Below are 118,411 nucleotides of genomic sequence, written 5' to 3'. Positions count from 1 at the left end.
TGCAGTGGGAGCGCAGACGTTTGGGTGTCCAGAGAAGGTCTGATAGGGTGCCCATGTACTTGGGTGTCCAAATCAGTTTCAGGTGGGCTTGGGCTTTTGTCAAGTCTGCTTTAGCAGATTTGATTTTCGCCCAAGGCCGGATTTGGATCCGTATTTGGGACCCGGGTCGCATTCAAATCTGGATCTTGGATCCGAGACAGCTGCTCATATTAATCTGGTATTGGTTCTGGTTCTTAGGAGTTCGTTTGCTAATTTTCGAGTTTTTGACACCTTTGGTTACTTTCGGACTCCTGGTGAGTGATTCACCTCTCCTAGGTGATCATATCACTGGTTACGGTTACGGTTACGTTTACTTTTACACTGCTCTCGTGACATATGCAGTGCAGCGATGTCGTTCGGCATCAAGTCACATCCTGGTTACCTTCCATTCTAGATGCGTATGTGCATCTTGTTATCTTTTATTGTTTTTTTTTCTTCATTATAGATGCGTTTGTGCATCTTGTTATGCTTTTTTGTTTTCTTTTGATGCTTATGCATTGCTCCATGTACTGCTCAGTTTTCATCTAATATAGTTTGTCGTCTTTCCTCTAAAAAAAAAAAACATAAAGCTCCCTTCTTGAAAGTCAAAGAGCTAGGAATGAGCGTTTTCGTATGAATTGAATATAAAAGAAGGTGCGAATTTGATGACAAATTCAAATTGAAATTTTATCAGCGAAGTGAAGCAAATCATGGTAATCAATTTTGATTTAAAAACTGATAACTGTTGAAACAAGTCATGGTAATCAATTTGGTGCAATTACTACTTGTTCAAAATAAATGTTTCAAAAGCTTAGTCTAATTCACTTATAAATTCTCTGCTCAATTGTGCTAAACTGTCGTTAGATCCATATTTAATGGTAGATAATAGCAATAAAATAAGTAAATTACAACTATCTTATTACTCAATAAATTATCTGCTCAGTTGTGCTAAACTGTTGGATCTAGATTTAACTGTAGATAATAGCAATAAAATAAGTAAATTCCAACTAGCTTATTATTCTCTACTCTGTGATTTAAATCCAATGACAGTTTAGCACAATTGAGCAAGAAATTCATTGAGCTAGGTAAATATGACTATTCAATAGGTTAGTTGTAATGTAAGGTTTACCTATGGATTAAAAGGTAGATGGCATGAAGGTAACTTGCACGATCTTAATCTTTGATATGAAAAGACGAGGATAAAATCTTACACTCAATGACGAAACCGAACCTTTATCTCACACTACAGGAAAACTGGTCTTTTACGGCGCACATTTTACGGCCCACATTTGATGTGCGCCGTAAAAGACCAGTTTTCCTGTAGTGTGAGATCACAAGTTCAATGGAGTAAATAGTTACAGTTACGTTGACCAATGAAATTTCTACTCAGTTGTGCTTAACTACCGTTGAATTCATATCACACGATGGAGAATAATAAGAATTTGGAATTTATTTATTTTCTTAGCTATTATCCACCGTTATATCTGAATCCAATGATAATTCAGCACAACTGAGCACATAATTCATTGAGTAGGCAAAAAGATACCCATTTATAATAATGACATTTACAAAAAGAGAGTGAAATTAACACCCTATTTTTACAGATCACACTCTCTTTCGTGCAAATGCTTTCTTTTTTTTCTTTTTTTGAAGAAGGGCGGTGCGGCTACCCTCAAGCCTTGATTAATAAAACCGAAGAATACTTGGGATAATAACAAGAGTCTCAACTAAAACAATGTATTCTAGCAAGCATCAACTAGCGTGCAAATGCTTATTGAAAAAAAAAAAAAAAAAAAAAAAACACTTGCGGAGAGGGGTGTGGTTTGTAAAAAACGGGGTGTCAATTTCATTCCCCTTGCAATGTTGTCGATCAAATTAATAGGATAAAACGTAAAGAATAAAATGCGGAAAAAAAAATTAGACATGTTTATTAGGGGTCATCATGGGCCGGGCTAGGTGTGACAACCCAAAATTTTAATAAGGGTCCTTGACCCATAACATCAAAATAGACTAAAATTAGCCCACTTACACCACCAAGAGAATTTTGTTCCCACTCACCCCATTTCAGTGCAAAAAGTCACTTTTAGATACAACTTAATTATAAAATTACAGCCACTGCCACTCTCAGATTCTCTCTCTCATTCCTTCCGACTTCGACCTCCGTCAGGCGACAACGCAAACCCCCCTCCTCCTCAGACCTCTGTCGGCGACAACGCAAACACTACTGCCGCCGCATCTAATTTCCCAGATTAGCTTTCATTGATTATTTGGAAATTTCCGGGTAGGGCTCCGAATTCTAGCGCGGCTGTAAGAGAGACGCGGCGATAGAGAGTCGTATCCGGTGAAGCGGAGCAGGAGAGTGATAGCATCTCCGACGAGTTTGGTGAGTCCAGAACTCGGGGAGGGGTAAAAGGGATGATGATGATGATAAAGAAGCTAGGTGACTAAGGTGAGTCGAATCGGAGACGATTTCCGAGCTCGATTCTTTCATTCTTTTTTATTTGGGGTCTTTGCTTTACAAGATTGTGGACTTGTAGTATATACAGTGAGCTATGAAAGTGAAAGTGAAGAAGCTGAAGAGAGAGCTTCGACGTAGATGCTTTTGGATAAGGGAATCCATCTTTTTTTTTTTTTTTTTGAAATTGGGAGATGGCTTTTGGATAAGGGAGATGGTCTGTGGGTAAATGGTTTGTGGGTAAATGCTTTCTGGGAAAAATGGTTTGTGGGTAAATCACTATCTTTCTCTATCATTTTTATGTTTTCTGGGAAATTATTATGAAGAGCTCTGCTGCAACTCCACTTGTTGTCAATTGGGACATTTTCATGTTGCAAACACTGTTCTTATAAAGTTTTGGAATTGTATGATTTATTGCTCCAACTATATAACTTTATCTACAATGGGTCCAGAGCCCAGGAAAGAAAAAAGAAAAAGAAAAAAAGTTATATTGGAGAGCAATAGATGTCTATTGGGGGGCAATAGATGTTTTGAATTGTGTAATCTTCTCGTTTTTTTCCTTAATTAAAGTTTTTTATTTGTCTCATTTTAGGGAGATTAGTTCTCATTTCGGCGATCGAAAGTTCTATTGGGGGGCAATAAACTTCTATTGGGGGGCAATACAGGTTTATTCAGGGGGCAATAAACCTCTCCAGCCCCATATGAGATCTACAACAACCTCTTTGGAGACTTTTGGCGAGGTTTCATAAACCTCGATTGCTCGCCAATGTACGTCTATTGGGGGGCAATAGACGTATATTGCTCCTCTATTAAATAGACGTCTAATTGGGAGCAATAAATCTTTCCGGCGACCTATGAGATCTCCGAAGACCTCTTTGGGGACATCCGGCGAGGTTTTCAAAAAAGTCCGCTGGGCGGCGACTGGAATCCTGTGAACGCTGATCGGAATCCGGCGAACGTTGGCCGGAATCCGGTGGCCGGTGACCGGGCTCCGGTGAAGTCTCTTATGGTTTCTCTCTCTTCAATTCACTCTTTCTCTCTTTCTCTCTCTCTCTCTCTCTCTAAGTAACAAAGAGTTGAGGGTAAAATAGTATTAAAAAAAATAAAAAAAACAAAAAAAAAAAATCTTAATGGGGTATTCAGGAAAACCTCCTTAGAGTGTTTTGGGTAAGAGAGAATTAAAAAAACTTAATGGGGTAAGTGGGAAAAAAATCTCTAGAAATGGGGTAAATGGACAAAAACCCTTTTAATAAATATTTTTTATTTACAAATTTGTATACATATATATGTGTTTTTTTTTTTTTTTTTTTTGGAATCAAGGAAATAACTTTATAGATAGAAACTCAATAGAGTTGGGTTACAATCATATCGTAACACATCCAGATAGCATTCATGGAGTGTTATCAAATTTCTAGAAATTTGTTTTAGCCTAAGGCCAGAGTAGTCATTACATACCCTTCCACTGCCATGTACAGACATAACAAGAAGATATGGTAGTACCCACTGTGGTACATAGAGATAGATCCACTCATTCGATGTTTCATGCTCCACCATTGTAGAATAGCTTGAATCCTCCTTTAGTACTACTCCAGAAGATCCAATGGTATCACTGATGCCAAACATACTCCGATTCTGTTTGAGTAAACCTCCAGGATCCCAAATACGATACCCTAGAGAGTTAGAGTCCATCAATTGGGCCCATGAGATAGTCCGAGTCCAACATAGAGCCCATAGCTGGGTCCCCTTCCAAGCCCATCTCCAAATAGGCCCTAAAACAGTGTTATGTTTGGGCACCCATATTGGTTTGGGCCTGAACAAAGACTTGGGCCCCAAAACTGATTTGGGCACTCACCCACAGAAGGGCACCCAATTTGCAGCCTCACCGTCGCTGCCTCCGCCGTCTACACACCTCACTGTCGTTGCCACCAACACTGTATAGACAGACTCATAGGTTGGCTCAACTCTCCACTCCATGATCTGCCTCACAACCTCAGGCAGTAGATTCATAGCAAGACCGGCCTGCCATTCCATTGCCTATGTCGTCAATCTCCTCACTGACCCTGCAAGACGTTGCACACCGCCTGGCTTCGATCCGCCTTGCTCTCAGTCGACGCATAATGACGCGCCGCCTCGACCATCAAGCTATCCCATACAAATCCGACCAGATCTCCATGCTTGGACCGCTGAGACTTGAAGACTCTGTTGTGATCGATCGAAGATTAGAGTCGCCCTCTCCTCGGCCTGATTTGCACACCCGGATCCCAAGTGCGCCAACTTCCGTTCTCAATTAGATCTGTCTGGCAATCCCCCTTATTCTCATTGAGTTCCCATGATCGAGGAGTTGGGCATGGTTGAGTGATCGCTAGAAAAAACGGCACTGGAGTGCAGGTACCAGGCCACAAGCGTGGAGAACCAGTCACCACCTAGGGCGAAGACTAGAGGCGGTCGCTAGAATGGAGAACCGTAGCTAGAGCGGCTAGGTTTTGGAGAGAGCCACAGTCTCATTTTTTTTTTATACATATATATGTGTTGTTCCTTATATATACTTGTTTAAGAAGAAAGATAAATACCAGTTCACTATTTAGTTCTCGTATACAAGTATGTAAATTCTAATTACAAATACTAATTCACTATTTAGTTCTCGTATACAAGTGTGTAAATTCTAATTACAAATACCAGTTCACTATTTAGTCATATATATATATGACTAATTTCAGTTTACCCCCCCTGAGGTTAGGGGCCGTCATCATGTTAGTTCCTTTAGTTTCAATTTAATCAGTAACACCTTTGTACTTTCCAAATTCATCAGCCGTGTACAATTTTTGGACTTCCGTCCAAATTGGACGTTAAATCTGCTATGTGGGTCCCTTTTGCAAAATGGTAATTTTGAGCTCCAAATTATATAAAAATAAAAAATATAAAAAAATTCTGTTTCCTTTTTTTTTTTTTTTTTTTTTTTCTGTTTCTTCTTTTTTTTTTTTTCTTTTTTTATGTTTCTTCGCTTATTTATTTATTTATTTTTTAAATTTTGTCTTCAATCTATACACCACAAGTTATAATAAGTTTATAAAAACAAAAAAAATACTCTAGGTGTTTCTTAGTTTTTTTTTTCTCCTATTTCTTCATTTTTTATTTTATTTTTTATTTTTAAAAATTTTGTCCTCAACCTATACACCACAAGTTATAATAGGTTTATAAAAACAAAAAAAATACTCTAGGTGGTTAAAAAGCCGCTTGCTGGTCTACGATATTTGTGATATATCTCCGATAAAGCGAAAAATTTTAGGATATATCTGTAAAATATATCTATAAAATATAATAGGTTTATAAAGTGAAAAATAATAGGATATATCCCTGATAAAGTGAAGAAATATCTGTAAAATATGATTAAAAAAATAAATACAGATATTTCTTCACTTTATTGGGGATGTATCCTAAAATTCTTCGCTCGCTGGTCTACGATATTTGTGGTATATCCCAAATAAAGTGAAGAAATTTCGTAGACTAGCGAGCGAAGAATTTTAGGATATATCCTCAATAAAGTGAAGAAATATCTGTATTTATTTTTTTAATCAAATTTTACAGATATTTTTTCACTTTATCGGGGATATATCCTATTATTTTTCACTTTATAAACCTATTATATTTTATAGATATATTTTACAGATATATCCTAAAATTTTTCGCTTTATCAGAGATATATCACAAATATCGTAGGCCAGCGAGTGGCTTTTTGACCACATAGAGTATTTTTGTTTTTGTTTTTATAAACCTATTATAACTTGTGGTGTATAGGTTGAAGACAAAATTTATAAAAATAAAAAATAAAATAAAAAAAACTAAGAAATAGGAGAAAAAAAAAAAACGAAGAAACACCTAGATGTTTAAGGATATCTCTATTTGTGTTTGGCCCAAACTCTAGGTTACTTGACCTAGTGGTAATAGGGTTAAATTTGAAGGTCTAGATTCCTATTCAATGTACGATTACTTTCCTTGTATGATTGAGATTCTATACATTGTAATCCTCTATATAAAGAGGCTCATATTATCAATGAGAATACACAGCGATTTCCTCTCAAATATCGTTTCCCTAAAACACGTTATCAGCACGAAGCCCTAACCCTGTAACCCTAAATTCGTAGCCTTCAAACCCTAGCCGCCACCGCCGCATATATTAAAGCCCTCAATCCCAGGATTCCAGAACCGGCGGCGGAACCACCAGAACCGGCCAGAAAACTACCGAACCGACCACCGGAAGCATCGAACCAGCCCTCCAAGAAGAAAAGAGAGGGATCCCTGCAAGGGTTCACCACCTTCCGGACCTCCGATTTCTACCAAATTTTTCCACCAGTAGCGCCTCAACCCCAGGATTCCGGAACCGGAAGCAAAACCCCAAAAACCGGTCCTGAAATATGTGAACCGGCCTACCAAAAACCGGCAGAAGAAAGCAAAAAAAGAAAAAAAAGGAAAGGAAAAGAAGCCCAGAAGCCCAAGACCAAGCCCAAGGCAGAGGCCCACTAACGCAGGCCCATTGCCACGTCTTCACAGGCCCATTGCCACTTCATCACACCACATCAGTATCGGGGACCCACTGCCACGTCAGCCCTCCGGTCAACGCCGGTCAACTACTTTTCCGGCCATTTTCTGGCGACTTTTTCCGGTCAAATTTTCCGACGACCTATTTCGAGGTATTTTTTACTAAACGTTCCCCTTTTTTTAGAGTTTTTTAATTCAATTTCTCTTCTTTTTCGGGGACTTGCAACATCCCTTCTTCTACCCCCCTTTCTTCATCATAGGGGAGACCTAATTAAGCTGACCTGTGGGGGTTCGTGCTCACTCCAAGCTTGGAGCTTGTAGAGTTCTCCAAACTTAGAGTTTGTTCAGATAAAACAATCGACCGCAAACATCATTGTTTAGATTTAATCCAACCCCTCTTGGAATCGAATTTCTTAAAAGCGAATAAGCTCAGAAATTTTATATGTTTTCGTGGTAGGTTTTTTCTGCTCCGAAACTAACCCTTTTTCTTGTTCTATTTCAGGATGAGTAACCTGAACAGATTGGACTTTGCTCAATTGGGAACAACTGGCTCTGAATATCACAGGTGGGTTCGTGATGTCTGCCAGCTTCTCAAGGTTGATGGAATCCTAGATACGATTCTCGAGCTTAGCCAGGACGTGCTAACTGTTGAGCAAGCTCAAGCTTTGGAAGCAAATAGAGCAACCTTAAAGGCAAATAAGGCGAAAACCATCATCCTACTGACTCGTCATATGGATGATTCGCTCCAGTACGAGTGTATGAATGAAGAAGACCCCAGAAGGCTGTGGGTCTCACTCGAAGAAAGATTTGGCAACGTCCGTGACTCCCTGCTTCCTGACCTAGAAGTGAGATGGCATAGCCTCCGCTTCTGTGATTTCAAGTCAGTTCTTGACTACAACTCGGAAGCACTTCGCATTAAATCCTTAATGGAATTCTGTGGTAAAGAGATCACAGATGCGATATTGATTGAGAAGACTCTCTCTACTTTCCCCGTCTCTTCATTGATGGTTGCTAAGAACTATCGAATCGATGTTACTGCAAGGCGAATCACAAGGTTTCATGAGCTCATTGGAGCTATGAGTATCGCTGAAAAGCATGACAACATCCTTGTGAAGAACTATAATTCGAGATCCGTGGGAACAGAGCATATTCCGGAATCCAATTATAGTCGCGCCCCAAAGAGAGGGCGCTAAGAGCAAAACCCTAATCTTAGGGATACTTCTGGACGTTCTGGTCCATATCATCGCTCTACTTGGGAAGGTAATCGCCAAAATAGGCGTACACGAAACCGAAGAGGTCAACGTGGAAAGAGAGAGGGAGGCAACGCCTCTGGCCATGTTGGTGGCCCCACCAACACTAAGAGCCATCTAAATGACGCTTTCCAAGCGCCTCAATCAATGGAGTTTGAGCAAAGAGATGTATGTTCTCGATGTGGAGTGTCTGATCATTGGGCACACATTTGTAGAGCTCGTGAAGAAATTGTCACCGCCTACAAAGCATATTGTGAAGCAAGAGAAGCTCACTATGTGGAACAAGAAGATCAAGAAGATGATCTAGAGTAAAGGGTTGAAGACTACAATTTTGGCTGGGATCAATAGATCACCAATTCTGTTTAAGTCTTTATTTTCCAAGAGATGTAATAGGCAATTGCCATACTATGTAGTAAATGCCATTGGTTTAGTTTTTCTTCACATAGGCTCATCCAAAATGAGTTTGATGTCTAGGAAGGTTTTGAGATTAGTGGTACTTAAGCGAGCTTTGCTCCACCGACATCTCTCTACTCACCTGGTCATATTTATTTTGAAGTTACCGAAACAAGTCAAACGACTACCTTTGTTTTACATTAGCTAGCATTTGGATTAGATTCTCCTAATGGTTAAGAGACAATGATGTATTCCGTTGGCTTATGAATAAAATTTCGAGTTCTTTTCTTTATGACTCCATTTTGATTCTGAGCATACGACATTTGTGACTACGATGGCTGGGCCATCAATATTAATTCAAGGACATGGAATAGCCCAAGTTCCACTTGCCAAATGGCACCTTAATTACTGTCACAGAAACTCTCTACGCTCTTAGGGCAAATTGCCCTATGAATAGCCAACGGATCCCATGCAAAAACTCATGTAGAGAACGAAAATGAGTTCCTTTGCAATGCCTCTAATGATTGCGAACAAAGGCGCATCTTAGAGAAGTCTATGTGTCTCTCTAGTGGACTCTATGTCACTATTCGAGCCATTAAATCCAATAATGTTATGAGAGAAGATCTCTTGGATTTAGACACATATTGGCTTTGTCACGACAGGATAGATCATCCTAGTCATGACATGATGATCCGTCTACTGAAGACTTCACACGGATATCCATCCTTTTGAGCAAAACGAATCAAGAATCTTATGACGCCGCCATAAATGGCGCCAACCATGAGCATAACGCCATGGTTGTTCCTCCTATTGGCCATGACGCCATACATGCTAATTTCCATGGCTCCAACGCCATGATGGGGGATGTAGTCACACATTTTGCTTCTAATAGCGCTACAGACTCTCAGGCCCAACCAAAATCCTAATTGGTTGCTTCTACGGCCCCTCGCTCATTTTGCAAAGCCTGTTCCTTCGGGAAATTAGGACTGAGACCGTCCTATGCAAAGGATATGAAAATACTCATTCTGTTCTTACATAGAATCCGTAGGGATTCTGTGGACTGTTTCAACCAACCTGCGGACATTTAAATATTTGATGATGTTGGTTGACACGCAAACACGCTGGTCACGTGTTGTGCCATTGTCCACCTATAAATGCTGCTTATGCTCCACTCCTAGCACATATCATATGACAACAGGCTCACTCCCCAGATCATCCTATTCAGTCAATTGGATTTGACTATGCTAGAGAGTTTTAATCAAAGACCCTCGATGGTTATTGCATTGGGACTGATGTTGGACATCATATTCCCATGTACACACCCAAATGGTCTTGCAGCAACGACTACGATGGCAGTCCTGATATTGGTAATGCGCACCAATATATCCGCTTGGGGTAATGCAATATCGCATGCAGCTATGCTAATTCGTCTACGACCCACCACCACTCAATGTACCTCCGCGTTACAGCTAGTGACTGGGTACAAGTATCGTACTTACGCATATTTGAGTGAGCCATTTATGTGCCAATTGCGCCGCCACAGTGCTCTATGATGGGTCCTTACAGATGAATGGGCAACTACGTTAGATTTGAGACTCCAACAATCGTCCGCCACTTAATGCCTTTGCGAGGCGATCTCATTACCGCTAGATTTGCGGGTTGTCACTTTGATGAGATAGTCATCCCGTCGTTAGGGGGAGATAAGAACACTAATGTTCAGCAGGAATGACAGGAATTTTCGTGGTCTGTCCCCACTATGTCTCATCTCGATCCCTATTAAAGTGACGAGATCACACAAATATGCTGCAAACATGCCTGCAAGGAAGGACGTCCCTACGAGAGGACGTAGTGCCACCCTACACAGAGGTAGGCATGGCGCCAACGCCAAAGAGAGTGGCACTCTGGCGTTACAGGACATGGCCCCATCTAGGATACGTGGGAGGCCCGTGGGTTCGAAGGATACCTCGGCACAAACCAATCCTTGGATCATCGACACTCAAAATCCGTCTCATGAGTATCTTTCGAGTTATGGTTATCGTTGGGGGACGCCTCAACGTCCGAACCTATTCCTGAGAATATAGAGCTCTATGAAACTTACACTAGTGTACATGAGATGTGGGATAGAAACTCCATCATAATTGATGATGTAGTTGCGCATTTCGTTGAGCATGAGTTTGTTGAGTCTGATGATATCGAACCATGCTCCGTTGATGAATGAATGCCAACGTAGAGAAATTTGGCCTAAATGGAAAGATGCGATCTATGTTAAGTTGGATTCTCTAACGAAGAGCAAGGTTTTCGAGCTAGTGATGCCAACACCTCCTAACATAAAACCTATTGACTAATGGGTCTTCGTTAGAAAGCATGATGAGAAAAAGAGATGGCAATCTCGCCTTATGGCTCAAGGCTTCTCACAAAACGCCCTGGAATCGACTACGATGAGACATATTCTCTCGTAATGGATGTCATTTGCACTCCACTATCTTGTCAGTTTGGTAGTTTCCGAATAACTGAACATGCAGCTTACAAATGTGGTCACTACGTATCTCTATGGGGATCTAGATACGGAATATACATGAAGGTTCATGGTGAACTTCATCAACCCAAGTCAAGTGGCTCTAGACCACGGAGTGTGTTGACAATAAGATTGAAACACTCACTAAAGTGACTACTTGATTGGGAAGGGATATGACCACGCGTTTCCATAACAAGTTTCGGATTCTATCGCGGTTCATGTTGGACATGATCTTCATTAGAAGCCCTTAAAGAGTTAAGGGAAATCGTTGAACACTTGAAATCCGAGTTTGAGATGGACGATTTTGGGAGAACACGATTATGTCTCGGTTTGGAACTTGAGCATCGTGTTGATAGATGCTTAGGCATTTTGACAATGTCAAACCTTCAAGCACCCCCATGATCGTCCGTAGTCTTGATCCTCAAAAAGGATCCTCTTCGTCTGAAGGATGATGGCGAAGATGTGCTAGAGGCGGAAGTGCCCTACATAAGTACAATAGGCGCATTGTTGTACTTAGCTAAATGCACAAGACCAGACATCTCATTTACAATGAACTTGTTAGCTAGATATAGCTCTACGCCAACGCGACGCCATTTGATTGGTGTAAAAGATATCTTTCGATACTTGAGATGTATGATTGATATGAGCTTGTTCTATCCCTACAAAAAGATGATGGATTCGGACCCATCACACACCAGGAACGCCGCCAACACTGGCCTGCGTCCATTATCCCCATCCCAAAATAACATGTGTTTTGGAAGGTTTTGCTGATATTGGGTATCTCTCTGACCCACACAAAGGTCATTCCCAATCCGGTTAAGTGTTCACCATGGGAAAAGATCGTGATATCTTGGAGGTCTACAGAATAGACCCTAGTTGCTATATCTTCGAACAATGCAGAGATCATTGCTCTTCACGAAGTGGTTCGTGAATGTATATGGATTGGATCCATAATTACGCATGTTCGAACAATTGTGGTTTGAAGTCTACCACAGATGAGCCTACGAGCATTTAGGATAATGCTGCTTGTTTTGAACAAATGAGGCAAGGCTACATCAAAAACGATAACACCAAGCATAATCAGCAACAACAGACTCTCCTCGAGATCAAAGTGAACTTGGTTCAATCTGAGGACAGTGTGGCAAACTTGCTCACTAAGTTATTGCCTAAATTCCACTTTCGAGAGACATGTTGGTAGCATCGTTTGCGGAAGTTACCCGAACTCCCATGACCGTAGTCATCAGGGGGAGATGCAGACATCAGGGGGAGATGTCTACATGTATGGTCTCGAAACGTGAAGGGTGTGTTGTGCTCTTTTTCCCCTTCGACCGAGGTTATTTTTGTCCCACTGGGTTTTTGTTACTCGGCAAGGTTTTTAACGAGGCAACGAGAGAAGCACCGCGTTTGGACAACACAAGGGGGAGTGTTTAAGGATATCTCTATTTGTGTTTGGCCCAAACTCTAGGTTACTTGACCTAGTGGTAATAGGGTTAAATTAGAAGGATCTAGATTCCTATTCAATGTACAATTACTTTCCTTGTATGATTGAGATTCTATACATTGTAATCCTCTATATAAAGAGGCCCCTATTATCAATGAGAATACACATCGATTTCCTCTCAAATATCGTTTCCCTAAAACACTAGACTATTTTTTTTGTTTTTATAAAGGATTAAATTCTGCTTACTACCTTGCACTTTCAAGGGTTCATCAGTTCAGTCTTTACACTTCTAATTTAATCAGAAAAGTCCTTGCACTCTCCAATTTCATCAATTCGATCTAATCAGTCACTATTCCATCAATTTTCGCTGTTAAAATGCTGACGTGGGACCTTCTCACAGGGAAAATTCCCAAACCACCCATCGCTAGGCAGCTCGCCGACATGTCAGTATTGTGAATACAGATAGGTAGTTTTGAAATTTTCCCCAAAAATTGACGGAATAGTGACGGATTGGATCGATTTGATGAAATTGGAGAGTGCAAGGACTTTTCTGATTAAATTAGAAGTGCAGGGACTGAACTGATAAACCCTTGAAAGTACAGGGTAGTAAGTAGAATTTAGTCCTTGTATAAACCTATTATAACTTGTGATGTATAGGTTGAAGACAAAATTAAAAAATAATAATAATAATAAGTAAAGAAACAGAAAAAAAAAATTACCATTTTACCCCCTAAAAGGGGCCCACATAACAGATTTAACGTCCAATTTGGACGGAAGTCCAAAAATTGGACACGGCTGATGAATTTGGAGAGTACAAGGGTGTTCAACGATGGCCAAAAATAAATACATATGTTTTGCTTGATGGCCAAGAACCTGACTAGTATAAATAGCAGCTATCTACTTGATTCATACCCACAGTACAATGAGCAATAGAACAGAAAGAACGTGAGAGTAAGGGAGATAGAGGGAAGGGCTGCAGTAGAATAGAAAGAAAGAAATAATTAGGAGCATATATGAAAGAAAAGAAGAAAACAAAAGAGAGAGACTAAGAGAGAAGACAATTAAGAGGAAAAGAAAGAAGAAACAGAATTAGGATAAAAAAGAAAAGAGAAAGGAGAAACATGAGATGTGAGACATGAGAGAGATATCTAAAGTGAAGAAGGAAGGAAGAATTAGCAGGATTAGTTCAATTGATATTCTGATGGGATTCAAAGGTGAATTCAATCCTATAAACTATTCCAATTGTTATTCTTGTTATTATGTTTAGCTTAGCTCTTGTCTAAATTGGTTTAAGCTTTTGCATAGTTAGTAACCTAAATGATTTTCAAACAGAATGCAAGCATAGAAACAGATTAAGATGATAAGAAAGTTGGCTTAAGGTGGGTGTCCTGAGTAAATTCTTAGGTTGCTGTTTGGGTTAGAATTCTTATTTTGTCTTAACAACAAGAGGTTAGAGTGATCAAAGAACCTATATGCATCAGTTTAACAACCTTAGACTGAGCAGCAACCTCAAACATTAGTTTGTAGGCATTGGAGAAAGCTAGAACAAGTTTCTGCATTATAATCATTAGTTAATTTTGAGCAACCATATCCTTTGATCTAGACCTTCATTTTAGAAACCATTTGCATATGTTGAAAGCTTATAATGTAAGCTTGATATCTGTACAATTTCATACAATTTCATGTAAGATTCAGTGGTTAATTTTGAGGCTAAAAACAGAGGTCTGCAATCTGTTGTTTTTGACCTAGTTTTATTTTTACTAAAAACTGTACATTTCGGCTGGGTATTTGAAGTTGGCGTCTTCATGAAAGTTTCAGTAGACATCTCAAAGATCCTGTCAGAATTGAAATCTCATGAAAAAGACTTTTCTAGAGTAAGTTATTATTTTTCGAAGTTGAGGGTCTGCATCAGGAAATTCTTCAATTGTCACTATGTTTCTGTTGTTTCATTTGATTTCAATAGTTTCCTTTATTCAAACTTGTTCACAAACTGAACATAGGCATTCTTAACTTTCCAAAAAAACTTATGACACCACTTTCAGACTTTATTTCAGATAGTTATGTCATTGTAAAATTGGCTAGCCATATCTGTTTTTTGTCATAAGAAATCTGCAAGACATTTTGGTTGGTTAGTTAGCACTTCAAATGAAATCTAAATGGCTTGAGATTTTAGGCACCAGTTTCTTAAGACATAAGCTCGATATTGAAGTATGTTCTTAAGGCAGAATCATAGCTTTGTATTTAAAATAAATTATGTGCTTATGCATAGGAAATGTGAATTGTACTTGGATATTTACTTTTTATGCAAGAACAAGTATCTATACAATAGCTTGGAATCCAGGTAGGGGGATCTGGGGAACCTCTACTGAACTATGTTGTATGCATATATGTTGCTTGACATGTTTGTTATGGAATGAATGAATATTTGATGCAATTACATTGCGAAGTATATATTATCAATTGATGCATCATCCATTGAGTACATATGAAGTATAAGGGTGGTGATGGTGATATGTGTAATGTTATCGGTATAAGAAAGTTTGAAATTTATCTTTCGCGTAGTTGAGTCCATAACCTCAGTAGGTACCAAATCCCAGGTATGCCCATTGTTAATGCGCAATTAGTATAGGATTGAAAGGGTAATTCGGGACTGGCGAAAGGGGCATGGACAAGATGACTTGCAAAAGAGGGTTAGGGGATTGATTTTGGGTGGGGGTTAGTTCATACAGTTGGGTACTCTGAGTCACCTTCGTGGTAAAATACATGGTATGGGACATGTAGGCTCAGTTTATATATTCTACTATGTGAATTAACGGGAATAGAACATGCATTCATGCATACCATATGATAATTGTTTGGTTATCTTTTGTGTGAAGAGAAATAACTCCCTGCTGAGCCACAGGTTGAGCTCACCCCTTAACAATCTTGCAGGTTATTAAACACAAGAACTATGAAGATTAGTGATGGAAAGCAATTAGAGTTAGTTGGAGTTTTGTATATGTAAGATAATTATTCCGGAAGTGAGTACTCTTAGTGATCTTGAGTTGGATTTATCCTTATATCGAAATGAGAAGTCAATTCCATTAACAAAGTGTCGATTTTATTTTCTATTAGTTTATTTTTATTTTTACTCACACCTTGGATTTCGGGAAATATTTAAAAAAAATTGACCCGGGTTGGGGGCATGACACTAGGGCCAGCCCTACCCTAAATTTTAGGGCTTAGGGTCGGGCAGGGCCTAGTCAAAGTCAACAAAATTTAGGGCCGGGTAGGGTCGGGCCGACCTTCCGAATAGGGCCGAAATGGGCCAAAAAGGGCCTTATTTTGTTTAACAAAAAAAATATATATATTATTTTTTTCCTCAAAATGTAGCTCAATGATTATATAGGTAATAGAAGACTCATTGTTTTTTGTTGATCATATTTAATACAAGACACACACACACACATATATAGAAATTAACTTATAACATTTATTAATTTAGTTAAGGTGATTATATTCAATTAACTATTTCTCTAAATCTCCCAATATTAATTGTTGTGTAACAAAGAAAATAAAAATTAAAGAAAACAAAGCCTATGTAATAGAAAATAATAAAAATAATATATAAATTTTAGGGTTGTGTCAGGTAGGGCTTTTAGGGCCGGGCCGGGCTTGGCCCTTACGAGCTTCATTTGCATGACCCTTACCCTACCCTATTTGAGAAAGGGTAGGGCAGACCCGCCCTAATGCAAGGGCCGGGTCGGGCTTCGGCACTACGGGCCGGGCCGGTTTAGGGCCGAAGGGCTAAATGATGAAGCCTAGTTTATATGAAATGAGTAAAGAAAAATAGTTTTGTTTAAAAAGATGGTTTAGTTTGTAAAAAAGATGGCAACAATTTCACTTTTTGCTACTTGTACGCTGCATGTAGAGGCAGAAGCTGTCCAAGCTGCTACTGTTAGCAATACATGAAAGCTGGTCTAATGTTAAACTAGAAACTGATTGTGCTACTTTGGTTACAACCCTAGCCAATAGGACTACTCAAAAGTAGGTCAAATTGTGGATGATTGCAAGGAGTACATGAGTGCTTATAATTTCATAAGGATTTGACATATTTTTTGTGAAGCAAATACTGTTGCTCACCTTTTAACACACTTTGCTAGCTTGTCTTATTTTGATGATGTTTGGATTGAAGTCACAATCCTCTATTATTGAGGATGTTGTCTTTGAGAATGTTTGTAATCGTTCTCGAGGTGTAGGCACCACGTCCCCCTCGCAGTATAGTTATTCCATCCATAATAACATGTGATGGGGCTTCCGATCCACCCCTTTTTCAAAAAAAATAAAAAATAATAATATCACTTTATTTTTCTACCATGATTTCCTTTCTCTTATGACTCATTTATTTGCTTCAAACGGACAATAAATGAATAAGTAATGGAGATTGATACATACTCCCTACCCCTACCATGTAATCAAAACCAAAGTATTTACTTTCTAATGTGGGATCCTGGCATCCTGCATCCCCTTCGTATTAATGAACCCAAAAAAGTCACATATTAATCTTGGAAACCTCATTTTCATTTATTATGCGTATATAAACAATACAGATAATGGTTTAGACGATAAGGGGGTCCCACATTAAAAGGTAAATATGTTTTCTTATTTATTGACGGCTTTAATTATGTGGCGATGAGGAATAACGAATCAAATGTCAATCTCTTCGGAGTTTATTATCATTCATCTCTTCTTTATTTTAGCTAAGTATACGTGTCATTACTCTAAAAGCAAATTGAAGCCAAATTTAGAATTTTTTTTAACCAAAATGTAAGCTAATTAAAACTGTTATATTTAAAGTTAAACTCGGTTCCATCGGTTATAATTTATATCATGAATCAATAATAGAACTATCCAACCCATATTGAATGAGCAAGTGCGATTTTTTGTTTCATTCCATGGGTGAAACGGAATGATAGGATAAAACTCAAGTACTATGTTCTTTCGTTTTCACAATATCAATTTTTTAAGATTTGCTTTCCTTCTAACATTTTCTAAGCCTAACTACTTAAAGTTAAAGTGTTAATTAAACTGTTATGTTACTCACTAATGTAACCATCTAACCTAGTTCAGTAACTCCATAGAAATGAATATGCATACGAAAGAAATATAAACAAACAAGAAAGAGATTAAGAGATTGTGTAGTTCATCTTTTTTACCTCTTTTGTCGATATTGCCACAGTATCAACTTCTCAATCAAAGCCGCGATAGCACTTGAGTGAAAAAATGGTCTCCACATAGATCGCAGCAAACTTAATTCCGGGACGATCACAAAAGGGTAGATTGCAAAAGCGATCTTCATTAAAATTGTACATAACCAAACGCTGACGGTCATCGAAGTACACCAGTTCATGATTGTTTTTCCTGAAACCTAAATGTAACCATCGGGAACTAGGGACGGACATTCTTTGTTGAGTCCAAGATTCTCTCACTCCATATTCGTTCATGATCCAATACTCTGGACCCCCCTTCACTGCCACACATAGACATTCCCTAAAGACAGTCAGATAATAATCACCACCTTCAGAATTGAAACCAGGCGGCAGCGGAATAGTCCGAACCATTTCCTCTGCAACAAGAAAAGACACCAGAACCATGGACGATGCACTGTCTTTTGTACGAACCAACCAATGAATATTTCCATTTACTACTATCCCCTCCATATTAGATTTTAAATCTAAAGCCCCATAGTCATATCCCCTTGGAATGACTCTCCAAGAACCGGTTTTCAACGAATATACACTGAACCAAAGTTCATATCGGTAGTACTCCCCACAAACCATCTTGTAATCTAGGCAGGAGGAATCAAATCCAAAGCCATATAGCTTATGTTGATTTACATTCTGCCATAGAAACTTTGAATTTGGTTTTGAGAGTACCTTCGATTCCCTAGTTGCAGGATTATATAACTTAAACTTATCATAATTTGACAAGTACTTCAGCACCAAGCCATTGGAGTAAAACGGCAAGCAGGAATGCATGTCATCATCACTATCATAAGAATCATCATCCAGCTGGTCATCCGACTCAGACTCGGTGCCTAATGAATCACTGTCATTAAGACTATCACCTATGCTATCCGACTCAGACTCAGAGACTACTACCTGACCCTCAGGATTATCTAGATCAACTTGATCGAAAAGCTCATTGAGGTCAAATATGTAAACTTTACCGCGTTCACCAGTGGCCATGACTCTGTGTCTTTGGCGAAGCACCTGCTCATGCTCAATGGCTTTGCTAGAGTGCAATTTCACAAAACCGGGTTCAGAAATCAGAGAATTCCAGGACTTCGACACGCACCTGAATCGGCACAGGGGCTTTACTTCAAGCCAGGCTAGAATTTCGGGGATAATTTCAGTCGGGAGGGTTGGAAGTTGTGTCAACTTTTCTCGATCCCCCATTTCTCGTGCCCTAATTCTTCGAAGAGCGTCACGCACAAATGACGGCTAATATTGTTTTGGGTTTTCACGCCGAGTGACTTTCCTAGTTTCCTTTCCTCTTTTTTTTGTTTTTATTGAGAATAAGGTGGGCCAAATCTGGGCCTAAAATTTAGCTCGTGACACGCATTAAGTTTAACATAAATACCCAAACAACCTTTAAAAATAATTCAAAAAAAAAAAAAAAAAACAATCCATGATCTGGTTCACGATCTGGATTTAACCATCCTAATTACGACAAACTGTAACTACCATAACTGCCGCACCGTTTATTACCTGTTACTACATAATTACTACAAGAACAAACCATGTTATTACACACAAAAAAAGGTTATGTAGTGGTAGTTGGTGTATTAGCATTTTTTTTTTCGAGAATTAGTTGGTGTATTAGCATTATGAGGGACTAGTTCATATTCCGAAACATGTTATACAAATGCTAGTTGTTATTACATATCAAACATTAAGGGGGGTGTATTCATTTAAGAGTCTACAAGATTTTTTTGTATTTTAGAAGTCTATGGGTATTCAACTGAGATTTTAAACAATCATTTCAAATCTTGATGTATTCAATTAAAATTTAAAATTATCCATTCAAATCTGCTGATATTCAAAAGTATACGGATTTTTAAAGATTTCATTAAATGATGAATTTTGGAGGATTTTATAGTACTTTTTATACATATCTAAATTCAAAAAACAATCCAACCACTTCCCAAAAGATTTTGATGGATTCTTTCTCACTCAAAAAATGAAGAAGCTCTTCACCAAAAAAAAGAAGAAGAAAAAAAAGCAAGTCTCAATAGTGACACTCATCCATTTTGTCACTATCTTCCTCTGCCTCTGCTCTCATCTAATAATTTTTTATTTTATTTTTATCACTATAGCTCTAGAAGCCTTAATCCTTCTAGCTAATTAATTAAGCTCACTTTCAATAGTATTATGAAGATGATACATACACACATGATTCTTTTGTAAATTAGATATGAAATAAATTATGTCATTAGTTTACTACTTTATTTTTTGTGTAACATTTTGGCTGGTTAGTTTTCTCTTATTGTTCATATATCACTATACACAATATAAAGAATGGTAGATTGTCATACTTTCTTGTCATTGATATAGCATTATAGTTGGATCCATACATCCATTGCTTAATTAAAGAAGAAGAAAAAAAAAATTAACCTACCAAAAACATCATAAGGATTTGTAAAATCTAAACAAATACTAGTAAATCAATCAATTAGAATCAATCAGAGTCCATATAGAATTTAAACAATCCATGGATTATAAAAACTCAAACAAAGTCTTTTAAAATCTGAATTGAATACACCCCCCTAATTGTTACTAAAGTTAGTTGTTGCTACAAAAATTGTTAGCTCCGTTTATTATTAAAAGTCTTTGACCCAAAGCTCCAAAATAAGCAAAAATTATCCCACTTACCCCAACAAAATATTTTTATTTCCAGCTACCCAATTTAACTTTAAAAAAATAATTTTACCCTCAGTCAAATTAATAAACTACCCAGATGCCATCGATCTCTCTCTCCTCCGATCTGAAACGTACTCTCTCTCCTCCGATCTAAAACATACTCTCTCTCTCTCTCTCTCTCTCTCTCTCTCTCTCTCTCTCTCTCTCTCTCTCTCTCTCTCTCTCTCTCTCTCTCTCTCTCAAATTTGCAAGAGTGTTGGGGCCAGCACTAAGGCGCCGGCGAGTTGATTTACACTTCATCGGCGACGAGACCGGACTCGGTTTCATCGACGACAACGAATCAGACCTCAACTTCTGCTTCTGAGGAGCCAAATCATCGCTGGATCCGACTACCTCCTCGACGACTCAACGCTGCTTTCCGATTCGACCTCCTCGCTGCATCTAAGAAAACTGGAGTAGAGGACGGTAGGGCTGGGTGGTTTGACTCGAGAGACCGGCTTGATCCGGACAGGAACTGACCATTCAGGTAGAGTTTGAAAATGAAAATCCTCAGTTCGGGCTAAACCGAACTGATTAAAACGCCTTCCAGTTCGATCTCGGTTTCACTATTTGCAGAACCGATTAAAACCGATTCTGACCGATAATTGTATCTGTATACTTGTCGCATGTTAATTGGCTCTCAGTCAAGCCTATAGAGAATACCTTGGACTTGGGTGCAGGCAATCACCCAATTTCATCGACCTAAAAAACCCTATACGAAGCCTTCGAAGCTGTCTTCTAATTCTTCTTCAGTTCACTTCTTCTCTTCTTATTCACATTTTCTCGATCACAGTTTCACTTTCACAGTTTCTCGATCAATCACCCATGGATTCCTCCACTGGAAAACACCACAAACCGAATCCCTATCCAAATCCCAATCCGAACCCAATTCAAATTCTTTTTCGCATCATGCGAACCCCAATTCCGATTCACACACCGAAGTTGCCGAGAATGCTGTCGTCCCTGCAACTACAACAGACCAACCATCTTCTGCAACAACTCCATCTACGATGACATCGTCATGACCACCAAAACCCAAAAAGAGAGCGAGGAAGAGTTACCTAAACACTGAAATTTGGAAAAACAGATTTCTTGGCCCAAAAAACCAACAGACCTGATCGACTATTTTCGGGTTAGTTTCTTATTGGTCTCAACATTCTGCAAACACCGATCCAAACCGAACCGACATTGTCGGTTTCAGACTCGGTTTTCAAATTTTTCAGACTGGACCGATTCGAACCTAGCCCTAGAGGACGCCCTTACAACAGTGGCCAAGGAGAGGTTTGATCCTCTGTGATTTAGAGGCGACGAAGGAGCGAGAGTGAGGCTGGGGACGTGGCAGGCGGGGATTGATCGTAGAGGGAGGTGATAAGCGGAGGCCCGAGGCGGCACGACCTGCGGTGGTGCCGACGGGAAGAAGTCGGAGTGAGCTGAGGTGGCACGTCTTCACGACTTCACAAAAGGGAGAAGATGTATGGGTGCTCAGAACATTTTTTGGGTGCCCAAATCATTTTTTTTGTTGTAAAATGGGGGCAGATGAAGGAAAGAAAAAAGAAAAAAAAAGTTTTATTGGGGGGCAATAGACATTTTGAATTGATGTAATCTCCTCGTTTTTTTTTTTTCTTTAATTAAAGTTTTATTTGTCTAATTTTAGGAAGATTAGTTCTCATTCCGGCGATTGAAAGTTCTATTAGAGGGCAATAGACATCTATTGGGGGCAATTGAGGTTTATTGCCCCCTTCTATTAAGGGGCAATAGACGTTTTGAATTGATGTAATCTTTTTTATTTTTCTTTAATCAAACTTTTATTTGTCTAATTTTAGGAACTTTAGTTCTTATTCCAGCGACCGAAAGTTCTATTGGGGGGCAATAGAGGTTTATTGCCCCTCTTATGGGTATTGCCCCTCTTATGGGGGGCAATAGAGTCTATTGGGAGGCAATAAACCTTTCCGGCGACCTATGAGATCTCCAACGACCTCTTGGAGGACCTCCGGTGAGGTTTTCAGAAAAGTACTCTTGTGGCCGGCGGCCGATGACCAGAATCTAGCGGCCGGTGACCGGAATCAGGCTAATGTTGGCCAAACTCTGGCGGCCGATGACGGGACTCCGGCGAAGTCTCCTATGGTCTCTCTCTCTCTCTCTCTCTCTCTCTCTCTCTCTCTCTCTATGTAACAAAACAGTGAGAGTAAAATAGTCTAAAAAATAAACAAAAATAAATAAATTAATGGGGTATTAGGGAAGACCTCCTTAGAGTGTTTTGGGTAAGGGGGAATTAAAAAAACTTAATGGGGTAAGTGGGAAAAAAATCTTTAAAAATGGGGTAAATGGACAAAAACCATATTACTAATAAAACCTCTAGTTATTAGTAATATTAAGAAGATTGAACGATCAATATCTTGAATATTTGAGTTCCAAATAATTCAAAATAAATCATCTTGTCGGAGTTTCTTAAGTCATTTGTCATAAATTTTATTATTAATTGCTTTTTAAATTTCTATTAATCTCATTGTGCCTTCACAGAATCCAACATACAGTATGACTCCTCACCAACATAATTTTGTAAATGAGTTTGGTAAAGCTTTTGTTTAAACAACTTATTGACTTGACAGCTTAAGAAGTAAATCTCTTTCGTCTTCATGACTCACAACATGCTACATATATATAGTCGAGTCCTATTCACCTAAGGAAAAATTCTTTAATACACCGTCGGTGCAAGTGAACCAGTAAATCTGAGTTGTTGATATTTATAGACAACTTTATGTTTTCTAATCGTCCACTTCTGTTGATCAAGTGCACGTTGGTGCACTGAATACTCTCTCTTCACCTAAGTATACTCAGTTAATTGTTTACTCACTTATGTTCAACTACCATTGGATTTAAATCCAATAGTAGAGACTAATAAGACAGTTAAAATTAATTTAGTTACCTCATTATTATCCACTGTTAGATTTAAATTCAATGACAGTTGAGCATAACTAATGAGCAATTAACTGAGTGTATGAATATGACTAATATATGACCACTTCAACAATGAAAATTTTGTATAGAACAGTGAGTTAGGCTGAACTTGGAGCAAATAATGTTTGATTAACAACGTATTGACAGATGAACAAAGTTTTAAAAAATCCATTCATATTTTCACAAGAGCCAACATATTATAGTCTTTTAATACCATCTCCAATGGATTGGTTAAATCTACGTGGAGTGCTTGAACGGTAATAAAAGACATGTAAACCTTCTCCAACCCTTAAGTAATATCTGATGTGTAATTGACATTTCGACCAAGGCTGTCAAATTTGACAGAGCCATAGTCATCTGTCTTTTATTTTTTTATTGTTTCTCTCTTCCTCTCTCTCTTTCCTTCTCTCACTTTTCTTCTCCTCTCTAATTCTCTATCGTTCTTCCCAGACCAAACCCATCAGATTCCTACCCAGATCTCCTCACCATGAATACACCAAAATCTCTATGTCCTCAACCTCACCACGAGTAGCTTTTCACCATGGATGAGTTCGATTTCAACTAGAGTTCTAATAAAATCATAAGAGAATAACATACTAAAACTCTCTCTCTTTCATCCTACCCAGACCAAATTAACTCATGAAAAACCTTTCATGATAGATGTTTGTCTCGGTGGTGGTGGGATTTGAAGATGGTGGGTGGAATGTTGCAGGTAGGATTTGCTGTTTGGCACCAAAGATTTGAGCTTTTTTTTTTTGTGATTATGGGAATTAGGTCTGTGAATAAGAATTAATTGGGATTTGAGTTTATGAGAAGTGTGGCATATCTGGAAATTGGCGGTCGAAACATGTGGAAGAAGAAGGAATTGGTGTTTTGTCAAAATTAGTATATTACCACTTACCAGAGAGAGATGCAGCGGAGTTGTGCGGCAGCAAGAAGAACAGAGAAGAAGAAGTGGGAGATGTTGGAAAAAAAATGGTTTATTTTTGTTATAAAATATTCTAAAAAAATAATATAATAATATTTAAATTTAACATATCCACTGGAGTAGAAATTTGTCAAAAATGACAATTGACACATCAGCTTTCAAATTCGAATTTGACACAAGCATTTTAACTACTCCATTGGAGATGCTCTAACCAATGGAAGTTTATAAGGAATTTCCTTAATGATCTCCTTTGGGAGGTTTGGAAGTTGCGGAAGTCGCATTAGCTTTCCGAAGCTTAATTTCTCGTGCCCTATTATTGAAGCCCTAATAATGTATTACACACAAATGATCGCCCTAATCTATTTCGATGCTAGGTGATCCCCCCCCCCCCCCCCCCCCCCCTCTGTTTGAGATTGAGTTGGGTCAAAAGGTCATTTTAAATGTACCCAGGAATTTTTTTATTTTGGCCTAGATCCAACAAAACTGAGCAAATTAAAATAAAATTTTATTTCTTTAAATTGTATAATCAAAATTTACACACATGTACCTCACAGCCAACACACATTATAGCGGGGCAATTATCGTAGAGAATAAAGAAGTTTTTTTTTTTTTTTTTTGAGTAAAGTGAGATCAGCCCTTTATTGAAATTGAAAGGTTACAACGATACCACTTAGGTAAATTTTAACAAATCAAGGGCATTAATATTGTGATAATTAATAAGATGAATGTATGTGTTGACACCCAAAAATCCAGCTAACAAGCCCAATTTATGCTTTAACCCCAATTCATATTTCAAGGCAAATTACACCCGCAAACATCACGCCACGCACGTGGACCCAAGCCACATTCACGCACTTGAGGCTTACAAGAATGGGTGTGGTGTGGAAGGTAACAGAATTTCATGAGGCCCGTTATTAGTTTTAGGCTCGTTGATAATTTTGGATTCATGCCCAACGGCCTAACTCGTAATACGGGTAAGTGAAGAAGAGAGAGAGCCCAAAAACCCAAGCCCAAATCCTTTAGAACCAAACAAAACAGTAAATACTAAACATAGAATTCTTGTTCCTAGCTGCATAATATAACTCATAATCCCAGCAGCACATAATCCCAGCAATCTTGGGATTGCAATCCCATGCAGCAGATTTCACGGCAGAAAATCTGCCAAGCCTATTCCATACTCTTTTTTTAGACAAGACCTGACAGACCAAGAAGCATTACAAAATCCAATACATGCATTTAACCCAAGCCATCTCTTTACCCAGCAGTAGAGACCTTCCACCAAAATCCTTTACCTGTTGGAACTGCATATAAATACCTACTGCTATTAACCAAAGTGAGGGGAACCGGGGGGGGTGGGCTAGCAAGCTCTCTAGCACTCTTCTTCTCCCAAGCTTCCTCTCTCCCACTAGAAGGACAGAAGCCACAACAACCCAAAAACATCAAGCAAGAGATCAAGCCCAATCTCTGAATCCCTAGCCATCAATTCCCCTCCAATCAACCTTAAACCAAAACCCAGAAATCATACCATTGCCGGAATCTCTTCTTCTCAAACTCATGCTTTTCTAGCTCCTACGCCACATGCATCTTGCCAAGCCTCTCTTGGAATGTTCAATTCACTGCCTGCATATACAAGGAACTGCCGGGAAGAACACAACAGCAACCTTCCTAGGATTTTTTAATCCTTCGAAATTTTCTGGGCCTAGTCTTCGCTAACTCAGACAAAGGGGCAAAGTTTTGGGTCCTTACCCATGAATATCCATTGCCGTACAACTCCGATCAAAGTGCCCCTACATTTTTGGAGACTTCACTGGGGACTAGGCTGTGTTTCCACCTCAGCTTCCTTAACAACAGCATTTTTCTCCAGAAATCTTCCATGCTCACTTCAAACCAATCATGCTTTATCACTGACGATGTGTATCAGATGCAATCAAGGGGAGCTCTCTTGATGAACATGCCAATACTCATTGAAACACAAGCTTGTTGCTTATTGTATTGACTATGAGACTTCAATCCATGAGTTTCTGTAACAGGAATCATGAAAGCTGTCAAAATCAAATTTATTCACTCATTATTCAAGCTTCAATATTGAGTGAACAAATTAAGAGTCCTATTACCCAATCTATAAAAGCTATCTCACCTTGAGGCTTCAACAAAACCAAACAAGCCACCACAAATAACCTCATCACCAGTTGATGCATTTCTTCTAGATCTGGTAAGGTCTGAACCTTCTGCCTGGAAATTAGGCCATAATTCCAGCAGCTAACTTCTTCCTTGCTGAACATATGTCACGCTGAATCTTGAGTACCACTGCTGGGAGCAATATATAAACATCCTGCAAGCATCACAACCATTAGCACCACAAAACTACCTTACTTTTGTTTAGCCATTTTTCAAGCATTTTGAGCCTATTTACTAGATTTTTCATAAACCTTACAAACAACATGGAAGACAAAATATCAGTCCTTATTTGTGCTAATCCCAAGCCTAAATCAGCTCAGTATACTCAACCTCAAAGCTATCCTTTTTTGCAAAAGTAATTTCAAGCATCATGCAAGAATACTTGGGGGTTTTGCTTAATGAATTTCAAAAACATGCTGTGATTTAACCATGGCTCCCTCCATTTCATAGCAGTACTCTATGCTTCGAAAAAAAAAATCATGCTCTTATTCCATGGTAGGATGATAATTTTCTTGAAACTATCCGTGCTTTTGTTGTCACAACACCGCCAGATACAGTCAAGCAAAACAGCAGCAAAAGGTCAAAGTGATGCAAACAAGCTTAGTAAGAAGAGACTTTTTTTTGTTCTTCACTTTTGAAAAAACCCAGATTCAATTTCATACTTACTTAACCTCTGATTTACATCAGAAAATGATATCAGTGAAAGTAAGTTTTGTTTTTCTCCTCAAAAGGCCAAATCTAGCTATTGAAAATTAAAGAAATCACATTTTTTCCCTCTTCCTCTCATACTCTGACACTACCTCTTTCCTGAAAATATTTATCTTTTATCTCAAATCATCATGTCCTTACAAGGTTGAAACGTTTACCTGAGGACTAGGCTATGATTCCAGCAGCTAGCTTCCCCCTTGTTGCAACATATATTAAGCTAATCTCTGTTCTTGATCTTTACAATCACTGCTGGGAGTAGTTTATTAACGCCCCTGCAAGCATTACAACCATTAAAGCTACATGCATAACAATCTTACTATTGTTTAGCCACTTCTTGAGCATTTAAAGCCTCTTTGAACATACCCTTTCACTGAACCTTACCAGGAAGCATAAAAGATAACCTCTTCATTGTTGATCCTTATACCAGGCAATAATGATATTCTAGATATCTTATACCTATATCAATCTATATGTCTAGCTAACATAAATGTGAAGCTACAATTCTAGAGAGAAATACTCTTACAAAAGCAACATGCATATGTTTTCTAATCTAAAACCCAAGCACACAGCAGTGGTCATAAGCACAAGCCCCTCACACTTCTCAAGCGATATTCATTGCCGGAGAACACGCAAGCAAAAGTTAAATCTTATACTTTTAATCAGGCTACTGCACTTGGGGGCTGATGAGTTAGTTCATGTTGATTACCTTAACAGCAGCTCATCCATCCTAAACTTTTTAGCCTCATATTCATGCATCAAGCTGATCCATCTGAAAGCAAAAAATATTCAAATCAGGCAAAATCATTCCCTTTACATACCATAACCAGCACCAAATTACATTGATATCTAAATCTTGACAACACCACAAACAAATCCACTCTCCACAATCAGTCATACCATTTCAATTCATTGCATAGCTTAAGCGTACTGATTTAAACCAGAATCAATACATCACGCATAGGCACTCTTATAATTAGGCTTTTACCATTTGCATCACTCAAGAGCACCTTTCCAGATCCATACGCCAAACCAACCAGCAACAAGCAAGTTGAAGAAAAGAAGAACTACTATATTATTGGCGGATCTCATGCATATTCGTATCAGGCACACACATTCAAAATTTACAATCTTATTTTGAAAATAAAGTCTTTCAAGCATGCAGAAGAAGTGAAAAGAAACTTCAATCGCAACATTCATTATATTCAAAAAAAAGAATTCATGCATGAAGACAGGAGCAACCAAGCAAAATGGATTGAGCATCATGCAACTCAAGCAATGTCCCAAGCAATTTAAGTTGTTCAAGGTGCTCAAATGTCCTGACAACTTCAAGAGAAAAAGAAATTTCATTGCTGGAACAAAGCCAAGACTGTAACGTTGCTTATTCATGATCAAGTTGCTAGTAAATCATGCAAGTCACCACTCACCGCCATGCTAAAAGGAGCTCGAAAAAAAGAAAAAAACAAGCCATTATGCCCAAAATAACTCAAATATTCTAAGCTGTTCTAGCGTCAATATTACGGTATTCACTACCTTGCAGGCCTGAAGCTCTGAGATCAACAACTCAACCCATTTTACTGCTGGGAATAAAGATGACGTCCAAACACATCCAAAAAGAAACTGAACTTTTAGCATGCTAATCCTATCTGACCACAGAAGAAAAACAATTCAATTCAAAGAATTTGAGCAAGCAAGGTATCATTCAAACTCAAAGATCAACAAGCACTTATTCAAGATTCAAGCTTCCATGTGCTACTGATTTCAGACGATCAAGCATACATGCATACTCTCAAAACCAAACACTGAACCATCTTCCCTTCAGTATCCTAATCCACCTCCCTTACTAAATTCTATCCATTATCAAAATCAAGCATCTAGTGTCCTTCCCCTTCATTTTTGTTTAGATGAAGAAAGTAAACACTTCTAACTATTTTTCATTACATGTTGTCTTTATGTCCTCTAAGCCAAAACAGCTCACCATCATAATCAACCGAGCATACATACATGTCATTAAAGCTTGTACTAAAGCAATTCCAGCAGAAGTTCATGTAGCAGCTGCATTTCCTACTAAATCCTAATTCAACAATTTCAAGCCATGCCAAGCCGGTGATTAGTCGACAAGTAATTAATCGACATAAGAGTATAGCCGGAACATGCTAGCTATTTCAAATTAGACCTGAGCTTAAATCTCTATTATATAACTCAAGCATGAATCACGACCTGCAAGCAAACATGACAGCCTTTATGCATGCATATTTGTGGTATTGTGTCACTGCCGTGCTACGTGCAAAAGATTGGTTTTGCTCGAAGTAAGGTATATGTAGGGGCTTGGTGAAAGATGATTCATGATGAAAAGCACATGCCTATAGTCTATTGATTCATTGGAAAATGCGAACTAGAATTTAAGGCTTCCAAGCACCCTACTGCTGGATCAGTTCTAATCACTTTCTGCCCATTCAAGGGATCATGATTTAAAAAAAAAAAAACGGAAAGAGTCAAAGTTCTTATGATGTTTGAATAATCAAAGATTCATCTACACAATGCCAAACTCATGCTCATGCCACTCATACTTCATGCCAGGCTCATACTCATGCCAAGCGGATTCACGACCAAGAATAACAATTCAATATATACTTAAACAAGCTTATGTCAAGCAAAATATTTTAAGCATATAAGCATACAAACACCAATCATGTCAAGCTTCTCTCTAGGGTCATGCATCCAACAGCGAACTAACAAGCATACAAAGGCAAGTCATTCCAAGCTCGAATCTTGCAAGATCCTATATGCATCGAAAACCAAGTGAGAATCACGCCAAGCCATTACATCCAAGCACATGCTTTCCAACACTAATGCACTCTCATTTGACCATTAAAGAAACTCGAGGAAGTCACAAGCTTATACCATCAAGCACATGCCTACGACGTGCCCAAGCATAATGGTCACTAATTGAATCTATTCAAACCGAAACAAGCAAGGCGGACATCATACAAGCTCATGCTCTTACCAAGCCAAATTCCTTACATGACAACAAATTAATCAAGACATGTATACCTGGAGAGTCAAGCAAGACAATGCGAAAAACCAAATTGCCAAACGCTGCTGTAAAAGCAACACGAACCACTGCCATGCCATATAATTCAAATCAATAGTCTTTTCCAAACCATTTTGTGATAATCTTACTTCGTTAAACCAACATGCTAACCTATTTTTAACCTTATCCATACTAAATTTTTTCTAAACAATCTCTTGCTGTTGTGACAACCTCTTATCATGCTAGCTAGACCAAATCTCGATTCTTCTTAAAATGACCAGACCTAGTTTCAATAACCAAAAGCACCTTCCTATCAAGCAACAAATGCTTCTAACCCTTTAAACAACCATCATGCCAAGCTAATACCTAGAACACCTCATGCATATGTCAATCAGATCATAATCAAGACAGCCATGCCAAGCATACAAACTTCTCTCTTTCAAATGAGTGCATCCACCAAGTAACCATATGCTAGCTCAAGTCATCAAAAGCTCATGCCTAGAATATGCCCAAGCATGACTATCACAAGTTCAATCGAAACAAAAGGCAGGTTACATCACAGTCCCAGCAACAAAACAAAGTATGTTATGTGATAACTGCAACAATTAAAACAAGCCACAGCAAAACATGCCATGCAAATTCATGCTATTAACTTCAATTCTTGACAAGCAATATCCATATTCATATATTATCAATCAATCATTGTGATTATTGAGCAAATTAAAATCCCAGCAGCAAGCATAAAGAGTTCACCACCAGAGAAAAGATCGACCAATGTTTCAATTGCATTCAAGAATACAACTTTGAATAATCAAATGCAAGCATATTTCACGAGAAGACTCTTGTATGGATGCTCACCTGGATATCGTGACGACCACAATGCAGCGATTTAGCCCAGTAAGCTAATTCCCAGCAGCCAATCAAAGCAACGACAAAGCTAGCACCACTGCAATAAAGTCAAGGTTGTGTGTGGTCAATGCGTTACCACAGCTACCATAAGTCATACAAATCCACAGAGAACATGCTAAAATAAGTAAGCAAGCCAAAGCCAAGCCACAAAGAAATCCTATACAAATGAAAATCCTACATGAAAGCATTTATTGACCTAGAAGATAACACCAAGCAAGATATAGCAAAAAGAATGTATATGACTCAGATATGCTAGTCAGGCACATGATCATGCAAATCTATGACAATGAAGGAAAAGCAAGCTAAGCAATTCAAGCAAAAAAAATTTAGTTACTGTGATCAAGTTAAAGCTCACTTCATTGCTGTGTTCAAAGCTTCCACCGTTTATTGACATCTAGTCTATCATCGGAATTGGTACTCTCATATCCTGTGTCATTGGCCTCTACTACTCCACTGCTGAAACAAAAGCTGCTGTAATCAATTTTGTGAAATCAGAATTCAAGCACAAGGTATCTCATCTGAAGCAAAAAATGTGGAGAAGTCATAAGCACAAGCATTTATGATCCAGCAAGCATTAATTATACAAGCTTTCACATGTTATGATTTCAACATCAGGCATATACCTACTCTTAATTCAAATTCCAACCTGTCATAGATTTTTGCTCCAACACCATTACATATACAGATCCAAATATTGCTACCCATACACAATTCAGCAACCAAAGTCATACTCTGAGTCTTCACTACTCTACACAAGCATCTACAACCATACTTCAACATCAAGCATTTACATATCCGGTCTATCACCAAATTTAGTGCCCATTCTTCACATCAAATATTATCATTTAAATGTCCCGTGCATATATAATTAAAAGCCCAAAATTCTGAACCCAAGTTATTAATTTCTCCCTCAAAGCATCACAGAGAAAATCATACCTGATTTTCTAGAAGAAAAATCATTGTTGAGATGGATCTATAAGGTGTAGAGGCAAACAAGAAATCAATGAAATTTGAGCCCAAATATGTCTAAACCCTATATAAGGTGGCAATCACGAGAAATTTCATGCTTAATACAAGGCATATTAGCCTAACTCTATGAACCAATATATCATGCCAAGTCCATGCTAATACCAAGCTTGTGCTCATGCCACTCGAACATCATGCCAAGCACATGTTCGTGCTAAGATCATGCTCAAGCCAAGCAGATCCACGACCAAGAGGAACACGCCAATACTTAAACAAGCTTACACCAAGCAAAAGTAATTTAAGCATACAAGCATCCGACATGCATACACAAGCCATGCCAAGCTCCTCTCTTAAGGTCGTGCTTCTACCATAGAACATATGAGGGCCATGCCAAGCAACCAAGCTCATTCTTTTTAATGCTGACTCCCTTTAAAAATACTTAAGATGGCCACAAGCTCAAGCTACCAAAGCACACACCCAAGCAAAGCTACTACATGCCGTTCACACTCCAAGCAAGAAACCAAGCAAAACTAAAACCATTGAATTAATATGGCCAAGCCAAGCTAAGAAACATGATTTACATGGTAAATAAAGCCAATTAATACCATGCTGCATCATGCTTTATTGCAATCACGGCATTAAAAAAAATATATCAGCCATGGCAAAACATACTATACAAAGTGATGCCTATAATCAAAGTCAAGCAATTCAACCATACATAAGAGTGAAGTGAATCAGCAAAGTGTTAGAGGAAGCACAAAATTTCCGGATTTCTAGCTAACCGGTTCATAGTTTTGTTCCCAAGATGATATATTTAAGTGGTAGGGCTTGATGACAAGAAATTCAAATGCAGTATCAAGAGTTATTCTCATTCAATCAGTTGCCGCCATTGTTGAGCAAATTCACATCACAGCAGTAAATCAATGTCGCGGAAGCAACAAGCAGTCACGGCAACAAATTGATGCAAAAACCAAAGTACGCGAAACCCAGCAAATCAATCACAACAACAAATCAATGTCGCTGAAGCAACAAGCAATCATTGCAGCAAATTGATGCAAAAACCAAAATACGCGAAACACAACAACAAATCAATGTCTCTAAGCAACAAGCAATCACGGCAACAAATTGATGCAAAAACCAAAATACGCGAAACCCAGCAAATCAATCACAACAACAAATCAATGTCGCTGAAGCAACAAGTAATCATTGCAGCAAATTGATGCAAAAACCAAAATACGAGAAACACAGCAAATCAACCACAGCAACAAATCAATGTCGCTGAAGCAACAAGCAATCACAGTAGCAAATTGATAACGCGAGAACCAAAATACGCTATAACACAGCTATTATCATCTTTAAAATAGAGAAGGGGGAAAGATAGAGATAGTAGAGGACTAAGAAGCCCGTACCTAGCAGAAGGAAGTTCGACCCAAGCCTATAGAGCAATCTTCATTCCATTCCTTTCTTCCAGGCGCAAAATCTGATCTAGAAGCCTAAAGATATTCTACCACATGCTTGACGCAATCAATCTATTCTGTAAGAGGCTAAGGAGGTCGTGAACATGATTTCTCATATCAAAAGACTATGAAGGAAGACAAGCTCCTTTCCCTCAAAATTAAAAAACTGACTTTTGAGGAGAAAGACGTCTTGTGAAACAAAAAGATGAGAAAAGCCTAATGGATTTCACAGGCCAAGACCACTTTCCTAAAAGAAAGGTGATGGGAGGCTGAACTCTTTCCTTCTAGGAGTTCGATGATGACTAGCATTTGTTTTTCAAGCTGAATAAGTCGTAGCTCATATTTGGAGGATTTGCAAGCCAACATATCTTTCAAGCCAATATATCATGCAATAAGTCTTCGGATTTGATTATGTAGCCCGCAACATGCTTGCACGACCTACATAATCAAGGGGGCTAATGTTGACACCCAAAAATCTAGCTAACAAGCCCAATTTATGCTTTAAGCCCAATTCATATTTCAAGGCAAATTACACCCGCGAACATCACGCCACGCACGTGGACCCAAGCCACATTCACGCACTTGGGGCTTACAAGAATGGGTGTGGTGTGGAAGGTAACGGAATTGCATGAGGCCCGTTATTAGTTTTAGGCTCATTGATAATTTTGGATTCATGCCCAACGGCCTAACTCGTAATACGGGTAAGTGAAGAAGAGAGAGAACCCAAAAACCCAAGCCCAAATCCTTTAGAACCAAACAAAACAGTAAATACTAAACATAGAATTCTTGTTCCTAGCTGCTTAATATAACCCATAATCCCAGCAATCTTGGGATTGCAATCCCATGCAGCAGATTTCACGGCAGAAAATCTGCCAAGCCTATTCCATACTCTTTTTTTAGACAAGACCTGACAGACCAAGAAGCATTACAAAATCCAATACATGCATTTAACCCAAGCCATCTCTTTACCCAGCAGTAGAGACCTTCCACCAAAATCCTTTACCTGTTGGAACTGCATATAAATACCTACTGCTATTAACCAAAGTGAGGGGAACCGGGGGGGTGGGCTAGCAAGCTCTCTAGCACTCTTCTTTCCCAAGCTTCCTCTCTCCCACTAGAAGGACAGAAGCCACAACAACCCAGAAACATCAAGCAAGAGATCAAGCCCTATCTCTGAATCCCTAGCCATCAATTCCCCTCCAATCAACCTTAAACCAAAACCCATAAATCATACCATTGCCGGAATCTCTTCTTCTCAAACTCATGCTTTTCTAGCTCCCACGCCACATGCATCTTGCCAAGCCTCTCTTGAAATGTTCAATTCACTGCCTGCATATACAAGGAACTGCCGGGAAGAACACAACAACAACCTTCCTAGGATTTTTTAATCCTTCGAAGTTTTCTGGGCCTAGTCTTCGCTAACTCAGACAAAGGGGCAAAGTTTTGGGTCCTTACCCATGAATATTCACTGCCGTACAACTCCGATCAAAGTGCCCCTACAGTATGTAAAAAAGATTAATCAAAATCCTTCTTTTATCTCCCACTTTCACTCTAATAACCGACTACTCAATTCACTACACGGCTGCAATTAGGGCTGTCAATGAGTCGTGTCGGGTTGGGCTCGTGTCAGGTCAAGATATTTATCGTGTCACAAGAGACAAACCCAAACACAACCCATTTAATAATCGTGTCAAAAATTTAAACCCAAACTGTTGCACCCCACATCCGATTTACCCCTTTTACTGAGTTGCACGAATCACTGTATGTTTTACCATTCGTGGTTATCGTTTTATCTTTTTGGGGGTGGCTAGAAGTTGACTTTTTATGGGTTAACAATTTGAGAAAATTTCCTTCATGAAAGTTGTAGAGGACGTTAAACCGAGCGCGTGCATATGTGGTACGTAAAAATTGGAGTTCGTATGAAAAAGTTATGAGTGAATTACGAAAATTACTGTTCATGGTAAAATTTTAATATATTTGGAAAGTTACCCGGGTAGGTTTCCAAAACCGGAAACCCACCCCTCTTTCTCTCTCCTCTCCCCCGACTCTTCCCCCTTTCCCTTCGGATTTTCTTCCTCCCTCTGATTCCTTACTTTCCGGCCACCATCCGGCGTGCAACCGGTCACCACAGGGGCGCCTCAACCCGCTCTGGATGCCAGTGACCTAGGATTGTGGAGTTTTGGCCGTGAAAGTCCAGATCGAAGCAAAGATTGCTCCGGCTGCAGTTTTGGGATTTCGCCGATTTCCGGCCATTCCGACCACCTCCGGCCACCATATTGACATCGAAGGTTTGGTTTTTGATGGTGATCATTTCCCCTAAGGTAGTTCGTTCCAATTTGCATTGTAGAGGTTGAATTGATGATTTTTCATTTCTAGGGTTCTTGATGCTTCAGGGCTTTCCTTCACCGGCTTGATTCGATCACTTCGAGGTAAAATTGGTTGATGTTGTAGTTGGGAAGTTGATTGGGCTTGTTGTGTAGATGCTAGTGCCGGAGTTTGGTGGTCATCGGAGGAAGTGGCCGCCGGCGCGTGGTCCCCATGTGCCGCCACTGTAGGTAGCGCGTGGTGGTGTGTAGAGCTGTGTTTTAATTGTCGTTTTAATCCCATGTACCCTATAATGATTGTAGAATGTAATGCATGAAGTTTGGTGGAAATCGGAAGATTTACGAATTTAGTTAATTGGTTAATTATTGATTTTAGCGAATTCGATCGCCGAATTCCTTTCGGATTCACTTTAGATATTACATCGATGAGAGATTATTGTGGGAGTAAGGATCGATGTTGTGGAGAGTTGAGGAGTTGGATTTTAGGAAAGGGAGGGGGGGGATGTTTTGAATTTCCAATTATAAGTATTGTAGAGTTAATTCCGTCCTGTGAATTATATATATATTTATGAATGTTATTCGTACAGGACGAGAGGAGTCTCCATACGAGGAAAATACCGAGTGACGTCAGGATTGATCATATACTGTGAGTGGACTTTTATTTTTTTCAAAGAATGATGCATGCTTTTATTTAATTGGTTCCGAGGTTATAATTTGTTTATCGTATTAATTTCCCAAGCATATGGTTAATTTCAGGAATGGTTTTGGATATTTGATTATTTGAAAGTTTTATGGCGTGCGGGGTCACGTCATTGGGATGATGCTTATTTTCTTTTATCTATTTATTTCCGATGTGATTTCCGGATTCATACTATTTATATTATATTTATATTCGGCGATTTGAGATTTTTGAAATGAGATTTCGATGGAGTAAATCTTTATATTTATTTATCTCCTATTTATTTTGAACTTGAGATTATCTTGGCGTGTGGGACACGTCGTTGGAAATTCATTTACGAGAGATGGGGAAGCTTTATGTACTTATGGATTTACTAGATTTTCGGTTATGTTTCCCTGTGCCATACTGAGGGGTGATTTTATCATGCTAGCATTGATTTTCCGCCTTTGTGGCGTGGTGATGGGATCACCGTAGCCCTTCCGCCTTTGTGGCGCAGGTTACTATCTCTGTGACAGTAATTCTGTAGCCCGGTATCCTATCGCTACACTTAGTGGCGTAAGGGTATATTACGGGAGTTATGGGACTATTTTAGCCTGGGAGGCTATCACCCGAGCCTGAGAGGCTCACTGGTATGGCTATTGCCTTCCCCTACTCACTTTACTACTTAAGCTAGCGGGGCTAGCTCGATTTTCGTTTAACCAGCGGGGCTGGTCTTATTTTCCTTGAGTATCAGAGTTCCAACTTTTCTTTTAAATCATATGTGACTAGCGGGGCTAGTCGGTTTTCATGAGTGGAACTCCTCTTGTTTTATTTTCGTTAATCCTTGCATGCATCGGGATTTATTTTAAAAAAAAAGAAATAAATGTGGGAAAGTATAAAATCCATTTGGTTTAAATTTGTTTATTTTTGTCCACTCACGCTAACGTGTTTTTCATTACTTTTCCCCTGGGCCCTTCGGTTTCAAATGCCCAGTTTTCAGTGTTGCTGCTCGGCGTTCAGGAGTGAGCCATAGTGACCGCATCCGCTTCCGTCATCATATTTTGTAGGTTATTTATTTAGCCTACTGTACTCTATGTTAAACTTATATTCCTAGAATGCTCTGATTACTAAGGGATATGTGACCCAAACTTGTATGAATTATATTTGAGGTCTATGACCTAACTTTGGTGATTGTAGTAACTTGTACCTTTCGGAGATTATGTATGATGTTGTTAGCTTTGAGATGAGATTGGTGGAATTTGGGAGCAGGGTGGCTCCAGGAGTTGTGGTTGGATTATTAGAAGTGAATTTTGTTTTCCGCAGGGTTTTGGGTTATCCATTTTTAAGGGAGGTTATGCCGAAATTTTTGGTAAATCTCCTTTAAAGGTGGGTCCCGCAGGGCCACTTCGGATTCCAGGGTGGAATTTGGGGTGGGTCTTGTCACAAACCCAACCTATTTATTAAACTGGTTATTCATTTCCAACCCGCTTAACCCATTTAATAAATAGGTCGTGTAGTGTTAGACAAAATGACTCTTTTTTTTTTTTTTTGATCAAGTAGTTAGCTGTTAGTAACTCACACACCCATGCAGTGGTATCCCAGTGCCAGGACACCTGTACTGACATTGTGGCGAAAGCCAGGCAAAGCCAGACTAATCCACTGCACCGCAAACGCACGAATCCAAAAGATCCCTCAAATCGCACAAAATGACTCATTTAAAGGTTAACAATTCGACTCATTTAACTAAAAAAATGCATAAATTAATTAAATTCGCTAAAAACTCCACAAGACAAAGAATATAAATAATTATATATAATTCATAAATAATTAAATTCAATGATTATAAAGAAAAATATTTCAAATTGTTTAATCATATGATCAAATACTCCCAACGTCCAAAATTTCAAAAAGAAGTACAGCATAATTGGGTTATACAGGTTCACTTCGTGTTGGCGGGTTGACCCGTGGCCGACCCATTTATTAAATGGGTATGGCGGGTTGACCCACGGCCGACCCGCTTTTTAATCGTGCGGGTTTCGAGTCGTGTTATCGGTTCGTATCGGAATTGATAGCCCTAGCTGCAATCCGTAGTGTAAAATCAGCGCTGCGTTTCGACGCTGCTGCTCTTGCATTTTTAATTCTTTGTATTTCAGATGCAATTTTTACATCTTTTCCTTTCCTATTGTTTATTTTCTTTTTTATGCCTATCGGCAAACATTAGGCCGAAATTGTGAAACAAACCCAACATATTGTAGCCTCTTCAATTAACTCAATTCCAACTACGTACGTACGTCTGTGGTATCCTTATGATTGCACTCAACAGGTTGATCAGGGGTGATGTTAGAGAGAAGGAATCAACGAGTCAATCTTCCCCTACCTCAAGACAACTCATAAAGCACGAAAAGATAGACTTGAAAAGATCAACATTTGTACGAGGGGATGGACCATGTAACCAATATGACAATTGAAAATGACTTTCTGGTTAACTTGTTATGCAGAGTGCTTGTACTTGACCTCATGAAGTCCATTTTTTATTTGCTGCTTTGTCACTGTACCTATTCTTACATATCTTGATTGTGCATATTATTATTATTATTATTATTTTTGATCAAATACAGGTTATTCCTGATATATACATTTATTAACTATCCATAAAGTTTTTAAATTTTAAAGGCTTGAGGTGAATGATCAAAATGTGATCACCCATGTATATAAACTTTTTTTTATTTTTACGCCAAGTAACTATACAAAGTCATGTGTTTTGAAAAAAGTGCTTTGTTCAATTATATGTGTGGAGTTGGTTTGCTGCAAAGCAAATTGCAGAGTGGTGCATAATATAAGGTATATACAAAGATGAGTTCTGGAAGGCCCTTGAAAATTAGTGGTCTGAGGCGGCTGCCTTAGTTGGCGCCCCTTAGAGCCGGTCCTGCTTCGATCATATATAGTTACATCTTACATGGCCAACCAAAGCTCTTGTCTTTGGTGTTTATCTTATACGTTGGAACTAATTCTTTGAATACATAACAGATACTAATGCATTTTCCTTGCAACTTTATGCCTGTTGTCGTGCATTGCATAATTTGCATGTGAATGTACTTTCCTCATATATCCAACTCACGTGAGCTAGTAAATTATAGAACTTTTTGTATGTATTGTCTCAACCCCCAAGAATAATTATTTGATGAGACTAATATTTGCATCAAACGTAAAGATTTATAAAAAAAAAAATAATAATAAAAATAAAAAATAAAAAAAATTATTTTCAGGCATATATACAGACAATATAAGTACAAGAGAGTTCAAGAAAGGCTTGCCCATGACATAGGGACAGCTCATAGCTCGCTAGAACAAAAGCAAAGTCATCCTACTAATTAATTATATTCATGACTGTAATGACCAAAAAAAACACAATCATATCAAATTAAAAGAAGTAAAAAAAAATATGGGCTAAATACAGATTACTACTCTGTAGTTTGGGTCCAAAATCAATTCAGTCCCTGAACTTCTAATTTCATCAAAAACACCCCTGCACTTTCAATTTTGATCTAATAGGTCCAATTTGTTAGTTTTCCGACAATTGAGTTATTTAACTTGTTAACGTGGCTCATATATGGCCTATATTTTATAATGTGGTGTCGAGGTGGCCTGCATAGTCAATTTAGGAGTGAGTCCTACTATTAAAAATAATAGTTTTTCAACAAATAATCCAACTATAACTTGAACCCATAACATAATATTAACGAATTGGACCTATTAGATCAAAATTTAAAGTGCAGGGGTGTTTTTGATGAAATTAGAAGTCCAGGGACTGAATTGATTTTGGACTCAAACCACAGGATAGTAACCAGTATTTAGCCCAAAAAATATCCTCACATGTTTTAGAAAGATATTTAAGTTATAACTATAAACTGAAGTAGAGTCTAAAGAGTACAATTAATAAACTACGACCTCATTAAAATCTGGAAAGGAGCAATGAACAATACTCCAAGCAAAGGAAAGACTACCATTTATAGTCAATAGTTAAAGATAATTAATGTACCCATCAAAAATATAAATAGTAAAGATAATGCTAGATATAATTGAGACAATTGGAGTGTTGTTTATATATCTGAAATCTGATGAAGGATCTACAGTACATCCTAATTTTTTGAAAAAAGGCCAGCCTGGCTGCTCTCAAGCTTTGAACATTAATGAAACGACAAAATACATGGGGTGGACATGGTACCTAAACCCTGACTTACAATAAGTATCAAGAGAATGTCCTAAAATAATATTAGGAGTCTCCATCAAAAGCATGTATTCTAACTTGCACTAATTAGCGAGGAGTGCTCTACTGGTTATTCCGTTCACTTTACAATTATGGTGACATACCAAAAAGTAAATGCTTACTTGAAGCCATAAAATTCTACTAAGAACAGTTTTCCCACTAAGTTGGCACCATAAAATAAATCTGGAACACTCTGTTTCAATCTGCCACTAAGAAGTTGCGACCATTTGACTAAATAAAAAACTCACCGCCTAACTAGGGCCACCAAGGCACACAAGGTGCAAAAATCAAGACTAAGTCCATGTCGTCCTACCAAATAATGGTAATTAATTGCATAAAGCCACCATTAACTAGATAATTAAAATAAACTGGTACAGTAAAATAATCGAAAAAAATACTTGGGCCTAGCTGAGCCCACGATACTGCATCAACCTAATCATCAGGGGAATCACTACAGCCCACTAGCCAAGCCCATAAATCGTGCCATAAACCTTGCACCATACCCTTCGCCGTGAAATCACCGGTCCCGTCGCACCACCTCCAAACCATCACTGCCCCAGTCAGGCCATCACCATTGCCCTACTATCGGAGCCTCATGCACCAATGTCTCCACCAGATTCTGTGCAGCCCAGATTCGGGTTCCCATTCTTGTGCTCACAAGCAGCCCTCGCCTACGTGCTCTTCCCACCATCTAACAAAGGGGAGCGCAGCCAAATCGCCCAGATGCGACCACCCACCATCAACATTCTGATCAGACCATAACTCGTGACTCAAACCAGATCAGCCAAGTGCATCCACCAATGAAACCACATCCCTATATCACTAGCTAGCCACTGCAATAACTCCTGCCATCAAATTTTTAACAGACTCGGGCTCACACATCGAGGAGGAATCGGCCAGATAAGTCGTCCGACGACAATGTCGAGAGGATGTGTCACCGAACGAGCACAAGAAAAAGTCGAGGAAGGCCTAGGCACATGCGGCACGTTCTAACGCTAAGAATAGGTTTTGCTTCTTTTCAGTACATCCTAATCTTGATGTTTAAGAGAATGTGAAATGGGATGTGAAATTTCAAGATCTATAAGAGTTTTTCTATTGGAACCTCCAAATTTACTCACTTGACCTCCTTGCTTTTTACACCTCTTATTAAATTTTCAAATACTAAATTTACTCACTAAACCTCACTTAAGTTCCTGAAATAACCTCACTCATATAATTTGCAAACAAACCATCATTAATTACATACTCATTCCTTAACTAGATTATATAAATCTCTTATCCAATAAAAAAGAAAAACACAAGGTATTGGGCTTTAAAAATTAATTTTTAATAATTTTTTTTTTTACTTTTTTTTTTTCTCTTGTAGATGTGCAAAAAAAAAAATGAAGAGTAATTTTTTCTTAATGTTTAATTATTTTCTCTATTTTCTGTACCTCATGATTAATTATTTAATAGTTTTTTAGATTTTCTTTTCACGGCTAGCTCTTTTTTTTTTTCTTTTTTTTTTTTTCAAATATAATAGATAGACTAGGATTTAGGTCATAATATGATTTCTTTTGTTATTCCTCGCGTTCAACCTATATGATGATAGGAACTTTTATGTCACATGATCTTGATTATAGTTTTAATTCTTATTAAATATATATAAATGCGTTAATGAGTATGTAGTGAAATTGAAAAATAAAAATAGATAAGGAAAATAATAAAGAATGTAATATAATATTATTGAATTGGAAAGTGTAGAGAAATTAAATATAATTTTTTTTGGGTATAATTATTGTCCTTAATAGTCATTTTATAAGAGGTTATATATGTCATTTAATAATTCGTAATAGAGTGAGGTCAACTGAGCAGATTTGGAGGTCCCAATAGAAACGGTCTTAAACTATAATACAAACAATTGGAAAAAAGTCTTGTATAAACTTATGATATAATTCTCTCTGTTGTACATAGGTAAGCAAAAGTCATCAATAAATTCAAGAATAATAACCCATTTATTTAGCCTTCTTTACTGCTTTTTATTATTTCTCTTAGCTGTAACTCTATATACTTATGATAATTGTGTACTCTAGTGAATAAATTGTTAGACAATTTTTCGATCAGAAAACAAATGTTGGCCAATTTGTAAAGGACAAGGAGGTTTTTTAGATATTAAGCTTGCTTTATAGTATGAAGAAAGGTTAAAACTATTTTGCATGCAATTTGATGCCGTTTTTCAAAGGAGGTATTGTTAGCATTAAAGTCACCCTCAAGTGCAAGAGGTATAAGTTATAGAGTAGAGGATTAAGTAAGGATTAGAAACCACGAGGATTATTGGTAAATCATTTCCTACCTAGGGAAAACCTTGACAAAAACTAAAAAGAATATGCAAATATAAAATCATAAACAAAAGCTCACAAGTGAACCCAAGTTCATGGTGTGTAGTGATTTGATTTAATCTTAGGAATAATTTTGATTCAAATTGAAACAACCAGAGAAAGTAAAGTAAACTAAGCTAAGCTAAACAAGTTGTTATAAGATGGATGAGATTTAGAGCTTAGGTTGTCCATCATAGCCTCCATTGCATACATTGATGCTCAAATTACAAGTGATGCAATCCCAAATACCCAATTACCCTCTTAGCATTTGGGTAAGAGTACTAAAGCAGAAACTTCTTTGATGTTATCAATTCTCACTAGGTAAGTCTAGAATTAACTACCGAAATATAAATCCTATTACTTGGTAAGTTTCAATTCATTGTTCCTAGATGCATAAAATTATAGTTTAATTAGATAACCAAGCAAGCAAACCAATCTTAGGTCTAGGTGATTTTTGTTAGCTTTACAGAGAAACTTGAAGAAGAAGGAAAAGAGAGAAGAGGAAGGGAAAAGAAAACAGAGCTATTTACCAAAAATGAATATGTCGAATACAATTGTGCTTATAACTACAATATTCTTTGTATTTATACCTATTTGGCTAATTACTCTTTTAACCCTGAACACCCCCCCCCCCCCCCTCAAGCTGATGGGAGGGAAGCTAACATCATGTTGTTACCGAATTAAAGGACTTCAAGGCTATACAGGAACCTTGAGTTACACTCTTGGTATTGAACTCAGCTGGAGGACAACTATCAGCCGGCCAAAATTCTTGTTGAGATTGATAGGATGATGTTGGCATAGTTTGAGTTGAGAAGGAACTAACCACAGCTTGAGTTGTTGGTTGATAGGCATATTTATGCTTACAAAGACATAAATATGTCTATCAACCAAAACCAATTGGCAATGGATGGAGTGGCCCAAACCCTTATAAACTCATAGGCAATGTCCCCTTTTTCCCATATGGGATGTATATATTCTCAAAAAGGCCCTGCACGTGTGGCGAATTTTCAAGCCATACACGTGGACAACTTTGGGTGACGTGGAACCCTTGTGGCCATGAGGGATGCACACGTGGCTAACCTGCTCTGATACCATGATAAAGTAATCTGGGGTTCACATCTAAAACCAATTGACAATGGATGGTGACAGGACCCGCCCCAGATGTCACCATGAAATCCGAAGTAGCCCTGCGGGGCCCACTTTAGAAGAAATTCTATCAAAAATTTGGCATAACTTCCCCTAAAAATGGACTACCCAAAACCTGTAGAAAGACATTTACACTTCTAAACCATCCATCCTTATTCTCCTGGAGCCACCCTGCTCCCCAAATCACAACATCTTCCAATTCACAATACACAAATCTCAACTTAATAACATTAATTCCACTGTTATCAGAGCAATTCTAAAACAAAAGGTGTAAAAGAATAAAAAGTAAAGAGGATAAAGGATCGATAAATCCTACAATGCGGAAGCAGTGACAACTATGCCTCAACTCCATGTACGCCCGACCTCAAGTAATCTAGCCTGCAAACAGGGCATTTGAAACCGAAGGGCCCAGGGGAAAAGTATTGAAAAACACGTTAGTGTGAGTGGACAAAAATAAATAATCAAGATAATTTAAATGAATCAAACTTGAATACTTTCCCACGTATTTAAACTTATAAAACCTCGATGCATGCAACATTTATAAAACGTATTTCTTTAAACTCAAAATCTCGAGAAAACATACCAGCCCTGCTGGTTAAGAGAAATCGGACCAGCCTCGCTAGTCAAATAATAATATCACACGGGGAAGAAATTATCACCATACTGGTAAAGGAGCCCCTTAGGCTCTACCCTCGACTGTCAATCACACATAGATTATGTGAGGAGGAGAACTAATAATCTCGACTACCACTCACGTGAGGAGGAGAATAAATCACCTCGACTGCCACTCACAAACACAAACTAAGTGAGGAGGAGACACTATAGAACAACCCCAATAAGGTGAAGAAAACAATCGAAATCCAATGAAACCATAAATTCATAAAGCTTCCCCAATTTCTCACGAGAAAAAAAAAAAAAAGTATATTCCAATGTCGTGGCCCCGCACGCCAAAATATTTTCAAATTCATAACAAATAGGCGAGAGAAAATCGATAACTATAATTCCAGTGAAAATCTCATCTCCGATAATATCTCAGAATCTCAAAATCAACGAATAAAAATATAATATTAAATTCCGTAAATCACTTCGGAAAATAATTCGTCGAAAATCATATAAATCATAATTTCATATAGTAATCATATATCGGAGATAAACATCGAAAGCTCAACATCCAAAAAAAATGGTATCACGAATCCATTTCCCAAATCATAATAGAGATAAATCATAATTAATCTCCGAAAATCAATTCATAATACCGAAAAAAATTCATAAATCCAAATCCGAGCATAACAATTTCATATCCAAAATTCATATGGAAAACAATGCCAAAATTATAATCCAAAGCAAAATATTGTGCTCGATAAATAAAATGACAAATAAATAAATCAATCAATCATCATTTCGGAAAAAATAATTGCATGCATCATTATTTAAAACAAAAGTCCACTCACAGTACTATTTAGGCGACCATGCATACGGGTTTCTTCGTCGAGCAGTAACTCGGTATAGCGCCCTATATACAATTATATTCCGTGAATAACAATTCGGCAATTTAATTTGATTCCAAAATCAATCCTCTTAAGTCAACATCTCCATTTCCTTCTCCGATTCAACCCAAACTTTACCACTAACACCATTTCATTAATTTACAAGTTCAAGGGCAGATTCGAGAGAAATCCGACGGTCAGATTCTCGTAAATCGATAATCGAAATTCTAAATTTTCAGAAATTCATAATTGATTAAAAACTTCTCCAATCTTCACCAAATTCACATATATAAGCTCTACATCAAATATAGGATTTAACTAGCTAAAAATTGAAGCCAGAAACCTGCCTTACGCGCCTCCACGCGCCACCTACAGTGGTGGTGCGTGGGGCCCAAGGGATGTCGGCCAACACCTCTGATGGCCACCAAATTTTGGCAGTAACAACTACTCAACAATCCCAACACTTTTCTCAACTACAACAAATTCCAATTTTACCTTGAAGTGCTCGAGATTGGCCAGTGAAAATTTTCTAGAAATTTTCAAACCTTAGGATCGGGTTTTTCCTTGATTCTTCCTCTACACTACAAATTAGAGCTAGAAGCTTGAGGGAAAGTGTTCCATGGCTTGAGGCGCTCCTGTTGGACTTGGTTTGGCAGCCGGAGATGACCGGAATTGGAAGAAGTGGCCGGAAAACATGAATTGCTACAGTGACCGTCTTGGCTTGATTTCTCTCTTTTCCGGGGATGGTGGCCTGCAGAGGCTCGTCTCCTCCTCCTCTACACGATTGTGGTCGTGGGTCACCGTGATTTGGCCAGAGGAGAACGAATCAAGGAGTAGAAGTTTACTATAGCAGATCATCTTTTTCGCTGTGTTCTTTCAATTCCAGCCACCTCCGGCTACAAAACCGGTCATTCTAGAAAGCCCACTTCTCATAGATGAGTCCCCTCAAGTTTCATGCTCCGATTTGAGGTGTGGAAGGAGAATCAACAAATTGAAGATTTTACTGTTCATTTCGATGTCCTTCGGATTTTGCTCCAATTCTGGAAATTCCAGGTATAATTAGGCTTAGGTGTAGTTAAGAAAGATGTTTGGATTGTTGAGATGTGCTTGTTGGTTAAATTTGGTGGCCTGTGGTGGAGTTGCCGGTGGCGCGTGGTGGTGTGTAAGGCGGAGTTTTGGTTTCTGTTTTTAGCTAATTAAATAGTGCTTGAGTTGTAGAAGCTATAAATGTGATCTTGGTGATGATTGGAGAAGTTTTTGAATCGATTATGAATTTTTGAAAAGTTAGAATTGCGGTTATCGAATTTCGAGAATCCGACTGCCGGATATCTCTAGAATAATTTGCCTAGAATTTGTAAATTGACGAATCGACTTTATTGGTGTAGTATGGATGGAATCCGCTGTGGATTGAAGGAGTTGGGTTTAAAAGAGATGTTTAGAATTTCAATTTCAAATTATCGTAAATTTAAATTTCCGTCATGTAATTATATTTTGACGAGTGCTATTCGTACAGGACGAGAGGAGTCTCCATACGAGGAGAAAACCGATTGACGACAGGATTAGCCGAATACAGTGAGTGGACTTTTGTTTTAAATAATGATGCATGCAATTATTTTTTCCGAAATGATGATTGATTTATTTATTTATTTATCATATTATTTATTGAGCATAATATTTTGCTTTGGATTATAATTTTGGCATTTTTTTCCGTATGAAATTCGGATATGAAATTGTTATGCTCGGATTTGGATTTATGATTTGTTTTTGATAACATGATTTGATTTTTGGAGATTAATTATGATTTATATGATTTTCGACGAATTATAGTTATCGATTATCTCTCGCCTATTTGTTATGAATTTGAGAATATTTTGGCGTGTGGGGCCACGTCATTGGAATATATTTATTTTCTCGTGAGAAATTGGGGAAGCCTTGTGGATTTACTGGATGTTAAATGTTTTCCTTCACCATACTTGGGTCCATCTGTTAGTGTCTCCTCCTCACTTACTTTGTGTTTGTGAGTGGCAGTCGAGGTGATTTATTCTCCTTCTCATGTGAGTGGTAGTTGAGGTTATTAGTTCTCCTCCTCACACAATCTATGTGTGAGTGGCAGTCGAGGGTAGAGCTTAAGGGGTTCCTTTACCCGTATGGTGATACTTCTTCCCCATATTAATTATTTATTCTAACCAGCGGGGCTGGATTATTTTCTTTCTTACGCTCCTTTCGAAGTTAAGAAAATAAATTTTCTAAATCTTGCATGCATTGGAAATTTATTTTCCAAAGTTAAATTGTGGGAAAGTATAAAACTCTTTCCTTTTTCCTTATGTTATAATTATTAACTTTTTGTCCACTCACGCTAACATTTTTAATGCTTTCCCCCTGAACCCTTCTGTTTCAAATGCCCAGTTTACAGCATTGCTACTCGGCGCATTAGGAGTGAGCCATAGTGACCGCATCTGCTTCCGTCTTCTCATATAGTAGGTTATCTGTTTAACGTACTGAACTTTATATCAATTTCTGTTTTTAGATTGCTCTGATTACTATGGGAATTGTGACCCAGACTTGTAGTGAATTATATTTGAGGTCCATGACCTAACTTTGGAGAATTTGGAGCTTTGTTGGACTTTAAGTATTTGAAATACTATTATTATTTTTGATTGTGAGGTGGTTTGGAACATGGGAGCAGGGTGGCTCCAGGAGGTTACGGTTGGGTTATTAGAAGTGTTTTTTTTTTTTTTTGTTTCTTACAGGTTTGGGTTGCCTACTTTTAGGGGAGGTTCTGCAGAAATTTTTTGGTAAAATCTTCTTTAAAAGTGGGTCCCGTAGGGCCACTTAGGATTTCAGGATGAAATATGGGGTCGGCCTTGTCAGATGGAGTGACTCAAACCCTTATAAACCCATAGGCAAGGTCTCATTTTTCCCATGTGGGATGTATATATTTTCAGCACAATTTTAACTCACTACCCTCACATGCACACAGTGTACTTTCATGCTCTTAATGTTTAGAGGTGACTAATCTCAAAACACTAATCATGAGATGACAAATGCATTATACTTAAACTAGTCAAATCCAAATATAAGTATTCACTTTTTGATTTAGCATGTAAAGGTGGGAATGGAAAATTGCATCAAACATGGTATTCACATCAATATCATACAAGATTGGCTAGGGCTTTCAACCCTGGCCCCAACAAATTTACTACTCACACATAACTAGATAGACAAATTTTAACATTCTAATATACATCAAGAATAAAGAGGTAGAGAGTAAGATTGACTATTGGTGATGCCAAAAGTGGTGGTGGAGATGGGTCTCCAAGCTTTTGATGTGGTAGACGTCTCATTCTCCTTGCTCCAAGCTCTTGATGATGTGAGAACGGTGAAAGAAAGAGTATCTAATAATGATTTATGGTGATGGAGGGTTATGAAATTGGTGGGAAGATGAGTGTGGTGGTGGAATGGTGGTTTTGGGGGTGGAAATGGTGGTGCGGTGTTGTAGAGAGAAAAAGGGATGTCTTGGTGAGATGAAGATGATGAATGGAGTCAAGAATTGAAGACTGAAACTCCAACCCTTTAGTTAAAAGCCAAATGACTGTCCTAGCTATTTCAGCTACTCCAACCCAAAGAATTGTAGAGTCAAAATGAATCTCGAGTTATGAATCATTTTGACTAAGAAGTGGAGGACGAAAGCCATATTGGCTCGATGGGACACGTGGTGGGCCCCAGATGGCATCTACACAATGAAAGACCGAGATTCACTCTGTATTGATTCAATTCAAAATGAGGGGACCAGATCAATTGGTACAAAAAAACAAAAAAGTAAATCTATAATTACTTAATTTCTAACCTGACAGCTAGAAAAATGTGATGGCTGGATTTAATTCAATTGCTAATAATAAAGTAACATATTTATAAACGAAAACAACATGAAAAAGTAAAAGAAAATTTTCTGAAAAATTAGGAAAAGTATTTTATTATAACAATATGTTATATAAAATGATTATATATGATATATAAATCCATATTGCAGTTAAATGATTGTCTACAATGATTAAAATTCTAAAATGACTATGGTTTTTTACTAAAGGGGGTTGGGGATGCAAAATTTGAATGAATAGTAATGACATTATAGGTGTCAAATTTGAAATGGTTATAGCTTTTGACTAACGGAGTTGGAGATGCCGTAAGGTCTTTGACCTCTTTTGATTAGATATGTCCCTTTGGTCCCAAGATGTGCAAGAGATGCCCTTACACCTTTGTCCCCAAATGGTCCTAAATTTGCAAGGTAACAAAAGAAAAGGTGTAGGGAGATGTTTGAATTTCAATTGTGGGAGATTCTTACAACCATGGGTTCTTTTTGGTTAGACAAAGGGTTCTGCATGAGTGGCGGCTCGCCAGAAAAAGTCACCAGAAAAGTTGGCTGTGATTAGTATTATGAGAATCAACGTTTCTTCTTTTTTTAACAAGAAAAGAAAATGAAATATAAATAAACTCTTATAGTAAGATATCAGTTGAGTAGGTAAATTGTTATGTACATAACTTGTCCTTAATATTGTGATCTTATTTGACATGTCACATTTGAGTATTGTTACGTTAACCACATTTTTTAGTATCATCTGCATCTCATCTTATATGATAACTGATATAGCACAAAGGCCAACTTATAAGGTAATTTCATTAAATGACATGGTTGTGTCACATCATCAGTTGCCACATAAAGTAATATGAATGGTTCACCTGGCTAACATTATTCGGTCACATTTTTCTACTTCATCCAAATTTATACTTGTGTAGTACCTCATTAGCTATTTTGGTTGGATGTTCCTTTTATTTTTATTGTAAACATAATGCTTGTTATGTTCTCAAATATGTTGTATCCCGAAGGCTTCCTACGCCCAAAGATTAATCCGTTGGGAACTCGAACGGCCAACAGGGCATTGCAGCCCCTCCTCTGGCCACGTTTATAATTTAGTAAATAACACTAAACCAATCCAGTGTTCGAACGCAGGACATAGGGATTCCACATCTTGAACGTTCCTATGAGGAGACCCAGTGCATTCACTGAACCACTTGCCATGGTTAAATCATCAAATTGGTACGTTAAATTAAGATGAACACCGAAAACGAATTGACTAAGCCATAAACGTAAGATCCAATTAATAAATGTTAATTAACAGGACCAGTTGCTCTATCATCACTTGAATTGTGAACAGTACCAGGTCAAGAGAGTAATATATAGTATGATTGAAAAATTAATTAGGAATGCGAGAACATGGATATAAAGCCTTTGAAAAGAGAACTTCTTTTCTAGGGTTCTAGAAGAACAGCTGCAATACTGGGAAGGAATAACATTGAATCATTGAATGTACCTAGGAATCTGAAGAGCAACTTGTCCAAAACCTACCAAAAGGAATGTAATAATCTATATTATATGGATGTCACGAGCAAAGCAAGAATATAAGTTTGGAATCGGGATTGCTCAGTATTATATTAGACACAATTATATTAATCATCCTGAAAACATAGTTCATTAAAAGGGAAACCTAACCCTAGATTTGTATATTATCTGATATGCTAATATGAGACGTGTACAGCTCAGCAGAGCACTGGAAGTTAACCTAATTAATCTGGATATATATTACACATAAGCAGGTAAACCATTTCAATTTTTTTTAATTCCTATTAATTGAAAATTACATTAACGTACCTAGTTGGTGATGTCTGGGGCAGACAATCGTACTTATTTTCCTGTTTTTACAACTTTGTAGTTTTCTCAAGATAAAATAGTATCATCCCAACGATGATGAGCATAAAGTCACCCTTCTATATATATATGTATATGATTGACTTAGTAACTTCTATATTTACAATGATGGAATGTTGAGATGTTGATATGAAAATGACTGATTATCAAATATGTTTTTCGTGTAGCAATTCCTTCTTCACTCATATTCTCATTTACAATGGTGGACCTGCTCCAACTTAGCTTCTTAGTTATTTTGTGCTCCGATTTCTTTGTTTGAAATTGGGGCTTTCTGAGTTTCTGGTTTGTATTTCTTTGGTTTGTTTGCTGTTTTTCAGATTGCTAGGCAGATTTTAATTCTTTGGTTGTTTTGCTGTTCTTCAGCGTCTAAGTTTCTTTACTCTTTCAATGAAAGTTCATTTGTCAAAAAAAAAAAAGAAGTTCCCGCCGGCTTCTGTTTCATTTTCTATATAAATGTCATATATGATATATTTATCACAAAGAAATGGACACAATAAAATTATAACGCCCAATGTGATAGTAAAATTGGAACTATCTGATTTTGATGCATTTAATAAAAACAAGGAGACGAAAATGTACGATCTATATATATAAAAACCTAAACTTGAAATTCATCGAATCCTATATTATATATGGTTTGAAAATTCTCTCAGTATTTTTATTAGGAGTAAACCTGGAAACCTTAATGGCCTATTGGGGATAGTATAATTATATGACCTGACCAGAAATCAAGTTTATGAGGAAAGAATAGAATTGAAATGACAACGATGAGAAGAGACAAATGGAAGGGCGCCACTGTGCATGGCCGGGGGTATAATTGTTTGGTTGTAATGATTAATGGGTATATCAGTACTCATATATCATGTGATGACTAGATGGCTATTGTTTATGTTGAATGCAGTTGCAGACAAGTTTCAACCCAATTGTCCCACCTAGTAGTACTCCCAAGCTACAGCTAATACATACATGAGTTTGCTCGTGAGAAAATTCAAGTGTTTTCCTTCTTTCCTCTGGAGAGAAAAAAAATGCTTTCAGAACATATAATTGGAACCAAGAGCTAGGATATTAGACACTGCAGAAATATTTTTACTGGTTTAGACTAAAGTAATATGTAAATATGTTCAAATCTTACATCGATATAATTTTTGTTTTTTAATGAGATATCGATCGGTTTAATACTGAATTAGACCACAAATCCTAAGCTGATCATCAAAACTGTTGATTAATTATTAGTGGTGCCAAGATCGTATGTGCACGCAGCTGGTTAATTTCTTGCAGTCTAGGGCATTCCAGGCCATGACTATAGTCTATAGATACCACGCTTTGGTCCCCGCAACACTTTAGTGGGTGCCAGGTACATAAATAGATTTCGTATTTCAATCGTAAGGCCAATGAAAAAGTGCTTCAGTGATAGTGCAAACTAGAAATCAAGATGAAACCAAAGAGATCAGAATACGACATATTATAGATATGTTTGTGATGAATGGATCAAATTGGGGAATTTTTAAAGGCAAGTAAATAACAAGCAGCACCAGATGGCTAGCAGATGGGGTCGTGGAGAGAGATATGATTAATTCATTCCAATTCCCGTGAGAAAGGTTTGGAAGCATTCAGGCCAAGCCAGGGAACACAGAAGCTGATTACCGATAGGAATCGAGCATTATGTGCTTTGACGCTTACTGTGCTACTTTCGATAATCAATCGGTGTCCCAATCACGAGTTACGAGTAGATTCCCTTGTTCAATTCTATCTAACCCCACACCCTTTACATGATAGCAGTTCAATTCTATCTAACCCCACACCCTTCACATTTTGCTATCATGTACTGTATCTTCTTCATCTTCATCGAGCTTCCTTGCCATGCAAAATGCAGTTTCATACTTCTCACCGGATATATGTATGTCTAAATATGAATTGTCCCCACAGCCCACACCAAATGGTCTCTCTATTCCTAGCTTTCAGATTTTCAACTTTCCATGTCCATCATCATTACCTCTAGGAAAGGCTAAGGGCCTAATTCTATATCAGGCAGAAAGCAATGCGCCAATCCTAAATCAATGAGCTAGCAACTACACCAATAAGTTAACTTAAAAGCAATATTGCGCCGAGGGACATAAATACACAGTAGAAAAAGTAATTCTAAGCATTGTGTGATAAAATAATCTGGGTTTACATCTAAAACTAATTGGTAATAGATTGAGTGGCCCAAACCCTTATAAATCCATAAACAAAGTTATACTTTTTCAATGTGAGAGTTATATTTTTTCACATTCTCAACACGCTCCCGTATGTGTGGCAATTTTTGAAACCATACACGTGGGTAACCCGCTCTGATACCATGATAAAATAATTTGGAGTTCACATTCAAAATCAATTGGCAATGGATAGAGTGACTCAAACCCTTATAAACTCATAAACAAAGTTATATTTTCCCAATGTGGGAGTTATATGTTTGACATTCTCAACATTGTGAAGTAACGAAAAGTCACGAAGAACGTATTAAACTAAAAGGAAAAGAGAACAACTAAAAAGAGGACATGAAGCTAAAACTTCTTTAAAAAAATAAAATCAAAAGGCATTACCGAAACATACACAAGATAAGCACCAGCTAGTTGAAAGACCGAGACACATAGTCAGTGTTTGAATAAGGTTGTAAACATGTTAGAACACAAAAATTACAAACTTGCCAATTACATTCATATTAGTCTTTTTGTTTCGTTAACTACTGAGGATAGATTTAATCGCTTAACTTTAATGTGTTAGAGCATATTTAGCAATGCTAGCCATTTTTGAGTCAAATTTTAGCTAAAGTAGCTAAAAAGTCATTTTAGTTAGCCACTTTAGAATTACGTCTGCATCAATGCTTTCTATTTTAGCTAGTTTTGAATTTATATTATTTTTTAAATGAATATTAAATAATTTAAATATATTTATAAATTATATAAAATAACTTAAAATGAATGTTTTAAATTATAGAGAGTCTCATCCCGCTCTCTATATTTAGGAGTGAGATAGCTAAAAGTTATAGTAGAAAGCCACTTAGGAGTCTGGTGCAGCTGCTAAAATAGATAAAAAGCTAAACATGCTCTCCAAAATAACTAAGGAGCCACAATAGAGAGTCTGCTAAAGATGCTCTTATACTGTTATATATTGCTGGAGTTAAAGTGTATAATAATAACAACAACAACTAGCATTTCTCCACACATGCTCTGCATGTGCAAGTTATTATTTTTTTTTAGAAAATAAAAAAGAAAGGAGTTGGTTATTGCACAGAAAAGAAAATGAGAGAGAAAAAAGTGGGTTGTGGATACTTTTTTTTTTTAAAAAATTCAATAAAAATATATTTTGTAAAAGTTTTAATTATCCTTGTGATTTAATTAATTCTCAAAGTTTATTAATTTTCCACGGTCAATTCTGTCAAAATTTTAAATTTTGGCTAATAAAGCCTATTCTCTTAATAATAACTAGCAGGACCCACCCACTCTGTGTGTGGAGAGAAGTTAAATATAGTAAAGAAGCTTTTTATATAACTAACCCGTTTTCTAAAAAAAAAAAAAAAACCGTTTTCTACTTTTTTTAATTTCATTCATTTATTTTCTAAATTTTACAATTTACTGTATTATCCATATTAATTAATTATATTTCATAGTTTTTTAATATATAAATGTTTAATTGAAAAAAAAAAAATCAGTTTTAGAGAGCAAGCTCTCTTCTCTTAATAATAACTAGACTCTAAACACACCCTATGGGTGTGGATAATTACGTGGGAAGTTATTCCACAGAATGTGGAGAAAACTGCTGCACATATTTTGTTTTTGATTTTCTTTTTGTTAAATTTCTTTTGTTTTTATTTTATTTGTGAATTGACCATTTTGTCTTTCTCAAATATTTCAGTTCAAATGTTTTTTAATATTTGAGGGATATTTTGGTAAAAATTTTCTGTTTTGATTGACAAACTCTCTTCTCTTAATAATAGTATAGATTAGACTCCAAACACACCCTATGGGAGTGGATAATTACGTGGGAAGTTATTCCACAGAATGTGGAGAAAATTGCTGCACATATTTTGTTTTTGATTTTTGTTTTTTTTTTTTAATTTGTGAATTGACCATTTTGTCTTTCTCAAATATTTCAGTTCAAATGTTTTTTAATATTTGAGGGATATTTTGGTAAAATTTTCCTGTTTTGGCTTACAAACTCTCTTCTCTTAATAATAACTAGTCTTTATTAATTTTTTTTTTTTTTGAAGAAGAAGAACTAGTCTTTATTAATTGACACATGCGATGCATGTGGTAAACAGTTTTATTTTTATTTTTATTCTTATTTTATTTTGGAGGAAAAAAAAAGTAGGAAGTTACAACTGTAAGATTGGGAAGTTATATATGTAGAAAGTGGGATGAATTTCCTTTTTTTTTTTTGAATTTTTATTTATATTTATATTTTGCTATTTACCATAATACCTCTCATATATTAAAAAGTATTTTAAATTAACCTATAATCTAAGGATATTTACGTAAATTCACACCCACTTTGGCTAACAAAGTGGGTTCTCTTTATAATAACTAGACTCCAAACACACCCTATGGGTGTGAGTAATTATGTGGGAAGTTATTCCACATAATGTGGAGAAAATTGCTGCATATATTTTATTTTTGATTTTTTTTTGTTAAATTTCTTTTGTTTTTCTTTTATTTGTGAATTGACCATTTTGTCTTTCTCAAATATTTCAGTTCAAATGTTTTTTAATATTTAAGGGATATTTTGGTAAAATTTTTCTATTTTGGCTGACAAACTCTCTTCTCTTAATAATAGTATAGATAATAATAATAAAACCTCTAATAATAATAAAAAATTACATTTAAGTTTTTTTTTTTTTTGACTTTGTCAAGGGGAACTCAAAGGCTTCCTAGACCCAAGATAAAACTCTTCAGCGCATGTGAAAATTACATATAAGTTATTTACAAAATATGAATGATAATAATAATAATAAAAACTTGTAATTACTTCTCTTTGTTCTTTTCCCTGCAACTGTACCTATCATTCTCTTTATAATGACAGAAACATGCATCAGCAAGAAAGAAAAGAGAGGGAGGGAGAGAGAGAGAGAGAGAGAGAGAGAGAGAGAGAGAGAGATCGAAGCCATGGTATCCAGACAGGTGCGGAAGAGAGATCCAATATACAAGAAACTTCAATCCCTTCGTTCAATCTCCAACTCCCCTGCGGTATTTATTCTTACTTATACTTCTCATGTTGTTTCTCTTCAATAATTAGCTGAATTAATTTCCGCGCAAATTCTGGTATTGCTCTTCTCTACACACAGTAGTCTTTACTGGGGGGGGGGGGGGGGGGAATAGCCTAATCAAGTTGCAAATCATCATCATCATCAATTGTTGATCTTTTTCTTCTTGAAACCTCGAAAAGTTTCGGTTCTCTGTATATATCTCGTATCATTTTCTTTTTCAAAGGTACTTGATTTTGCCCAGTACCATTTGGTCTAGCGGCATAGTCTTCCCTTCGTAAGTGGGAGGTTGTGAGTTCGACTCAAGTAATATTATTTCCCTGATAAAAAAAAAAAAGCTACTTGATTTCAATCCAACCTTACTTTACCTTGTCCGATTTATTTCTCTTATATGAATTTTGTAAATCCATCTGGTATCTCTATTGGTTAATTCGTATTTCCCTTCCCTCTTCATCTCCGTCTTGATCTTAAATACCTTGTCGGGTCGAATATGTAGATATGTTCTCCCACTTTAGATTGCTTACTGCGGTTCTGTCCTTAATTGCCTTATAATTAAATAATCTCATCTTTAGTTCATTATGTTTTAAATTCTGTACTGCACTATGCCTGCAGCACAGTAAAAGCTCAATTATATTGGATGCAGTAACATATATACAAGAACTGAAGCGAAAAGTGGAGGAAATGAATCAAGAGATCGTTGCTGCCAGAGCTCAAGTCTCAACACCCGCCCAAAACCCGTTCCCTATGGTACTATATATATATATATATTGCAAAACTAACCTCCAATATTATTAGCAAAGCTTAACAGTTACTGTATATATAGTTAATTAATGGGGGTTTCCGCACTAATTTTTCGTTAATATGAATATTTTCAGCAACTGAAAGTTGAACCTCGAGAGGAGGATCAAGCAGGTTTTCAAATAAAGATGTTCACTGAAAAGAGTTGCAGTGGGTTGCTTGTTTTCGTATTAGAAGCGTTTGAAGAGTTAGGCCTAGATGTTCTTCAAGCTAGGGTTTCTTGCTCCAACAATTTTCTTTTAGAAGCAGTGGCCACAATTAACAATGTAAGCATATATAAAACCAAGTCTTAGTTTCATATCCATGATCATCACGTACATGTCGATATGTTGTTACAAATCTCTTGAATTTGGTGCTGCAGGACGACCAAAATGGTGATGATCATAACAAAGATGCCGAGGTAGTAAGAAAAGCGATGCTGCAAGCCATTCAAAGCTGGAGTGAAGTTTCCCAATAAGAACAATGCAAACAACTCTCTATCTTCATTCTTCAAAATCTCTTACCATTTTCTTCTATCTTCTGCCATATTTGCCTTTCCGTCTTCCCTAGTTAATGTTTTCTATGTCATAATGTTGTCATTAAATCATATATAGCTAAGTGCCTAGGTCATATATTCGTTGTTCTTCTTAAGTGGTTACTTATATAGCTAGCTAGATATATCTCTCTATTACAATGGAGATTCGAAGGGAAAGAGACCCTGACTTTGGTATTAATATGAGAATTACTCATTATTACCGCTAAAGCTGCAAGTGCATTTATTATTTATGCATTGTTACATGCATTTCATGATCTACTAAATTAATTTCTTCAGCAAAAAGATAGCAATGCAATGCACTAATATTCTTGTTTCTTTCTTTCTTTCTTTTATTATTTTATTTTTAATTCTAATGACTTTAAACAGTTGAATTAGGAGTGTAATCCACATTCCCTCTTTCTTTCTTTAGTCAAAATTCTCATAAAAAGACAAAATATGAATTAGTAAAGACAAAATTTAAGTAACTAAAAAAAAGAAACATGAAGTGTGGATTATAAAATGGAGAGTGTAGAGATGATTCAAGTATGATCAGATGATTCAAGTATGATTAAAAAAATATAGAGAGGATTCAAGTATGATTAAAAAAATTAGGGAGGATTTAGGGGTAAATATAGGCAACTGCCAAGTCGATTTTTTGTCATTAAGTTATAAAAATGTTTTAATATATTAAAATTATGGGGACTTTTCACAAAAATGCCTCAAAGAAGCTGTACGAAGAAAGAAACTGAAGAAAGATGTTGTACAACTATGGGACCATGTACCTCTAGATAGTCTCGGGTGCATAGAAACATTTCTGGATTAATCACCTTGCTTGCTTTCCCATCGTTGAAAGCTATGCATTAATTAAGACTTTTATCAACGGAGGCCTGAAGTATTAACTTCTAACTCCGCCACTGTATTCATCGATCAGTCACAATTAGTAGCAAAAGGATTGAATAACCTAAATAAACCGTATAGCTAGATAACATTCATATTATCTTAGCATATTATTTTTCAGCCATAATCCTGAAGAAGGCGAGAGCTAGCTTAGGGGCCCGCCCCCTCCTAAAGCCATGAGAGTTGGTCAGAAAAACGTTCTCATAGACTATATTGAGTAGTAAGGAAAGGGCTTCCATGACACCTCGTCGCTTCTTTCTGGCGACTAGCTTCTCAAGTGGGTGGCTTGGTAAGCAAGCTACCTTTAGCATCGGTAAAATCTAATAAGAGTTTGTTGACATCGAAGTTTGTACCGAACAACACTAAGATTGCAGCAATAAGTTTCACTTTTTTTTAGGGTCGACCCGCTATAAAAGAGTTACTTTTCTCACCTACAACTACTCTTAATTAGTCCTCCCATTAAAGCCAAGACTCCGCCTCTATACCCTATGCCCCGTTCTTTTGTCATTCAACGATTATTGCTTGTGGTGATTGCCCGACCATTCCGGAATAAAAACCTAGATCTACGACCACATTGAATCTAGTCTTTATAAAGGAAAGTCTTATATAGTCTTCAAACGCCATCAGTGTTTTAGTCATTTGTGGATGACTTCATCTAACGAGGAATATTATCGATACTCAAAAGGGAAATTAAAAGCCAAACTACCGGTTTTCATGGACGACCATATTGAAAGACAGTGGTTAGTACATGTCACATTGTCACGTACCAGCTAAGTAGCTAGAAGCCAAAACTCTGAATAACATGTGCTTAATTAGTTGATCGAGAATTTTTACCATGGTGGTGACATGTCATAGATGGAAACAGAGAAAAAGTTAAAAGCAGCACCCATGTTTTGGCCACTTCGCAGTCAAAAAAATAATCATGAAATTCAAGATGTTTTGTATCTATTTTTTTTTTGTAGGGCTGCCACTTCATTTGGTAATTACTAAACTGACTGAATACCAACTGATGTTTTAGGTTTGCTAAACTGACTTTTTGGTAATCGAAACAGATAAGGTTGAAATCGAAAATTATTGAAAAAGTTGGTTGGTTTTGGTAAATACCGAATCTACCGATTATCTAAATATTAGCTTTATATACTATAGTCTTCAATACACATACATGTATACTAAGAAGTAAACATAAAAATTTTCATAATAGTATGAACATTAATACATTAATAGTATATGTATTTTAAGTAACCTGGTCACACTACACCAAAAATGGTCTTTTACGGCCCACCATGTGTGCCGTAAAACCCTATTTACGGCACACAAAAACGGACTGTAAAAGCTCGCGCCGTAAAAGACCCCATGTCTTTTACGGCGTGCAAAAATGCGTCATAAAAGAACAATTAACGCGCCGTAAAAGTGGTTCCACAAATGTTATTGAGGTCATTTACGGCTCACGCTGCACGCCGTAAAAGACCTCCTATTTATGGCATACCCCTACACGCCGTAAAAAAGTGACTGAATTCCTATTTAAGGCGTACTCTGCGCGCCGTAAATGAGGTATTTTCAAACCAAAAAAAATATATATTGCTCAAATGTCATATTCATATTGCCCTCATGTCATATATATAAGAAGCTGAATGTAAAAGAAACACTTCATAAAATTTTCATCCCCAACAGATGCCACTACATATATCTCTTACACTTAACTCGATAAGATGAGTACAAAATCAAATCTGTCACACCACTGCAGCAAAGGGTTGAAGGTAAAGCTGCCAACAAGCTCATCCTGTAAAGAAAAAATGGTGAACAAGTATTTCAGCTATATCAGATTCAAAGATCTTATGAGTACAAGTTCACATTCAATAAACTGAGGTTCATGTTCCATTTTTATAAATTTTAACTACCAGTATCCAATGAAGGAAGACACTCAAACAAATCTGGGACGAATATGACAATAATCTCTTTATGGCTAAAGAATCCATCTTTCCCAATCCTATCGTAGTGTATCTGCACATGCCAAATATAATGAAAACCTAGTCATGAATTAAACCTGCAAAATCAAACTGACTTGCAACTACTTAACCATCACAATAATTATAAGGGAAAAGCTATACCTTAAGAAAACGATTCCGGTTCTTGCAGTTCTGCAGATCAAGTTTCGCAACATCCTTACCATATCTACAAAGATAACATCAGTCAATATAATACCAAAAGTAGTATTGTCTTTGCCACTAAATAATAGATAGCAAGCAGCACATATTTACATTGCCTAATCAGCCCACCACATACATAAATACTATAACAGTATAACTGCAGACACATATTATCTCATTTACTGAGCATTCTCATTCTCTTCTGAGGTGAATTGATCCCATCAGCCTATGAATACTAAAGCTTAAAGCCAAACAAGGCCAGAGGACAATAAATATTGATCAAGCCAAAAGAAAGAAAAGTCACAGAAAAGCAAAAAAAAGACTTATAAGGATTATATTATATGTAATGAGAAGTGACAGATGCATATGGGCTTACAGAACTAGCAGAAAGGATTTCTGAATCAGACATTTACCAAGCCCCACAACTTCAACCAACCAAGTAAATGTCTTTTACATAGTTACAAAGGATCAAGTTTTCAGCTTTTTCCTGCTGCATTAAACACTGTACAAGCCAAAAAGAATTACAACTTATTTTTAAAGCTTTTCCAGAACTTCTTCTTCCTATGCTAAAAATGATTGAAAAACTTTCAGTCTGCTCTTTGTACTGTGGTCTTAAACAAGAGGATGTACAACTTTTGATCCATTGAGAAATACGTAAAGCCACTTACTGAGTGTGTCACAAAAGACCCAAAATTTGTTCCTACAATGCAGTGCCATGCTGGTCCATATACCCCATCAAATTCCTGCACAAGAAAAAGTAGCACAACCCCACAAAACCACACTAATCAATCATAATCTCACATACCCAATTCAAATCCGAACTCAAACAATTAAACCCTAATCAACAACAAATCAATTTTACCTTTACACTACAAGAAAAATGGCCTTTTGCAAGGAATTTTTTCTTTGATGATCTTTGAGTCACATATTCAAGCGTTTGTACCTCATATGGACATAAGGTTCAGAGAGTTTCTGAAATTCTATAATTGAAAAACATAAGATACTTAACTTGCCAGAAGATAACAAAAAGAAAAACAAGCATAGAGAAAGCTTTACGTGATGTGCCAGGAACTATATGAAGTGAATGACGCTCATGATGGTGCTAACTATGAAGCTTAAAGGAAATAGATAATGAGCATAACATAAGCAGAAGTTGCCACATTAATTTAAGAACAATGCTCAAAAGTTACCACATCATTCTCAACCTATTATTTACTATAGTTCCCCGGTATGTCTTGGGACATTCTCCTACAGAGCTGCTGCACGCTAAGTTCTTGTGTTTATATTTTAGTCTGTTCCAGAAAGACCCTTGATCAGATCCATGACCCCTAGGAAAATAGGATCTGCCCTGCTCCACCCCGTGGAAGCAAACATGTTATTATTGATCCCATTAGTCATTCATAGTTATGACTGACGAATATACAAGCTAGAAATATAATTGAATATTGAGTTACTAAAGAAGAGTATTTTCACTGTTTGTTAAAACATATGGCCACATTATTATACCTACAGAGCTGCTGCACACTAATGCTTCACATTTGTCAAGTGTGGCTTTCTCTTACACTGCTACAACAACAAGTTTCGAAACCAAACCATTCACCCCCTCCACCTTCTAATATAAATATGAAGTTTCAAACTATTAGGTACATTCTTTTGAAAAGATAATACCCACCAAAGACAAACTTTGGTTGTTAGTGCTACCCAGTACGTGTCAAAAAAGTGTAGGAAACGTAAGGCGTTGAAAAATATCACTACATGATTGTTGTAGAAATACAAAAACATAAATCTCACCCTGGAGAGCAAAGAGCATATGGAGGATCCCATTGCCTGCCCCTGTAGTGTATGTCTTCCTGAACATGGATGACTAAACAACACATATCAAAATAATTGAAAAGTTTTTTATCATCTTCCAAAGCAACCAGCAAGGAAATTAGAGGAGTACGTATCTAGCTAATAAACCAAACATTGGACCCATGCTGATGGTAACAAAGAAAAACTCCAATTGCAAGATAATACTTGACCTATCATATTCTACTGAGGCGCAGAGAGAATTTAAAGTGGAATAGATTGTAATAATGATGGAGATGGGAACCGAATATATTACCTCAATTTTAACTTTATATATGGATTGAGTGTATCAAGCTTAATAACATACCTAGAGAATATGTTCTTAGCATTTAAACCCCTGTTTTTGCAGCAAACTATAGAAGAGAACAAAGAGCAATTAGTAAAGAATATATTTAATAAGTGTACAACTACACACTTTAAGCTAGAATATTTTGAGTTAGAACTCAGAACTAACATGGTAACTGATTAGAACAATAGATAACTTAAATCACCCGACAAAACTCGAGGCTCTAATTCTTTTAATCAAATTTGGTTTTGAGTAACATTAACTTTTAAGAAATCTAAATCTAAGAGTGTTAATATACCTCAAGAAAATACTTATGGTACTTCCAATCGGCACCGCTTGAACAACTCTACCTGCAACGAAGCCAAAAAGAACAATTTCAAACAGATCTCATACCAATGAAACACAAGCTTGGCACCCAAAAGATTGAAGCTTTCATAAAGAAGCTTGCGAGGCTGAGAAAGAGTAGATAGTGTGGTACTGCAATAAAGAAAAATCAAAATCTTGAAATTCAAATGCAATCTGACAAACTCTAAGCAAATTGCATTCACAACAAAACAAAATTAAACCAAATGATACCCAAAATTCATTCGAGTCAAACCTAAACCATTAATTAAAAGCCATCGAAATTAAACCCATGAGAGACAGAAGGAAAGAGAGATACCAATTTCACCAGCGCGAGACAATAGAGAGGGGTGGAGATGACGACGCTTGTTGGGGTTTCTCGCTAAAGTTTGAGGGAATGGTGGCTGGGCATCGATTTGAGTCTAGAGCTACTGCCAATCATAAATACAAATTTGCACTGAGAACTTGAGAAGACAGAAGGCATAGCTAGCTAGATTTGGGTGTCTGGGATTTTAGCTACCTTGTCATAGTTCTTCAGAAACTCATCAAAATCGTGCATAAGACTTTGATATGCTTGAACCGAGTCATCCACCAAGTTTAGAAACTCCGTCGCATCTATCAAACCAATTCAATACATTCAATCAAACCAAAAGTTTCAGATATTACATATCAAGCAGACACCCATCTTAGATAACCAAATACCCAGCTATAAATCCTAAATTTTAGACAGACCCGGTTCACTTTTGAGATAAAAACCCAATCAAATTTACCAAAATCCATATGAATCCACAATATCATATGGCCATACCTGAATTTATGATTAGAAATCACAATCTGAGATGCTCTATTCGTCCTCGATTGAACACACAACCCCTGTCGCGAAATCCGATAGCCCAAGAGAAGAACTTGGGCGGGGAAGAGTTGAGATTTTTGCAAGAGAACTGGGTGATTAGACGGGAAGAAGAACTTGCGGAGGAGAACTCGCAGGAAGGTCTGGGATTTAGGTTTGGGGCATTGCGAACTGGTGAGGAGTTTGCAAAGGGCATGACTTTCTTGGAATAGAAAACTAAAAAGTAAGTAAATTTCGGGAAAGTTGAGAAAAGAGGAAAGAGAAACTTGAGAGGGAAACCAAATCTTTCAGTGAAAATTTCGCGCCCTAAAAATCATTATTTACGGCATGCTTCTTAGAGATGTTTTTACGGCATGCTTTTTTGCAAGCCGTAAATAAGCTTTTTTTTTGTATGTTTTTACGGCGTGCTTAAAATATGCGCCGTAAAAGATATGACACAATTATGGCATGCTATTTCTGCGCGCCGTAAAAGACTAGCTGACAGGGTTATTAACGGCATGCTATATATGCACGCCGTAAAAGGGTAAATGACAAAGGTTATTTACGGTGTGCATAAAATGCACGCCGTAAAAGAGTAACATTTACGGCACAAAAAATTGCACGCCGTAAATTTTGCGCAGTAAAAGCCTTGAATTGTTGTAGTGTCAAATATGGTTAAATAACCTAGTTTTATTGAAAATGGCTAAAACTTGATCTCATATGTACAAAAGAAAGCTATAATAAGTAGATGACTATAAAGTTTACGACTATAAAAATGAAAAAACTTGTTAAAAAGTATTGACTTACTTTGTAGAGAGTAAGAAACGTATAAAGAGCGATGAGGGGAAAATAGAGAAGTGTATTATTCAGTCTCAAAGGCCTCCCTTATATAGAGGTAGGGTTTACATGATAAATGTCCAAACTATCGAGATATTACATGTAGGTCCCTAACTAATAACGTGGACATCCACATAAGAAATAATATTTACAACACTCTCCCTTGGATGTCCATCAATTGATGATGGCATTGGATGCGCTTATTGTTGTCTCACTAAAAAATTTGCCAGGTAACAAAAACCCAGTGGGATAAAAATAACCCTGGTCGAATGACAAAAAGAGCACAACGCGCATATGTCCTAGGTAGCATGTTTCTTGATGCTCCCCCTAATTGAAATCTCCCCCTGATCTTTGCATGCGTCGCTTGATAGCTTCGAGAGTCGTCTCAATCCAATCCTTTCCATTAACTTCTGGAAAGTACACTTAGGTAGAGATTTGGTGAATAAAATTTGCTTTACTGCAATTTCTTGATTCTTTTGAAGCTCATGGGTGTGGAAGAACTTTGGTGCGATATGCTTAGTCTTGTCACCTTTGATGAATCCTTCTTTAATCTGAGCAATACAAGCAGCATTGTCTTCATACATGACTGTTGGATTGTCAGTTACTGAAAGTAAATCACACGTGCTTCGAATATGGCGAATCATGGATCTTAACCAAAAACATTCTCGGCCAGCTTCATATAATGCAATTATTTCTGAATGATTAGAGGAAGTTGCCACGAGTGTTTGCTTAGATGATCGCCATGAAATTGCAGTGTCTCCACAAGTAAAAACATATCTTGTTTGAGAGCGACCTCTATGCGGATCAAAGAGATATCCTGCATCAGCATATCCAACAATCGTGGGATTATCAACAGATTTATTTGTATAAAATAAACTCATATCTGTTGTACCACGAAGGTAGCGTAAAATGTCTTTTACGCCTTTCCAATGGCGTGATGTTGGAGCAGAGCTATATCTTGCCAACACACTAACTGCAAATGCAATGTCCAGTCTTGTACATTGTGCCAAATAAAGTAGGGTACCAATAGCACTAAGATATGGTACTTCTGGACCGAGGATAATTTCGTCATCTTGTCTGGGACGAAATGGATCTTTCATAGTGTCAAGACTACGAACAACCATTGGGGTACTAAGTGGGTGAGCTTTGTCCATACCGAATCTCTTCAGAATTTTTTCAGTATAAGCGGATTGATGGACAAGAATCCCACTATCCAAATGCTCAATCTGCAGACCAAGGCAATACCTTGTTTTTCCAAGGTCTTTCATTTCAAATTCTTTCTTTAAATATTCAGCAATTTTCCAAGTTCTGAAGAACTTCCAATCAGATTCATGTCATCGACATAAACTGCGACTATTGCAAAATCAGAATTTGATTTCTTAATGAACACGCAAGGACATATAGGATCATTGACATATCCTTCCTTAAGTAGATACTCACTGAGGCAGTTGTACCACATTCGTCCAGATTGCTTCAATCCATATAAGGATCGTCTCAGTTTGATTGAGTACATATTGCATGGTTTTGTAGTTGCTTCAGGCAACCTAAGTCCTTCTGGGACTTTCATGTAGATATCAGTATCTAACTCACCATATAGGTATGCAGTAACAACATCCATAAGTCGCATATCAAGTTTTTCCAAAACTACTAAACTTATTAGATAGCGGAATGTGATAGCATCCATTACGGGAGAATATGTTTCCTCATAATCTATCCCAGACCTTTGTGAAAAACCTTGCGCAACAAGTCGCGCCTTCTATCTTGCAATCTCATTTATCTCATTACGCTTTCTTACAAATACTCATTTATATCCAACCGGTTTGACATTGGGTGGTGTCTGGACAATAGGTCCGAAAACACTGCGTTTTTCTAGAGAATTTAATTCAGTTTGGATTGCATCTTTCCATTTGAGCCAGTCATGTCTCTGTCTACATTCATTAACAAAGCGAGGTTCAGTGTCATCGCCTTTTATTATTTCAATAGCTACTGCGAATGAGAATATATTGTCTATGATCATATCTCTACGATCCCATAACTCATTGGTGTACACGCAGTTTACGGAAATTTCCTTATTTTCAGGTACTTGAGCCTCTTTATGGGCTGGTATCTCACCGATGTCATTTTCCTCTTCTGTAGTCACAGAATCATGAATTGTGGATCGGACATTAATGTCTTGCCCAATATTCTCTTCAGGGGCGATTTCATTAGGATTCAGATGTGCCTTTGTTTTCCTCTTTCTAGGAACTGAATCTTTTGAACTTACAGGTCTGCCACGCTTCAGGCGTGCAGCAGATGGCTCATTGGCCGCCACATTATTTTGTCCAATTTGGACATTAATTCTTGCCGGTGCATTTATTGCTGGGATATGTGATCTTGTCACTTTTGCTGTGTCAGTGAATGCATCAGGCATTGTGTTATCAATATTTTGAAGGTGCAGAATCCTTCGTACTTCAATTTCACTTTCTTTAGTACGAGGGTCAAGATGAGATATAGTGGGTACAGTCCACATTAATTCACGACGTTCATTTGGAACAGTTTTATCTCCCCCTAACGGCGGGAATATTGTCTCATCAAAATGGCAATCTGCAAACCGTGCGGTGAAGGTATCACCCGTCATGGGTTCTAAATACCGAATAATGGATGGTGAATCAAAACCAATGTAGATTCCCAATCCACGTTGAGGGCCCATTTTTGTTCGTTGTGGCAGTGCAATAGGCACATAAACAGCACAACCAAATGTTCGAAGATGGGAGATATTGGGCTGGCTCCCAGAAACAAGTTGTAATGGGGAATATTGATGGTTGGCTATGGGCCTCAACCAAATTAAAGTTGCTGCATGCAAAATTTCATGTCCCCAAGCAGAAACTGGCATCTTTGTTTTCATTAGCAAAGTGCGAGCTATTATTTGAAGTCTCTTAATAAGAGCTTCTGCCAAACCATTTTGTGTATGAACATGAGGAACTGAATGTTCAATTTCAATTCCCATAGACATGCAGTAATCATCAAAGGTTTGAGATGTAAATTCACCAGCATTGTTTAGACGAATGGACTTGATGGTGTAGTCCGGGAATCGAGTTCGTAATTTAATTATCTGAGCAAGTAGTTTGGCAAATGCCACATTACGGGTAGACAAGAGGCAAACGTGTGACCATCTTGTAGAGGCATCAACTAGGACCATAAAATATCGGAATGGTCCACAAGATGGGTCAATCAGTCCACAAATGTCCCCTTGAATTCTTTGTAGAAAAGATGGGGATTCGATATCTACCTTTGCATAAGATGGTTTAACCACCAATTTCCCTTGTGAGCAAGCTTTGCAAGGGTTGCTTGGCAAAACAATATGTTTAGTCATCAATGGATGTCCATTGGAATTTGTAATAATCCTACGCATCATAGTGGATCCGGGGTGACCCAAACGGTCATGCCAAAGCATAAATGTATGTTGATTTTTGAACTGCTGGTTCACAACATGGTATGCCTCAATTGGTTGAATGGTTGTGTAATACAACCCAGATGATAGGGCAACCAATTTTTCCAATATCTGCTTTTGGCAGTTTTTATCGGACGTAATGCAAAGATATTCCACATGATTATCATTTGTGGTCTCAATGTGGTATCCATTTAAACGGATATCTCTAAAACTGAGGAGATTTCTTCTGGATCTCGAAGAGTATAAAGCCTCTTGAATGGACAATTGAGTTCCATTGGGTAGCCTAATGTGGGCTCTTCCGGAGCCTTCAATCAGGTCTGCAGGACCTGAGATAGTAGTCACATTGGCTTTAGAAGGTGTTAAAGTGGAGAAATAAATCCGATCTCGAAGGATTGTATGTGTAGTGGCACTGTTAGCAAGACATATTTCTTCTCCATCCTTCAGAAGTTGAGAGCATCCAAAATCCATTTTCATGCCTTCATAAAAAAAAAATAATAATAATTAATTAGTCTGACTAAGGCAGTAAAACATGATATTATAGATCATTTATAGATAAAAACAATTTAGTCATTCATTTGGGTACGAGAGAAAAAAATATATATACCCATCATAATTTTTTTTGCAAACTGAAGTAAAAAAAAAAAAAAAAAAAAAAAAAAAAAAATATATATATATATATATATATATATATATATATATATATATATATATATATATATAAGGAGACTAGTTATATACCCATCATAATTACGAATGAGTAATTATCCGTGAAGCAATTAAATTACTTAGACACATGAGTTATATACGTGAGTAATGAAAAACATATGCAATTTAATTAGACGCATCATAGACCACAGGATATAGCAAAAAAATATCCAGAAAGAAAAAAAAATTTCTTTTTATTGCCTTGCAAAATAGCTAGGAACAAACCAAACTTAAAAAAATTCAGAGGCATAAACAAAAGGTGACTAATGTAGAAAGAAAATTAAAAAAATGCCTAAACATAGGCTGACAACTAGTTGTCGTCAAGGATTCCACCACTGGTCATATCATCAAAATTGCTTCCATTGTTCGCAAAAAAATCCGAGACATCAAGCGGAGTAATGTCCATAGGCTCAGATGAATCCCAAGGGTCAGAGTGGTCATTGTAGTTTGTCTCCACATTTTTCTTTTGCAAGGAAGCTTTGTAGAGTGCCACCAAATGGTCTTCTGCACGACAGGTGCAAGCCCAATGGCCTTTACCACCACATCTAAGACAAACATTGTCTTCATTTTTATGAGTTTTGATCATCTGACCATTTCCTTTAGTAATCTTGGCATTGTTCCTTGGGCCCAACTGCTGGTTGTAGCCCCCACGAGCTTGACCATTGTGTCAACCCTGACCACGTCTATGACCACGTTTACGGGCTTTGCCATGCCTTCCACCACGTCTATTGCCATGACCACTAGTAAAAGTAGCATTCGCTTCAGGGAATGGTTGTGATCCTGTAGGGCGAGACTGATGGTTCTTCATTAAGAGCTCATTGTTTTGCTCAGCCACCAGAAGACAAGAGATGAGATCAGAGTATTTGGTGAATCCTCTTTCTCGGTATTACTGTTGTAAGACCATATTTGAGGCATGAAAGGTGGAGAAGGTCTTTTCAAGCATCATGGCCTGAGTTACAGTTTCTCCACAAAGATTCATTTGGGAGGTGATCCTGAACATGGTGGAATTATAATCTATCACAGAATTATAATCTTGAAGGCGCAGATGCGTCCATTCATAACGTGCCCTAGGGAGCACAACGGTCTTTTGGTGAGCGAACCTATCTGCCAAGCCTGTCCATAGCTCAAGTGGGTCTTTGACAGTTAAGTACTCGTCCTTCAATCCCTGATGGAGATGGTGGCGCAGAAAAATCATAGCCTTAGCTTTATTTTGCGGGGAAGCTGAGTTTCCTTCCTTGATTGTAGGCCCAAGGTTTTGGGCTTCGAGATGAATCTCGAGATGTCAAGGGCGACAAAAATCCAATTTTGCCAAATTCGTCATCTTCCTGCCACAATGAAGATGAGGTATGTTAGGATCCATATATAGTGTTAGAACTACAGGTTCTTAACAAATAAGTAATCAATATCGAAACTTCAGGTTCGAAAAAAAAAAGAACATTGGATCGCAATTATATACATGAAGCTTCAGGTTCGTGGTCTTATGATTAGAACTTCAGGTTCTAAAAGTCCGTATTTTTGAACTTCGGGTTCAAATGGATATGTACTCAAAACTTCTGGCTCGAGTAACAGTAGTGAAACTTCAGGTTCACTTGTATTATGAATATTAAGTATGCTTGATAAAACATATAAGGTAAATTTAATTAAATAAATATTAAATATATGATAAATAATGAAATAGCAGACACATATCCGTTATGTTAACAACATATATCTTAGATATATATATATAAGGAACGTGTTAAAGCATATTTATTGTTCCGATCTTTGTGAAACAATATAGGAAACATGTTATTAAGTTATGAACCCAGAAATCCTTTTATGAATCTATTCCTATTTAATTGGCACTGATGGTGATATAATGCCCACCAAAGCTTAAGAATAAAAACAAATAAGAAGTTCTATGTTGATATCGTATTGGCAGACCAACATCAGTGCCTTATATCACCATCAATGAAGAACAGAGATCGTATTAAACTATAAATATATAGTGACAACATTAAGACAAATATGCAATAGAGATAATCATGCACATGCATCACCGCAAACATATATATATCAATGAATACAAGGATACATAGGCTATCAGAAGATATGTTGATCAATTGAATCAAGATTGCATGGCATCAGTATGGTGATGACGTGATAGATATTGGCAAAACTTGGTTCACCAATAACGTAAACAAACTGGAATTCTAAAGAGAATGAACTCATGGATCACGTTTTATAGTTCAAGGCAACGACGTTGCGCCATAAAACATCTGGATCATCATAGAGTAAAAAAAATAGAAGAGCAAATCGTGCTGATAACGTGTTAAAAAGTATTGACTTACTTTGTAGAGAGTAAGAAACGTATAAAGAGCGATGAGGAGAAAATAGAGAAGTGTATTATTCAGTCTCAGAGGCCTCCCTTATATAGAGGTAGGGTTTACATGATAAGTGTTCAGACTATCGAGATATTACATGTAGGTTCCTAACTAATAACGTGGACAGCCACATAAGAAATAATATTTACAACAAAATTAATATTGTTCATTCTAATTTATATTATAAAGAATTAGTTGTTCTAAAGTTAGTAATATCGAAAACCGAAATACCGAATTTGGTAGACATGATTAAAAATCGAAAATTTTGGTTGGTAATTGATAGCTCAATTTTGAAACCGAAAGCTTTGATTTTGAAGTTGGTAATACCTATAACCGATTCGAACTGACCGAGTGATAGCCCTAACTTTTTTAGAATCAGATTTAATGGTTAAAAAACTCGGTGGATTATAACTAATCGCTTTCTCGAGTATTTATCAAGTCCACTGCCGATTTGAGAAGAGAAAATGCAACCTCCTCTTTCTGGCCACTTCCCTGGCGAAGTGTAACTCTTACATGCATGACTCCCAACATTTGAGACTCAATGTTGTAAACTGTGACTCCTGCACGGTTGTTTTTCTCAAACCTTTTGGTAAAGCCGTCATTCAACAATGACAAAATACATGACTTTTGATCGAATTCTTCGGAAAATAAACCTCTCCAGTCTTTGGGATCACCGACCTTCAGCTTCTTCCTCATCCTCGAGGGTCCTAGTCAACTGATTTCAGACTTGGTCGATGAAGACACCACTTGCATGGGCTTCATTGAGTTGGGAGGGAGTGGCAACTGGCCGGCCAGGGTGAGGGCTTAATAAAAAGGGTTTGTCTTCCCTTTTGAAACAGACAGAGAGGGAACCTCGATCATATGTTTTTAACTTTTTAAGTGTTTGGTCTCGCGGTTTATTGATTCTTCATTATAGCTATACTTGATTTGTCGATCCTTGAAGAATTGCATAACTAAGGAAGATGAAGAATGGGTTTGTGAAAGTACGTGATGATAATTGAAATGTAATAAATGATGGATATTCATAAGAATATCATATGTTAATTAGGAAAGTAGGAGTTTCAAAACTTGCCTTTTCCATGGCGTTCCTATAATCTCTTGCCCCTTTTCCTAGTTTGAGTGGGGGTCTCACAATTCTTAGCTCCTTTTTCCTAGTTTCACTAGGGTTTTTACAATCTCTAACCTCCAGGCTCCACTCATGGATTTATCAAAAGGAAAAAGAAAAAAAGCAAATCCTCCACTTACCAAAAAATTCTTAAATTGTTTACGTACTTACCAAAAGGATGGGACTCTTACCTTTTATAGGTATAATTCTCCTATAAATACAATGCATGATATGCTTCATGACATTGCTTCTCAATCTTCTCTCTCTCTGTTTAAGGGTTCTTCTCTTTCTTCGGTAGTGTTATAGGCTTATAGCAAACAATTAACATACAATGACGAATGCAGGCAAAAGCAATCTGCTGCTGCTGTTATGCACTTGTCTTTTTTCAGGGTTTGAAGTAATTGCACTATCCTATGACTACACAGCCAGCATTGAGTGTTTGGAAAACCCTCACAAACCCCAATATGGTGGAGGAATCATTGTAAACCCTGAACTAAATCACGGCTTGAGAGGGTGGTCTACTTTCGGCGATGCAAAACTCCAACATAGAGAATCACAAGCAGGCAACAAATTCGCTGTGGCTCGTAATAGAAACCAACCACATGCTGGTATTTCACAAAAGACTTATTTGCAAAGAAACAAGCTTTATACATTCTCCGCTTGGATACGAGTGGTGGCAGAGGTGTTCCAGTAACAGTTACTTTCAAGACAAGTGCTGGATCATTCATTCATGCTGGTGCTATTGTCGCGGAATCCAATTGCTGGTCCATGCTCAAGGGTGGCCTAACTGTGAATGCATCAAGCCCAGCTGAGCTTTATTTTGAGAGTAAGAACACATCGGTTGAGATTTGGGTTGATAGCGTCTCATTACAACCATTCAACAAAAAGGAATGGAAGTCTCATTATGATCAAAGCATTGAGAAGAACCGAAAGAGCAACGTGAGAATCCAAGCAGTTGATGCAAAAGGAAACCCTCTACGGAATGCAACAATATCCATCCAACAAAATGCTCCCAGATTCCCATTCGGATGCGCTATGAACAAGAACATTCTCACCAATACTGCTTACCAAAACTGGTTCACTTCGAGGTTTGGAGTCACAACTTTTGAAGACGAAATGAAATGGTACAGCACAGAACCTTCACAGGGACAAGAGGACGTACTACTCAGTGGCTGATGCCCTGCTTCAGTTTGCTAAACAACAGAACATTGCAGTCAGTGGCCACAATGTGTTCTGGGATGATCCTCAGTACCAACTAGGTTGGGTCAAATCACTCGATAAACAACAACTGGCTCTGGCTGCTTCCAAGAGGTTAAATTCTGTCATGAACAGATACAAGGGCCAAGTTACATTTTCATTTCTTTGAAAGTAAGTTGGGTGAAAATGCTTCAGCCATTTTATACAATTGGGCTACTAAAGCTGATGGAGCAACCACCGTGTTCATGATTGACTACAATACCATTGAGGAGAGCAAAGATGGAGCCTCCACCCCGGCTAAGTACCTTCAAAAGCTCAGAGATATACAAGGCTTTCCCGGTAACAACAACTTAAGGATGGCAATAGGACTTGAGTCTCATTTCAAGACTCCTAACATTCCTTACATAAGATCTTCTATTGATACTCTGGCTGCGCTGCAAACCTACCAATCTGGATTACAGAATTGGATGTGGAAAGCGGTCCCAATCAAGCATGGTACTTGGAGCAGATTCTGAGGGAGGTATGCACTCACCCTCAGATTCAAGGAATTGTTATTTGGGCTGCATGGAAACCACAAGGATGTTACAGAATGTGTTTGACAGACAACAATTTCAAGAACTTACTGACTGGTGAAGTTGTTGACAAGCTACTAAGTGAACGGGTTTGAAGGCTGGCTTCACCTCTTCTGCTACAACAGATACTAATGGTGTCTTCGAGGCCTGCCTTCCCCATGGAGATTATGAAGTGAAAATCACTGACCTGGAATCTGTGAAAGTTTCTACCGGTATGGTTCAGGGATTGAATGTGGCAGCAAGTTCCACTGCAAACCAACAACCATTGCTGGTCCAACTTGCTGCATGAGCTTTTCGTCATTGTTTTAATTAAAAATTTTGATTTTTTTTTAATTTTTAATTTTTTTATGGAAGTCTAGGATTGGTAATTTGGTATTCACATTATGGTGAGTGATATTGGAGTTTAGTTAATTTGAGTTTGCATGAAAAACTAGAATATGAATTGTCGCATCTAATTTTATTACTTGCTTATGTTCTTCTAGAAACAACTAACATTTCTTCACAGATGCTCTGCATGTGCAACTTATTATTATTATTTTTTCTTCAGAAAATAAAAAAATAGTTATTGCAGAGAAAAGATAATGGGGAGAGATAAGTGGGTTGTAGCTACTTTTTTTGGTTTTTTTTTTTCATAAAAATATATTTTGTAAATGTCTTAATTATCCTTCTGATTTAATTAATTCTCAGAGTTTATTAATCTTCTAGGGTCTTTTCTGTCAAAATTCTAAATCTTGGCTAACAAACCCTCTTCTCTTAATAATAGTATAGATAAAGAAAAAAGTATATGAGTTGCTATTCTTATATATATTCCCATATCAAGTCTATTCTAGAGAACAAATAATTATGATATAGAGATAGAAATTTGATGCCCTGAATTCATAAAACGTCTAAATAAAGCTAATGTAGGTAGGTTTTATCTCTCCCGAGGTGTATTTCCAAGCATGCTGTGAAATTGCTGTCATCTCAAGATGTCTGAGATACAGAATATATATCCCCAAACTAGCTACTAATATCAGGCAGATCAAATTTGATAAATATATATTGATTTGTATTGTTATCTCTAATGATTTATCATTCAGCTGATTAAACCATCTAACAGATACATAAGAATCTATACATCTGCAGGTTTTCTCAACAGAAGTTAAGCAAACTAATATCATTTCTTGAATATACAACAAACAAAAAGAAACCTACACTTATATGAAGGTGACATACTTGAGAGATTTGTAAAGTTTGCATGAAAGGTCCAGATCAAACTAACATATGGTTCCTTCTTTTCCCGACTACGGTCCACCTGCATTTGACAGTTCCTGAGATAAGAGTCCGATTGACTTACAACAGTTACACAATAGTGAAATTTAATGAATGGAAAATAAAGATCTACAGACTGCAATACAGGAGACTACAAGCTTTGGAGCTCATTTTTGATTTGCTTCCTTAGAAACACAGCGCAAGTTGGCTGAAAGTTGAATGGAAAACTGAGGAAATTAAACCAGCGCAAGTTGACCGAAAGTACCTCATAGAGTTTGTGTATATAATCCCAATATTCACAACAATTAACATATTGCAAACATATTTTGTAATCAATATCAAACATGTTAATGCAGAGACTTTTTCCTTGTTAGTGTTTACAGTCACTTGTAATCATCATATTGGAATATAGAACTTATGATATAAGTTGAGGCCTATTCCACCATGTACTGAAAAGAATCCATCCAGCAATGAGTTTAGATATTTGAGAACATACTAGAACATGGATTACACAATAATACATCCAAGTCATTAAACCCATAAAGGGTTGGTAACAAATGCCATTGTCAACCTGATCAGTACTACACACATCCACTAAACCTGCGGAGATAAAAGTTAAATATACGAAAATGAGAGATTGACAGTTGTTAATCTAACTTGTAATGGACTGCAAGGTATAAAGGCTGAGACTGCAAGAAAGGCCTCAAAACCATAGTTATCTTATAGTTTTTCATCTGCTAAAGCAAGTTCATTTTCTTGAGTTTGAAAAAGAAAGGATCTGACAAAAGAGATTAGAAACATGCTCCATGACGAGAGATTATATCTTTTACATAGACCTGAGTTATATATAAACAGATCAACATGCCAACTACCACAAGTATTTGTTAAGAAAAAAAAACTCATCACGTACTTCCATAAATGTTCATCTCTCATTTGAATAAAAATGCTTTGAGCATACAAACATTTGATGCCAAAATGGCACAAGGAATGGTGTGATTCATTCATTTGAAAATGTAAAGGAAAACATACAAACAGCGGTGCTTCTTGGCAAATTAAATGCTGATGGCTGACGATTAATTCCTTCAGATAGAAAGCGACATCCTTCAGTAGCATAAGCCTTCAAATCATTTAACTTCTTCGTTAGTCAGTTCAAAATGCAACTCTCCAGACTCTCATCAATCATTAGCATAAGCCTTCATACTTTTGGACAACTCTAATCCATGATTCAGCCAAGTAAGATTACATTAATGACGGTAACAAGCTGGTTCTGTGACAGCAAAATGGCATCCAAATCAGCACAAAACAATGACATCAGTATCTACAGTCTCTAATGGGTTTCATTCAGCAGCGGGAACCAGGCAGAACCCAGATACTGCCGAGTTCAGCCTAGTTTAGTGATCTATTTCAGAGAAAATGATCACACTATCGAGTCATTAGACAAAACAATCAGGAGCATATAAGGATTATGGTTTCTTTAATAAGTGGCATGTCAACATTTGGTTCCTGAAGTAGGAAATTAGAAAAGCACCCTTCAAGGTTTGTATACGACATCTAAAGAAACAAACGAGGAGGTGCAAATGGCTGGGAGTTCTGCCCATGCCCCGACACAAACAGGTAATTACTAAGATATAATTACTCCCAAATATAAATGAAAGTAGTGATGTACCTTCTCTCATTACTTTAGGATTGATGCATCACTCTCAAACCTTTCCTTCCACACTTTCCAAGCATTTCTAACTTCATCCAATTCTATATCTGGAATACCTGTGTTTCTATCCAAATTTTCAATCCATTCTTGCCAAGGATATCCTGAAGGTTCTAAGAAGTTTGCAACTTGAGGCAACATTACAGATGTGAAGAACTCATCAACCTGTTTGATAATTTCTTCTGATTCAACCATTGCAATCATTTCAGGCCTTGTTACATTTCCAGGTCTTTCTCTAATTGAAAATCTGTTTCCTCTTAAGATCAAAACTTCAGATGGAGCAAGGGGTAGGATTATCCGTGAGAACTTGACCAGTGATAATGTCAGAATATCTCTTGGGAGTAACTTGCGCTTTATGGCCACAGCAGTTCCAACCATTTTGCGAATCTGGTGAGTGTGTATAAAGATTAGTGTTATGTAATTAGCTGTCAAGCTAAGAAGCAGCCAATGACTGCAAGAACAAATCTATAAATTATGAAGATGCAATTTTGAAACAAATAGATGATGAAATTAGGGTAAAGCTAACAGAACTTACTTGATGTAACATGAAAGACTCTCCCCATATGGAGAGCTCAACATACTCATGTGCCAGCGATTTTTCAAGCTTTCCACAAGAACAGCGAAATATCTTTCTGAAATGAGAAGCACCGATTCTATCGCTCTCATCAGGTTCGTATAACCATTTTGCACGGATAACTGAATCAGTACTTTTCTCCTTCAGAACATCTTCCTGCTTCTTGCATGCTTTCAGTAAGTTTTCATTCCCACTGCTGGACAGGACAGAATTTTGGTTCAGTACCTCAGTTTCTGTTGTATTTTCTCCCTCGAACTCATCTTCATCGTCACTTCCCTCAAGCTCGGAGGCTGATGCCTCAACAGTTGATCTTTCTGTTTTTGACATATTGCAGTATATAGGTGATTTCTTCCCAGGAAGTTTTTTCCTGTATTTAGATCGTACTGTATAGTTATGAAAAGGATGTTCACCCTGCAAAATGCATTCACACAGATAATTCAGCTATAGGAAGCTTTTCTCAATGCAGAGACTAAATTAGGTGCTTAAAACTAAATTAGGTGCTTAAAACTCACATCAGTAAGAGACATAACTATAAGGACAAAAACATCAAACCTCGAAAGCATTTAGTATATCGTTGAAGTCTGCAATGTGATCATCAATTTCAGCTGTGCTAAAGTGACTTTTGATTCCAATAACATCAGCAGGAAGGAGGTATGAATACATACGGAGATTACACTCCTTTCTGGGATCAAAGCTCCTACAACATAGGCAAATAAATTGACAATTGGAAAGTACATTTGTAGAGATAAGCAAATGCATGCCATCATAACGAGTATGCATCTAAGGAAAATCAAGGTTCAACTTTTATTAATACGTCCAATACTCAAGAGAGTTATATCTTGGAACAATCACATCATTAAGGTAATGCATGTCATCACTCCTCTAAAGACCAAATCTATCTCTTTTTTCATGACTACCAAAATTTATAATTTGCAGAAGAGAAATGATAAATAAACTCAAGGTCTCACCTCTGTGCAGGTAAAACACTAAAAATTTTGATATTATGAGGAAGGTAACAGTTGATGTGATTCACAAGAGCAATGCCATAAGGGTCTCCGTCCCACGCATTTTCAGGGATTTCCATTTTCAATGATATCATTGTCGCCAAGGAGTGAACCTAAACATAATAAATTCACCACACCAAAGATAACAAAACCAGCATTAGATGCAATCACAAACAATATCACTACAAGTCACAGTATCAAACACAAATTGGTTATAAGTAAGCTTACTTACTCCCTTATCGGTTCTGCTGCTTCTGGCCCACGCAATCTTGTTCAGGTTCCCGAAGTTACTCTCGCGAATACCACCGGCCTTGAATATGGCAGTTTCCAGTTCCTTTTCAATAGCTACATTTCAAAATTGCAATGCTTTTTAGCCACATTCCATCCACGCATGCTAAGCTGATTCAAGTACATGACATGGTTATTTTAACATTACCACTTTATCAACATTCCAGATTTTGATTGCTCTTATCAGTAATTCATCAAAATCAAAAAGTTAAAAAGAAACAAACTTTACATTTACACCAAGCTAAACCCAATTTCCCAATAACAATTAACCAGTAAAACTAATTTTACCAAGGTAACAGATGAAGAAGAAACTCACTAGATATTGAAGGGTCATCTCTTTGCATTTGCAGACCTGAAATGAATTAAAAGAGGCATAAAGTACTGAACTTTAAGAGTGTTAACGTTATCAATAACATTGGTCAAAGTCGAAACGGACCTCGGTAATCGGTGCCCACATACCCGACTCGGAGAACCACTTTCTTCTTTCGAACGGATTGCCATTTTTCAGTGTGGGTTAAGGTTTGTTGAGCAGTGGCAGCGGAGGAGGAGCAGCAGTAAATAAGGTTCAATCTTGAGGGTATTTTTGGGTTTGAAAAATGGAAGCTCTGGTTTGGGTGTTTTGGAAGCCAAAGCGAGAGCGGGAGTCGCAGTGAAGAGGCCATTTTCAGAGCTCACATACTGCAGTGAGGAAGAGGAAGACGGAGTCTTTGTTTAGCTGAAAAATAGAATAGAAAGACAAAAATGCCCTTCACCTCCCAGGCCCATTGAACGTATGTAGGCCGACGGTAGGAATGGACCTAATGCATAAATATTAAGGGGGGGTGTTTAGATAATTTCCAATTTTAATTTCATTATACAACATATGTAATTAAAATAAAGAAAATTGAAAAATCTACACCGGTATATTTAATATATCAATACATGAAGTAGACTATATTTCATGTAAAGATAGATTGACTCTATGCATCAGTAGATTAACTTGACTTAATCTCAAATTAGTCTAGCTCTGTATAACCGTTTATAACGTATTGAACTAGTCTATATAATGTATCGATATATTAATGTACCGCAGATAAATCTTTAAATAAAAAAATAGTATAATCACGTAGAAAAATAGTTAAGAAAATAATTTTTATTTGATAAAGATAAATAATTATGTAGAACAATTTTTTAAACTCAGCCCGTCTAGACAGATTACTCAGACTAATCGAAGTGGCTGGCCGCGGTTAGCGCCTTAAGCAAGGACTAAGGAGGGATTTTCAGGACATATCGAGGCCCAATAGATAGGCCCATTTGAATTGTATATTACGTCATTTTTGTCTTGTTTGCTTTTGCTTCTCTATCTTCACTTTCAAACTTTCACCCTATCTTCTTCTTCTTCTTATTCTGCTCCGCTGGGTCTTCTTTAGTTGTTAAACCCTATATAACAGACCAACTCTCCGATCCCAAACCCTAGAAAAGTAAAGACTTTTAGCTCCTCCACAGTCCCCCAAACGACGTCGTCTGCTCTTATCCAGAGGGAGCCATGAATCCCTCCACCCTCCTCGCCCCTTCTTCTTCAACGCCGCAGCGTTCAATTCTCCAGTCGCAGTTCCTCAACCCTATCCCTCTCCGCGCCACCACCTCCGCAACCGTCCCACGGCGCCGTTTCAGGGTCTCATTTCCCCGCAACTCGGCTGCCCAGTCGGACGGCGCCACGTCACCACCGCCGCCGACAGATGTCTTTGGGGGCAAGAGAGAGCTCACTGGAGTCCAGCCCCTTGTGGAGAAGCTTTCGCCGCCGCTAAGGTTGGTGACGTCGGCAATAGTGTTCGCCGGAGCGGTGGCTGCGGGTTACGGGTTGGGGCTTCGGGTCGGGAAGACCCAGAACACCGCGTTGGGCGGGGCTGTGGTGCTCGGAGCTGCTGGAGGAGCCGCTGTGTACGCTTTGAACGCCAGCGCTCCGGCCGTCGCCGCCGTCGATTTGCACAACTACGTTGCCGGCCGGGATGACCCCAGAGCTGTGAAGAAGGAGGATATTGAAGGCATTGCGAAAAAGTGAGTATCAAAGTAGTGAAAATTTGAAGTAGGTTTTTTGAATTTACAGTGTTGTTAGTGATTGAGTTTCGGTTCAAATGTTTCGAATTTGCAGGTATGGTGTGAGCAAGCAAGATGAGGCATTCAATGCGGAGCTCTGTGATTTATACTGCCGGTTCGTCACTTCAGTGATACCTCCAGGAAGTGAAGAACTTAAAGGGGATGAAGTTGATACCATAGTGAACTTCAAAAATGCTCTGGGCATCGATGACCCTGAAGCAGCTTCAATGCACATGGAGGTGGGTGTTGTTTACTTATCATTTTATTAAAGAAAATGAATTTCCGCAACTGAGTTGGTGTTTGTTGGGTTTTAGATTGGTAGACGCATTTTCAGACAGAGGCTTGAGACTGGGGACCGTGAAGGTGATCTAGAGCAGCGTCGGGTAGGTCTTTTGTGCTTGAGATTTTGAGGTTACTGTACTTTTTTTTTTTTTTTTAGTGGTGGAGGGATATAGAGCTTTGACCATTGTTAGTGACCCTCCAGTGCAGGCATTTCAGAAGCTGATATATGTTTCAACGCTCGTGTTTGGAGATGCTTCATCTTTCCTCTTGCCTTGGAAGCGTGTTTTCAAAGTCACCGATTCCCAGGTAACTTTATAGTTCTTCCCATCATAACAGTTAATGTTATCAGGCCTTATCCAGGATCGAACTCACAAGATTTCATAATTCTGCCTTGTTTTCACTCTTACTTCATTATTTATAACCATGTTATTCTGGCAGGTGGAGATTGCTATCCGTGATAATGCACAGAGGTTATATGCTTCCAAGCTAAAATCAGCTGGCAGAGGTAACCAAATTGTTAGTCGATCCTTTAGGGAATTGTTTCTGGGATACAAGGGCAACTAATACTAGCGGAGTGGTGGGTGATGAGAACTTTGAAAATTGAGCCTAAAGTTGATGTCTTGTGTTAATTTGTTTTGTGTTAGTCGTGGCATTATTAGTTTGATGGTCCAAAATTATAAGACACCTGGAATGAACAATTTGTTAATTTTTTCATATCCTTTTATTAGAAGTGATATGATGCTACTCCCTCAGAGGCTGACTTTAATTTTGAACAATTCTTTAAGAGAGTTTGATTACATGAGTTGAAGATTCAAGTTTTTATGATCTTATTTAGTTTATGCTTCAAGTGCTGACAAAATCGGCAATATTGTTTGACAGATATTGATGCAGAGCCACTTGTTAGGCTTAGAGAAGCACAACTCATGTATCGGCTTTCTGATGAGGTATCTTCTGTTCAAGTTGTTCGGTAGACTTTCTGTAGTCTGCTTTTAGTTGTTAATTTCATAATGTGGATGATACTGTTCCATACAGAATGCTGCAGACTTGTTCAAGGAGCACACAAGAAAACTGGCCGAGGAAAATATTTCATCAGCACTCAATATACTCAAGTCCAGAACAAGAACAGCGTATATTCATCCCTTCTATGAATAAGTCCATCTTGTGTGTGTTTATTTTTCGTAAAACGTAATTGAACTTAATGGGTCTAAATTTAGCCTCAGAATTTAGTCATATAAGAAATTTCTTTAATAAGTCAGAGCTCTCATCTTTGTATAAATTGTGAATGTAGAAAGTTTTTTATTCTGTGTTTGTGTTGATAGTTCCAGTCGATATAATCTTCAGTATATAGTGTTGCATCTAATAAGATTAAGATTTTCAGGGGGGGTGTCACACGAGTTGTGGAAGAGCTTGATAAGGTTCTAGCACTCAATAGTTTGCTCATCTCACTAAAGAACCAGCCAGATGCTGTTCGCTTTGCACCTGGGGTTGGGCCAATTTCTTTACTTGGTAAGAATCTGTACAGTTTCCTTGTATGTTTCTAGTGGCTGCGTTCTGAAAATCCTAACTCTACTTATATCTGTTGCTTAGGGGGTGATTATTATGGTGATAGAAAGATAGATGACTTGAAGCACCTTTATAGAGCATATGTCACAGATTCTTTATCAGGGGGTCGCTTGGAAGAGAATAAGGTAAACATAGACTCATGAACTGCGGTAATAACTGCTGCTGATGTTTCCATTTAGGCCTATTGTTATTCATATTTACTTTTGTCTTGTGCAGCTTTCTGCATTGAATCAGCTTAAGAATATATTTGGGTTAGGCAACCGAGAGGCAGAAACCATTGTGCTAGATGTTACTTCAAAGGTATACCGTAAACGTCTTTCACAGGCTGTTATTGGGGGTGATTTGGAAGCAGCAGATAGCAAAGCAGCCTTCCTTCAAGGTATCTGTGAGGAGCTGCACTTCGATCCACAGAAGGCGAGTGGGATTCATGAAGGTAATGGAAGTTGTAATTCTTGTCATTTGAAACTTGACTCATCCTCTCAAGTCTATTTTTACATCACCAACATTTGCACTAGTGGTAGGAAATTTTTTTATCCAATTTTCTTTGTATGATCAATCTTCTGGCTTTTGTATTGATTGCTGCCTTGTGATGACTGACATCAAGATTGCAAGAAAACAAAATAAGAATTGCCATTTGTAGATTTATCATGTTGCATAAGCATGCCCATTCCTATTTTTGTTTTCTGTCAATCAAACAGTTCACTGGGCAATTGGGAATATTGCTTCTGTTCCTTGGTGCATTCCAATGAGAACAACACTAGCTTTATGCTATAAGATTGTATCTGTTTTGTTCCTCTTATAAGTTGACTTTTTTTCTTTTTTCTAGAAATTTACCGGCAGAAGCTTCAGCTGTGTGTTGCTGATGGAGAGCTTGATGAGGAGGATGTTGCTGCCTTGTTAAGGCTGCGGGTCTTGCTATGTATACCAAAGGAAACTGTTGAAGCTGCCCATACAGGGATCTGTGGCAGTTTGTTTGAAAAGGTAACTGCATTTTTTTTCTTAAAATCCTTTTACAGCTGTATGAGATGAAAACCCTCTGATTTACATGGCACACTACCATGAAAACTTGTTACTGAGTTTTAGTTGCTCTTTATGCTTTCTTTTGAGGGACTTGTTTAAGTTTGAAGATGCTTTACTATGCCAAAAAAAAAAAAATTTAAACTGTGCCTGTGAAACAATTTTATGTGACCTTGAAATCCTACTTGGTACAATATTTCTGGTGGTGTCTGTTCAGGTTGTGAAGGATGCAATTGCATCTGGTGTTGATGGATACGACGCTGATGTGAAATTAGCTGTTAGAAAGGCAGCCCATGGCTTGCGATTGACTAGGGAGGCAGCCATGTCTATTGCAAGCAAGGCAGTGAGTATCCATTTTGATTGCTCTTTATTGTTTTGTTATCTTTTATGTTAAGTTTATCTTTGGATTTAACACGTTGCCTTTCTCTTTTATTATACTGCTATCTGTGCAGGTCAGAAGGATTTTTGTTAACTACGTAAAACGAGCACGGGCAGCTGGGAACCGTACTGAGGCTGCAAAAGAACTTAAAAAGCTGATAGCCTTCAACACATTGGTTGTGACTGAATTAGTGGCAGACATAAAGGGGGAATCATCTGATACATCGACAGATGAGCCAACAAAGGAGAAAGAAGTAAAAGAGGAAGAAGAAACGGTCCCAGAGGATGAGGAATGGGAATCTATTCAGACACTTAGAAAAATAAGACCTGACAAGGAACTTGCAGTGAAGTTGGGGAAGCCTGGTCAGACTGAGATAACTCTGAAAGATGACCTGCAAGAAAGAGAGAGGACTGACCTGTACAAAACATACTTGCTTTTTTGTATAACTGGAGAAGTGAAGAAGATTCCATTTGGTGCTCAGATCACTACAAAGAAGGATGATTCAGAGTATCTGCTACTAAATCAGCTTGGGGCAATATTGGGTTTGAGCACTACAGAGGTAGTGGATGTACACAGGAGCCTGGCCGAGCAAGCTTTCAGGCAACAAGCAGAGGTGATTTTAGCTGATGGGCAATTGACAAAAGCCAGGGTAGAGCAACTTGATGAGTTGCAGAAGCAAGTTGGGTTGCCTCCACAATATGTTCAAAAGATAATAAAGAGCATAACAACTACAAAAATGGCGTCTGCCATTGAAACAGCTATTGGCCAGGGGAGGCTCAATATTAAGCAGATAAGAGAACTTAAACAATCAAGTGTTGATTTAGAAAGCATGATATCTGAGAGCTTGCGAGAGAACCTATTCAAAAAAACTGTTGATGAGATATTCTCATCAGGCACTGGAGAGTTTGATGAGGAGGAAGTCTATGAGAAAATCCCAGCGGATCTCAACATTAATGTCAAGAAGGCAAGAGGTGTAGTTCTGGAGCTTGCAAAGAGCAGATTATCTAATTCACTGATTCAAGCTGTGTCACTTTTGCGGCAGAGAAATCGTCAAGGAGTGGTATGGACAGACAGTATTTTTGTTGTTACCTAGTCCTGTACACTCAAAGGATTAATTTTTTTTTTTTTTTAATTGAAGGTCAAAATTTTTGAATGCTTATTTCTGGTTTTGCAGGTTTCTTCTCTTAATGACATGCTGGCTTGTGATAAAGCTGTGCCTGCCCAGCCACTTTCATGGGATGTTCCAGAGGAGCTGGCCGATCTGTTTGCCATATACCTGAAAAGTGACCCAGCACCTGAGAAACTGTCACGCTTGCAGTATCTGCTGGGCATTAATGATTCCATGGCAGCTTCCCTCGGGGAGATGGGAGACAGATTATCCCCTGCTGGTGCAGAGGAAAAGTTTGTATTCTGAACGTCAATCTAGACACACATGGGAATAGGCCTGTTCCTGATTGGCTCATTTTTGTCCACAACCTGGTTTCTTTAGGAAAAGACTTATACTATGGTAATTGTAGACAAGTTGTGAATCGAAACAAGAAACTTTTAAATTCTGGTTTAGCCGAAAAATAAGATCTGTTGTATTTCAATATCTCGATATAGGAGGAAGTTATCTGCTTAGAGGAAAGGATTTTAAAGTTTCAAGATATCAGAGAAGCTCACTTCTTTTTTATTTTAATTTGAAGTGCAAACCTACAGTCGTGAAGCGGTAACTGTTTGGTTCACCTTGGCAGTATTGTATTTGTTCTGTTCATGCATATTATACATATATTGAAAGGTGAGTTCACTGTTACTACTGTTCATCAAGGGGTTGAGAAGACTTTTTCGTCCCTGTTACTACTGTTCATCAAGGTGAAAGTTGAGTTTCCAAAGTCATAATTGTAGTTGATCTTTCCTCACAAAGGTTTTACTTTAAGCTAAGATGGAGGCCTAACAATATTCAAAGGGAAACCGAAAACTTTGAATTTGAGTATCCAGAAAGCCACGAAATTCGTAACGTGAGTCTTCATAAATAATGATTTATGTATCTTCTATTGGCCCTTTTGAAGCTCTATGTAGAATTATGTGCACTAGTTATTGGAAGATTCTGAAGTTTGGGGCAATTCCAAAATATGCCTTCATCCATACGTCCATGCAGAAGGTTTATTGCCGCAAGTGGTATGAAGTATCAACCTATTGTTGGGTTGACTAATTAGATTCCAAATGACAATTTGTTCACACACTTCATAGAGACATGCCTTGCATTACAAATTTACAATTATAGACAAATTACTCTTTTTTTTTCAAAGGACGTGGAGGTTGGGTTGAAGAAGGGTTTAGATACTATAGGATAATAAGTAGTGTCATTTTTTATCTTTGCTGGTGAAGATAACAATTGAACTCAGACAACTTTGGTGGGTTTGGATAAAGTATTCGGAACTTTGACTGCGGACATACAGTTAATAGTCCACTAGAGCTATCCTCTATTTATACAGCACTGGAGCAAAAAGAAGGGGAAAGAATTGTACCATCCTCTATATTTTGTTTTGGAATTATGGCTTTTACCTCACAGAAAAACAGCTTCTGCTTCTTGGTGCTTTTGTTCCTGTTTAGCATAGCTTCAGCACAATTGTCCTCAGATTACTATACAACAAGATGCCCGAAAGCCCTTTCTACAGTTCGGACTGCAGTTATTAATGCAGTGGTGAAGGAGCATCGCATGGGGGCATCCTTGCTCCGTCTCCATTTTCACGATTGTTTTGTTAATGCATGTTCCTTCCCCCTCTCACTTTCTCTTCTATGCTAGCTTAATATACATCGGTGACCAATTTCCGGAGCCTAAGCTTTTGGAGCTTAAGGGTTGCCTAGCACATACACAGACATACTTCCATGCATATCATTTTTGTATTAACTTCATCATGTTAAGAACCGTGTATTATATATGCTAATTTTGTAGAGTTGTTAACTTGTTAGGCTAGGCTAGTTGTAAAATGAAAAATGGGAAACTTGTATACAATTTTCTTTCATGAATCACAAATATCATTAGTATATGTATATGCATTTCAATTTCTTGAATCACAAACAACATTCATCTTGGTCATTATTATTGTTGACGAACTTTGGTTGACTCAAACAGGGATGTGATGCATCTGTTCTATTAGATGACACTGCAAATTTTACTGGGGAGAAAACAGCTTTACCAAATTTGAACTCTATAAGAGGATTTGAAGTGATTGATACTATAAAATCTCAACTGGAAAGCATCTGCCCCGGGGTTGTTTCCTGTGCAGACATCCTTGCCATTGCAGCCCGTGATTCAGTTGTTTCAGTAAGTCCCAACAGTAATAAGTACCCGCTAATGTTATGATATTATACTATCAATCTGTACCATTGATTAGAACGGTTTCTATTTCAATGTTTTACAAAACTAATGTATATTTCTGCAGTTGGGAGGGCCTTCGTGGATAGTTCAGTTAGGCAGAAGAGATTCCACTACAGCAAGTTTAAGTGCTGCAAATACTGATCTCCCATCTCCAAGCCTAGATGCTAATGACCTCATCTCTGCCTTCTCGAATAAAGGCTTTAGTGCCAAAGATTTGGTAGCTCTCTCAGGTATCAAGTGAAACATCAATATTTGGGTAGTTCTCATATATATAATACATTACTTAATTTCAATATGTATAATCTTTCTCTGATGAAAATTTTGATTCCTTATGAATAGGATCTCACACAATGGGTCAAGCCAGGTGTGTATTGTTCCGAGACCGGATCTATAATGAGACTAACATCAACTCAGCACTTGCTACATCACTGAAATCAAACTGTCCAAGCTCAGGGAGTGATGACAACCTTTCCCCACTGGATGTTACAAGTCCTGTTTTCTTCGACAACGCTTATTATAAGAACTTGGTTAATAGCAAGGGTCTCTTGCATTCTGACCAACAACTCTTCAGTGGTGGTTCAACAGATTCTCAAGTAACAACTTACAGCACCACCCCTTCAGCTTTCTTTGCAGATTTTGCCAATGCCATGGTGAAAATGGGGAACCTCAACCTGCTTACTGGATCCAATGGTCAAATTCGTACTAACTGCCGCAAAATAAATTAGACTGCTCAGAATGGAAACGTTATCTAGTTCAGTAAAATCAAGTGATTCATATGATAGTAATTTTTGTTTTTACTCATTCCAGTAGAGTGAAAAGAATATAATGTTTTATGTTGTACTTGTATACCGATGCCAAAGCTAAAAAGCCGAAACAATAAATACTGTACCTCATCGATCTAATGCATTCATATTTAGGATTAATTTAAGTTTACCCCCCCTGAAATTTAGAGGTGTCATCATATCACCCGATGTACTCTCAATTTTAAATTTTTACCCCCCAAGCTTTCCAATTTTAATCTTCTGTGCCTAATATGTGACGCTCCGTCCATTAAATTTGATAATAGGGCTCACTTTGAGGGCTAAAATGGTCATTTTATAACTCAAAACAAAAAAAAAGATTCGACCTCTCTCTCTCTCTCTCTCTCTCTCTCTCTCTCACGTTGCCTCATCACTACCATGGCCCCCGACCAAGACGATGCCGAAGGCAACCTGTCCTCCTCTCCCCAAAACGACGTCGTTGACGATGACGACGTCGACGACTTCGCCTCTCCTTTCTCCACCTCCGATGGCGTCACCTCCGTCGAGGGGTTGAATTTGATGGCCGGAGTCGGCTCCGAAGTCTATAGAGGGTACTCGCCGGTGAATTTAGCCAAGAAGAGTCAGAAATTGCCAGTGATTTTGCAATTTCACGGCGGTGGTTGGGGAAATTGCCGCCTCCCTTAATTCCAATTCCAAATTCTGTAAATTTTCCACAAAATAAGAGAAAAAAAAATACTCCAGTTTTACCAGTCAAGAAAATCAGAGAGAAACTCCAGCTGCCGCACCCAAAAAATCAAAAGTACAAAATACTAAATTGGAATGAGAACATATAATTGGTTTAGTGCGTGATTGTCTTGTGTTCATTTAAAAACCACATTTTGAGCTTCCCACAAGTTAAAGGGCATCAAAACGATACTCACCTCAGCCAAGAGCTCCCTTTTCCAACTAACAGAACCATTACTGTCGCTGCTCCGTCGTCTTCACTAAACAACATTGCCATTAAAATCTTCCCCGGCCCTTTCTCCCCATCCCCAAAGGTCACAACTTTATCCCTCTTGTCCTCACAAAGCAAACCCTTCCCATACCTGACGTCAGCATTCACATCCTTCACCATCCCCAATTTCCCAATCTCCACAATCACCAATTCCCTGGCTCCATCGTCAATCCGGCCCAGTCTTAAAGCCCTTGATGAAGAGCACGGCAATCTGGACATAATCTCCCTTTGCTCTCCTTTTCCACCACTTCACCAATTCTGAAATTTAAACACAACCAAACCTCAATTCTTACTTCTGCATATCTAAGTGAACCAGAAACGACCTATGTAAGCTCGACACCACCACCACAGATGGTGGTGGCAGAAGTACCCAAAACACAAATCCGCTAAACTAAATCGAATCGAAGGGCTACTTACACAAGCGTGTAGAGCACGAGAAGTAGGGCAACTTTCGCATGCCAGGCAAGTTAGACCGCCACCAGAGTGGCTGGAAAATGTCTCGAAATGGCCGGAATAACCCAGAAACGAAAATCAACAAAAATCTATCAATCCCAAAAACTAATTACATAGGAAAGTAGAGAACGGCGAGAATATCAATTTCAGTACCTCATGCAACCCCGACGATCGCCGGAAACTACAGAAGCTTCGCCTGAAAACCTAAAGCTTTCGGACTTTGGTTCTTTTTCCACGATCAACAATCGCCAAACCCGTACCATAGGGACGTCGAGGAGGACAGAATGAAACGTTGGCACCAGTGCCCCGGTCGAAGGTGGTCGGACGGTGGAGAACCATCCCGGTCGCCGTTGCGGGTCAAGGCTAGGGAGCAGGAGAGAGAGAGAGAGAGAGAGAGAGAGAGAGAGTAGAGGAGAAATGGTTTTAGGGAGAGAGGGGAGAGTGGTCGAATCTCTTTTTTTCTTTTTTTTGAGTCATAAAATGATCATTTTAGCCCTCAAAGTGGGCTCTATTATCGGATTTAACGTCCAATTTGGACGGAACATCACATATTGGGCACGGAAGATTAAAATTGGAAAGCTTGGGTGGGGTAAAAATTTAAAATTGAGAGGACATGAGGTGACATGGTGACACCCCCAAAATTCCGGGAGGGGTAAACTGAAATTAATCCTCATATTTATAACTGTTGCTTTTGAAAAATCTGGTTTGGATGACAAGAAATGGATTCAAACAGCAGACATTTAGAGAAGCACTACAAGAAAAAAGATGTAGCATAATTGATCAGGTATCAAGCCATGAAGTTCTTGATTGGGATATGTAACATACCCAAAGCTTGGGATATGTAACATACCCAAAGCTCTCAGTGCTTCCTGTCCTCATCAAATTTTCGTAATGACTAAGTATAAGAAACGCAAGGCAAACCCATGCCAAAGAAAAAGTTGAGAACAGAAATTACTGAAACCTAATAAATCATACTGCTGATCAGTCTCCAATCCCACAGACATATACTAAACAAATACATAAAGATTGAAATATATTGCCCTGCATATCTATCCGACACTTCCTTCTGATTTCACCCTAAACAAATCTATCTTTCTTCTTCAAGTTCCAATGCCAATGGGGCCAACATCTAAGCTCATAGAACAACATCTTCCCTTTCAAAGAAAATAATCCTAAACAAACTCAAACTATCTTTTTCAATTATTAATACTAGAACTTAAAACTTCAAAAAATGATAATTGTTTGAGGAGTGTACTTTAGTATCTGAACTAAACTAAAGTACAACAGTAAGTAACAAACTCTTTCCACTATTTTAACACACAATGCAATTAATAATAATGAAAGCAAATCAATTACACAACAAAATGACGGTCATGAACAGAGAGTAATGGTCAGGAAACTAAAATATCAATAAAACAAATGACATCTGCAGATAATATTTTCATAACATGGACAACCATAGCCTTTTTGGCTGAGGTAGCCATATATACCTGTTACATATTGATAAGAAGCAGAGTTAGTTATATATGCTTCTCTCACTACAAACTCGATGGTGCTTAATACATGAATAGTAAATACTTCACTTACAGACACTAATGCATTAAGTTTCATAAGATTGAAAGTATATCAGATATCATGAGTTCATGACAAACCTACTCTAAAGGTGTACAAAGAATGTTATGTTGGAATATTCCTCATGCCAAACCTAGGGAAACAACAACACCATATTTCCTTCAAAATCATTGCCCAACCATTCTCCCCCATCAACATAAAGAAAAGCACAACGAAAGGCTCCCACCATTTGCCTGATCGGTAATAGACTGAGGGTGTTCTTTACCATTCTGTGCTGTTCCTAAAGGGCCTGACAGATTTGTAATTTGAATTATGTAGGCAAGATTCATTCTCAGGTCTATGATTCTACAAAGTGGAGATTATATATCAGCCAGCAACTGGAAAAATTGAGGGCTGGTCATACTTTCCCTATATACAAATGGTCTAGGTATAGGAAGCATGGCCTAAGACAGCCCTAATAGAAAAGGAAAAAGGAATCTATCATGTCTGCTTGTGTGTGTTTGTCTATTATAAGTTCATATAAACTCATATATATACCAACATATTAGATGAAGATCCTGAGATTGCGTACAGATAGACAATAACTATTCAAACAATAGCATTGTTTAAAATTGCAGTACACACAATTGACAACCCAATTTAAGTGCAGTCGATCAGATGCAAAAGAAAAGAACCAGTGCACACATAAACCATCTTTTGTATATGCATGCATGACAATAAACCAGAGCTAGGCAGCAAAATCCAAATCCCTCGTTCTACTACAGATATCCAGATGCAATTTGTTTGCATACGTGCAGGAATGTTAGGTGCATTCAAAGATAAACCACCTCTGATCGACTTATGACATCATATAATTGTTGCTCATACTAATTCTGAAATCAACACCACCAAACACCAAAGCCAAATCATTACCTAGAGAAAACTAAAAATCCAGATCAATAGGCATCATTTCAGTAGGAAACTAGGAAACTACATCAAATCAAACTATCAAAGCATAAGATCCATAATTCAGTCTCCAATTCTATTCAATTTCCTCAGCTACGAACAAATTAAAATGCAAGCCACGATAAGAGAGAGAGATACACCAAAGCGCACCGTTTTGGAGGGAGGGGCCGTACTCGGTGGCAGAGAGGTGCATCTTAATGTCGTCGAGGGTCTCGGACTGGCACAGATTGTTGTAATCAGCGGCAGTGAGAAGATCGCCACGTTGTCCCCGGACGATGGCCTCCAAGTAGCCACCGGCCCACCGTGAACGTTGAAGGTCATCGCTTCAAAGCCCTACATTTTGTTCGCTCGAAATTACGCGATCTGCCACAGGGCGATCTGAAATGGAATCGGAGTGAGAGAAAGGGGACGATTCTAGGTCAGTACGTTAATGGCGGCTAATAACAAAAACACCTAATTCAGTACAATTCTAGGTCAAATTGCTAAGCTTTCCTAAGTTGCAAAAAGCGAACTCACCTGCATCAAATTGGCGTTGGCCTGTGATTTTTCCGGAGCGCCATGGTAGCTCCTATCGATGCGATTCGAATTTGGCGCCAAAATTGGGAGAGAGACTGAATCGGAGCTGAGGATTCGAAATAAACAATTTGAATTAGGGTTTTCAGTTGGGGGAATAAGGAGACGAGGCCAGGAGGGTAAATAAGGAGTTGGGTTTTTGGCTTTATTTTCTTTCGTTTTTGTCGAGGATTTCTGAAAATTGTCCTCAAAGTTGAATAGTGCGATAAAATTTAGATTATAGCGGCAACATTCCCGCACAATTTTTTGTTATTCTTCTTTTGTCCTTCATTTCAAAGCTTTGACAGCGTTCACCGCACCTCGTGGTTCTTAAAATTTTCAACAACATTCACGTTTGCTTGTTGATAACTCAATTGACAACTTGCAGATAACAACGTGCAAGGTAAGTTGTTGATAACTAAATTAATAATATGCAAATGACGTATGTGGTTATAAACAGTTTTCTACAATGTACATTCTTTGCCCGTTGTAGAAGATTGTATGTAACAACGAGCATTTAGAGCATGTTGTTATTATGATGTTGTTGCAGACTACTTTTCTTGTAGTGAAGTCACGTACCTCAGCTATGAACAAATAATTTTTTTTGCTTCCACCAGCAATTTGATTTGCAGTAAATTATCCCTGCAAGTCACCTCAACTACAAGATTCCCACATAGATAACCAAGATTGAAGACAGATATATATATATATATATATATATATATATATATATATATATATATATTTGCTGATTGTCAATCTGTAAGAATTAGAGAAGTAATCTGGTTATTCTCTTACCTTCCCTTCAAACTTACCCCAAAAATCCTTTGTTTCTTTCATATTTTGGATTCCTGTGTTTACATTACAATACAACTTTGTTCCTAATCTTCCTTTAGACCAAATAGAGACATGACTTTTCCAAGAAGATTTGTTTCAATGGTTTTTGAAATTCCACTATTAAAAGAAAATGTAGACAAACAATGTTCTTGCATGATTTATTGTTGGTTCATGTATGTGTGTCCGCTGTCTGTGTTTAGCAAAGCTTTGTTTATGCAGGTCAAAGCCTCTGTTCTGTTACCAAAAGACAGAGAAAGGCAGCCGGCCACTATACATTGAAAGTAAATCAAAGTCAAATCCTTTTATATAATGGCTGTTCTCAAATTTTGATTAGATTAGGAAAACTACATTACTAGTATATCGTTGAATCGTTTCTCAAATGTCACTATGTATTTATGTATGTAATGTGTTAAAATAATTGCAGTACCACTGTTTAGGCCTCAAAAATTCCATTTTGAAGTTAAGGTCTATTAATTTCCTGGATTACACTAAATGATTTCCATAACTGAGATTTTTTTTATTTTTATTTTTATTTTTTTTTAATGAAGACAACGGAATCATGTTCCTTATAATATCAAACGATTGTACGAGGTCAATGTTGAGAGATTCGAAAATCCCTTGTATTACAAATCATTTGCTCAATTATTCACAAAACTAAAAAACCAAAATAGAAACTGCATAACTAAAAATAAAAAAGAAAGACAAAAAAGAAAAACCTAGCCTACACAACCTATATCAAAGCAACTGTCTTGAAACTTTGACACCTAAGACTCTCATGGTGTACATCGTAGTATCTAATGTAGCAACAGCTTCAACCTAAGGCAGTATAGGGTAATGCCACTCCCCAAAAAGCCCAAACCAAACCAGACCCAAAAGAAAAGAAGAGAGAAAGAAAGTGGGCTAGCTAGCCCAGCCAGGCTACATTGCTGCAGCCTGGGCAGACTAAGGCCCAATGGCCCAAATCCACTTGCTTCACCTTGTCATCCCAGACCGGCCGGCGTCGAACCTCCAAGGGAGTAGCACTCTGTCACCCCTCCGGGAGCCGCTAATGTCCCTCCTCCATCAAGCTTAAAACAGCCTTGAGCCCAACCAAGAAACACAGTCGGCTGCCATAAAGAACCGCCCACCACTACCTACAAACTCAGACTCCGACTCGCCGCCTTTAAAACGGAGATCTTCGACTAGTCTAGATCCATATCCAAACACCTCCATAGCCTAGCACCTCGAATCGGACCTTTAACACCACCGAGATATTACGCCGCCGATGAAAGAGATCCCTCTCCCCAAGCCGTTGCCATCCTTGTGAATTCTCACTAGAGCCTCGATTATACTTGGTTGCCTTCCCCGTGAATTCTCACTAGAGCCTCGATGATACTTGGTCTAGGGAACGCGAGTTCACTACCTCCACCGCACGAAACCCTAAATTTCGCCCTCCAAGGTCACTCTTAAATCCTCAGAGGCCTTCCGCTCCTTTTCCCTTCCTAGCTCTCGATATTATTTTCATAGCTGAGAGTGATTTGTATGATTAGACATAAAATCCATCATTATATAACAATTTAACCTAACAATATTGAAAATATGAATCTCACATGGGAAAATATAAGTGGGAAATAATACAGTATATTAATATATGACATACATGCAATTACCGAGTGTTCTAAAAATTGGTTGCCTAGGCGCTGGGCGGCAGCTCTCCGACTTGATTAATGCCAAATTAGCGAAATTGGACGGGCCGATTAGGCGCTGGGCAGGTGAGCGTTACGCGACCTGTCTAAACAGGTTTTCGCATTTATATATTCTGTTTTATTTTTTTTTTGGTCTTCCTAATCGCTCTGCGAGGCGCTATCTACCTCCCTCTCAATCCACTGCACGCCTCTCTCTCTCTCTCCCCCTTTCTAGCACCTGACTTTCTGATTTCTCAATCTGAATATGAGGCTCTGACTCCTCTCCAATAGTGCTCCTCTCTGTCAATCTTCAGCCTCCATCTCTGATGCCTGAGATTCAGTTCTCCAATTTTTTTATTGAGTTTTCTTAAATTTTTACTTCTTATTGATTGGGTATATGAAATCCATGTTTGGGTTTATTGATTGGATGGTTGCTGGCTTGTTGTAATTGCTTATTGTTTGGAATTGATGTTTTGTTAATGGAGTGATGGTTGTTTAATGTTTATTCAAACAAGAGAAAAATGCACCATCAGTACCTTAACTCTTGTGCACCGGCCAAGTTGATACCCAAACTCTCAGTGTTACCAATGTGATACCTGAACCCATATTTCGCTATTGGCGAGGTACTTCCGTCATATTTAACTGACAGCTCCGTTAAAAAAGTCACTTGCCAAGCATGTGGGCTCAAAAAAAGGGGCAAACACGTCTTTTGGCCTAAAATGCATCCCTAATCGATCAAAACCTTTGCTCTCCCCCATTCTCAGATTCATCCAAAGCAACCATTCCAAGGGCATAGGCTCTCTCGTCAAGACGATCATGATCTCGTACCACCACTATTCCAAGCAAACGGACACACAGCTCGGCGGGGCCAGCCGAAGTAGTGGTTTCCAGCCGGTCAAGCACTCCCGGGGCGGCTCCATCCACGTGGGCACGTGCAGCCCGGTCGCCCAGACGACCAGACATATGTAACTAGGCACACCAACACGAAAAAATTCAACGCCGCGGAGGCCACAGCGGATGCCGAGCCGGAGCTTCGTGACTAGCAGAAGATTCATAGGGAAATGGAAGACGGCTCCTGCGAGGGAGGCGAGAGTGAGCGGGTGGGTGATGCCCTGGGCGCGAAGGTACACTACAAAAAAGAATTGCAACCGCCACGGCAGTTTGCATCGGCAAGCATTTGCCGTCGCCATTGATGATGCTTTAACTTCGGCAAACTTCTGCCGTCGCAAGAATATAAGAACTATGCGACATAATTGAGGTGTCGTGGCAATAAGGGTAGCAAAACACTAATATACGGCTACTGCAACCGACTGCCGTCGTGTGAAGGCATGAGACAGCAGAGACTAGAGAGTAGCAAAATTTTATCTTATCTCTATGAAACTCTGACCAACGAAAGAGAGAAAAACTTCACTCCCTCTCAATTCCTCTCTCTCTCTCTCTCTCTCTCTCTCTCTCTCTCTCTCTCTCTCTCTCTCTCTCTCTCTCTCTCTCTCTCTCTCTCTCTCTCTCTTCTTTTCTTTCCTCTCCCTCCATCGCCATAACCCGAAGCATCATCCATATCACCATGACCGTGGAATCCACCATTAGCGTCTTCGCCATCCACTTCACCGCAACGCTTCATCCCCGGGACGATCGACCACCGCCATGTCGTCATTATCATGTTCCTGCAGCTGAAATTCCATATCTAACATTTCGACCGGAACCTCCTGAAGGGCAAGATCTCATACTCAATTTAGTGGGCATTTGACCAGCCTCTCAGCTACCTGCGAATCTATCTCGCCGATCTATGGTATCTATCTAATCTAGGGTTTCTAATCCATATTCTAGATTTGGTTTCTTTTTCTTTTTGTTCGTATTTTTTCTGATTTAGGGTTGTATGATAATTGTTTGATGAGTTCAGCTGTTCGGATTCCAAATTTGATTTAAAGGCTTTATGAATCTGGTTTGGCATGATTCATTTGATTTTCACTTGGCTTGTCTAATTTCAAATATTTTGTCCATCTGCACATTTGTTACTACTCTTACTGTTTGATCTAGAATATGTTTTTTGCTATCAGTTGTATGCTTGACCTGTACTGTCTAGTTTCTCATAAATTTTCAGAAAAATAAGAAAGCACAGATAAAGCTCCTCTTGATCCTAGCACTGCTTTAGGTGGTTTCTCTGGGAAAAACTATTCCGAGGTAATGATTTTATCCTTTCTTTTATCCTTTTTTTTTCCCTGAACTTGAGTGTATTTTAAATCATTTCAAGTTGAAAGCAAGATTGAGTCTTGGAGTCTTTGATAAACGTTTTGATATTTCTAAAACAGGCATCAACATTTATAATAACTTATCCTGTAAACAATGCTATTAATAAAGAGGGGAATGAAATTGAAAGAGCAGTGGCATGGGAGAAGGCCTTCATTGAGCTGGCAAAGGTTTACCTCTCTGTAATTCAGTTATAGTTTAGCTTTGTGTAATTTTTTTTTCCTGGTTGTTCAGTATGAAAATAGATAATTTATTGTTTTGAAGTCTAAGATTTGTATTGCATTTGTGATAGGATGAGCTGTTGCAAATGGTGCAATCTAAAAACTTAACACTATCTTTCTCAACGGAGAGTTCCATTGAAGAAGAACTTAAGAGTGAAAGCACTGCAGATGCTATTACAATATTGGTGAGTGGTTTCTCTGTTTCATGTTGGGTTGCTTTTTCCTTTTAGACCAAAAGATCTGAAATTCTGTAATTCATGAATACTGTTCTTGATGTAATATCGTGGACTGTTTCTGATTTGTTGCGATTTTCTATATCATTGCAAATAAGCTATCTTGTGATGTTCGCTTATATTTCTCTTACTGTTTCATTCCCTATTTGGCACCTTGCAGAAAGTTGTTTCATTCCCTGTTTGGTACCTTATTTTGTGTTCTTTTAAATATCGAAAAATTGGTCAGGGCTAGCCCGCTCACCTGCGGGACGAAATTAAAGGGACAAAACGGGACGAAATCATCCCAGCCGTTAGATGTTAATTGAGTTGATCAAACGGATTGAATAGCAAACCATTAAAATAGTTTTTTTTTAACTCATTACCCAATCTCGTTTAGTCTCAACCAAGACTCCACGTTCAGTCTTGGGTTCTTCCTCGGTTCCTCCTCCCTCCCTCATCTCAACTCTCAATCCTTCTACGGATCCCTCAGAGCCTCCCATATACCATTCTTGATTCATCCTCATCATCATAGGATTGGTCTATCTTGAAGGTATTGTTCTTAGATTTTACTCTCTCTCGATTTTAAGGTTTTTTTTTTTTTTTCAATGATTCAATCCTTTTGCAGTTTGGTGAATCATGGAGCCATTGTATTTTGTTTGATGATTTCATTGCTGGTGTTCTGATTTGATTGTTGAAATTTTGGTATTCTTTTGCAAGTATTCAGGATTAGGGTGAGCTACAGCTACTTGATCAGTTACTTGGTCAGTTACATGGTCAGTTATATGTAACTGACCAAGTAACTGTAACTGGTCAAGTAACTAATCAAGTAGCTGTAGCTCACCCTAATCCTGAATACTTGGTTTTCTATCTACAACTAGTACTTTATATGCAAAGGAAAAGCTTTTTTTTTTTAGTATGGACCATGGATCTTGATCTGTTTGCCTTCATCCATGGGTGGCAGATGGCAATGAGGTTCATAATTATAATGAATGAGTTGTTGAACAACTGGATGAGTGCAGGTGTAAAGTTATTAGTGTCTGGTACAAGAACATACCATTTGCACGAGAGAAACGCTACCTTTAAACCTGAACAACTGCATTGTTCTGACTATGGATTGAATATGGTAGTTGTTCTTATAAAAGTACTAACATACTTGTGCTCTTATCTGCCTCTTACATTCAATGTTTACTATTTTTGAATAATTCTAGGTCCATGAAGGTGCATTTACTTCTATTGGTGATGATCAGTCACTTCTTAAATACTTGGAATCTCTGGGACAACATCAGTAACAAGCATGTCCGTAGTTGGTCATCAAAGAGAGGTGAGTGATGTGAATACCCCCCCCCCCCCTCCTCCCTCTCATGAAAACTTGTACAAATTTATACTTTATGTTTTGAAAGTCCATTTTTATTCATTGATAATTATCATAAATACTTATGTTCTACTGATGACATAATGATTGAGAGTTATGATAAATATTAGCCATTCTTTCATCGACCTAGAAGACACATACATAATTGATTTCGGATATTGTACACCCGGCCATTGGAAATATACCTAGATGCATTTATGCTTTTGTTTATCTAGTTCAGGCTTTTGGTAGCATTAGCTTCTAGCTAGCTGCTGCTTTGTTATATAATTGAAGATTGTTAGCTGCTGCTTTGTTATATATTTCTTCAAGGTTGTATATATTTAACATTTTGACTGTGTAAAATTTGTCATATAGGTAGGGCTTTAAAGCATCAATTCAAGCTTGTAAGCAGCTTGGTAAGCTCCTGTTTCTTCCCAGTCAGGCTTGGTGAGCAGCTTCTGTTTTAATCTTGAAGTCGAGGAAGATTAAAACAGAAGTGTCTGTTTCCTTGTAAAGCTTAATCATCTCATAGAAGCTTCATTCCTTTTGTAACATTCATGAGAAAAATTAAAATATATCCCTTTTGTATAAGCTTTATTTTTTTTTGTATAGCTTTTATCCAAAAAAAAAAAAAAAAATTGGCATGCATATTTGCATGCCAAATTTTTTTTATTCATAAATAACACTTTTGCGACGGCGTTTTTGCCGTCGCAAATGACTTTTGGCGACAGCAAATGACTCTGGTAGCGGTTGGTAGCGTCGCTATTAGTATTGGCGACGGTATTTTTCAGTCGCATGATTCTTGTGATGGCAAAAGGTTTGCCATCACTAATACTCTTACGATGGCGCATTTGCCGTAGCAAATAGCATTGGCGACGCCACCAACGGCGACAGAAACTTTGCCGTCGCCAAAAGTCATTTGCGACGGCAAATGAAGTTTTAGCGACGGCATTGCGCCGTGGCCATTGCAATTTTTTTTTGTAATGGTAAATGCGGATTGGGTGAATGAGAGAGTTGGTGAAAAGGTCAGGGAGTGAGAACATGAGATAGGTGTGAGCCATTTTAGTGATATTCGGGTCTGGGTGGCTTTTGGGTGGCTCAAATTCTGAAGGTGGTGGTGATTTCTCAGGTGGCTTTGATGTTAGTGGTGGCGGTGGTGACGTTTCAGGGGGCTTTGATGTTGGTGGAGGCGGTGGTGATGTTTCAGGGGGATTTGGTGGTGGAGGTGGGGGAGATTTCTCAGGTGGCTCTGATGGTGGTGGAGGTGAACTTTTGAACTTTTGAGGAATCCCAAACCCATTCTGCTCACTCTCATTCTCCTCCTCATCCATATCCGACTCCCCTGGACTATCCCGGCCTCATCTCATCAAACCCATTTGACTTCTCCAAATACACCCTCCGATTCAAGTCGTGCGGGTAGTGCTGGTACTGCTCTTCCACGACGACGTCGTCTTGGCCGTAATTCTCCTCGTCCAGATCGTCGTCGATAGGGTCGTCTTCCGGCTCATATCAATTGGGAGGTGACCGAGAATACAGGTTGTTCCAGAGGTGGCCGTCGTCTTTCAGAACCCTAATTTGGAAATTTGGGTAATTGGGTTGTGATTTTGGAGAATTCAAATTCGGAATTTCAGATAGTGGTAATTGGAATGAGTTTGAAGCCCGAGTCTCTGAGTTGTTTGTATGGGTCACTGTGGTTGTGGCCATTGGGTTATGTATGTGAAGTAAAGCTTATAAAAAAAAGGACTAAATACTTGTTACTCCTCAAACTTTTCTTTGAAAAACAGTTTAGTCCGTCGCCTTTTAAATTAAACTGGATAGTCCTTATTCTTTCTAATTCTCACACAACAGGTCCAAAATGACTATTATACCCCTCATTTCCACTTATTTTATTTTATTTTTAATTTTTTCTCTCTTTTTTATTTTTTTTCCTGCTTCTTTCTTTCTCTCAGCTCTCTTTCTATTCGAGATTCTCCGCCATGGCCTCCACGACAAGACCCACAAATGCTTCGGCGACTCCTGCAGCTCTCTGCTCCAGTTCCCCAACCCCAATTCCAGCTCTGACCAGCTCAGCTCCGATCCCATTTCCAACCAACCCAGCTCTCGGTCTGCAACAACCAAGAAATCAGAGAAAGAAAACCCAGAAAGAAAGAAATTGAAAAACCCATTTGGCTACTCCAAGATCTCCCTCCCTCTCCACCACCATCACCCCCTTATCCGCCACTGCATTTTAGACCCCTACTCCCCTCCGGCGCCGCCGCAAACCAACCCATTTCTCCCGATCGCAACCCACCCAAGATTTCCTCGCTGTCCCTGACCCACTTCAACTCCTCCCTACTACCGCAGTAGCTGACCCTCCGTCGTTCCGTCTCCGATCTTAGTGTGAGCCCCAGAAAATTTTTGTTTAATTTTTGAAGGTAATATTTCGCCAATAAGGTTTTCGCAAGGTGATTTAAGTGAAGTAATTAATTTTTGAAAATTATTTTGGTATCAAGATCACAATTTGAGCCTCATAATTTAAGTTTGGGCCAAAGTCCTTTGTTTTGGGCCTAGGACAAAGGCGAGAAACAACTTAGAAAGTTTCCGACGAAAAACGAAGAAAAGAAAAGTTACGAGCCCAAAAACCGAAGGTAGTAAGCTTGGAGAGTTCCGTAATTTGTCGTAAGGGTGAAATCGTCATTCCACACTCATGAGTATAAATAGATAATTGGCAACTAGAAAACCCTAGAAACCCACACTCTTTCCCTCAGCCGAACTCTCTCTCTCTCCCCGATCTCGCTCTCTCTCTTTTCTCCTTCCCTCTGCCACCACCGGAAATCTCATCTCCAACCATCACCTCTTGTCATTGCCACTACCAATCAATGCAGCGCCAAAATGCGACCCAGACCAAAGAGAAATCGAAGCCATGCATCGACCCCGGCCTCTCTCTTCCACTCTCCTTCTATCTGTTGTCGCCTGGAAACCCAATTTCTGTTCACCACCTCACGTCACCGCCACCATCCTTCGAACCAGTACCCAAATCCGATCAAAGTCCAGCCATCCCGCCGCTGATTGAAAGCTCCCAACCACCGCATGCATGCCCAGAAAGCTACGATGCCATACCATCTGCGTTCACCGGTCTCCGAACCTTCTCCCATAACCGCCGCCGCTACAAACAAGCTTAGGGCAAGATGTTTATCACCACTCCAAAGCCTCATCATCGACCCGACGCCGGAGAACTTCGTACACTCATTCGCCGGCGATCTGGGCTTCTGCAAAACTAGGGTTATGACTTCCGGCCACGATTGAGCCAAATCACCACCATAAATGGAGTCAGCGTGTTCTTGTTCGCCAGAACCCCATGGCTCCGATCTCTGGTTCTGCCTAGAACTCTTGCAAGCGCCTCACGAGCCGCCGCAGGCGCGTGGACCACCGTAGCTCAGTCGCTCACGGTCGCCGTAAATCGTGAGGACTTCTCGACTAGGTAATTCAGTGATTTCTCTTTAGCTGGAGCTTCTGGTTTGAGTAGAGTAAACCCTAATATCTGGTTATTTGATTTAGAGTATGAGGTTGTGAAATTCTGAGATTTTGGAGAAGGGGAGCTGCTTGGTCATTTTCACTATTGTGGTAGCCAGACAACTGAGGGTGATGGAACTGCCTTGTGAGAGTGCTAGAGTCGACTTATATTCGAAGAGAATTGGGTAAGAAACATGAATACTCTATTGGAATTCTTGTTTTGAAGTTGCTAATGTATCCGACGTGTTTATTGATACGTTTTATCGGTATTAACTTTGTTAAGGAATGATCGAAGGCTTGGAATTATGAAGGACGCCTCTGTTTTGGAATCAAATCCTTTTGGTATGGATGAGGAAAAATTATTAAGGTTTAAGTCTTGTTAGAGTTGTTTCTGCTGCAGTTTTGGTTTGTTGAGAATGTGCAAAGTTAGTAAGTGTGACAAATGAAATGTTGTACGAGAATGTAATCGGTGCTTTAGCGTTATGACTTAAGGATTGGTAAATGAAAATGGAAAGAAAGTTGGATGCTAAATTTCTAATTGGTGTAGGTTTTGGTCGCAGAATAATTTGGTTAAGTAACCCAAAAAGGGAAATTCGTTTAGTAAGTACGTTGGTGATAAAAAGGGGAATTAAGGAAGCTAAGGTATACCAAGAAAATAGAAAGGTCTAACGAGTTGACCTAAAATTTAATTTCGGATCATAGCTTTGTTAATTTCTCCATGTCCCGAAAATTGAAAGAAATTTATTTAGTGGAATATTCGGGAATGGAAATTGCCATTTGTTTTCTTAAAGTAAAAAGGGTAAAGAAATGAAGGTGAAAGTGCCAAGTATAATCGCCATATCTCGAATGATTCAAATGCTACATTAGTCATTTGGATTATTTGGGAATGGGTAGTAGAATTTATCAATTAAAGGGAGATCTCTACAAACACAAGTTCTAGATCATTGTTCGATTAAAGGATAATCCGATGGACGTACTATAAGGAAATTAAGTAAATGCTTTGGTTGCTCGGTTAGTTGAGTTATAATGACGTCAATGTACTCATTGATTTAATTTTATTTCAAAGGACTCAAACGTGTGCACTTGGATTCGGACAAATGATCGAAAGTCGGGATCGAACCCAAATGTGGACGAGCACTCCATATCCAGGTAGGGTGAGCTGTCCCTTCCTTGTTAGAGGCTTTTCTATATGTGGAATGCTCTAGTATAATAATATGTTGACTGCAAGTACGTTTTTGGTTGTTCATTAGTCGATGCCTCGTGATATCCGTGTTTCCATAACTGATAATTGCTTATTGTGAAAACCGAGGCTAGACTTGCATGTTGAGATACTGTACCCATTGTATGTTTATACTTGTGACCTGAAAGTGAATGAGACCTAGACGCGTAGATTCCTAGGGATCCCACGGTGTCGATAACCGTGAACCTCCGGAGGGGGCCGTGCTCCTATGTTTGTCGAGGAAGAGTGAGTACAAACAGTGAACCAGTCATAATAGACTCAGGGCCAGGAAATGGACACTTTCGCTACTTGTAGTCACAAGGACTATAGAGTAGTTGGCCGGTTCTCGAAGGATGACGAACCAGGTCGGTCACCGATTTGTTTTAGATTGGCCGGCAGGTATGTATCTCGGAGCTCCAAATTGTGTAAAACATATTGCATATGTTTTATAAAAGAGAATAAATGTTTGTGGTTGCCTCTTTTAAAGTATTTTCGATAAACGTGCACAATATTATGTAGTAGATATTTTCAAGTATATTATTTTTCAAACCTAGCATGGTTGGGTTGGCCCCTACTGGGCATGTGAGGACGAAAGCTCACCCCTACAACAGTGTGCAGGTTTCGAGCGCGTGGTCGGGGAGCGTGCAGGGGAGGCACTTGGTCCGGCTTGGCGTATTTTTCTTTAACTTTGTTAAAAGAACTTATTTATTTACTTTTTATTTATTTATTTGTTTCCTATTCGCTTATTTACAAAAATTCCGGGAGACCCGTAACCCTAGGGCGCGTCTCCCATACTTGTATTTACCTATTGCTAGAGTGATTTCCCAAATTTGGCTCCTATTGTAGGCCCAAATCCTTAGCCCACTCTAAATTCCGCCTTTGAAAATATGTTGTTCGATTGCTAGAGTGATTTGTCTAAGAAAGTGTTTTGTGAACCAACAGTCTGAACTCAAAAGGCCTTGCGATTTCGGGTTGATGAGTTATCGGGATGTCATTCGTGACATGTTGGTTCCTCATTGGCTCGAAGTCGCGGCGCTGTGGGACCCCCCGCTCGGGTCACCACACTCAGCCCTTCTCCAGCCTAGACTTTCTCGATCCCGCTCCGTCTCCGATTCATCCACGGATGCAAAACCTATCAAATTTCAATCAAAATTCACCAAATGTCTTGTGGAACCAGGTCTCGGATCGAAAAAGAAGCGCGCCGAATGTATCTAACATTTTGGGGCACAACCAAAGAACCTTACTGGAAAAGTGGTCATCGAAAACTAGAGACTTCGCCGGAGGAGCAAAGCTAAGGTTCCAAAGAAGTGAAGAACATCAAACGGAGAAAAGAAATAAAAGGAGAGAGAGAGAGAGAGAGAGAGAGAGAGAGAGAGAGAGAGAGAGAGAAAGAGAGAGAGAGAGAGAGAATAAAATAAAATAAAATAAAATAAAATAAAAAGAGAGAAAAATTTAAAAAAAAACGAAGAGAAAAATAATAAAAAAGAGGAAGTGAGGGTATAATAGTCATTTTGGACCTATTGTGGATCTGTTGTGTGAGAATTAGCACTATGCCAAAAAGGCCTTCAGACAACACACTTCAGACGACATAAGTAGTGTTTTAGGTCGTCTGAGTTTTTCAGACAAACTCAGACGACATAATTTTTTTTTCCGTCGTCTGAATATAGACTAAAACCATACTGGTTTAATTTGGAAAAATGGTGAGCATTCAAACGACACATTTGTGTAGTTGTAAAAGATGATGATTTCCTATCTCAAAGATCGTTTCATTTTGAAAATATGATTAGATACAGACAACACTTATATGTTGTTGTAAAAGATGGGGATATTTCAAATCTAACCCTAAGAGCATATTTGGAATTCCCTCCAAAATGTTCTAGTCCTTTCCCTCTCAAAATGTCGAGACCCTAGCTGACTAGTCAATGGGGGTGATACTCAGACAACACAATTGTGTTGTGTGAAGAAGGTGAGTTTCACTTTTTTTTCTTTTTCCCAAGTCTTTTTTGGCATTACTACACATTTACTCCTTCCCATCTCGGCTCACTCTTTCAACCACACAAAATCCCCATTTTCTCTCTCCACCTCTCGTTTGCTTCCCTGAAACCCAAAATCCCTAGAATCTCTCTCAATTAAATTCTCTTCGGAAATCATGTTCAGATCCAATCCCCGGAACCGGAATGCTTCTCTTCCAAAGACAATGGTTTCAATTTGGGCGTTTAGTGTTCTTTTACCTTTGGGGTTTGTCTGATTTCTCACATTTTGTTCATGATTTTTCTTCTTGCAGATTGATATTGGTTCCTCCTGTAGACTGTGAAACAGATAAACCCTAAATCATTATGTCCCAACAGGGGAGACGCAAACCCCTATCTCTTTCTCCGGGCGTAAGCGGTTCCACGTCAGTGCTCATAAGGCAAACCACAGTGAAAACTTGCTCTAGTATATCACTCCTGACTGCTGGTTCGCTCTCTCCGGCTCCAATGACGGTGAGCTTCGTCTCCTAAAGATGGAAGCTTTCACCGAATCTTGGGTTTCTTCTTCAATCCAAGAAAAACCCAAAGGAGGAGGTATCAGTATCGACAGTAGCGATGGTGTGGCAAGGGAAAACTGGTGGAAAGGAAGGCTTTATTGGCAAGTATGGACAATCACTCATATATATTTGACTACAACACGTCAAATTTGTTGTTCTCCATAGAGCCTACTGCCCTCCATGTCTCAACAAGCTTCTCTTCACCACCAAGAATCCATTCTCGTTTGCTTTCGACTCCTTGTTCATTCTATGCACTTCTCTAGCTCTGGCTTTGTCCCTGTTCGTCGCCCATGTTGACTCGGCCTCTGCTTTAGGCTAGGTAACCCGCTCGGACACATATGTATCTCTCTCTGGCTTAATTAGTTTTCTGGTTCATTAGTTGATAGATCTGGTTTGTTTTCCTTTGATTTCTAGATATAAATTTGATTTGTTTTCAATTCAGTTTGTCTAGGGTTTATATGATTGCATTTGGGTTTCAAGATTGGGCTTTTTATTTAGGCATTGCCCTCTGTCTCGACCTCTCAAGCTTTATAAAGCTTCAATATTTTGAGTTGTATGTTACATTGCTATAACATCTGTTTTGAATTTTTTTTTTCTTTTCTTTTTTGCTCGGTTGTAGGTTGAATTGTTCTAGTGATGCCGATTGAAATTACTCGTGAATACATATTTGAGGTATTGTAACAATATTTCGAAATTCCCCCATTTAATTCCATTTATTAGGCTAGATTTATGTTGCATTCTGAATTCTATCGTTTGTTCATAATGTTAATACTTATTAATTTATTGGTTGCATTTGAATTGCAGATGAGTTTAGATTATGTAGTTTTGATATGGGCTTGGATTATGCTAAGGGAATCAATGGAATTAGGAGTATAGATGGATATGGGATTGAGCAAAATGAAGCTAAAAGGGTATTGCATTTGGCACCAATAGGAAACTCTTGGGTTCTTCAGCTAAGGAAGTCAAAAGGTATTTCATTTGGCACTCTTGATGTATGTTTTATAATGTTTGTAGCAGCAGGTAGGTTAATTAGAAGCTCTGCTTGTTGTGTTATTATTCTCTAAAATACCAGCCCTTCTTCCTTGCCCAACAATAGAACTAGTGGAGTCACTGAAAGCATAGCTTGTGCCCTATCAAAGTGGAAGAAGGGAAGGCCTCTTGGAAGGGGGACTTTGGTCATGTTTATGTCGGATTTAACATGTAAGTTTTGTTTCTATGCGGATCATGTAGTGTTTGATTGATGGTGTATATATAAATCATATCTGGCTGGTTTCATATAGTGTTTCTATGCAGATCATGTAGTGTTTAATATAATACAAAAATCATATCTGGCTGGTTTCATGGTGTACATATAAATCAACATAGTTTTGGTTTTTTTTTTTTCTCTCTCTCTCTCTCTCTATATTGTTACACCCCGGCAGTAGCTGGGTCTGGTATTCCAGAAATCAAGGTGTGTTTATATGGTGAGATGGACTTGCAGTGCATTTATTTTAGAGTTTATCGGCGAAGTTTCTTGCTAACTGTTATTCAAATGTTCAGGGGTCGTAATTCATGGTGTCCTACTTTTCATAACATTGATTGGAAAGGTGTGGTGAACTTATTTAGTATTCTGTATTTTTTTTTTTGGAAGAGTAAACAATGCTTTAGATCATTATAATCGTCTTCTGGTATCTGCTCAGATATTTGTGAACCTTGGTTCAGTGGGGGGTGATCTAGCTTTACGCAGAGAAGGTCATCTTGATAAGGTGGGCTGAGTCTTTCAATGATTTTATCTCTCATGTGCTTTTTTAACCTTGGTTCTGGTAACATGTTTCTTTTCGCCAAATGAAAAAGCATTAAGATATATGCAGTAGATTTTTTTTTTTTTATGTAATATCTCTTAGATGATTACATTTGTTTGTTGCAGTTGGGCATCAGACATTGAACTCTTTGGCAGTATACCTGACTTCATAGGAAATTGGTCAAAGCTTACTTCCTTGTAAGCTGCTCTAAATAAATACTGGTTATCTATATTTTTTCCAATTCAGTTAAATGATAATAGTTTCATCTTATAGCTAGGCTTTATAAGCTTAATGTTTATGGAGGAAAAATATATTTTCCACTAACAGTAAGCTAAATGTTTTGCTAACATTTCTGATTCAATTATTTCCAACATTGGAGGATACCAAAGTTTATCTCAGCTGTAAGTTTTTCTTGGTGATTAAAGACCATTAAATTGAGTAAACCCAAATTGTCCAACCTATAAAGGAGAGTACCATATGCTAAAGTCAATGCTATCCCCTTCTCTAAAATCACTTGCAATGTATTATATGGTTAACCAAAATTGTATTGTTTATAATGAATTTAACTAGTACTGGATGCATCTATAAATGGTATTTTCTGTATCAGAATTTTTACCACTGACTGTGTTTGTCCTTCAGGCTTGTAACTCTATTATTATTATTTAATTACCAGGGACTTGATCTTCAACAATCTAACTGGACAAATACCAGACTCACTGTTTAATTTGAGTTCTCTTTCCATCCTGTAATATCTCAAGCGCTCTTACTTGTTTTATTTTCCTCCTAAATGTACTCTTCAAGTACTAATTGAGGCATGTATTTCTATTTTCATGATTATGTTTATTGGAAACAATAAGTTGAATGGCGCTCTCTCTGAATCGAAAAGCTCATCTCTTCTCAATGTGTAAGTACTTCAGCATGTTTTCCTTAAACATCATCATAATTCATTACACTTGGAGTTTTCTGATTTTTCTGATAAGTATGTTCTGTATTTGATGAACTCATCTGAGTCATCTCTTTGTTGATAAATATAATGTACTTACTTCGGCTTTATCTGAATTGTACAATATCAGCTTCTACATGAACTTGAAGGATTCTGAATGCCCCCACTTCTTTTTCTAATTAACTCATAATCTTTTTGAGTGACCTCACTACTAGATGCTACTGTTCTTTAGTTGATAATTTTTACTAAATGCCTACAACTAAGCAATAATTCCATAGAAGTACAGATTTATATGCAGTGAGCTATAATAACTAGTGAACAGATGTTTCTCACCACTAGAATTTATCGTAACAAGACTATTTGACAACAGTATGAGAAGAAAAATAGTAAATAGCAATGAGTTGCAGCTAATTGTCTAAAGTTCAACCCACAACGTAGCTACTTTTTCTATAGGAGGCTTGCATTTATTTATTCAGTAATTTACTAATCTACTATTTATGTCCCATCAAGTTGGTTAGGAGCCCATTCTTTGTCCTACAACTTGTTCAGTCAGTCAGTCAATTTTTTTTCTCAAGATATGTTTTTCTCAAGATATGGCCTCTCATTGCTAGAAATCCTGAACCATAATCTTGTGGGTTCATGGGAAAACATGGAGAAATAGGGGTTTTAGATTCAAATTAATATGATGCAAAATCATATATCAGAGTATCGATAGGCTTGACCAATGCCTGAATTTTGATAATGGTCTTGGTATTATTATATTTAATTGTATGAAACTATGAACTATGTAATTGATGTATTTGTCATGACATGTATGCAGAGATTTATCATACAATAATCTAGTTGGGAGCATTCCTTCTTGGGTCAACGGAACGAGTTTACAGCTGTATGTCCTAATATTGCAGTACATATTTATTTTTCTGTTTGCAACATGATTCTTTTTTTTTCCTAGCTTAATAACTGCTTTACTTTTTTATATATCAGCTTGACCTAGTTTATCAGTGTCAGTTTTTCCAGCAATCATAACGATTTTGTTTTGGTAGGATGTCCTTGCATTTATATACTTTATACGATGACATTAACTTTGAGAATTTCTTTGGGTCTATTTGCAGTAATTTAGTTGCCAACAACTTCACCCTTGACAGTTCAAACAGCAGGTGATTATGTGCATCTTAGCTCACTTTCAGTATATTGAACATTTGATTATGTATATGAGTTACAAGTCATTATCACACATGCCTGTCATTGTTTTGTTCTTTTGTTTCTCAATTGAGGCTGCATCCAAATCCGCGTGGTACTGGCTTAGATCCTGAATCAAATCTCTCATTATTTCAGTTCTGACTCAGGCTCACACTGTCAATCCAATGATCTATTGGCCGTATCATCATATGGTTTCCCAGATCTATTAACATGTTATGTTTGTTTCTCCCCTAATTTGGTGATAATCATGCATGCTTTTGTGTAGGAAGCTGTCAAGGGACAATTATGGAGATTACGTGATCCCCAGGGGAAGCCACCAGGTGTAATGCAGTAGTACAGCTAGCTAGTTTGTATATTTAACTTGTGTCTAGTAGAAATTCTTCCTTCATTAAGTATTTGGACTTGTCTGCAGATTCAAATTAGTAGATATGGGCAATTTTGAACTGATGCTCATGATTAGGTTTGTGTACATAAGACAATGGTGGATTAGTGAAAATTTCAATGAATGATTTTGGATGTGTATTTTATGGTTTTATGAATGGGCAATTTTAATTTTCAGATGCATGCATACCAATTGTAACAGGCCAGGGGACTACTAATATGTGTTATCTCAAATTGATAGCTACAACAAAGCACACCAAAATGTGTGGTTGCAGCTGAATAAAATCAACACAAAAAACAATTAGAAGTCTATTGTCTTTTTGGCATTGGGACGACAGAAAATTGTAGTCTAAATGGCAAAACAACAACATAAGTTAGATGAAAGTGTTGGCTAAAACGTATAATAACAACAAATAAGTGTGGCTGGAATCAATCCCAGACAATATAAAAGACCTCATAAAAGACCTTTCACACAACACTTAAGTGTCGTATGTATGTACCCTAGAACGACACTTAATTGTCCTTTGATGCTCATTACGACCACAAATAATTATCGTTTAAAGTAAATTAGCACAACCTTTAAATGTTGTTGTATGAGAGAAGACACTACATACGAGTCTTCATATTTCTTATTTCAGGGCATTCAGACCACACAAATAAGTCTTGCAAATATGCTTCACACAATAGTATTTAAAAAATACTGTGGTTGTTTTGTTTATCAGACAATACAAAACTGTTGTTTGAATGCTTTTAAAGATACAGATCACAATGTTCCCAAAATGCAAAACTCATCAGACGACACAAGACTTTTATTTTTTTATCAGAAGTGTTCTGTCGTCTGATGCCCCCAAGAGATGACACCGTACTAGACGACACATTTTTGTTCGTTTAGACGACAGAACAGTTCTGTCGTCTGAAGGCCTTTTTGACATGGTGTAGAGATAATAAGGACTATCCAGTTTAATTTAAAAGGCGAGGGACTAAACTGTTTTTCAGGGAAAAGTTTGAGGAGTAACAAGTATTTAGTCCAAAAAAAAAATGGATGATTTGGATTGGATTCAAGGACTTGAACATGACATGAACAATTGCTGGAATTGAGGGATGAAGTTCATAAAAACTAAGTGTGAAGCAATCATGATGTGGTAGAAATTTTAGAGAAGAATATTTGGAAGCAATCGCAGCAACCAGCAACAACTGAACAAAGGAAGAAGAAGAAGAAGAGGAGAGAGAAAATTGTAAAAAAAAATCTGGGGTCATTTCATGGCATTTTAATTTGGGGCCCGTGTGCTTGCCACGTCACACATCTAACGGAGCCCTTACCAAAATCTGACAAAAGTATCTCATTAATAGCGAAATATAGGTTCAGGTATCACATTGGTAGCACTGAGAGTCTGGGTATCAACTTGGCCGGTGCACAAGAGTTGAGGCCCTAATGGTGCATTTTTCTCTTCAAACAATTGCTTATTGTTTGATTGTTTGGATTATACATGCAAGTCTGTGAGTTTGTTTATTCAGTTTGATTGCTGATTGTTTGATTGTCTGGGATTAAACCTGCAAGTTTGGTTTATATGAATCTCATTTTGTTTAGCCAGGGTGTTAAATTCTCTGGTTATGCATGTTAAGTTTTCAGGTCGATTGGCAAAGTTGCCAATTAAGTGAAGTTTTCCAGATTATGCTTACTATCGTCGATGATCTTTTGTCCTTGGATACTCTGATTGGAAGAAGTCCCTTACTATTGAGCCATGTGATGACTGGATCCAGAGTTGTGATATTGTTGCTTTTAACAAGATTTAAGTAATCCTGTTCAATTGACTTTGCAATATGTGTGAGGCAATTAAAAAGGAACATTTGGTAATCCAGTCCTTAAAGTTCTACTTCTATGAAATGGATTGAAATCAACATTGATTAACAAAAATTTATATATATATATATATATATTATAGTTTTATTTATATGTTATAAAAATAAAAATGAAAATAAAAATAAAAATACAAATACAAATACAAATATAAATAAAATAAAATAAAAACCACCTAGCCGTCTAGACACTTGTCACACCCCGAATTCTGAATTTAAGTAATTCATATTCGAAGCATGAACCTCAAATACCCTGTTTATAATCTCAGAATTTCTTTCTCAAAATCAACTGCACATTACACCTTTGATATTACATAAACCAAATCCTCAAGCTACTTATTACAGCACACTCTCACCAAATCAAATAGTAAAACTCAAATGAGTATAATTCTCCTCACAAAACAATTGCTGTAAATCTAATACTAATACTCTAAACCGCACGATCACTGCCCTGATTCTCCTGACCTGTAAGACTACCCGCTACACAATTTGAATAGTGTACCGGGAGTTGCAACAACACAAAACCCGGTGAGCTTTTGACAGCCCGTATGAGCAAACAAGAAAGAACTGTTGATTTATTCAATTATATTTATTATAACTCAAGTAAACAATCGACGCACTCACAATGTAATTCCAAAAATCAAAGAAACATATATAAGCATATTTATTCTCGATACTTCTTTTAAAACTCAGCATTTGACTGATCACCACCAACGAATATTGCAACATTAATATGTGAAATAACATTAAAGCAAAGCATGCTTGATTCTCTTTCCACTAACACCTTCACATATTAACAACATATCACAAATAGATATTTGATCAAAATAATATAAGTACACTTTTCTTTTTAGTGAATTTTCGGATTAACTGGTAACAATTCATAAATACAAGTGCTAGGGTCCAACGTACTATACCCAAAGCACAAGTAAGCCAGGTTGACTGGTAACAAATCATAAATCCACGTACTAGGGTCCAACGTACTATACCCAAAGTACGGGAAAGCCGCAGCATACTAGGGTCCAACGTACTATACCCAAGTATGTATACTCAAAGTAAGCAACCTTCCTAAGAGTATAATAGTGCACTATCTGTAGGGACTAGGGCCCAAGGCTAACTTCCACATAACACCAAAACACATTTACCAGTAATTCACTTAAGCACGGGGTAGTAGATAACACCCGGCTTCACAATTGTACTTCTCAGACATAATCAAAATCACAAAATACAATCTTTATGATTTATAGATCGTATATATGTATATGTACACCCACATAAAGAGACATATTATTTCAAGACAAATCTTTATTTCTTAAAATAATTTCCACATATTCACAATTGGGCATATAAAATAGCTTTCACACCACATGATCAACATTTCATTATTCAACAATTAAATGCGAGATTAATAGCTTGAATAATATCCAATTCATTCTCAATTATTTCATCACACCAATCACACGTCAACCAATATATATATTCCACGTAAATATATATATATATATATATATATATATATATATATGTAATCATCCGCTCAGGGATGACCACTAATACCAACTATAGTTCAAGCATAAAAACCGTGAAATTCATTTGTATAATAAAATCATTTTACTTACCTATGGACCGTAGTTGATCAAGTCCATATGATTTAAAACAAATATTTATTCCACAAATATTTTCACACAATTGCGACAAAAATAAAGTAATTAAATTTATTCAGTTCGTAATATGAACCACGTGAGATTTACTCACCTCTAATCCAGCTGCGTCTTCTTAACAGCTAAAACAACAATTTTCCCGAATTGTCCGCCAAATCAATCCGTCGATAACCTAATCCAATAATGATCTTAACTTAGCCAACAACTCATAAATGTAATTAAACGACGATCCAACGCTCAGATTCAAATTAAACGATGATCCAACGGTCGGATCTGAATTTAATGATGATCCAACGGTCGGATCCTCACGGATCGCCTTTAGGATCATCCTCCAAAATTATCACGAAGATCCAACGGTCAGATCTTCCTGAATCGCCTTTACTTACATCTCCACAAAATTATACGAAAATCCGACGGTCGGATTCTCACGAATCGCCTTCCGAATTACTATTTCTCAATTATACGAAGATCCAACGGTCGGATCTTCGCCCGTGACCTCACAAAGTCACCGGGACAGTCATACGATCAACATATTAAAATTTGAAGTAAAACCGATGGTCTGATCTTCGCAGATCGTAAACCGAAGATAAAACGTAAAAACCGTAAATAGTAACGTAAAAATGTAAATCCACTATTTATCAACTTTTTCTAACATGACCAAGTTATATATCAAAACGCTCGTATGGATGCATAGATCATCGCCTAGATAATGAAAACTCGAAATATGGTCTGATACGCCGCCACAAGCGGTGGTCAGTGGGCGGTCAACGCGGCGGTCAACGCCGGTCAACCACCTCCGATGGCAAAGTGACCAACTACAAACTGGTTCAAAATGAAAGGGTGATCGACTTCCATACCTGGAGCTAAGTCTGGTTTGGCCTAGATCGTCCTAGATCAAGCTTTGAAGTTCGATTAATCCGGAGCGTCTGATCTGATTCCAGATTGAATCAGAGCCGTCGAAAAAGTCAAACCTTGATCAAGCGCTCTACACCCAAAATCGTCATGCAAGGCTTATATGGGGATGATCAGGAGGAAGAGGAGATCACGAAAATGGGGAGGATCGGCCCGTGCAACGCCGGCACGGCCAAGATCCGGTCGGGTCGAATGCTAGGCTCTGGGGGGCTTCGATCCACGTCTGGGGGCAGCGTTGATGCAAGGTGATGGCACCAGGCGACTGGACGGCTCACGGCGAAGCCAGGGATGGCCGGGTCGTGGCCGGAGGACGCCGGAGGAGGGAGATGGGTCCGGGTCGGGTCAGTCGGGTCGGCTGCGTAGGGAGGAGAGAGAACGGAGAGTTTCAGGGACCAAAATGCAATTTTGAGAAACTTTCGTCCTTCCGAAATAAATCAGATTTTCCACCTATTTATAGAAAAATCCCAATTTTTAAATATTCATAACTTATTCATACGAACTCCGAATATTGCGTTCCACATATGCACGCGATCGTATCGATGAGCTCTACAACTTTCATGAAGGAAGTTTTCCCAAATTCCGTACGTATAAAAAGTCAACTTTCTCGGCCCCCCTAAAAAACGTTCGTTTTCGAAAATAAAATCGTTCGAACTAATTCCACAACTTCTCCAAGCTTCGTACTCGCTCCTACTACCGTGAAATCATTTCTAAAAATCCATGGAATTTAATTTGGATTTTCGGGGTATTACAGTCTACCCTCCTTAAAGGAATTTCGTCCCGAAATTTAATCGTGAGTCCATTTCTCCCGATTAAAGTTTTCAGAACACTAACCAAGCATCAACTTGATCACCACAATTCTTACTTCAACTACCACGCTTGACTATACTATCTCCAACTTTACCAATACTGTAGAAATCTACAGATACCATACCGTAGAAATATACAAAGCTACGGTTCTACGTATAAAAATACGTTCGTATACTGAGCGTATACAAGATCCAAAAATAAATGTAAGAGGCAAGGGTCGAACTCCCGACCTCGAACACAAAAGTTTTGCTCCCAACCACTGAAGCAAGAGCTGTTTCCAATAATATATGCTCACGTGTTATATTTATTATGTCATAAGCGACATAAATAAAATAAAAGGGGTGGCAAGGTTCGAAACCTTAACCTGCTGCACAAAGGCTTTGCCCCTCAACCACTGGAGCACAAGCTGCTCTCGATGATAACTATACCATTCCTTTTATTTAAACCAAGCTGTTTCAAATTGTTTCAACAATCCGGCCCAAAACACCCAAAACTGTTGCAGAAATCCGGCCCATGAATTTCACCCAAAACTATTTCAGAAGTTCAGCCCATTGGGCCTCCACCCACAACTACAGTGAGGGCCTTGATCCGAGACAAGCCCACGTACGGCCCACCTGCCACGGCTTATCCCTTCCGTGATTTAAGGCAATCAGAATCACTTTCGGCTAAAGCTGTCTGCCACAGCACCTCGAAATTCGGCATGTCCCCTTACACGCTCAACACGCGCCAACAGCTTTTCCGGGTTTCGGGGCGACTTTAATCCAACGCGTGGATTCAAATTCTGAGATCGTTCATCCAACGGTGGAGATCTGCTCACCTTGTTCTATAAATAGGTGCATTCTGGAGACGCGACTGTTCACTCCAAAGGAAAAGAAATTTTCTTCCGAGCTCAAGCCTTTCTCTCTCAACTCTTCAGCCTTTCTCTTCTCAAATCCCCAGTTTTTCACTCTCAGATCTTCAATCTTTCTTTCTCAAATCTTTTCTTCCATTTGAAGATTCGATCTCATCTTTCCTCTGAGAATCTCAGATCTCCAATCACCAGTTCAACAACTCCAATCCTTCTAACAAAATCTCCCTCAAACACTAAACCATGTATTCCTCGATTTTCACATCCTCTCACTCCATGACCCAAGAGCCACGAACTCTGCAACTAATGGAGCTCCAAACCCCGCAACAAATGGAACTACAACAACAGCAACCAACAGAGGAGGGAGGAAACACCCAAGCAGCCGGAAGTAGTGCCAACATGGATTTCTGGCGAAGCCGTACCAGGTGGATTCCTACTCCAGAACAAATAAGAATCCTCAAGGATCTTTACTACGTCAAGGGATTTAAGCGTCCAACTACAGAGCACATTCACGAGATCTGCCTCCAGCTGAACCAGTATGGATATGTTGAGGGTAAGAACATTTACTTTTGGTTCCAGAACGTCAGGGCTCGAGAGAAGCAGATGAATAGGTGTAATCAGGCTGCTCCAGTGCCCATGGGAACTAGTTCTCTTGGTACTGGTGGATCCATTGATCTCAA

At 38.0% G+C, this 118,411-nt stretch overlaps 7 protein-coding genes, 5 long non-coding RNA genes and 1 pseudogene across 26 annotated transcripts; 7 read left to right on the top strand and 6 right to left on the bottom strand.

Annotated features, from left to right (window-relative positions):
• Positions 1-17,836: 17,836 nt before the first annotated feature.
• LOC133730293 (F-box/kelch-repeat protein At3g06240-like) lies at positions 17,837-19,045 on the bottom strand. The gene has a single exon (XM_062157915.1). The coding sequence runs from the start codon at positions 19,043-19,045 to the stop codon at positions 17,837-17,839; it is 1,209 nt and encodes a 402-aa protein (XP_062013899.1).
• Positions 19,046-26,644: 7,599 nt separating this feature from the next.
• LOC133729714 (uncharacterized) lies at positions 26,645-31,506 on the bottom strand. The gene is made up of 4 exons (XR_009856477.1): positions 31,210-31,506; positions 28,027-28,089; positions 27,479-27,592; positions 26,645-26,766 (listed from the first exon to the last, which is right to left on the bottom strand). It is a non-coding gene; the product is annotated as an uncharacterized LOC133729714 (long non-coding RNA).
• A 25,275-nt stretch (positions 31,507-56,781) lies between these two features.
• On the top strand, positions 56,782-58,445 carry LOC133734092 (transcription factor SCREAM2-like). Its single transcript, XM_062161742.1, has 4 exons — positions 56,782-56,908; positions 57,538-57,672; positions 57,801-57,989; positions 58,085-58,445. Exons 1-4 carry the CDS (start codon positions 56,828-56,830, stop codon positions 58,178-58,180), a joined length of 501 nt encoding a protein of 166 aa, XP_062017726.1. The 5' UTR covers positions 56,782-56,827; the 3' UTR covers positions 58,181-58,445.
• A 2,275-nt stretch (positions 58,446-60,720) lies between these two features.
• LOC133728820 (uncharacterized) lies at positions 60,721-64,861 on the bottom strand. 9 transcript variants are annotated; one of them, XR_009856025.1, is made up of 11 exons: positions 64,566-64,861; positions 64,278-64,372; positions 64,077-64,188; positions 63,714-63,765; positions 63,073-63,482; positions 62,144-62,261; positions 61,950-62,024; positions 61,658-61,783; positions 61,243-61,306; positions 61,033-61,135; positions 60,721-60,914 (listed from the first exon to the last, which is right to left on the bottom strand). It is a non-coding gene; the product is annotated as an uncharacterized LOC133728820 (long non-coding RNA). The 9 variants fall into 9 exon arrangements; XR_009856031.1 differs by lacking the exon at positions 61,658-61,783 and having other exon boundaries at positions 63,073-63,131; positions 63,437-63,482; positions 64,566-64,859; XR_009856028.1 differs by lacking the exon at positions 61,658-61,783 and having other exon boundaries at positions 63,073-63,145; positions 63,437-63,482; positions 64,566-64,858.
• Positions 64,862-73,575: 8,714 nt separating this feature from the next.
• LOC133734201 (endo-1,4-beta-xylanase 5-like) lies at positions 73,576-75,759 on the top strand (annotated as a pseudogene).
• A 193-nt stretch (positions 75,760-75,952) lies between these two features.
• On the bottom strand, positions 75,953-80,313 carry LOC133734200 (putative tRNA pseudouridine synthase). 5 transcript variants are annotated; one of them, XR_009858138.1, is made up of 9 exons: positions 80,054-80,313; positions 79,934-79,969; positions 79,562-79,674; positions 79,294-79,442; positions 78,878-79,022; positions 78,287-78,736; positions 77,713-78,138; positions 77,076-77,313; positions 75,991-76,089 (listed from the first exon to the last, which is right to left on the bottom strand). XR_009858138.1 is itself a non-coding variant. In XM_062161842.1 (8 exons), exons 1-7 carry the CDS (start codon positions 80,277-80,279, stop codon positions 77,722-77,724), a joined length of 1,536 nt encoding a protein of 511 aa, XP_062017826.1. In that variant the 5' UTR covers positions 80,280-80,313; the 3' UTR covers positions 75,953-76,089; positions 77,713-77,721. The 5 variants fall into 5 exon arrangements, 3 of the variants coding, with proteins under 3 accessions (XP_062017826.1, XP_062017824.1, XP_062017825.1); XR_009858139.1 differs by having other exon boundaries at positions 77,076-77,163; XM_062161842.1 differs by lacking the exon at positions 77,076-77,313 and having other exon boundaries at positions 75,953-76,089.
• A 646-nt stretch (positions 80,314-80,959) lies between these two features.
• Positions 80,960-86,606, top strand: LOC133730133 (protein TIC110, chloroplastic). The gene is made up of 14 exons (XM_062157792.1): positions 80,960-81,654; positions 81,749-81,932; positions 82,008-82,076; positions 82,183-82,281; positions 82,414-82,480; positions 82,855-82,919; positions 83,008-83,102; positions 83,354-83,481; positions 83,563-83,663; positions 83,755-83,971; positions 84,365-84,519; positions 84,773-84,898; positions 85,008-85,994; positions 86,109-86,606. Exons 1-14 carry the CDS (start codon positions 81,143-81,145, stop codon positions 86,346-86,348), a joined length of 3,045 nt encoding a protein of 1,014 aa, XP_062013776.1. The 5' UTR covers positions 80,960-81,142; the 3' UTR covers positions 86,349-86,606.
• An 851-nt stretch (positions 86,607-87,457) lies between these two features.
• Positions 87,458-89,432, top strand: LOC133733365 (cationic peroxidase 1-like). Its single transcript, XM_062161006.1, has 4 exons — positions 87,458-87,680; positions 88,050-88,241; positions 88,360-88,525; positions 88,635-89,432. Exons 1-4 carry the CDS (start codon positions 87,468-87,470, stop codon positions 89,018-89,020), a joined length of 957 nt encoding a protein of 318 aa, XP_062016990.1. The 5' UTR covers positions 87,458-87,467; the 3' UTR covers positions 89,021-89,432.
• LOC133733367 (uncharacterized) lies at positions 88,862-93,744 on the bottom strand. Of its 3 annotated transcripts, XR_009857649.1 has the most exons (4): positions 93,537-93,744; positions 93,171-93,398; positions 91,354-92,364; positions 88,862-89,001 (listed from the first exon to the last, which is right to left on the bottom strand). It is a non-coding gene; the product is annotated as an uncharacterized LOC133733367 (long non-coding RNA). The 3 variants fall into 3 exon arrangements; XR_009857647.1 differs by having other exon boundaries at positions 91,354-93,398; XR_009857648.1 differs by lacking the exon at positions 91,354-92,364 and having other exon boundaries at positions 88,864-89,001.
• LOC133733366 (uncharacterized) lies at positions 89,428-90,372 on the bottom strand. Its single transcript, XM_062161007.1, has 2 exons — positions 89,977-90,372; positions 89,428-89,755 (listed from the first exon to the last, which is right to left on the bottom strand). Exons 1-2 carry the CDS (start codon positions 90,267-90,269, stop codon positions 89,737-89,739), a joined length of 312 nt encoding a protein of 103 aa, XP_062016991.1. The 5' UTR covers positions 90,270-90,372; the 3' UTR covers positions 89,428-89,736.
• Positions 93,745-102,857: 9,113 nt separating the features above from the next.
• On the top strand, positions 102,858-104,127 carry LOC133728596 (uncharacterized). The gene is made up of 2 exons (XR_009855921.1): positions 102,858-103,781; positions 103,880-104,127. It is a non-coding gene; the product is annotated as an uncharacterized LOC133728596 (long non-coding RNA).
• A 3,264-nt stretch (positions 104,128-107,391) lies between these two features.
• Positions 107,392-109,904, top strand: LOC133727778 (uncharacterized). Its single transcript, XR_009855354.1, has 8 exons — positions 107,392-107,661; positions 107,962-108,014; positions 108,147-108,311; positions 108,439-108,542; positions 108,882-108,928; positions 109,022-109,087; positions 109,249-109,320; positions 109,797-109,904. It is a non-coding gene; the product is annotated as an uncharacterized LOC133727778 (long non-coding RNA).
• A 23-nt stretch (positions 109,905-109,927) lies between these two features.
• LOC133727777 (probable LRR receptor-like serine/threonine-protein kinase At1g56140) lies at positions 109,928-111,794 on the top strand. The gene is made up of 4 exons (XM_062155180.1): positions 109,928-110,027; positions 110,887-110,952; positions 111,179-111,223; positions 111,532-111,794. The coding sequence occupies exons 1-4, from the start codon at positions 109,954-109,956 to the stop codon at positions 111,590-111,592; spliced, it is 246 nt and encodes an 81-aa protein (XP_062011164.1). The 5' UTR covers positions 109,928-109,953; the 3' UTR covers positions 111,593-111,794.
• The last annotated feature ends 6,617 nt before the right edge of the window (positions 111,795-118,411 follow it).

This window comes from Rosa rugosa, chromosome 2 (genome assembly GCF_958449725.1).
Source record: "Rosa rugosa chromosome 2, drRosRugo1.1, whole genome shotgun sequence".
NCBI lineage: Eukaryota > Viridiplantae > Streptophyta > Magnoliopsida > Rosales > Rosaceae > Rosa > Rosa rugosa.
This window is presented reverse-complemented; position numbering and strand designations above follow the sequence as displayed.

Bases quoted from the DNA above. Each gene is read 5' to 3' on its own strand.
- LOC133730293 (XM_062157915.1), bottom strand. From the start codon at position 19,045: ATGGGGGATCGAGAAAAGTTGACACAACTTCCAACCCTCCCGACTGAA.
- LOC133734092 (XM_062161742.1), top strand. From the start codon at position 56,828: ATGGTATCCAGACAGGTGCGGAAGAGAGATCCAATATACAAGAAACTT. The intron at 56,909-57,537 runs GTATTTATTCTT...CTATGCCTGCAG, and splicing joins CAATCTCCAACTCCCCTGCG to CACAGTAAAAGCTCAATTAT. The intron at 57,673-57,800 runs GTACTATATATA...GAATATTTTCAG, and splicing joins CCCAAAACCCGTTCCCTATG to CAACTGAAAGTTGAACCTCG.
- LOC133734200 (XM_062161842.1), bottom strand. From the start codon at position 80,279: ATGGCCTCTTCACTGCGACTCCCGCTCTCGCTTTGGCTTCCAAAACAC. The intron at 79,023-79,293 runs GTGAGACCTTGA...CCTATGTTGTAG, and splicing joins AGTGTTTTACCTGCACAGAG to GAGCTTTGATCCCAGAAAGG. The intron at 78,139-78,286 runs GTAAGTTCTGTT...CACACTCACCAG, and splicing joins AGTCTTTCATGTTACATCAA to ATTCGCAAAATGGTTGGAAC.
- LOC133730133 (XM_062157792.1), top strand. From the start codon at position 81,143: ATGAATCCCTCCACCCTCCTCGCCCCTTCTTCTTCAACGCCGCAGCGT. The intron at 83,972-84,364 runs GTAATGGAAGTT...TCTTTTTTCTAG, and splicing joins GGCGAGTGGGATTCATGAAG to AAATTTACCGGCAGAAGCTT. The intron at 85,995-86,108 runs GTATGGACAGAC...CTGGTTTTGCAG, and splicing joins AGAGAAATCGTCAAGGAGTG to GTTTCTTCTCTTAATGACAT.
- LOC133733365 (XM_062161006.1), top strand. From the start codon at position 87,468: ATGGCTTTTACCTCACAGAAAAACAGCTTCTGCTTCTTGGTGCTTTTG. The intron at 87,681-88,049 runs GCATGTTCCTTC...TGACTCAAACAG, and splicing joins TTCACGATTGTTTTGTTAAT to GGATGTGATGCATCTGTTCT. The intron at 88,242-88,359 runs GTAAGTCCCAAC...ATATTTCTGCAG, and splicing joins CCCGTGATTCAGTTGTTTCA to TTGGGAGGGCCTTCGTGGAT.
- LOC133733366 (XM_062161007.1), bottom strand. From the start codon at position 90,269: ATGTCCAGATTGCCGTGCTCTTCATCAAGGGCTTTAAGACTGGGCCGG.
- LOC133727777 (XM_062155180.1), top strand. From the start codon at position 109,954: ATGATTATGTTTATTGGAAACAATAAGTTGAATGGCGCTCTCTCTGAA. The intron at 110,028-110,886 runs GTAAGTACTTCA...ACATGTATGCAG, and splicing joins AGCTCATCTCTTCTCAATGT to AGATTTATCATACAATAATC. The intron at 110,953-111,178 runs GTATGTCCTAAT...GTCTATTTGCAG, and splicing joins AACGGAACGAGTTTACAGCT to TAATTTAGTTGCCAACAACT.